The following is a 107,953-nucleotide window of genomic DNA, read 5'->3' as shown; positions in this document are numbered from 1 at the left end:
ATTTGTGGGATTTGCCATAAAAATCCCCTGGAATTTGTAGGATTTGCAATAAAATCCTCCAGGATTTGTGGGATTTGTGGGATTTGCCATCAAAAATCCTCCAGAATTTGTGGGATTTTCCATAAAAATCCTGTGGGATTTGTGGGATTTGCCATTTAAAATGGAAATGGGATTTGTGGGATTTTCCACTAAATCCTCCAGAATTCGTGGGGTTTATGGAATTTCCCAAAAAAAAAAAATCCTGTAGGATTTCTGGGATTCGCCAAAAAAATCCTCTGGAATTTGTAGGATTTGTCATAAAACCCTCCAGGATTTGTGGGATTTTCCATAAAGAATGGAAATGGGATTTGTGGGATTTGTAGGATTTGCCATAAAAATCCTCCAGGATTTTTGGGGTTTATGGAATTTGCCATAAAAAGCCCTTCGGGATTTGTGGGATTTGCCATAAAAATCCCCTGGAATTTGTGGGATTTGCAGTAAAATCCTCCAGGATTTTTGGGATTTGTGGGATTTTCCATAAAGAATGGAAATGGGATTTGTGGGATTTGTGGGATTTGTGGGATTTGCCATAAAAATCCCCCAGGATCGGGAAAAAGCAGCACGAAGAGCTTTTGGAATTTTCGGGAATTCCATGGAAAATCAGCCTCGGGAATTCAGGAATAACAAATCGTGGGAATTGGGAATTTTTGGGTTTCATCCCGCAGGGAAAATTTGGGATTTTGATGCTTTTATCCAACCTCAGGGATGGAAATTCCACGGAAAAGGTGGAATTTGGGGATTTTTGGGATCCCAAAAGGATTTTCCAGGATTTGGCTCTTCCTGGGGTTTGGGGTCAGGAGAGGAAATCAGTGGATTCATCAATTAATTATTTATTGATTAATTTATTCCTTATTAGGAAATCGATTAATGTATTGATGTAGCAATCAATGCATGATAGAATCATTATTATTTTTATTACTTTTTTATTTTTATTTTTATTTTTATAATAATTTATTATTTTTATTATTTTTATTATTTTTATTATTTTTATTATTTTTAATATTTTTAATATTTAATGTTTATGGTCAATATTTTACTATATAATATTTTCATTTTAAATATTTTGTTAATAATAATAAATTATTTGTCTTATTATTTATTTTAAATTAATACAATAATTACTAGAAATCAATAAAGTAATATTTAATAAATATGTTAATATTCTGGTGTTTCTAGGCTAATATTAATATTAATATCAATGTTAATATTATATTTGTATTTATATTTGTATTTATATTTATATTTATATTTATAATATTTATATTTATAATATTTATATTTATATTTATATTTATATTATTTATATTTATATTTATATTTATATTTATATTTATATTTATATTTTTTATATTACATTAATTTAAAGAACAATCCATTCTTTTACAAGTATTAATATATAATTAATTGGAATCTGTAATTAATTTTCATATATAACCAAATAAAAATAAATTAATATATAAACTATTAAGTTAATATTAATATCAATAGGAAATTGAGGTATTAATGCATTAATTTATAAACCAATCGATTAATTTATAATTCATCATCTCAATATTTTATATAACACATTAGTGCAAATATGAATATATTAGCATAATTGTAATTATTAATTATTAATTGTTATAATTTTAATTATTACTTATTATTAATAATTAATATAATTATTAATTGGTAATGAATTACTATTAATTATCATTAATATGTTAATGGACTCGAGATAGAATAAATTTTTTAAATAAATAAAATTATAAATTAATCGATTTTTCGGTGAATAAATAAATAATAAACAACAAATTTAATACCAACAAATAATAATCAATTAATTAGTTAATTAATTTAAGAACCAATCTGTTCTTTTAAATGCCAAACCATTATTCTATCTACCAATAAATTATATAAATATTAATATATTAATATTATAAAATGAATATAATAATATTAGCAGAAAGAGAAATTAAGAAATCAATGCAGAAATACAAATATTCATTATTCGATTGCTATAACGATTAAAAATCCGTTGAAAAACAATTTATACGAATTTTTATTGAATTTTAAATTAATTGTAAAAATCACTTTCAATTCATTAAAATTCCTTTTAAAATGAATTTTAAAAATCAATTTCATTTTGTTAAAATTAATTTTTAAACCCCATTAAAATCCCATTAAAATCCCATTAAAATCCCATTAAAATCCCATTAAAATCCCATTAAAATCCCATTAAAACCCCAATAAAATCCCAATAAAATCCCAATAAAATCCCAATAAAATCCCAATAAAATCCCATTAGCCCCAGGCAGGCTGGGAAGGATTTTTTGGGATAATTCTCCCATTAATTCTGGAATTTTCCCATCCGGAAATCCCAAATCCCCTCCGGATTCCCGAATTTCCCATTTCCTCACCTGCTCGATCCTGGAGTTTTCCTGAAAAAAAATCCTAAAAAATTCCAGCGCTGGGAGTCCCAAAAAAGGATAAAAACCCCTAAAAATGGGATTTCCGAGGAATTTTACAGGAATTTTATAGGAATTTTAAGGGAATTTTAAAGGGATTTTTAAGGGAATTTTAAAGGAATTTAAAGGGAAGTTTAAAGGGATTTTAAGGGAATTTTTAAGGAATTTTTAAGGAATTTTTAAGGAAGTTTAAAGGAATTTTAAAGGGATTTTAAGGGAATTTTAGAGGGATTTTTAAGGAATTTTAAGGAATTTAAAAGGAATTTTAGAGGAATTTAAAGAGAATTTTAAGGGATTTTTAAAGGGATTTTAAAAGGAATTTGAAAGGAATTCTAGAGGAATTTTAAAGGAATTTAAAGGGAGTTTTAAAGGAATTTAAAAGAGATTTCAAGGGAGTTTTGAAGGGAATTTTAAAGGGATTTTAAAGGAGTTTTAAAGGAATTTTAAGGGAATTTTAAAGGGATTTTACAGGAATTTTAAGGGAAATTTAAAGGAAATTTAAAGGAAATTTAAGGGGATTTTAAAGGAAGTTTAAAGGGATTTTTAAAGGGATTTTAAGGGATTTTGAAGGAATTTTAAAGGGATTTTAAGGGATTTTAAGGAGATTTTAGAGGGATTTTAAGGGATTTTTTAGGGCTTGATCCTTTCTGGATAATTCCAAGTCACCCAGGAATCCCTTCCGGGATCAATCATTGACAGGATGAACTTCGGGAATTTCCCCAAGTTGATCATTAACTGGGAAATCAGCAAATCCTGGGATTTGGTCCCAAAAAAACGACGGAAAAACCAGGAGGTTTTGCCAAAAATTGGGATTTTTATTGGGATTTTATTGGGATTTTATTGGGATTTTAATTAGGATTTTTTTTTAATTGGGATTTTATTGGGATTTTATTGGGATTTTAATTAGGATTTTAACTGGGATTTTATTGGGATTTTATTGGGATTTTTTTGGGATTTTATTGGGATTTTAATTAGGATTTTTTGGGGATTTTATTGGGATTTTTTGGGGATTTTGGGGGGATTTTATTGGGATTTTATTGGGATTTTTTTTTATTTTCTGGGGATTTTTATCGGGATTTTTATTGGGATTTTATTGGGATTTTATTGGGATTTTTTTGGGATTTTATTGGGATTTTAATGGGATTTTTTTGGGATTTTATTGGGATTTTATTGGGATTTTAATTAGGATTTTATTGGGATTTTATTTGGGATTTTTATTGAGATTTTAATTAGGATTTCCATTGAAATCAGGATTTTAACTGAGATTTCCATTGGGGATTTTATCAGAATTTTCTCGGAATTTTTATCAAGATTTTAATTGGGATTTTCATTGAGATTTTTATCAGGATGTTCATTGGGATTTTAATTAGGATTTTATGTGGGATTTTTACTGAGATTTTAATTAGGATTTCCATTGAAATCAGGATTTTAACTGAGATTTCCATTGGGGTTTTCATTGGGATTTTTATCAGGATGTTCATTGGGATTTTAATTAGGATTTCCATCAGGATTTTAATTGGGGTTTTAATTAGAGTTCCCATTGGGGTTTTAATTCGGATTTCATTTGGATTTTCATTGGGATTTTAATTAGGATTTCCATTAGGATTTCCATTGGGATTTTAATTAGGATTTTATTTGGGATTTTCATTTGGATTGTATTGAGAATTTCCATTGGGATTTTATTTAGAATTTCCATTGGGATTTTAATTTTAATTAGGATTTCCATTAGGATTTTAATTAGGATTTTAGTTGGGATTTTCATTGGGATTTTATTTAGAATTCCCATCGGGATTTTAATTTTAATTGGGATTTTAATTAGGATTTCCATTAGGATTTCCATTGGGATTTTATTTAGAATTCCCATTGGGATTCCCATCAGGATTTTAATTGGGGTTTTAATTAGAGTTTCCATTGGGATTTTAATTAGGATTTCCATCCGGATTTTATTCAGAATTTCCACTGGGATTTTAATTAGGATTTTATTTGGGATTTTCATTGGAATTTTAATTAGGATTTCCATTGGGATTTTATTTAGAATTCCCATCGGGATTTTAATTTTAATTAGGATTTCCATTAGGATTTTAATTAGGATTTTATTTGGGATTTCCATTGGGATTTTAATTAGGATTTTATTTGGGATTTTCGTTGGGATTTTAATTAGGATTTTATTTGGGATTTTCATTGGGATTTTATTTAGAATTCCCATCGGGATTTTAATTTTAATTGGGATTTTAATTAGGATTTCCATCCGGATTTTATTCAGAATTTCCATTAGGATTTTAATTAGGATTTTATTTGGGATTTTCATTGGAATTTTAATTAGGATTTCCATTGGGATTTTATTTAGAATTTCCATTGGGATTTTAATTAGGATTTCATTTGGGATTTTCGTTGGGATTTTATTTAGAGTTTCCATTAAGGTTTCCATCAGGATTTTAATTGGGATTTCCACTGGGATTTTGATTAGGATTTCCATCGGGATTTTAATTTTAATTGGGATTTTAATTAAGGCTAGAAAATGTGGGATGGAATTTGTGGGAAAGGAGACAGAAATGTGGGAAAAGAACAGGAAAATGTGGGAAAAAGGGCTGGAAAATGGGGGGAAATTGATGGGAAATGTAGAAAATGTGGGAATGAGGCTGGAAATTGGGGGAAAGAAAATGGAAAATTGGGGAAAAGTCTGGAAAATGTGGGAAAAAGGGATGGAAAATGTGGAAATGGGGTTGGAAAAGGACTGGGAAATGCAGGAAAATTGCTGGAAAGGTGGGGAATGAGGCTGGAAAATGTGGAAATGGGGCTGGAGATGTGGGAAATGTAGGAAAAGAGTTGGAAAATATGGGAAAGGAGATGGAAAATGTGGGAAAAGGGCTGGAAAATGTGGAAATGGGGTTGGAAAATCAGGGAAAAGGGATGGAAAAGGTGGAAAAGGAGACGGAAATGTGGGAAAGGAGATGGAAAATGTGGGGAAAAGGGATGGAATTTGTGGAAAAGGTGTGGAAAATGTGGGAAAAAGGCCTGGGAAATTTGGGAAATGACCTGGAAAATGTGGGAAATGAGGGAATTGGGGTGGAAAATGTGGGGGAAAGTCCGGAAAATGTGGGAAAAGGGATGTAAAATGTGGGAATGAGGCTGGAAATTGTGGGAAAGGAAATGGAAAATTGGGGAAAAGTCTGGAAAATGTGGGAAAAATGGCAGGAAAATGGGGGGAAAGGGATGGGAAATGGGAGAAAAAGGGTCGGAAAAGGTGGGAATGAGGCTGGAAATTGTGGGAAAGGAGGTGAAAATGTGGGAAAGAAAATGGAAGAAGTGGGGAAAGAGCAGGAAAATGTGGGAAGGGTTGGAAAATTGTGGATAAAGGGCTGGGAAATGTGGGAAAATGTGGGAAATGTGGAAATGGAACCGGAAATGTGAGAAAAGGGATGGAAAATGGGGGAAAAAGGTGTGGAAAAGGTGGGAAAAAGGCCTGGGAAATTTGGGAAATGACCTGGAAAATGTGGGAAATGAGGGAATTGGGGTGGAAAATGTGGGAAAAAGTCCGGAAAATGTGGGAAAAGGGATGGAAAATGTGGGAAAAGGAATGTAAAATGTGGGAATGAGGCTGGAAAATGGGGGAAAGGAAATGGAAAATTGGGGAAAAGTCTGGAAAATGTGGGAAAAAGGGATGGGAAATGTGGAAATGGGGTTGGAAAAGGACTGGGAAATGCAGGAAAATTGCTGGAAAGGTGGGGAATGAGGCTGGAAAATGTGGAAATGGGGCTGGAGATGTGGGAAATGTAGGAAAAGAGTTGGAAAATATGGGAAAGGAGATGGAAAATGTGGGAAAAGAGTTGGAAAATATGGGAAATTAACTGGAAAATGGGAAAAGGGCTGGAAAATGTGGAAATGGGGTTGGAAAATCAGGGAAAAGGGATGGAAAAGGTGGAAAAGGAGACGGAAATGTGGGAAAGGAGATGGAAAATGTGGGGAAAAGGGATGGAAAAGGTGGGAAAAAGGCCTGGGAAATTTGGGAAATGACCTGGAAAATGTGGGAAATGAGGGAATTGGGGTGGAAAATGTGGGAAAAAGTCCGGAAAATGTGGGAAAAGGAATGTAAAATGTGGGAATGAGGCTGGAAATTGGGGGAAAGGAAATGGAAAATTGGGGAAAAGTCTGGAAAATGTGGGGAAAATGGCAGAAAAATGTGGGGAAAGGGCTGGGAAATGGGGGAAAAAGGGTCGGAAAACGTGGGAATGAGGCTGGAAATTGTGGGAAAGGAGGTGAAAATGTGGGAAAGGAAATGGGAGAAGTGGGGAAAGAGCAGGAAAATGTGGGAAGGGCGTTGGAAAATGTGAAGGAAAGGCTGGGAAAGGAGGGAAAGGAGAGGGAAATTCGGGAAAAAGAATGAAAAATGTGGGAAAAGAGCAGGAAAATGGACGAGAAGGGTTGGAAAATTGTGGATAAAGGGCTGGGAAATGTGGAAATGGAACCGGAAATGTGAGAAAAGGGATGGAAAATGTGGGAAAAATGTGTGGAAAAGGCCTGGGAAATTTGGGAAATGACCTGGAAAATGTGGGAAATGAGGGAATTGGGGTGGAAAATGTGGGGAAAAGTCCGGAAATTGTGGGGAAAAGGAATGTAAAATGTGGGAATGAGGCTGGAAAATGGGGGAAAGAAAATGGAAAATTGGGGAAAAGTGTGGAAAACGTGGGAAAAATGGCAGAAAAATGTGGGGAAAGGGCTGGGAAATGGGGGAAAAAGGGTGGAAATGGGGTTGGAAATTGCGGGAAAGAACTGGAAATGTGGGAAAAGGGATGGAAAATATGGGAAAAATGTGTGGAAAAGGCCTGGGAAATTTGGGAAATTACCTGGAAAATGTGGGAAAAGGGATGGAAAATGTGGAAATGGGGTTGGAAAATCAGGGAAAAGGGATGGAGAAGGTGGGAAAGGAGACGGAAATGTGGGAAAGGAGATGGAAAATGTGGGGAAAAGGGATGGAAAAGGTGGGAAAAAGGCCTGGGAAATTTGGGAAATGACCTGGAAAATGTGGGAAATGAGGGAATTGGGGTGGAAAATGTGGGAAAAAGTCCGGAAAATGTGGGAAAAGGAATGTAAAATGTGGGAATGAGGCTGGAAATTGGGGGAAAGGAAATGGAAAATTGGGGAAAAGTCTGGAAAATGTGGGGAAAATGGCAGAAAAATGTGGGGAAAGGGCTGGGAAATGGGGGAAAAAGGGTCGGAAAACGTGGGAATGAGGCTGGAAATTGTGGGAAAGGAGGTGAAAATGTGGGAAAGGAAATGGGAGAAGTGGGGAAAGAGCAGGAAAATGTGGGAAGGGCGTTGGAAAATGTGAAGGAAAGGCTGGGAAAGGAGGGAAAGGAGAGGGAAATTCGGGAAAAAGAATGAAAAATGTGGGGAAAAGAGCAGGAAAATGGACGAGAAGGGTTGGAAAATTGTGGATAAAGGGCTGGGAAATGTGGAAATGGAACCGGAAATGTGAGAAAAGGGATGGAAAATGTGGGAAAAATGTGTGGAAAAGGCCTGGGAAATTTGGGAAATGACCTGGAAAATGTGGGAAATGAGGGAATTGGGGTGGAAATTGTGGGAAAAAGCCTGGAAAATGTGGAAAAAGGAATGTAAAATGTGGGAATGAGGCTGGAAATTGGGGGAAAGAAAATGGAAAATTGGGGAAAAGTCTGGAATATGTGGGAAAAAGGGATGGGAAATGTGGGAAATGTGGGGAAAAGTCTGGGAAAATGTGGCTAAACGGCTGGGAAATGTGGGAAAAGGATCGGGAAAGTGGGAATGGGGTGAGGAATCCTCGGGAAAGGCCTGGAGCAGCTGGAGCTCAGCCCAGTGCCTCCCAGTATGGACCAGTATGGACCAGTATGGACCAGTATGGACCAGTGCCTCCCAGTGTGAAAGTGTGAGCTCCCAGTACAGCCCAGTGCCTCCCAGTATGAACCAGGAACCTCCCAGTATGGCCCAGGGAGCTCCCAGTGCACCCCAGTAGGAAAATGTGGGTTCCCAGTATGAACCAGTATGAACCAGTGCCCTCCCAGTATGAACCAGTATGAACCAGTGAGCTCCCAGTAGGGCCCAGTATGGCACAGTGCCCTCCCAGTATGAAAATGTGGGTTCCCAGTATAGCCCAGTATGAACCAGTATGGACCAGTGCCCTCCCAGTACGAGCCAGTATGAACCAGTGAGCTCCCAGTATGAACCAGTATGAACCAGTGAGCTCCCAGTATGAACCAGTATGAACCAGTGAGCTCCCAGTATGAACCAGTATGAACCAGTGAGCTCCCAGTGTGGCCCAGGACCCTCCCAGTATGGCCCAGTATGAACCAGTGAGCTCCCAGTATAGCCCAGTATGGCACAGTGCCCTCCCAGTACGAAAACGTGGGTTCCCAGTATAGCCCAGTGCCTCCCAGTCCATCCCAGTCCATCCCAGTACCACCCAGTCACTCCCAGTCCTCTCCCAGTACACACCAGTGCCCTCCCAGTAAACACCAACCCCCTCCCAGTATGGCCCAGTTCCTCCTCCAGAATCCCCAGTGCCTTCCCAGTATAGCCCAGTATATCCCAGTGCGTTCCCAGTTTATTCCAGTACAGCCCAGATATATCCCAGTATATCCCAATAAGGCTCAGTGACTTCCCAGTCTCTCCCAGTCCATCCCAGTTCAATCCCAGTTCAATCCCAGTTCAATCCCAGTCCCTCCCAGTTCCTCCCAGTCCATCCCAGTCTCTCCCAGTCCCTCCCAGTTCCTCCCAGTCCATCCCAGTCTCTCCCAGTCCCTCCCAGTCTCTCCCAGTTCAATCCCAGTCCCTCCCAGTCTCTCCCAGTTCAATCCCAGTCAATCCCAGTCTCTCCCAGTTCAATCCCAGTCCATTCCAGTCCATCCCAATCCATCCCAGTTTATCCCGCTCTCCCCAGTCCCGCTCTGGCCCCGCCCCTTCCGGCAGTGACGTCATCGCGCGCGAGCGCGGCCGGAAGTGGCTCCGGGGGCGGCGGCGAGTGGTGAGAGAGACTGGGAGAGACTGGGATGGACTGGGATTGAACTGGGATGGACTGGGAGAGACTGGGATTGAACTGGGAGAGACTGGGATGGACTGGGAGAGACTGGGAGGGACTGGGAGAGACTGGGATTGAACTGGGAGATACTGGGATGGACTGGGATGGACTGGGGGGTATCCAGGGGATCCCAAATCCCAGTTTGGGGATCCCAAATCCCAATCCCAGTTTAGGGAATTCCCAGTTCCAGCTCTGGGGCTTCCCAAGAGGAAATCCCCCAATTCCATCCCAGGGAATTCCTAACTCCTCCTCAGGATCCCAAATCCCAGCCCAGGGAATCCCAAATCCCATTTTAGAGAATTCCCAATCCCAGCCCAGGGAATCCCAAAGGGATCCCAAATCCCAATCCCAGCCCAGGGAATTCCCAATCCCAGCCCAGGGAATCCCAAAGGGATCCCAAATCCTAATCCCAGCTCAGGGAATTCCCAGTCCCAGCTCAGGGGATCCCAAATCCCAATCCTGTCTCAGGGGATCCCAAACTCCATCCCAGGGAATTCCCAGTTCTAGCCCAGGGGATCCCAAATCCCAATCCCATTTTATGGAATTCCCAGTTGCAGCTCTCAGGACCCCAAATCCCAATCCCAGCTCAGGGAATCCCAAGGGGATCCTAAATCCCAGCAGCCCAGGGGATCCCAAATCCCAATCCCGTTTTAGGGAATTCCCAGTTGCAGCTCTCAAGATCTCAAATCCCAATCCCAGCTCAGGGAATTCCCAACCCCTGGGATATCCCAAGGGGATCCCAAACCCATCCTGGGAGGCCCCAGGAATGGAATTCCCAATCCCAGCCCAGGGGATCCCAAATCCTATTTTAGGGAATTCCCAGTTCCAGTTCTCAGGATCCCAAATCCCAGTCCCAGCTCAGGGAATCCCAAATCCCATTTTAGGGAATTCCCAATCCCAGACCCATCGCAGGAGATCCCTGAGAAGATCCCAAATCCCAATCCCAGCTCAGGGAATTCCCAATTCCAATCCCATTTTTGGGAATTCCCAATCTCAGCTCAGGGAATTCCCAGTTCCAGCTCAGGGGATCCCAAATCCCAATCCCAGTCCAGGGAATCCCCAATCCCAGTTTAGGGATCCCAAATCCCAGTTCCATTTTAGGGAGTTCCCAGTTGCAGCTCTCACAACCTCAAATCCCAATCCCAGCTCAGGGAATCCCAAATCCCATTTTAGGGAATTCCCAATCTCAGCTCAGGGGATTCCCAGTTCCAGCCCAGGGAATCCCAAATCCCAATCCCATTTTAGGGATTTTGCAATCCCAGCCCAGGAGATCCCAAAGGGGATCCCAAATATCCAATCCCAGCTCAGGGAATTCCCGATCCCAATCCCATTTTAGGGAATTCCCAATTCCTTCTCAGAGGATCCCAAATCCCAACCTCATCCCAGTCCCAGCTCAGGGAATTCCCAATCCCAGATCAGGGGATCCCAAATCCCAGTTCCAGCCCAGTCCCAGCTCAGGGAATTCCCAATCCCATCCCAGGAGATCCCAAGGGAATTCCAAATCCCAATCCCATTTTAGGGAATTCCCAATCCCAGCCCAGGGAATCCCAAGGGAATTCCCAATCCCAGTTCCACCTCAGGGAATCCCAAATCCTAATCCCAGTTTAGGGGATCCCAAATCCCAATCCCATTTTAAGGATTCCAAATCCCAATTCCACCTCAGGGAATCCCAAATCCCAATCCCAGTTTAGGGAATTCCCAAATCCCAATCCCATCCCAGGGAATTCCCAAATCCCAGTTTAGGGAATCCCAATCCCGGCTCAGGGAATTCCCAATCCCAGGATTCCCTCAGCCCCATTTTCCCAGGATCCTCATTAGGAATAACGGGAATTCCATCTCTGCGCATCACTAATGAGATGCAAATATCTCATTTGCATATCCCACCAGCACATTAACCTGTCCTGTCCCATCCAGGTGACACAAACTGCGGGTTTTGTCCCCAAATTCCCGAGAAATGCTGTGTGTCCTGGGGGGATTCTTGTCCCTGTGTGCTGTTGTCCAAATCCAGCTGTGGGGATTCCCAAATTCAGCTCCAGGAATTCCCAAATCCAGCTCCAGGAATTCCCAAATCCAGCTGTGGGGATTCCCAAATTCAGCTCTGGGAATTCCCAAAGGGATCCCGAAATCCAGCTCCAGGAATTCCCAAATCCAACTCCAGGAATTCCCAAATCCAGCTGTGGGGGTTCCCAAAGGGATCCCCAATTCCCACATCTGCTTTGTCCCCATATCCTGTTGTCCCCTCAGCCCACTGTCTTCATGTCCTGTTGTCACCGCTGTCCCCACATCTCCCATTGTCCCCTCATCCCATTGTCCCCATGTCCCACTGTCCCCATGTCCCCTTATCCGTTGTCCCCATGTCTCTGTGTCCCCTTGTCCCTCATCCCATTGTCCCCATGTCCCACTGTCCCCATGTCCCCCTGTCCCCATGTCCCATTTTCCCCTTGTCCCCATTGTCCTTGTTGGTGTCACTGCTGTCCTTGTATCCCGTGATCTCTGTGTCCCCATTGTCCCCTCACCCCACTGTCCCCATGTCCCACTGTCCCCATGTCCCATTGTGCTCATGTCCTCTTGTCTTACTTGGTGTCACTGCTGTCCCCACATCTCCCATGTCTTGTTGTCCCCTCATCCCATTGTCCCCTTGTCCCCGTTGTCCTCGTTGGTGTCACCCTGTCCTTGTAACCCCTGATCTCTGTGTCCCCATTGTCCCCTCACCCCACTGTCCCCTTTATCTGTTGTCCCCTCATCTAAGTGTCCCCACATCCCATTGTCCCCATGTCACATTGTCCTCCTTGGTGTCCCCACTGTCCCCACATCTCCCGCATCCCCATTGTCCCCATTGTCCCTTTATCCTGTTGTCCCCTCATCCCATTGTCCCCTCATCCCATTGTCCCCGTGTCCCCATTGTCCCTGTGTCCCCATTGTCCCCGTGTCCCACCGTCCCCATATCCCATTGTCTTCATTGGTGTCCCCACTGTCCCCACAGCTCCCATGTCCCCATTGTCCCCTCATCCCTTAGTCCCCCTTGGTGTCCCCACTGTCCCCACATCTCCAGTGCCCCCGTGTCCCCAAATCCAGCTGCAGGGAATTCCCAAAGGATCCCAAATCCAGCTGTGGGGATTCCCAAAGGGATCCCAAATCCCATTGTCCCCATATCCTGTTGTCCCCGTGTCCCCACTGTCACCACATCTCCAGTGCCCCCATGTCCCCAAATCCAGCTGGGTGATCCCAAAGGGATCCCAAATCCAGCAGGGCGTTCCGAGGTGATCCTCAAATCCCTCCCAGGGGAATTTGGGATTCCCCAAATCATCCCTGGGGAGATTCCCAAATCCATCTTGCAGGGTCCCAGAGGAGATTCCCAAATCCATCTCAGAGAATTCCCAAAGAGATCCCCAAATCCAGCTCAAGGGATTCCCAACAGGATCCCCGTATCCTGTTGTCCCTGTGTCCCATTGTCCCCATTGTCACCACATCTCCAGTGCCTCCATGTCCCCAAATCCAGCTGGGTGATCCCAAAAGGATTCCCAAATCCAGCTGTGGGGAATCCCAAATCCAACTCTGAGAATTCCCAAAGGGATCGGAATTCCCAAATCCAACTCCAGGAATTCTCAAAGGGATCCCAAATCCAGACAGGGAAATTCCACTCAGGGAATTCCCAAGGTGATCCTGAAATCCCTCTCAGGGGAATTTGGGATTCCCCAAATCATCCCTGGGGGGGATTCCCAAATCCAACTCTGAGAATTCCCAAAGGGATCCCCAATTCCAGGAATTCCCAAATTCCACTCAGGGAATTCCCAAGGGGATCCTCAAATCCCTCTCAGGGGAGTTTGGGATTCCCCAAATCCGTCTTGCAGGGTCCCAGAGGAGATCCCCAAATCCACATCAAGGAATTCCCAAAGGAATCCCCAAATCCAAGCCAAGGGATCCCCAAATCCCATTCAGGGAATTCCCAAATCCTATTTAGGGAATTCCCAAAGGGATCCCAAATCCAGAGGGTTCCTCAAGAGGATCCCCAAATCCATCCTGGGATATTCCTGAGGGAATTCCCCAAATCCTGCTTCACCTGTCTTTGTCTCACCTGTCCCTCACCTGTCCCTCACCTGTCCTTGTCTCACCTGTCCCCTCACCTGTCCCTCACCTGTCCCTCACCTGTCCCTCACCTGTCCCTCACCTGTCTCACCTGTTCCCATTCCTGCTTTTCCAGGTGTGGCCATGGAGGAGCTGCAGGGCCTCGACCCCCCCTTTGCCCAGGTGATCCCCAACCTGTCCGAGGGGGAGGAGGAGCCAGGTGAGGAGGAGGAGGAAGGGACAGGTGAGGAAGGGACAGGTGAGGACCCAGGTGAGGAGGAAGATCCAGGTGATGAGGAAGACCCAGGTGAGGAGGAAGATCTAGGTGATGAAGATCCAGGTGATGAAGATCCAGGTGAAGAAGATCCAGGTGAAGAAGATCCAGGTGAAGAAGATCCAGGTGATGAAGATCCAGGTGATGAAGATGCAGGTGAAGAAGATCCAGGTGATGAAGATGCAGGTGAGGAAGATGCAGGTGATGAGGAAGACGCAGGTGATGAAGAGCAGGAGGAGCAGCCAGGTGAAGCCCTCCAGGTGCACCGCCGTCCAGGTGAGCCCTCAGCCTCCCGCCTGCGCCCAGCCCGGCCCCGCCTCTACCTGCGGCCACGCCCCGCGGAGGAGGAGGAGGAGGAGGAGGAGCCAGGCCCTTCCCAGGTGCTCTGGGGCCGCCCAGGTGCGTCAGGCCAGGTGAGCTCCCCGGTGGACGACGCCTCCTCCTCACCTGAGCCAGGTGAATCCGGCGCCGCGCCCTCCTTCGTGCAGCTCATCGACGAGCGCGGCGTCTACTCCACGGCCAAGCTGGTGCTGGGTGGCGCAGGTGCGCCAGGTGCGCCAGGTGAGGCCGAGGAGGAAGAGGAGGAGGAGGAGGACCCGGCTCACCTGGAGATCCGGCAGGTGATCGTGGCCGAGAAGCCGTTCCAGTGCCCGGCCTGCCACAAGGGCTTCAAGCGCGCCTGGGAGCTGCTGAGCCACCAGGTGGTGCACACCGAGGCGCGGCCCTACACCTGCCAGGTGTGCCCCGCCACCTTCAAGCGCCACTCGGACTTCAAGAGCCACGCCCTGGTGCACACGGAGGAGCGGCCGCACCGCTGCGACCTGTGCGGGAAGCGCTTCAAGCGCTCCTCCAACCTGCAGGAGCACCGCCGCATCCACAGCGGCGAGCGCCCCTTCACCTGCGCCAGGTGCGCCAAGGCCTTCAAGACGCCCTACGAGCGGCGCCGCCACGCCCTCACCCACCTGGCGGCAGCGGCCGAGAAGCCCTTCCGCTGCGGCGAGTGCGGCAAGGATTTCCCGGCGGCCAACGCGCTGCTGCTGCACCGGCGGCAGAGGTGCCGCGACAAGCCGCACACCTGCGGCGTCTGCGGGAAGCGCTTCACCTACGGGCACAGCCTGAAGGTGCACGAGCGCGTGCACACGGGCGACCGGCCCTTCAGGTGCGCGCTCTGCGGCAAGGCCTTCAAGCAGTCCAACGCGCTGGCGTCGCACGAGCGCGTGCACACGGGCGAGCGGCCCTTCTCCTGCCGCACCTGCGGCAAGGCCTTCAAGCAGTCGTCCTACCTGGCCATCCACCAGCGGGCGCACACGGGCGAGCGGCCGTACAGGTGCGAGGCGTGCGGCAAGGCGTTCGCGCGGCCCTCGCTGCTGCTGCAGCACCGCCGCGTGCACAGCCAGGAGCGCCCCCACCAGTGCGCCCACTGCCACAAGTTCTTCAAGGACCTGGCCTACCTGGCCGTGCACGAGAAGGTGCACACGGGTGAGACGCCCTACAAGTGCGGCGTGTGCGCCAAGGGCTTCGCGCACCCCTCCAACCTGCTGCAGCACCAGCGCGTGCACCGCGACACCTGAGCCCGCCAGGTGGGGGCGGCCGGGGCGGGGGTGGGGCTGGGGAAGGTGTGGCGGTGTTGCACACCTGAGCTGCGGGCGTGGGAACTGTGGGTGTGTGAGCCAGGACAGGTGTGGATCCCAAAACTCTGCTGCAGCAACACCTGAACTGCAACACCTGAGCTCCAGGTGTGGGAATTCTGACTTTGTAACCCAGGACAGGTGTGCATCCCAAAACTCTGCAGCAGGACCTCCTGAAGGAGCAACACCTGAGCTCCAGGTGAGGGAATTCTGACTTTGTAACCCAGGACAGGTGTGCATCCCAGAACTCTGCTGCAGCAACACCTGAACTGCAACACCTGAGCTCCAGGTGTGGGAACTCTGAATGTGCAGCCAGGACAGGTGTGAACTCCAAAACTCTGCACAGCAACACCTGAGCTCCAAGTGTGGCAATTCTGACTTTGTGACCCAGGGCAGGTGTGGACCCCAAAACTCTGCAGGAGCTACACCTGAGCTCCAGGTGTGAGAACTCTGATTGTGCAGCCAGGACAGGTGTGGGGCTGGGAAAGGTGTGGCAGCAACACCTCAACGGCAAAACCTGAGCTCCAGGTGTGGGAAACCTGGATCTCTGACCCAGGACAGGTGCGAAACCCAAAACTCTGCAGCAGGAACACCTGAACTGCAACACCTGAGCTCCAGGTGTGGGAACTCTGAATGTGCAGCCCAGGACAGGTGTGGGGCTGAGAAAGGTGTAACAGCATCGCCTGTGCTGTGACACCTGAGCTCCAGGTGTGGGAACCCCAGATCTCTGACCCAGGACAGGTGTGGACCTCAAAAAACCTGGTGTGGAACTGGAAAAGCTGCAGCAGCAACACCTGAACTGCAACACCTGAGCTCCAGGTGAGGGAACTCTGCATGTGGGGCTCAGGACAGGTGTGGGGCTGGGAAAGGTGTGGTAGCAACACCTGTGCTGTGACACCTGAGCTCCAGGTGTGGGAACCTTGTACCTGTGAGCCAGGACAGGTGTGGATCCCAAAACTCTGCAGCAGCAGCACCTGAACTGCAACACCTGAGCTCCAGGTGTGGGAACTCCGGATGTGGGGCTCAGGACAGGTGTGGGGCTGGGAGAGGTGTGGTAGCAACACCTGTGCTGTGACACCTGAGCTCCAGGTGAGGAAACTGATTGTGCAGCTCAGAACAGGTGTGAACTCCCAGAAATGGAGTTTGGACTCCAAAAACCTGCAGCAGGAACACCTGAAGTGCAACACCTGAGCTCCAGGTGTGGGAACTCTGAATGCACAGCCCAGGACAGGTGTGAACCCCAAAAATGTGGAATGGATCCCGAAAAGCTGCAGGAGCGTCACTCGACCTGCAACACCTGAGCCCCAGGTGAGGCGATCCTGGATCTCTGACCCAGGACAGGTGTGAACCCCAAAAACCTGGTGTGGATCCCAAAACTGCAGCAGCAACACCTGAACTGCAACACCTGAGCTCCAGGTGACCCTGGACCTGTGACCAGCACAGGTGTGGAGCCCAAAGAGCTGCAGGAACATCACCTGTACAGCGACACCTGAGAGCCAGGTGAGGGGACTCCACCTGCACACCTGGACAGGTGTGGACTCCAGAAACCTGCTGTGGAGCTGAAAGATCTGCAGGAGCAACACCTGAACTGCAACACCTGAGCTCCAGGTGTGGGGCTTGGATCTGTGCACCTGGACAGGTGTGGGGACTCCGAAAAGCTGCGGCACCTGGACAGCCACACCTGAGCTGTGACATCACCAGCTTTCGATGGCCTGCGAGGGGCACCTGTGGCCAGGTGTGGCCCCAGAACTGCCAGGCCTCACCTGAGCCCTCACCTGGAGCTGGGGGTCTCTCCCAGACTGGACTCACCTGGGCTTTGGGGCCTCCAGGTGCATCTGGGACTGGGCAGGTGCACACCTGGAGGGGGTGGGGCCTTGGGGCCTGGATTTGTCAGGGACAGCTCACCTGAGAACACCTGGGCTCACCTGAGGTTCACCTGGAGCACACGTGGGCTCACATGGACACACCTGAGTTCACCTGGAGATCTCGTGGACACACCCGGGGCTCACCTGAGCTCACCTGGACATTGCTGGGGCTTACATGGACTCACCTGAGCTCACCTGAGGCTCACCTGGGCACACCTATGGCCCACAAGGATACACCTGAGGCTCACCTGAGCATACCTGAGCTCACATGGACACACCTGGGCACACCTGGGGCTTACATGGACACAGCTGGTGCTCATCTGGAGCTCACCTGGGCACACCTGGAGCACACCTGAGCTCACTTAGAGCTCACCTGTCCCACCTTTCCGGGCAGTACCTGTAGCGCTGGGGGCGGGGCTGGGGCACACCTGGGGCACACCTGGGTCATTAATAAACGCTGATTAATTGATGACGTCATTGATGGTCTCACCTGAGTCACACCTGGGGGGTTGGGAACCCCAAAATCCACACCTGAGTCACACCTGCAGCGCCAGGGACCCCAAAAACTCCACACCTGTCACACCTGGAGAGTCGAGATGCCATTTTTAATGTGTTCACCTGCCCCAGGTGTGTGAGACACCTGAGCCCTCAGGTGCTGCTGGGGGGGTGGGGAAAGGGCCAGGTGGGAGGAGCCAGGTGAGGATTGGGATGTTCCAGGTGAGGATTGGGAGGATCCAGGTGAGGACTGAGACATTCCAGGTGGGAGGGTCCAGGTGAGCAGCGTCAGGTGAGAAGTGAGAGAATCCAGGTGAGAAGTTTCAGGTGAGAGTTGGGAGGTTCCAGGTGAGAACTGAGATGTTCCAGGTGGGAGGATCCAGGTGAGAGCAGCACCAGGTGAGATGCCCAGGTGAGCTCAGGGGGCGTCGTCCATCAGCTGCAGCGCCTCAGTCTCACCAGGTGAGGTCCTCCTGGGCAGGTAAATGTTGCCGGCGGCCTTCGGGGTGCCCAGGTGAGCTGTGGACACACCTGACTGTCACCTGACTGTCACCTGGCTGTCACCTGGATGTGACCCAGGGGCTCAGGGCGCCCAGGTGAGCTGCAGACACACCTGGCTGTGTCCCGGGGGGCGGGGCGGGGGCGGGGCTTACCTGGGACACACCTGGCCCGCAAGGTGAGCCAGAGCAGAGCCCCGCCCAGTGACGTCAGCAGCACCAGCAGCGCCACCAGGTAGGCGCAGGTGGGGGAAGCACCTGGGGGGGGAGGGGACAGGTGAGGGGGGAGGGAGGAGCTCCAAACCGGCCTTACCTGCGCCAGGTGTGGTGGGAGATCACCTGGGCAGGTGTGGGACAGTTTGGGGTTGGGGGAACCTGTGCAGCTCTAGTCTCACCTGGATCCTTCACCTGGCACACCTGGCCCAGCTTTACCTGGCACACCTGTCCTGCCTTCACCTGCCTTCACCTGTCACACCTGACCCACCTGTCCTTCCTTTACCTGTCACGTCTTCACCTGTCACACCTGTCCTGGTTCAACTCTCACACCTGTCTCAGCCCCTCCCTTCTCACCTGTCCAAGCTCTTCTCACCTGTCCCACCATTACCTCTCACACCTGTTGGGTCTCTTCTCACCTGGCCTGGATCAACCTTTCATCCTCACCTGTCAGACCTTTACCTGTCACACCTGTCCCACCTCCTTCCCTCCCCCAAGCCCCTCCCCCACACCTGTGCTCACCTGAGCCCCTTCCCCCTTACCTGAGGCCACCCACACACACCTGTCCCCTCACCTGGGCCCTTCCCCCTCACCTGTCCCTCACCTGTCTCACCTCCCCCACACCTGAGCCCCTCCCCCCTCACCTGTCCTCACCTGAGCCCCTCCCCCACATTTTTCCCTCACCTGGGCCTCTCCCTCACACCTGTGCTCACCTGAATCCCTTCCCCCTCCCCCTCACCTGTCCTCCCCCCCCTGCTCACCTCTGGGCACGGCACAGCGCACACCTGCAGCCCCACCTGCCGCACAGGTGTCAGGCCCCGCCCCCCCGGGCCAGCACTCGGCGAGCTGCGACTCGGAGCCATCGCAGGTGAGTCCCGCCAGCCACGCCCCCCCGGGCAGGTGAGGCCCCACAGGTGCGCTGAGGGCGGAGCCGCAGCCCAGCTGCCTGCAGACCACCTGCGCCTCGGGCAGCCCCCAGGTGAGGCCGCAGAGCTGGTGCCAGGTGTGGTTGTGCAGCACCTGCACCTGCCCTGCGCAGGGCCCTGGGCCTCCCTGCAGCCGCACCTGGGGCGGGTCTGCACCTGCGGGAGAGGGGCAGGTGAGCCTGGCACACCTGGGGGGCACCTGGGTGTACCTGGGATACACCTGGGTACACCTGGGATACACCTGGGCATACCTAGGATACACCTGGGTGCACCTGGGGGCACCTGGGTACACCTGGGCACACCTGAGCATCCCCAGCCCTCACCTGGATCCCCCCCAGATCTACCTGAGCCCCACCTGAACCCTCCCAGGGAACACCTGAGTGTCCTCCAACTTACCTGTCCCCCCCGCCCTACCTGAGCCCCACCAGATTTACCTGAGCCCCTCAGGACACCTGAGCCCCACCCTGCCCTCACCTGAACCCCCCCAAGGCCACACCTGAGTCCCTTCACCCCTCACCTGTTCCCCCTAAGGACACACCTGAGCCCCCCGAGGACACACCTGAACATTCACCTGTCCCCCCAGTCCCCCCAGCCCTCACCTGTTCCCCCTAAGGACGCACCTGAGCACTCCCAGCCCTCACCTGTGCACCCCCAAAACCATCTGACCTCCCCCTGGCCACACCTGAGCACCCAGAGCCTCACCTGTTCCCCCAAGGACACACCTGTTCCCCCCAGCCCCACCTGAACCCCGCTAAGGCCACACCTGAGCCCCCCAAGGACACACCTGAGCATCCCCCCCCCACCTGTCCCTCACCTGTCGGACTCACCTGCGCACATCACCTGCACGTCCTGCCGGTGGCTGCAGCTGTTCTCCCCCCAGCCCCGATGGCTGCACTGCGCCAAGGTGAGCTCCTCACCTGAGCAGCGCACCTGGGCCAGCCAGACCGGGCTGTGCTCCGCCCCCCGGCCCGAGTGGGCGTGGCCAGGTGCGCTCAGGGCGTGGCCACAGCCCAGGTGAGCGCAAACCACCTGAGCTGCCCGCAGGTCCCAGGTGTCGTCACAGACCGTGCCCCACCTGCCCAGGTGCAGCACCTCCAGCCGCCCGGCGCACCTGCGGGCACAGCGGGCAGGTGAGGCAGGTGAGGCAGGTGAGGGGGTGGAGTCTCACCTGAGGGGGGCGGGGCCTCACCTGTGCGGCCCGTCGGCCAGGCGCACCTGGAATGGCTCCACCCCGGCAGGTGAGGGGGGCGTGGCTGTGGAGTTGAAGTCTGCGGGGAGAGGAGAGAGGTGAGGACAGGTGAGGACAGGTGAGGACAGGTGGGACAGGTGAAAGCCCTGCAGTGACTCCGCCCACCCGCACACACCTGTGCACAGCTTTCCATGCTCACCTGAGCACACCTGCCCACACCTGTCCTGCTCAGCTGCGCACACTTGGTGGCCTCACCTGGGCACACCTGCTCAGACTCACTTGCACTCACCTGAGCACACCTGTCCATGCTCACCTGTGCACACCTGAGCTCACCTGACTCACCTGCACACACCACACCTGCGTCCTCGCCATGGTGACAGTTGTTGTCCCCCCAGGTGCGCCCCGGGCACTGCCCCAGGTGTCTCTCGCTGCCCGCGCAGGTGAGATCGTCCAGCCAGATCCGCCCCAAGCCCCGCCCGAAGTGGGCGTGGCCAGGAGCAGCCAGCGCCGCCCCGCAGCCCAGCTGGCGGCAAACCACCTGCGGGACAGGTGAGCACACCTGGGTGAGCCCAGGGACACACCTGGGGGACAGGTAAACGCACCTGAGCTCACCTGGGCACCCCCACAGCTCACCTGAGAGACCCTAAACACACCTGGGGGACAGGTAAACACACCTGAGTGACCCCAAGTACACCTGAGATCACCTGAGCTAAACACACCTGGGGTGGGGACAGGGACACACCTGAGCTCCCTGAGCCACCTGAGCACCCCCAGCCCCTCACCTGTCCAGGTGCGCTCACCTGCGCCTCCGCCATGCCCCATCCGTCGTCGCACACTGTGCCCCACTGGCCCTCGTGCAGAACCTCCACCCTACCTGCGCACAGGTGAGGTCCTGAGGCCAGCCGGAGCTCACCTGAGCTGCTGTTACCTGCGGGGAATGGGGACAGGTGAGCTCAGCCAGGTGAGTCAGCCAGGTGAGCTCATTCATGTGACCTCATCCAGGTGAGCTCAGCCAGGTGAGCTCATCCAGGTGGGCTCACCTGGGCAGAAGCTCCTCCCACCTGCCCCGCCCCCCTTAAAGGGCCACTCCCACCTCACCTGTGTACCTGCCTGGCCTCACCTGTTCACACCACACCTGCACACAGCACACCTTCCATGCCTCACCTGTGCTCACCTGTCCGTGCTCACCTGAGCACACACCTGTCCATGTCCCATTTGCACACAGCATACCTGAACACACCTGAGCTCACCTGCGCAGATCTCACCTGCACAGCTCACACCTGGGCACACACCTGTCTGCACTCACCTGCACAGATCACACCTGCGCTCACCTGTGCTCACCTGCACAGCTCACACCTGAGTACACACCTGTCCACACTCACCTGCACAGACCACACCTGCACTCACCTGCACACACTCACCTGCACAGATCACACCTGCACTCACCTGCACACACTCACCTGCACAGATCACACCTGCGTCCTCGCCATGGTGGCAGTTGTGGTTCCCCCAGGTGCGCGCCGGGCACTGGAAGAAATCTCTCTCCTCACCTGTGCAGGTGACGTCATCCATCCAGATGGGCCCCGAGCCACGCCCGTACCTGGCCGCACCTGGCGCCTCCAGGGCGGGGCCGCAGCCCAGGTGAGCGCAGACCACCTGAGCGTCAGCCAGGTCCCAGGTGTCGTCGCACACTGTGCCCCACAGGTGATCGTGGAGAACCTCCACCCGCCCGGCACACCTGTCCGGCGCACCTGTCAGCCGCACCTGGGGACCTGGGCTGAGCGAGCCGGAGTCTGCGGGAGGGGAGGAGGGTTAGCTCACCTGGGGACAGGTGTGGGGCAGGTGGGGGGTTAGGGTCAGCTGGGGACAGGTGAGGGACAGGGAAAGGTGAGGGACAGGCTAGCCCAGGTGTTCCCAGGTGAACCTAGGTGAGCCCAGGTGTATCCCAGGTGTGCCCAGGTGAGCCCAGGTGTGTCTGAGGTGTCCCCGGGTATATTCCAGGTGTATCCCGGGTGTGTCCCAGGTGTCCCCAGGTGTCCCCAGGTGCTCCCAAGTGTATCCCAAGTGTTCCCAGGTGTATCCCAGGTGTGCCCAGGTAAGCCCAGGTGTATCCCAGGTGTATCCCAGGTGAACCCTTCCCCCCTCCCCACCTCCCCCCCTCACCTGTCCCCGCCCATCTTAGCCCCACCCCCAGCCAGGTGAGCCTCACCTGTCCCTGCTCACCTGCGCAGACAGCTCCAGCATCCTCCACGTGGTTACAGGTGTGCTCCCCCCAGGGCCGGGCGGGGCAGGCGCCCAGGTGAGCCTCGTTCCCGACACACCTGATCCCGTCCAGCCAGATCGGCCCCGCCCCCTCCCCGAAGCGCGCCCCACCTGGCGCCGACAGGGCGTGGCCACAGCCCAGGTGAGCGCAAACCACCTGAGCGTCCGCCAGGTCCCAGGTGTCGTCGCAGACCGTGCCCCACCTGCCCAGGTGCAGCACCTCCACCCGCCCGGCGCACCTGCGGGCACAGCGGGCAGGTGAGGCAGGTGAGGCAGGTGAGGGGGTGGAGTCTCACCTGAGGGGGGCGGGGCCTCACCTGTGCGGCCCGTCGGCCAGGCGCACCTGCACCTCACCTGGCGGGGCTGGGGGAGCACCTGGGGGAGCACCTGGGGGAACACCTGGAACACGGAGAAGGCGGCAGGTGAGCTCACCTGGAGCAGGTGAGGTCACCTGGTTATGGTCAGCCCCTCAGGTGTGGAGCTGTTCAGAGACCGCAGCTCACCTGGGCGCACCTGGGGCTCACCTGGGCGCACCTGAGGGTGTTAGAGACTCACCTGGGGGTGTCCCAGTCGCACCTGGGGCAGCCGGGGCTGTACCTGGAGCACAGGAAAGGTGGGCAGGTGAGGTCACCTGGTTATGGTCACCTCCTCCCCGCCCAGGTGAGTGAGGACAGGTGGGGTGTGGCTGCAGGTGGGCAGGGCCTGGGTGCACCTGGGCAGGTGTGGCTGGGTTGGCTCAGGTGAGCTCTGAGGTCACTCCTGACCATTCCATGGTCACACCTGAGCCCTAGGTGTGCCCAGGTGTGTCCCAAGTGTTCCCACCCAGGTGTGTCCCAGGTGTGCCCCAGGTGTACACAGGGGTTCCCAGGTGATCCCCAGGTGCCCCCAGGTGTAGTCCAGGTGTGTTCAGTTGTGCCACAGGTGTTCCCCATTTGTCCCCAGGTGTACCCAGGTGTTCTCAGGTGTGTCCCAGGTGCCCCCAGGTCCACCCAGGTGAGCCCCAGGTGCTCCCAGGTGTTCCCAGGTGTTCCAATCCCCAGGTGTGGAGAATCCCTCAGGTAACCCCAGGTGTATTCCTCACCTGCAGCCCCCAGGTGACCCCAAACCCCCCCGGGGCTGGGTGTGCCTCACCTGTTCCCCCCCAGACTCACCTGGCAGCGCACAGGTGAGGTGGGCGTGGCCCTGGCCGCAGGCTCCGCCCTCCCCCAGCCGCACCTGGCACTCCAGCAGGCTCCCCTCGCTGCCGGCACACCTGAGCTGCTCCACCCAGGTGAGCTCCTGGCTCCCCGCGCTCACCTGCGCCACCCCCAGGGCGGGGCCGCAGCCCAGCTGGCGGCAGGTGACCTGCGCGGCCGGCAGGTGCCAGGTGAGAGCGCAGACTCCGCCCCAGCGGCCCTCGTGCCGCACCTGCAGCCGGCCGGAACACCTGTGGGGACCTCCGGCCAGGCGCAGGTGAGCCAGGGAGGCCAGGCCGGAACCTGCCGGACAGGTGAGAGGGACAGGTGAGACACAGGTGGGAGAGGTGTGGGACAGGGAGACAGGTAAGCGACAGGTGGGATGAACAGGTGGGGCAGGTGGGAGAGGTGGGGTGGGTGAGACAGGTGAGAGACAGGTGGGACAGGTGTGGGACAGGTGAGAGCTAGGAACAGGTGAGGAGCTTTGTGCATCTCAGCACACCTGAGCTCACCTGTCCCACCTGTCCCCATCCCCACTCACCTGCGCAGATGGCGCTGGCGTCCTCGCGGTGCTCGCAGGTGTGAACTCCCCACTCCTTGTGGCTGCACTCGTCCAGCGCTCCCTCCTCACCTGTGCAGGTGAGCCCGTCCAGCCACACGGGGCCCTCACCTGGCCCGAAGTGCGCGCGGGGCGGAGCCGCGATCACCTGCCCGCAGCCCAGGTACCGGCAGAGCACCTGAGCCGCCGGGAACGCCCAGGTGTCGTCGCAGACCGTGCCCCACCTGCCCAGGTGCAGCACCTCCACCCGCCCGGCGCACCTGCGGGCACAGCGGGCAGGTGAGGCACCCGGGCAGGTGAGGGGGCGGAGCTTCACCTGAGGGGGGCGGGGCCTCACCTGTTCGGCCCGTCGGCCAGGCGCACCTGGCTGTGGTTGGACAGGTTGGAACCTGCGGGCAGGTGAGGGGTGGGGTCAGGTGAGGGAGGGGAGGAGCTAGGTGAGGGTGGGGCTGGGGAGGCTCCAGGTGTGTCCTGGCCAGGTGAGGATGACGTCAGAGCCACCTGGGCACCCCCTGAGCCATCCCCCCTCACCTGTGTTACCTGCCCAGGTGAGGTTCTGACTCACCTGAGCACACCTGGCCCCTCCCCCTCCCCTCCCCATTACCTGCCCAGGTAACACTCACCTGAGATCTCTCACTCACCTGAGCAGACGACGCTGGCCACGCCCCCCTGCGCACAGGTGTTTTCCCGCCACGGCCCCGCCCGGCACTGCCGCAGGTCTCTCTCGCTGCCCTCACAGCTCACCTGCTCCAGCCGCACCTGCCCAGGTGAGCTCCCGGCGGGGGGCGGGGCCGGCAGGGCGTGGCCGCAGCCCAGCTGCCTGCAGACCACCTGAGCCTCCCGCGCCGTCCAGGTGTGAGCGCAGACCGCCGCCCACCTGCCCAGGTGCAGCAGCTCCACCCTGCCGGCGCACCTGTGCGAGCCGCCGGCCAGCCGCAGGTGAGGAGGATCCTGGGAGAGAGAGTCTGCAGCACCTGGGCTGGTCAGGGCAGGTACGGCCAGGGAGCCCCAGGTGACCCAGGTGTGCGACAGGTGTGGGACAGGTGTGCAACAGGGACCCCCAGGTGTGCAACAGGTGTGACCCAGGGACCCCCAGGTGTGGGCCACGTGTGGGCCAGGTACCCCCAGGTATCTCCAGGTGTTCTCAGGTGTTCCCAGATGTTCCCCAGGTGCTCCCCCAGGTGTTTCCAGGTATTTTCCAGGTGTCCCCAGGTGTTCCCAGGTGCCCACAAGGATGGAGCTCCCCCCCCACCTGCCCTCAGGTGAGAGAACACCTGGGAGATCCCAACCCCCCTGGGATGGCACACCTGGCACAGGTGAGCTCCAGGTGATTCCAATACATCTATCTGAGTTACCTGGGGCTGCTCACCTCACCTGTGCTCACCTGAGCTCAACATAGCTGTGCTCACCTGTGCTCACCTGAGCTCACCTGAACTAACCTGGGCTCTCCTGTGCACAACACTTGAGCTCACCTGTTCCCACATAGGTACACCTGTGCCACTCACCTGTTCCCACGTGAGCACACCTGTCCACCCTCACCTGCACACAGCACACCTGTGCACACCTGTCCATGCTCACCTGAGCACACCTGTGTGTACCTGTTCACACCTGAGCACACCTGTTCCCACCTGTCCATGCTCACCTGTGCACAGCACACCTGCACACACCTGTCCCCGCTCACCTGTTCACACCTGCACACACCTGTCCCCGCTCACCTGCTCACAGCACACCTGTCCCCCCCTGTCCCCGCTCACCTGCACCCCCCTGTCCCCGCTCACCTGCGCACACCGCCCCCGCATCCTCGCCGTGGAAGCAGTCGCTGCGGCCCCAGGTGCGCGCGGGGCACGCGGCCAGGTGAGGCTCCGCCCCCGAGCAGTTGGTCTCGTCCAACCAGATCACACCTGAGCCGCGGCCGAACTGCGCCGCACCTGGAGCCCACAGCGCGGCGCCGCAGCGCACCTGGCGGCAAACCACCTGAGCGTCTGCCGCGTCCCAGGTGTCGTCGCAGACCGTGCCCCACCTGCCCAGGTGCAGCACCTCCACCCGCCCGGCGCACCTGCGGGCACAGCGGGCAGGTGAGGCAGGTGAGGCAGGTGAGGGAGGGGCGGGACAGGGGAGGGACAGGTGTGGGACAGGTGAGAAAGGTGAGGGACAGGTGAGGGAAAGGTGAGGCAGGTGAGGGACAGGTGAGAGGTGAGGGACAGGTGTGGGACAGGTAAGGGACAGGTGAGTGACAGGTGAGGGCAAAGGGAAAGGAGGGATTTGGGGAATGAGGGAAAAGTTGGAAAAATAGGAAAAAGTGAGGAAATTGGGAATTGTGGGGAAATGGGGAAAAATTAGGGGAAAAGGGGAAAAAGTGGTGAATTTGGGAAAAATGTGGGAAAAGTGGGGAAATTGAGAAAATGGGGAAAAAAGGGGGGAAATCGGGGAAAAGGGAGGGAAATTTGGGAAAATTTGGGGGAAATGTGGGAAAAGTGGGAGGAAAAGTGGGGAAATTGAGAAAATGGGGGAAAAGAGGGAATTTTGGGGAAAAACTTGGGAAAAGTGGGGAAAATCGGGAAAAAAAGGAAGGGAAGGTGGGGAGAATTTGGGAAAATTTGGGAAAAGTGGGAGAAGTGGGGAATGGGGAAAATGGGGAAAATTGGGGGAAAAGGGGAAAAAAGGGAATTGTGGGGAAAACCTGGGAAAAATCGGGGAAAATTGGGGAAAATTGGGGAAAATGTGGGGAAAAGGTGAAAAATGTGAGGGGAAAAGTGGGGAAAAGTGAGGAGAATTTGGAGAAAAGTGGGGAAAGTGGGAAAATTGGGGAAAAAGAGAGAGTTGTGGGGAAAACCTGGGAAAAAGTGGGGAAAAAATCGGGAAAAATTGGGGAGAAAAGTGGGAAAATGGGGAAAATGGGGGAAAAAGAGGAAAACAGGGAATTGTGAGGAAAATATGGGGAAAAGTGCAGAAAAATCGGGGGAAAGGGAGGAAAAGTGAGGAAAATTGGGGAAAATGTGGGAAAAGTGGGGAAATTGGGAAAATGGGGGAAAAGGGAGAATTTTGGGGAAAACCAGGGAAGAAGGAGGGAAAATTGGAGAAAAAGGGAGGAAAAATGGGGAAAATTTGGGAAAATGTGGGGAAAGTGGGGAAAAGAGGGAATTGTGGGGAAAATCTGGGAAAAGTTTTGGGGGAAAATGGGGGAAAAGCGGGAAAAAGTGGGAAAAATGTGGGAAAAGTGGAGAAATTGGGAAAATGGGGAAAAAGAGAATTGTGAAGAAAAGCTGGGAAAGTGGGAAAATCGGGAAAAAGGGAGGAAAATTTGGGGGAAATGGGGGAAAGGTGAGGTCACCTGGGGCAGGTGAGCTCACCTGGCCGCTGTCACCCCCAGGCAGGTGTGGGGAAGGCAGAGCCTCACCTGAGGGCGGCAGAGCCTCACCTGTGCCAACCTCCGGCCAGGCGCACCTGGGGACCTTGCTGGGGCTCACCTGGGCGGGGAGAGGGCAGGTGGGGAGTGACACCTGGGCAGGTGTGACTCTGACAGGTGAGGCAGTGAAACCTCACAGGTGTGACTGACAGGTGAGGCATGAAACCTCGTAGGTATCCCTCCCTCACCTGAGCCCCCCAGGTGTGCCCCAGGTGAGCCCAGGTGTGCTCCAGGTGAGCCCAGGTGTGCCCAGCGGTGTTACCTGCACAGACCACGCCCACATCCTCACCATGGGGGCAGCTGTGGCTCCACCCCCCTCACCTGCAGACACCTGGGCATACCTGTCTGGGCACACCTGGGAGACCTAGACTCACCTGAGCACACCTGAACTCACCTGTGCCCACCTGAGCACAGCACACCTGAGCACAGCTGAGCTCACCTGGACTCACCTGAACACAGCTGTGCCCACCTGTACACACCTGAGCACATTGAGCTCACCTGGACTCACCTGTGCACACCACACCTGAGCACACCTGAGCACAGCTGGACTCACCTGAGCTCACCTGGACTCACCTGCGCACACCACACCTGAGCACACCTGAGCACAGCTGGACTCACCTGAGCTCACCTGGACTCACCTGCGCACACCACACCTGCATCCCGGCCGTGGTCACAGCTGCCGTTCCCCCAGGTGAGATTCCCCCAGGTGAGGTTGCCGCACTCTCCCAGCGCCTCCTCCGCACAGGTGAGCTCCGGCAGCCAGGTGGGGGCGGAGTCCGAGCCCCGCCCGAAGTGGGCGTGGCCAGGTGCGCTCAGGGCGTGGCCACAGCCCAGGTGAGCGCAAACCACCTGAGCTGCCCGCAGGTCCCAGGTGTCGTCGCAGACCGTGCCCCACCTGCCCAGGTGCAGCACCTCCAGCCGCCCGGCGCACCTGCGGGCACAGCGGGCAGGTGAGGCAGCTGGACAGGTGAGGGGGTGGAGCCTCACCTGAGGGGGGCGGGGCCTCACCTGTCGGGGCCATCCTGGAGCCGCAGCCATGATGGGGGGGAGGCGGCGGAACCTGGGGACAGGTGAGGGACAGGTGAGATGGGGAGACAGGTGAGACAGGTGAGACAGGTGAGGAGAGATGAGACAGGTGAGGGACAGGTGTGACAGGTGAGGACAGGTGAGACTGGTGGGACAGGTGAGGGACAGGTGACACAGGTGAGGCAGGTGAGACAGTTTGGATGGACAGGTGAGAGGGACAGGTGAGACAGGTGAAAGGAAAATTGGGGAGAAAAGTGGGGAAATGGAAAAAAAGGGAAGGAAAAGTGGGGAAAAATGAAAAAGTGGAGAAAGTGAAGAAAAATGGGGAAAAGAGAGGAAAAGTGGGGAAAAAAGTGGGAAAATGCAGGAAAATGGGGAAAAAGTGAAGAAAAATTGGGAAAAAGTGACAAAAAGTGTGGAAAATTGGGGGAAAATTGGGAAAAAGGGAAGATAAAGTGGAGAAAAAGTGGGAAAAGTGGGGGAAAATGGGAAAAAGGGAAGAAAAAATGGGGAAAAGTGCAGGAAAATTGGGAAAAAGTGAAAAAAAAGTGGGAAAATTGGGGGAAAATCGGAAAAAAGGGAAGAAAAAATGGGGAAATTGTATGGAAATGGGAAAAAAGTGAAAAAAGTGGGGAAAGAGTGGGAAAATGAGGAAAAAGGAAAGTAAGAAGTGGGAAAATTATGGGGAAATAGGGAAAATTGAAGAAACTGGGGAAAAGAGAAAAATGGGAAAAGTAGGGGAAGGTGGGAAAAATGAAGAAAAATTGGGGTAAAAGTGTAGGAAAATGGGGAAAAAATGAAGAAAAAGTGGGAAAAAAGTGCAGGAATATGGGGAAAAAGTGAAAAAAAGTGGGAAAATTTGGGGGAAATTGGAAAAAAGTGAAGAAAAATTTGGGGTAAAATTGTGGGAAAATGGGAAAGAAATGAAGAAAAATTGGGGAAAAGAGAAAAATGGGAAAAGTAGGGAAAGATAGGAAAAAGTGAGGAAAAAGTGGGAAAAAGAGAGAAAATGTGGGAAAAGTGAAGGAAAATGGGGAAAAAGTGAAAAAAAAGTGGGAAAAAAGTGCAGGAAAATGGGGAAAAGTGAGAAAAAGGTGGGAAAATTGGGGGAAAATTGGAAAAAAAGTGAAAAAAATTGGGGTAAAAGTGTGGGAAATTGGGAAAGAAATGAAGAAAAAGTGGGGAAAAGTGAAGAAAATTTGGAGAAAAGAGAAAAATGGGAAAAGTAGGGGAAGGTGGGAAAAAGTGAGGAAAAAGTGAGGAAAAAGTGGGAAAAAGAGAGAAAAAGTAGGGAAAGTGAAGGAAAATGGGAAAAAAGGGAAGAAAAAGTGGGAAAATTGCAGGGAAATGGGAAAAACGCGAAAAAAGTGGGAAAAGGTGAAGAAAAAGGCAGGAAAAGTGGGGAAATTGGGAAAATGGGGAATTGCAGGGAAAAGCTGGGAAAAATGAGGAGAATTTTGGGGAAATTGGGAAAAGGGGGGAAATGGGGAAAAATGTGGGGAAAAAGGGGAAAAAGGGAAGGGAAAAGTGAAGAAAAATTGGGGGAAATTGGGAAAATGTGGAAAAAAGTGGAAAAAGGAAAGGAAAAGTGAAGAAAAAGTGGCGAAAATGGGGAGAAAATTAGGAGGAAAGTGGAGGAAAGGGAAGGGGAAGTGAAGAAAAATTGGAGGAAATTGGGAAAATTGGGAAAAATGTGGGGAAAAAGGGAAAAAGGAAGGAAAAAGTGAGGAAAAATTGGGGGAAGTGAAGAAAAATGGGGAAAATGAGGAAAATGGGGAAAAGGATGGGAAAAAAGGGAAAAGTGGGAAATTGGGGGGAAAGGGAGGGAAAAATGGGGAAAAATGGGGGAAAATGAGGGAAAATGAAGGGAAAAGTGGAGGAAAAGGAAGGGGAAGTGAAGAAAAATTGGGGAAAATTGGGAAAAATGGGAAAAATGTGGGAAAAAGTGGAAAAAGGAAAGGAAAAGTGAAGAAAAAATGGGGAAATTGGGGGGAAAGGAAGGGGAAAATGTGGAAATTTGGGGAAAATTGGGGAAAATCGGGAAAAAATGGGAAAATGGGGAAAAGTGAGGAAAACGTGGGGAAAATGTGGGAAATGGGGAAAAATCAGGAGGAAAGTGGAGGAAAAGGAAGGGAAAAGAGAAGAAAAATTGGGAAGAAATGGGGAAAAATTGGAGAAAATGGAGGGAAAAGCGAAGAAAAATGGGAAAAATAGGGAAAATGGGGAAAAAGGGGGGAAAAGGAAGGAAAAAGTGAGGAAAAATGGGGGGAAATGGGGAAAAATTAAGGGAATTTTGAAGAAAAATTGGGAGAAAATGGAAAAAATGAGGAAAAATGGGGAAGATGAAGGGAAAAGCAAAGAAAAATTGGAAAAATGTGGAAAAATGGGAAAAAATGGGGGAAAAGGAAGAGAAAATTGACAAAAAATTGGGAAAAAAAGGGGAAAATTAAGGGAAATTTGAAGAAAATTTGGGAAAAATTGGGAAAAGTGGGGGAAGGGGGGAGGGGAGGAATTCGGGGAATTTTGGGTTAAAATTGGGAAAAATCGGGAAAAGCTTTGGGGGCAAAGGTCACCCGAGGGTGATGAAATTCCGGAGGCCCCGAGCAGGGATTGACCCGAAATTGGGGATTTTGACCCCAAAAATCGATCAGAGCGCCGGGGAAGGAGGGAGACGTGGAATTCCCGGAAAATGGGGAAAATCTGGATTTTTGGGAGTTCGGGAAGAAAAAAAATGATGATTTTTGGGGGTTTGGGAAGAAAAAATCTGGATTTTTTGGGGGTTGGGAATTTTAAAAAAGCGGATTTTGGGGGAAATTGTTGGATTTGGGGGGAAAAAATGGGGATTTTGGGGGGAAATGTCAATTTTAGGGGGAATTTTTTTTTATTTTGGGATGAAATCCTTCAGTTTTGGGATAAAATCCATCGATTTGGGGGGAAAATTCCTCAGTTCTGAAGCAAAAGCTGTGCGTTTTGGGATAAAAATCCTCAATTTTGGGGTAAAATCCTCGGATTTTGATGGAAATGTGCAGAATTTGGGACAAAATCTCTCGATTTTGGGGGAAAATCCTCCAATTTTGGGGTAAAATCCATGGATTTAAGGGCAAAATCAGGCAATTTAGGGGCCAAAAGCTTCAATTTTGGAGCAAAATTGTTCAAATTTTGGGTAAAATCCTCGAAATTTGGGTGAAAATCCCTCAGGGTTGGGGAAAACTGAATTTTGGTACAAAATCCATCAGTTTTTGGGATAAAATTCCTCAATTTTGGGCACAAACTCCTCGATTTTGGGATAAAATCCACCAATTTGGGGATCAGATTCCCCAATTTTGGGACAAAATGCCTCAATTTTTGGGATCAAATCCCTCAGTTTTGCACCCAAATTCCCCAAATTTCGACAGAAATCAATCAATTTTGGACCCAAACCCCCCGAATTTGGGATAAAATCCACCAATTTTTGGACCCAAATTCCCCAAATTTAGACCCAAATCCCTCAATTTTGGACCCAAATTCCCCATTTTTTGGGATCAAATCCCCAATTTTGGAATCAAACCCCTCGGTTTTGGGATGAAATCACTCAATTTTGGGATCAAATCCCCCAATTTTCGACCCAAATTCCCCAACTTTGGAGTCAAATTCCCCAATTTTTGACACAAATCCCTCAATTTTCCACCCAAATTCCCCATTTTTTGGGATAAAATCCCCAATTTTGGACCCAAACCCCTCGATTTTGGGAAAAATTCCCCCAATTTTGGGACTAAATCCCCCAAATTTAGACACAAACTCCTCACTTTTGCACCGAAATTCCCCATTTTTTGGGATAAAATCCCCAATTTTTGGACCCAAATCTCCCAAATTTTTGGGATCCAACCCCCCCACTCCCCCCATGACGTCACTCACCGCTCAGGTACAGCAGCGCCAGGAGGATCCAGGTGAGCAGCAACCACCCTGGGGCACACCTGGCTGAGCTCTGAGCACACCTGGAGCTCTGAGCACACCTGGCTGATTCCTGAACACACCTGGCTGAGCTCTGAGCACACCTGGCTGAGCCCTGAGCACACCTGGACTCCCCAAGCTCACCTGGAGCCGCCATGGCCCCGACTGGGCCCGGCTCGCCCCTCCCCCCGCAGGTGACCCCGCGGTGACCCCGGGGGGAGGGGAAGGGGGCGTGGCTAAGTGGGGGAGGGGCAGTGGGCGTGGCCAGCGCCATTCCGGGGCAAAGCGGGAATGGCTGAAGCTCTGCAGGGCTCCGACAGGTAAAGCTCACCTGGGCTCACCTGGGGGGGAGTCACGTGGGGAGGAGTCACGTGGGGGACAGCCGGGGGTCACGTGGGGGGTTTTGGCGGGAAAATTCCAGGTGGGAATGAGGGAAATGGGGGGGAGGGGCGGCTGGAGGGACCTGGCAGGTGAGGGAAGAACATCTGGAGGGAACAGCTGGTGATGGACACACCTGGTGACACACCTGGTGACACACCTGGGATGGGGACACACCTGTGCTCACCTGTCCTTGCCCTCACCTGCTCCCCAGCTCAGCCTGAGGCCTCACCTGTCCTGGCCACACCTTCACACCTGTGCTCACCTGTGTTCACCTGTGCTCACCTGAGCTCACCTGAACTCACCTGTGCTCACCTGTGCTCACCTGAGCTCACCTGCCATGAGGCGTTCCGGCTCCCTTTACCTGAGCACACACCTGGGGCTGCTGCTGCACCTGTGGCTCTGCGGTGAGTGTGATGGACAGGTGAGGGGGATGGGCAGGTGAGGTGAGCCGGACAGGTGAGGTCCCACCTGCCCTCACTTCAGGGTGCCCAGGTGAGTCCCGCAGGTGGGGTGGGGGAGGGGCTCAGGTGAGGGCAGCCCCTCCTCCCAGCTAACCCCACCAGGTAACCCCGCCAGGTGTGCCCAGGTGGGTTTAGGGACAGAACTCACCTGTCCCCCCCAACCAGGGGGCGTGGTTAGCCAGGTGAGCTAACCCCTCCCCCTCACCTGCAGCCCCAGGTGAGGCTGGCCACGCCCCCATCCGCCTGGCCGGAGGGCCGCACAGGTGCGCCGGGCGGGTGGAGGTGCTGCACCTGGGCAGGTGGGGCACGGTCTGCGACGACACCTGGCGCCTGGCCGAGGCTCGGGTCACCTGCCGGCAGGTGGGCTGCGGCCACGCCCTGGCGCTGGCGGGCACAGGTGAGTTCGGCGCAGGTGAGGGGCCGATCTGGCTGGATGACGTCACCTGCGCGGGAACGGAGCCGGCGCTGAGCGAGTGCAGCAGCCGCACCTGGGGGGAGCACAACTGCCACCACGGCGAGGACGCAGGTGTGGTGTGCGCAGGTGAGTCGGGTGAGCTCAGGTGAGATCTGTGCAGGTGTGAGCTGTGCAGGTGAGTCAGGGGAGCTCAGGTGTGTGCAGGTGTGTGCTGTGCAGGTGAGCTCAGGTGTGTGCAGGTGAGTCAGGGGAGTCAGGTGTGAGCTGTGCAAGTGAGCTCAGGTGTGTGCTGGTGAGTGTGGACAGGTGTGTGCAGGTGTGAGCTGTGCAGGTGTGTGTGCACAGGTGAGTCACGTGAGCTCAGGTGAGCTCAGGTGTGAGCTGTGCAAGTGAGTCAGGTGTGTGCAGGTGAGCTCAGGTGTGTGCAGGTGAGCTCAGGTGTGTGCAGGTGATTCAGATGTGCACAGGTGAGATCTGTGCAGGTGTGAGCTGTGCAGGTGAGATCTGTGCAGGTGAGGACAGGTGTGAGCTGTGCAGGTGAGATCTGTGCAGGTGAGGACAGGTGTGAGCTGTGCAGGTGAGATCTGTGCAGGTGAGGACAGGTGTGAGCTCAGGTGTGAGCTGTGCAGGTGAGTCAGGTGTGCGCAGGTGAGATCTGTGCAGGTGTGAGCTGTGCAGGTGAGTTCAGGTGTGTTCAGGTGTGTGCAGGTGAGATCTGTGCAGGTGAGATCTGTGCAGGTGAGCTCAGGTGTGATGTGTGCAGGTGTGGACAGGTGTGATGTGCGAAGGTGAGATCTGTGCAGGTGTGGTGTGCACAGGTAAGCTCAGGTGTGATCTGTGGCGGTGTGGTGTGTGCAGGTGAGCTCAGGTGTGATGTGTCAAGGTCTGATCTGTGCAGGTGAGCTCAGGTGAGCTCAGGTGTGCACAGGTGAGCATGGCCAGGTGTGTGCAGGTGAGGGGGGTGGGGCCACAGCTGCCACCATGGCAAGGATGCAGGTGTGGAGTGTGCCAGGTGTGCCAGGCATGCCCAGGTGTGCCAGGTGTGCCCAGGTGTGCACAGATATGCCAGGTGTGCCCAGGTGTGCCAGGTGTGCCAGGTGTGCCCAGGTGTGCCCAGGTGAGCTCAGGTGTGCTCAGGTGTGCTCAGGTGTGCCACTCCCCTCTTTTCCCCCCCCAGGTGCAGATTCCCTGCTGCAGCCCCAGGTGGATCCCCAGGTGGATCCTCAGGTACCTCCCCAGGTACAGCCACAGGTGGATCGCCAGGTGCAGCTCAAGGTAAGGTCCAGTTGGATCTCCAGGTATCCCCAGATATTCCTCAGGTGTTCCCAGGTGTCCCCAGGTATATCTCCAGGTGATCCCCAGATGTCCCCAGGTGTCCCCAGATATTCCCCAGGTGTTCCCAGGTGTCCCCAGGTGTTCCCAGCTGTCCCCAGGTGTCCCCAGGTGTATTTAGGGTTTACCTGAAACAAAGTTAGACAAAGTTAGGAGAATAAAAAGTTAAATTTATTGAAGACCTTCAGGTGTATTTCGGGTTTACCTGAAACAGAGTTAGGAGAAAAAAAATATTTATTTATTATTATTTATTATTTATTATTTGTTATTATTTATTATTTATTATTTATTATTTGTTATTATTTATTATTTATTATTATTATTTATTATTTATTATTTGTTATTGTTTTTTATTTTTTATTATTTGTTATTTGTTATTATTTATTATTCACTATTTATTATTTATTATTTATTATTTTTTATCATTTATTATTATTTATTTATTATTCTTTTTTTTTTTTTTAATTTATTATTATTGATTATTTACGAAATTCATTGAAATCCTTCAGGTGCATTTAGAGCTTACCTGAAACAGAGTTAGGAGAAAAAAAAATTATTTATAATTTATTATCTATTATTTATTATTATTTATTTTTATTATTTATTATTATTATTATTATTATTATTTATTTTTATTATTTATTATTTATTATTTGTTATTATTTACGAAATTTATTGAAATCCTTCAGGTGTGTTTAGAGCTTACCTGAAACAGAGTTAGGAAAAAATATTATTTATTATTTATTATCTATTATTTATTATTATTTATTTTTATTATTTATTATTTGTTATTATTTATTATTTATTATTATTTTTTATTTACAAAATTTATTGAAATGCTTCAATAAATGCTTCAGCTTACCTGAAACAGACAAATTTAGGGGAAAAATTAAATTTCTTGGGAAACCTCCAGGTGTATTTTTGATAAAGTCACGAGATTTTCATGTTTGTAGATTTTTTACGAAGATCATGAGATTTGCATATTTTATCAATTTTTATAAAGTCACGAGTTTTTCATATTTTATAGAATTTTTAATAAGGTGATGAGATTTTCCTATTTTATAAAGTTTTTATAATTTATATTTTTACATAATTTAAATTTTTATATTTTTTATAACATTTATCAAATTTTTATAAGGTCACGAGATTTTAATATTTATAATTTTTAATAAGGTGATGAGATTTTCATATTTTATAATATTTTTATAATTTATATTTTTACATTTTAAATTTTATATTTTTTATAACATTTATAAATTTTTTAATAAGGTCACGAGTTTTTCATATTTATAATTTTTTTATAAGGTGATGAGATTTTTCTATTTTCCAAAATTTTTATAATTTATATTTTACGTAATTTAAAATTTTATATTTTTTATAACATTAATAAATTTTTTTTTATAAGGTCACGAGATTTTCATAGTTTATAAAATTTTTTATATTTATTTTTCGTATTTAGAAATTTTTATAAATTTTAATTTCTCATTTTAATATTTTGTAAATTTTTTAATAAACTTTTCATACTTTATTAATTCTCCTCATTTGCATATCGAGGTTCATCCTCCAATCACAGCTTCAGGCGATGACGTCATCACTCCCAATTCGCTGCTTTTTCCACATTTTTGGTCACTCAGAGAACAAAATTAATTTTCCTTGGATTTTCCAGCTGAGAGGAAATGTTTTGGATAAATTTCGTTTTAATCCGTGAAAAACTTAATTTGTGAAAATTTTATTTTCATTCGTGAAAAATTTCAATTCGTGAAAAATTTCAATTCGTGAAAAATTTCATTTTCACTCATGGAAAACTTGATTTGTGAAAATTTCGGTTTTTATTCATGAAAAAATTCGTTTTCACTCATGGAAAAATTCATTCGTGAAAATTTCATTCATTAAAATTTCATTTTCATTCGTGAAAAACTTCATTAACGAAAAACTTACATTTTCCTTCGTGAAAAATTTCGGTTTTTATCCATGGAAGATTTCATTCCTGAAAATTCCATTTTCGTTCATGGAAAATTCCATTTTCATTCATGGAAAATTCCACTTTCATTCATGGAAAATAATTTTATTTTCATTCATGCAAAATTTGATTCATGAGAATTTATTTTCATTCACAAAAAAGTTTCATTCATGAAAATTTCATTCATGGAAATTTTGTTTTCATTGATGAAAAAATCCAATTTTCATTCCTGGAAAATCTCATTTGTGAAAATTTTATTTTCATTCATGGAAAATTTCATTTTCATTCCCAACACTCTGAGAGCTCTGAGCTTTACCTGTCACACCTCACACAGCAGGTAACGCCCAGGTGTGTCCCCAGGTGTTCATTCCCGAGTGTTCCCAGGTGAATCCCCAGGTGAAACTCCAGGTGTATCTCCAGGTGTATCTCCAGGTGTCCCCCAGGTGTTCCCCAGGAAACCCCCAGGTGTTTCCCCACCTTCCACAGGTGTGGCTGGTGAACACCTCCTGCAGGTGTTCCACCAGGTGTTCATCTCCAGGTGTTCCCCAGGTGTTCATCCCCAGGTGTCCCCAGGTGTTAACGCCCAGGTGTAACCCCAGGTAACCCCGAAGTGTATCCCCAGGTGTTCATTCCCAGGTGTTCCAGGTGTTTTAACCCCCAGGAGTTCATTCCCAGGTAACCCCCAGGTGTCCCCCAGGTGTTCCCAGGTATTCCCCAGGTGTTTCCTGGTGTCCCCAGGTGTTCATTCCCAGGAGTTCATTCCCAGGTGTTAACACCCAGGTAACCCCCAGGTGTTCATCCCCAGGTGTATCCCCAGATGTTCCCAGGTAACCCCCAGGTATTCCCCCAGGTGTATCTCCAGACGTTCCCAGGTGTTCCCCAGGTGTTCATTCCCAGCTAACCCCCAGGTAACCCCAGGTGTTAACCCCCAGGTGTTCATTCCCAGGTGTTCCCTAGGTACTCCCAGGTGTATTCCCAGGTGTTTGTTACCAGGTGTTCACCCCCAGGTAACCCCAGGTGTTTCCCCACAGGTACACCTGGCTAACAGCTCCTCCAGGTGTCCCCAGGTGCTAACCCTCAGGTGTTCATTCCCAGGAGTTCATTCCCAGGTGTTCATTTCCAGCTGTCCCAAGGTGTTCATTCTCAGGTGTTCATTTCCAGCTGTCCCAAGGTGTTCATTCCCAGGTGTTCACCCCCAGGTGCTCCCAGGTGTATTCCCAGGTGTTCCCCAGGTATCCCCAGGTATCCATCCCTAGGTATCCATTCCCAGGTAACCCCCAGGTGTTCACCCCCAGCTAACCCCAGGTGTTTATCCATCCCCAGGTGTTTCCCCGCAGGTGCGCCTGGCTAACAGCTCCACCAGGTGTCCCCAGGTGTTAACCCCCAGGTGTTAACCCTCAGGTGTTCATTCCCAGGTGTGTTCCCAGGTGTTTCCTGGTGTCCCCAGGTGTTCATTCCCAGGTGTTCATTCCCAGGTGTTCATTCCCAGGTAACCTCAGGTGTTCATTCCCAGGTGTTTATCCATTCCCAGGTGTTCACCCCCAGGTGTTCATTCCCAGCTAACCTCCACGTATTCATCCAGGTGTTCACCCCCAGGTGTTCCCCCCCAGGTGTTCACCCCCAGGTAACCCCAGGTGTTCCCGGCAGGTGCGCCTGGCTAACGGCTCCTCCAGGTGCGTGGGGCGGGTGGAGGTTCTCCACGACCACCTGTGGGGCACGGTGTGCGACGACACCTGGGACCTGGCTGACGCTCAGGTGGTCTGCGCTCACCTGGGCTGCGGCACGGCGCTGAGCGCACCTGGCCACGCCCACTTCGGGCAGGGCGCGGACCCCATCTGGCTGGACGGGACTCACTGCACAGGTGAGGAGCTCACCTTGGCGCAGTGCCGCCTGCACACCTGGGGGGAGCACAACTGCGGCCACAGCGAGGACGCCGGAGCCGTCTGCTCAGGTGAGCTGGGGGGTCAGGTGAGCTCAGGGGTGGTCAGGTGAGCTTGGGGGGGGTCAGGTGAGCGCTGGGGTGCTCAGGTGGGCTCAGGTGAGCACTGGGGGGGTCAGGTGAGCTCAGGTGAGCATGGGGAAACTCAGGGGGTCTATGGCATGTTCAGGTGTGCTCAGGTGAGCTCGGGGGGGGTCAGGTGAGCGCTGGGGGGGTCAGGTGAGCGCTGGGGGGTCTCAGGTGGGCTCAGGCAATGCAGGTGGGGCAGTTGGCTCAGGTGAGCTCAGGTGGGGCTCCAGTGAGCACTGGGAGAGCTCAGGTGTGCTCAGGTGTGTTCATGTAACACAGGTGGGCTCAGGGGTGTTCAGGGAAGGCAGGTGAGGCTAGGGGGTCAGGTGTGCTCAGGTGAGCTCAGGTGAGCACTGGAGGGGCTCAGGTGGGCTCAGGGAACATGGGTGGTGTCAGCTCAGGTGTGCTCAGGTGGGCTCAGGTAACACAGGTTGGGTTGGGGGCTCAGGTGAGCTCAGGTAATGCAGGTGAGTTCAGGGACCATGGGTGTGCTCAGGTGTGCACAGGTGTGCTCAGGTAACTCAGGTGGAGTTAAGGCTCAGGTGTGCTCAGGAAAAGGACGTGGGGTTAAGGCTCAGGTGGGCTCAGGTAATTCAGGTGGGCTCTGCAGGGTCCAGGGTGTGTGCCCAGGTGTACCCAGGTGTATCCCAGGTGTATCCCAGGTGTGTGCCAAGGTACACCCAGGTGTCCCCAGGTGTGCCAGGCTCACCTGTCCCTCTCCCGCAGGTGCAGACCCGCCCCAGGTGCGGCTGCAGGGAGGCCCAGGGCCCTGCGCAGGGCAGGTGCAGGTGCTGCACAACCACACCTGGCACCAGCTCTGCGGCCTCACCTGGGGGCTGCCCGAGGCGCAGGTGGTCTGCAGGCAGCTGGGCTGCGGCTCCGCCCTCAGCGCACCTGTGGGGCCTCACCTGCCCGGGGGGGCGTGGCTGGCGGGACTCACCTGCCGCGGCTCCGAGGCTCTGCTGCTCGAGTGCCGCGGGATGGCGCCAGGTAGCTGCGCCTCAGGTGCTGCCGCCGCCGTGGCCTGCGCCGAGCCGCCAGGTGAGTCTGCCGCCGTTACCTGGTCTCACCTGTGCTCACCTGTCCTCACCTGTTCTTACCAGTTCTCACCTGTTCTTACTTGTACTCAGTGCTTCTCACCTGTGATCTCCTGTCCTCACCTGTTCTCACCTGTACTTGGCTTTTCTCACCTGTTCGTACCTGTTCTTATGTGTTCTCACCTGTCCTTGCCTGTCCTCACTCGTTCCCACCTGTTGTTATTTGTTCTTACCTGTTCTCATCTGGGATCACCGGTTCTCACCTGTCCTCACCTGTCCTCACCTGTCCTCAGCTCTTCTTGCCTGTCCTGACCTGTTCTCACCTGTTCACACCTGTCCTCACCTGTTCTCAGTTGTCCTTACCTGCTCTCACCTGTCCTTACTTGTCCTCTCCTGTCCTCACCTGTCCTCGCCTCTCCTCACCTGTTTTTTCCTGTCCTCACCTGTTCTCACCTGCTGTCACCATTGATTTCCTTCCTAACCTGTTCACACCTGCACTCACCTGTCTCACCTGTTGTCAGCTGTTCTCACCTGCCTTCACCTGTGCCCCTGTCCTCACCTGTCCGTCTCATCTCTCCACCTCACCTGTCTCTCCTGTCCCTCACCTGTCCATCTCACCTGTCCCATCTGTCTCACTTATCCCAGCTGTCCATCTCCCCTGTCCCCCCTGCCCTCACCTGTCCATCTCACCTGTCTCACTCTGTCCATCTCACCTCTCCCACCTGTCTCACCTGTCTCCTCTGTCTCTCATGTCTCACCTGTGCCCCCTGCTCTCACCTGTCTCACCTGTCTCCCCCATCTCCCCTGTTCCTCACCTGTCTCACCTGTCCCCCTGCCCTCACCTGCCCTCACCTGTCCACACCTGTCCACCTCACCTGTCCCACCTGTCTCACCTGTCCACCTCACCTGTCCCACCTGTCTCACCTGTCTCCTGTCTCTCATGTCCCACCTCTCCCCCCTGCCCTCACCTGTCCATCTCACCTGTCCGTCTCACCTGTCCGTCTCACCTGTCCCTCTCACCTGTCCATCTCACCTGTCCCCCAGCCCTGCCCGGCTCCTGCTCGCTGCTGGAGGCTCTGCTGGCTTTGGGCTCAGCGCTGTGTGGAGCTTTGCTGCTGCTTTACCTGAGCGCCAGGTGTGCTCTTAGCCGCGCCCGCCCAGGGACAGGTACGGCCGGGACACCGAGAAATCCAAAAAACCCCGAAAACTCCCAAAAAAACCCCAAAAACCCCAAAAAACACCCCAAAAAACACCCCAAAAAACACCCAAAAAACAAAAAAATCACCCCAGGAGCCCAAAAAAAAAAAAAACCAAACCCAAAAAAACCCAAAAAAATCCAAAAAAACCCAAAAAACCCCAAAAAACTAAAAAATCCCAAAAACCACCCCAAAAAACCAAAAAAAAATCACTCCAGGACCCCAAAAAACCCCAAAAAAATCCCCATAAAAACACTCCGGGACACCCAGAAATGTAAGAAAACCCCAAAAAACACCCCGGGACCCCAAAAAACTCCCCAGGACTCCCAAAAACAAAAAAAAAAAACACCCTGGGACCCCAAAAAACCCCAAAAAATCCCACCAACCAAACACCCCGGGAGCCCAAAAAACCCAAAAAAACCCCCAAAAAACCAAAAAATCCCACAAGAAAACACCTCGGGACCCCAAACAACCCCAAAACCCCCCTAAAAAAAAACCCCAAAAAATCCCACCAACTAAAAAAGCACCCCAAGAGCCCAAAAAACCTAAAAAAATCCCCAAAAACCCCCAAAAAACCACTCTGGGACACCCAAAAATGAAAAAAACCCTAAAAAATCACTGTGGGACCCCCAAAAAACCCCCAAAAACCCCAAAAAACTCAAAAAATCCCAACAACCAAACAAACACCCGGGGACCCCCCAACCCCAAAAAAAAATTCCCCAAAAAAACACCCCGGGAGCCCAAAAAACCAAAAAAAACCCAAAAAACAAAAACATCCCACCAACCAAACACTCCGGGAGCCCAAAAAACACCAAAAAACCACTCCGAGAAACCCAAAACCCAAAAAAGAACCCCAAAAAACCACCCCGGGACCCCAAAAATCCCAAAAACCCCCAAAAAACCCACAAAAAATCCCAGCAACCAAAAAAACACCCCGGGAGCCCAAAAAACCTTAAAAAAGCCAAAAAAACCCCAAAAACCACCCCGGGACTCCCAAAAATGCAAAAAAAACCCCAAAAAACCACCCCGGGACCCCAAAAAACTCCCCAGGACCCCAAAAAACCAAAAAAAAAAACCCCAAAATCCACCCCAGGAGCCCCAAAAACCCACCGGTACCCCCTGGGACCCCAAAAAACCCCAAAATCCCCCGGGATCCCCAAAAACCACCTCAGCGACCCCAAAAAATCCCTCGGGACCCTAAAATTCCTCCCCCCGGACCCAAAAAGGCACCTGAGACCCCAAAACCTCCCCGGGATCCCCAAAATCCCCCAAAAAAGCCCCAAAAATACACAAAAATCCACCTCGGGACCCAAAAAAACACCCCAAAACCCACTCCGGGACCCCAAAAATCCCCCAAAAAAACACCCCAGGACCCCCAAAAACTCCCAAAAAAACCCAAAAATCTCTCCCAAGCCCCCCGAGTGATTCCCAAATACCCCAGGACCCCCGAAATTTCCCCAAATCCATCCCAAGCCCCCCGAAATTCCCCAAAATTCCCGAAATTCCCCAAAATTCCCAAAATTCCCCAAAATTCCCCCAAATTCCCAAATTTCCAGGAGGATTTGGGGGATCCTGAGGTGGTTTTTGGGTGTCCCTGGGGGTTTCTGGGGTTTTGGGATCCCCAAATCCCCCCCAGGACTCACCTGAGCCCCAAATCCGGCAGGTGAGCCTCTGCTGCAGGTGCCTGAGGAGCCGCAGAGCTCACCTGAGTCCTAGCGAGGTCGGCAGGTGAGGGAGAGCCCAAATCACCTGGAGAGCCCAAAGATCATCTGTGACTCCCCAAAAATCACCTGGAGAACCCGAAATCACCTGGGAACACCTAAAAATCACCTGGAGAGCTGAAATCACCTGGAGAACCCAAAATTACCTGGAGACCCTGAAATCATCTGTGAATTACCCAAAAATCACCTGGAGACCTCGAAATCACCTGGGGAACCCAAAGTCATGTGGAGACCCCAAAAATTACCTGTGAATTACCCAAAAATCACCTGGAGACCCAAATCACCTGGAGAATCCAAAAACCACCTGTGACTCCAAAAAATCACCTGGAGAACTCTGAAATCACCTGGAGACCCCAAAATCACCTGAGAACACCCAAAAATCACCTGGGAGCACCCTGAAATCACCTGGAGATCCCCAAAAGCACCTGGAGAACTCCAAAATCACCTGAGAATACCCAAAAATCACCTGGAGACCCCAAAAATCATCTGGAGAACCCAAAAATAATCTGTGACTCCCTAAAAATCACCTGGAGAACCCCAAAGTCACCTGGGAATACCCAAAAATCACCTGAGACCCCAAAAATCACCTATGAATTACCCAAAAATCACCTGAGACCCCCAAAATCACCTGGAGAACCCGAAATCACCTGAAGAACCCGAAATCACCTGGAGAACCCTGTGAAAAATCACCTGGAGAACCTGAAAATCATCTGTGAATTCCCCAAAAATCACCTGGAGAGCTCAAAATCACCTGAGAACACCCAAAAATCACCTGGAGATCCCAAAAATCCCGTGAGCCCTCCAAAAAATACTTGCAAACTTCTAAAAATCACCTGGAGAACCCTGAAAATAACCTGGAGACCCCAAAGTCATGTGGAGACCCTGAAATCACCTGTGAATTGCCCAAAAATCATCTGGGAACACCCAAATTACCTGGAGATCCCAAAAATCACCTGGAGATCCCAAAGTCAACCGGATAACCCAAAGTGACCTAGAGACCCCAAACATCACCTGGAGAACCTGAAAAATCACCTGGAGACCCCAAAAATCACCTGGAGAACCCAAAAATCACCTGGAGAATTCCAAAAGCACCTGGAGAACCCCAAAAATCACCTGGAGAACCTGAAAATCATCTGTGACTCCCCAAAAATCACCTGGAGATCCCAAAATCACCTGGAGAACCCCAAAGTTACCTGGGAACATCCAAAAATCACCTGGAGACCCCAAAAATCACCTGGAGATCCCCAAAAGCACCTGTGAACACCAAAGTCACCTGGAGATCAAATCACCTGGAGATCCTCAAAATCATCTGTGATTCCCCAAAAATTACCTGGGTAACCCAAAAATCACCTGTGGACCCCGAAATCACCTGAGAACACCCAAAAATCACCTGGAGATCCCAAAGTCACCTGGAGACACCAAAGTCACCTGGGAACACCTAAAAATCACCTGGAGACCCTGAAATCACCTGGAGATCCCCAAAATCACCTGGAGACTCCAAAAATCACCTGTGAATTACCCGAAAATCACCTGTGATCCCTAAAATCACCTGTAACTCCCCAGAACGGGCGGGAAGCCTCTCCCCCTTGTATTCGCTCATTCCCAATGTGAAAATATCCCCAAAAACCAGTAAAAACCGGTAAAAACCCCAAAAACCAGTAAAACCGGTACAAACCGGTACAAACCGGCACAGGCCGCTGTAACGGCGACAGCGCGGGGACTACATTTCCCAGCGTGCACCGCGCGCACTTCCGGGAGGGCGGGGCCTGGCTGGCGGCGGGAAGGCGGAGGGGGCGTGGCTTCGTGAGGCGGAGGGGGCGTGGCTTCGTGAGGCGGCGCGGCCCGGGCGGTGCGCGGCAGGCCTGGCTCGGGCCTGGGTTAGGCCTGGGTTAGGCCTGGTTCTGGTCCGGTTCTGGCCCGGTTCTGGTCCGGTTCTGGTCTGGTTCCGGTTCCGGTCCCGCGAGCGCGGCAGGTGAGGAGGAACCGCGGGAGGAGGAGGAGGAGGAGGAGGAAGCGGCGAGGCCTGCGCGGGGCGGGCCTGAGGGGAGGAAAGGGCGGGGGCAAGCGGAGGGGCGGGGCTTAGAGGGAGGGGAGGAGCTTCCAACCTGGCCACGCCCCCATCCCGGTGTGCTCTGCTCTGTGTTGGGTTTGGGGTGTCACCTGTCCCTATATGCTGGGGTTGGAGTCTCACCTGTCCCTATATGCTGAGACTGGGGTCTCACCTGTCCCTGTGTGCTGGCATTGGAGTGTCACCTGTCCTTGTGTGCTGGGATTGGGGTCTCACCTGTCTCTGTCCCCCCTGTGTCAGATTTGGGGTCTCACCTGTCCCTATATACTGAGATTGGGGTCTCACCTGTCCCTTTGTGCTGTGATTGGGGTGTCACCTGTCTCTGTCCCCCCTGTGTTGGGTCTGGGTTCTTACCTGTCCCCAGTGCTGGGATTGGGGTCTCACCTGTCCCCGTGTCCCTCTGTGTCAGATTTGGGATCTCACCTGTCCCTATATACTGGGATTGGGGTCTCACCTGTCCCTGTATACTGGGATTCAGATCTCACCTGTCCCCATGTCCCTCTGTGTCAGATTTGGGATCTCACCTGTTCCTATATACTGAGATTGGGGGGTCACCTGTCCCCAGTGCTGGGTCTGGGGTCTCACCTGTCCCTCTGTGTCGGATTTGGGGTCTCACCTGTCCCTATATACTGGCATTGGGGTCTCACCTGTCTCTGTCCCCCCTGTGTTGGGTCTGGGTTCTTACCTGTCCCCAGTGCTGGGATTGGAGTGTCACCTGTCCCCAGTGCTGGGATTCAGATCTCACCTGTCCCCATGTCCCTCTGTGTCAGATTTGGGATCTCACCTGTCCCCCAGTGCTGGGATTGGGGTGTCACCTGTCCCTATATACTGGGATTGGAGTCTCACCTGTCCCCGTGTCCCTCTGTGTCCAAGTTGGGGTCCCACCTGTCCCTGTGTGCTATGATTCAGATCCCACCTGTCCCCAGCACTGGGATTGGGATCTCACCTGTCCCCATGTCCCCCCAGTGTTGGGTCTGGGTTCTCACCTGACCCCATATGCTGGGACTGGAGTCTCACCTGTCCCCCAGTGCTGGGATTTGGATCCCACCTGTCTCTGTGTCCCTCTGTGTCAGATTTGGGGTCTCACCTGTCCCCCAGTGCTGGGATTCAGATCCCACCTGTCCCCAGTGCTGGGACTGGAGTCTCACCTGTCCCCTGTGTTTTGAGTCTGGCATCCCACCTGCCTACCTGTGCTGGGTTTGGAGTGTCACCTGTCCTCGTGTCCCCCAGTGTTGGCTCTGGCATCTCACCTGTCCCTGTGTTTCATGTCTGAGCTCTCACCTGTGTCAGCTCTGTGCTCTCACCTGTGTTAGCTCTGAGCTCTCACCTGTGTCAGCTCTGGGCTCTCACCTGTGTCACCTCTGGGCTCTCACCTGTCCCCACATTTCAGGTGCAGACTCTCACCTGTCCCCTGTCCCCCTCAGGTGCAGCCATGGCGGGCACAGCGCCCCCCGCAGGTGCCCCCGAGCACCCCTTCACCTGCCGGGAGTGCGGCAAGTCCTTCCGCTGGTCGTCGCGCCTGGCGCATCACCTGCGCAGCCACACAGGTGAGCGGCCCTACAAGTGCCCCGAGTGCCCCAAGGCCTTCAAGGGCTCCTCGGCGCTGCTCTACCACCTGCGGGGCCACACAGGTGAGCGGCCCTACACCTGCGCCACCTGCGGCAAGAGCTTCAAGCGCTCCTCGCTGCTGCAGACTCACCTGCGGGTGCACACGGGGCTGCGCGCCTTCGAGTGCGCCCAGTGCGGCCTCACCTTCAAGTGGGCGTCGCACTACCAGTACCACCTGCGGCAGCACTCAGGTGAGCGGCCCTACCGCTGCCCCACCTGCCCCAAGGCCTTCAAGAACTCCTCCAGCCTGCGGCGCCACCGCCACACCCACACAGGTGAGCGGCCGCACACCTGCGCCACCTGCGGGAAGGGCTTCGCCCAGGCGACCAACCTGCGGCAGCACCTGCGGGTGCACACAGGTGAGCGGCCGTACACCTGCGCCACCTGCGGGAAGAGCTTCACGCACTCCTCCAACCTGCACCTGCACCGCCGCACGCACGGCCCCGCCCAGCCCTGCCCCGCCTGCGCCGCGCCCTTCGCCTCGCACACCTGCCCGCAGAGCCACGCCCCCGCCGCCCCCGCCGCCTCACCTGAGCCGCTCTGGAGGCCCCTGGGACTCACCTGCGCCGAGCGGGCAGAGGGGACGCCGGCCCCGCCCCCGGCCCCGCCCCACCGCTGCCACACCTGCGGCAAGAGCTTCAAGAACGGCTCGGGGTTGGCGCGGCACCTGCCCGGCCACGAGCGGCCCAGGTGCGCCCGGCCGGCCCCGCCCCCGCCAGGTGAGCCGCCCGCCGAGCCCCCCGCGGCGCCCGAGCGGCCGTACAGGTGCGGCGAGTGCGGCAAGGCCTTCAAGGGCTCCTCGGGGCTGCGCTACCACCTGCGCGACCACACAGGTGAGCGGCCCTACACCTGCGCCACCTGCGGCAAGAGCTTCAAGCGCTCCTCCCTCCTCCAGACTCACCTGCGGGTGCACACGGGGCTGCGCGCCTTCGAGTGCGCCCAGTGCGGCCTCACCTTCAAGTGGGCGTCGCACTACCAGTACCACCTGCGGCAGCACTCAGGTGAGCGGCCCTACCGCTGCCCCACCTGCCCCAAGGCCTTCAAGAACTCCTCCAGCCTGCGGCGCCACCGCCACACCCACACAGGTGAGCGGCCGCACACCTGCGCCACCTGCGGAAAGGGCTTCGCCCAGGCCACCAACCTGCGGCAGCACCTGCGGGTGCACACGGGTGAGCGGCCGTACACCTGTGCCACCTGCGGGAAGAGCTTCACGCACTCGTCCAACCTGCACCTGCACCGCCGCACGCACTCGGCCGCCCGGCCCTTCCGCTGCCCCACCTGCCCCAAGGCCTTCGTCATGGCCGCCTACCTGCAGCGCCACCTGCGCACTCACGGCCCCACCCCGCGCCGCCCACCTGCCCGCGCGCCCGAGCCGCCGCCCGCCGGGACTTACCTGCTGCTGCAGGGCGCGGCGGGGCTGCAGGTGCTGCCCGGCCTCACCTCCCGCAAGGTGCTGCTGCTGCCGGCCACGCCCCGCCCCCCCGGCCACGCCCCGCACCTGGCGCAGGTGGGCGAGGGGCAGCGCGGCTGGCAGGGCGTCCTGATCGTACCTGGCGCGGGGCAGGAGGGGGCGGCAGGTGTGCAGCTGCAGGTGGCTGAGGTGACAGGTGTGACAGGTGTGGCAGGTGTGACAGGTGTGGCAGGTGTGTCAGGAGTTCAGCTGCAGGTGCTGCCAGCAGCCCCAGAGGTCACCAGTGTCCAGGTGCAGGGCAGAGAGGTGACAGGTGTGGCAGGCATGACAGGTGTGACAAGTGTGACAGGGGTGGCAGGTGTGACAGGTGTGCAGTTGCAGGTGCTTCCAGCAGCTCCAGAGGTCACCAATGTGCAGGTGCAGGGCAGGGAGGTGACAGGTGTGACAGGTGTAGGTGTGACAGGTGTAGCAGATGTGGGAGTGACAGGTGTGGCAGGTGTGACAGGTATGACAGGTGTGACAGGGGTTCAGCTCCAGGTGCTGCCAGCAGCCCCAGAAGTCACCAATGTCCAGGTGCAGGCTGGGGAAGTGACAAGTGTGACAAGTACAACGAGTATGACAGGTGTGTCAGGTGTGACAGGTGTAGGTGTGACAGGTGTGACAGGTGTGCAGCTCCAGGTGCTGCCAGCAGCTCCAGAGGTCACCAATGTCCAGGTGCCACCGCGGCTGGATGTCACCAATGTGCAGGTGCAGGCCAGAGAGGTGACAGGTGTGACAGGAGTCACAGGAGTCACAGGTGTCACAGGTGTCACAGGTGTCACAGGTATGTCAGGTGTCACAGGAGTCACAGGTGTCACAGGAGTCACAGGTGTCACAGGTGTGCAGCTCCAGGTGCTGCCTGTGCCCTCAGAGGTCACCAACGTCCAGCTCCAGGTGTTGCCACCACCACCCGAGGTGACCAACGTCCAGCTGCAGGCGCTGCCGCTGCCCTCAGGTGTGCCAGGTGTGCCAGGTGTGCAGCTCCAAGCGCTGCCACCACCCTCAGGTGTGCCAGGTGTGCAGCTCCAAGCGCTGCCACCACCCGCCCAGGTGACCAACGTCCAGCTCCAGGTGATGCCACCGCCACCTGAGGTCACCAGCGTCCAGCTCCAGGTGCTGCCACCACCTCCTCCAGGTGTCACCAACGTCCAGCTCCAGCCAGGTGAGGTCACCAACGTCCAGCTCCAGGTGTTGCCACCACCCCCACCTGAGGTCACCAATGTCCAGCTCCGAGCAGGTGAAGTGACCAACGTCCAGCTCCAGGTGTTGCCACCACCCTCAGGTGTCCCCAGTGTCCAGCTCCAGGCAGGTGAAGTGACCAATGTCCAGCTCCAGGTGTTGCCACCAACCTCCCAGGTGACCAACGTCCGGCTCCAGGTGCTGCCACCACCACCTGAGGTCACCAGCGTCCAGCTCCAGGCCACCGAGGTCACCAGTGCCCACCTGGAGAGCGCAGAGGTGTCCAGTGCCCACCTGGAGACCTTGGAGGTCACCAGTGTCCACCTGGAGACCACGGAGGAGGTGCCCACTGCTCACCTGGAGAGCTCTGAGGAGGTGACAGATGTCCACCTGGAGGTGCCCAGTGCCCACCTGCAGACCCCAGAGGTGCCCAGTGCTCACCTGGAGGCTCCTGAGGAGCTGCCCAGTGCTCACCTGGACACCTTGGAGATGCCCAGTGTCCACCTGGAGGCATCACAAGTGCCCTCTGTCCACCTGGAGCCACCTGAAGAGGTGCCCAGTGCCCACCTGGAGACCACGGAGGTGCCCAGCGCTCACCTGGAGGTGCCCAGTGCCCACCTGGAACCCCCTGATGAGGTCACAAATGCCCACCTGGAGACCACAGAGGTGCCCAGCGCTCACCTGGAGCCCACGGAGGTGCCCAGTGTCCACCTGGAGACATCCGAGGTGACCAATGTCCACCTGGAGGTGCCCAGTGCCCACCTGGAGATGTCAGAGGTGACCAATGTCCACCTGGAGGTGCCCAGTGCCCACCTGGAGATGTCAGAGGTGCCCAGCGCCCACCTGGAGCCTCCTGAGGAGGTGACCAATGTCCACCTGGAGCCCCTGGAGGTGCCCAGTCCTCACCTGGACACGGCAGAGCTGCCCAGTGCCCACCTGGACCCCACAGAGGTGCACCTGGACCCCCCTTAAGAGGTGCCCAGTGCCCACCTGGAGACCACAGACGTGCCCAGTGCTCACCTGGGCATACCTTGGAGGTGACGAATGTCCACCTGGACACACCTGGAGGTGCCCAGTGCCCACCTGGACACGTCAGAGGTGCCCAGTGCCCACCTGGAGCTCCCTGAGGAGGTGACGAATGTCCACCTGGACATACCTAGAAGGTGCCCAGTGCCCACCTGGAGCTCCTTGAGGAGGTGACCGATGTCCACCTGGACACCTTGGAGATGCCCAGTGCTCACCTGGACACACCTTGGAGGTGACAAATGCCCACCTGGACACATCAGAGGTGCCCAGTGCCCACCTGGACACACCTAGGAAGTGCCCAGTGCCCACCTGGAGACCACAGAGGAAGTGCCCAATGCCCACCTGGAGGAGCCAGAGGTGCCCAGTGCCCACCTGGATACACCTGGAGGTGCCCAATGCCCACCTGGACGTGTCAGAAGTGCCCAGTGCCCACCTGGACACACCTAGGGAAGTGTCCAGTGCCCACCTGGAGTGCCAGAGGTGCCCAGTGCTCACCTGAGCACACCTAGGAGGTGCCCAGTGCCCACCTCTCACCTGTGCCCACAGCTGAGGGTTACCTAGGTTACCTGAATTACCTGGGTGTTACCTAGGTTACCTGGGGTTACCAGGTTTACCTGATTTACCTGGATTACCTGAGTTACCTGGGGTACCTGGGTTACCTGAGTGTTACCTGGCTTACCTGAATTACCTGAGGTTACCTATGTTACCTGGCTTACCTGAGTTACCTGGTTTACCTGGGTTATCTGGCTTACCTGGGGTTACCAGGTTTACCTGAGTTACCTGGGTGTTACCTGGGCTACCTGGGTTAGCTGTGTTATCTGGCTTACTTGGGGTTGCCTGAATTACCTGGGTTACCTGGGTGTTACCTGGGTTACCTGAGTTACCTGAGGTTACCTATGTTACCTGGCTTACCTGGGTTACCTGAGTTACCTGGTTTACCTGGATTACCTGGTTTACCTGGTTTACCTGAGTTATCTATGTTACCTGGCTTACCTGAGTTATCTGAGTGTTACCTGGCTTACCTGAGATACCCATGTTACCTGGGTTACCTGGTGTGCCTGGATTACCTGGCTCACCTGAGTTACCTGAGGTTACCTGAGTTACCTGGTTTACCTGGTGTTACCTATGTCACCTGGGTTACCTGGGTCACCTGGGTGTTACCTGAGTTACCTGGGTGTTACCTGGGTTACCTGGGGTTACCTGGTTTACCTGGCTGTTACCTGGCTGTTACCTGGCTCCCCAGGCTCACCTGCCCAGGTGAGTTCAGTTCTGCTCTCCCCATGTCAATAAAGTCGCCCCTCCCCCACCCTGTGCCGGCTGTCCTTCCGGGAGGGGGCGGGGCGTGTGGGGGCGTGGTCAGGGTTAGGGGCGGGGCTTGTGGGGGCGGGGCTAATGGTGGGAGGGGCTGTGGGGGTTACTGGGAAACCATTGGGGGTTACTGGGAGCACTGGGAATGGGGGTGGGGCAGTGTTATCTCCCAGTATGGCCCCAGTGACTCCCAGTATGGAACCAGTGACTCCCAGTATGGCCCCAGTGACTCCCAGTATGGAACCAGTGACTCCCAGTATGGCCCCAGTGACTCCCAGTATGGCCCAGTGACTCTCCCAGTATGGCCCCAGTCACTCCCAGTATGGCCCCAGTGACTCTCCCAGTATGGCCCCAGTGACTCCCAGTATGGCCCAGTACAGCTCACCTGGCTCCCAGTCTGCCCCAGTATGGCCCCAGTATCCCTCCCCAGTACAGCCCAGCCAGCTCCCAGTATGGCCCCAGTATCCCCCAGTATGGCCCAACTGAGCTCCAGTATGGCTTCCCAGTATCCCCAGTATGGCCCTGGTGTCTCCCCCAGTACGGCCCCAGTCATTCCAGTATGGCCCCAGTGACACCTCCAGTATAGCTCCCCAGTATCCCCCAGTATGGCACCAGTATGGCTCCAGTACAGCCCGACTGACCCCCAGTATCTCCCAGTACAGCCCAACTGGCTCCCAGTCTGCCCCAGTATGGCCCCAGTATCCCCCAGTACAGCCCAACCAACTCCCAGTCTGGCCCAGTCTGGCCCAGTATCCCCACCCAGCACTGCCCGACTGAGCCCCAGTATGGCCCAGCTGAGCCCAAGTATGGCCCCAGTATGGCCCCAGTATGGCCCAGTCTCTCCCAGTGCCTCCCAGTCCCTCCAAACCCCCTCCCAGTCCTTCCCAGTATATCCCAGTTCCCTCCCAGTCCTTCCCAGTTCCCTCCCAGTCCTTTCCCAGTCCCTCCCAGTCCCTCCCAGTCCCTTTCCAATCCTCCCCAGTCCCTCCCAGTCCCCCCAGTTCCCGGTGCCACCTGGCCCCTCCCCCCCCGGCTATTTCGGGTCTCTCGCACCTGTCTCTGCCCCTCCCCCACCCGGCACCCCGCCAGGCCCCTCCCCCACCCGGGGCTGGGACACCACTGGGGGCACTGGGAGGGACTGGGAGGGACTGGGATGGACTGGGAAGGGACTGGGAGGGACGGGAGGGGGCACTGGGATGGACTGGGATGGATTGGGGAGCACTGGGAGGGACTGGGATTGGACTGGGAGAGACTGGGGGGCACTGGGAAGGGGGTCCAGTATACTGGGAGGGACTGGGAGGGAGTTTCAGTGTACTGGGAATCACTGGAAAGCACTGGGAGGGACTGGGAGGGACTGGAGAGGGGTTTCAGTACACTGGGAGGCACTGGGATGAACTGGAATGCACTGGGAGGCACTGGGATGGACTGGGAGGCACTGGAATGAACTGGGGAGAGACTAGAAGGGACTGGGATGGACTGGAATGAACTGGGAAGGAATTTCAATGTGCTGGAAGGGACTGGGATGAACTGGGGAGGCACTGGGGAGGAGCTTCAGTACACTGGGAGGCACTGGGATGGACTGGGATGGACTGGGATGGACTGGGATGGACTGGGAAGGGTCTCAACACACTGGGAGCGACTGGGAAGGATTGGGAACAGACTGGGAGGCACTGGGAGGGGGTTCGGTGCACTGGGAAGGGACTGGGATGAACTGGGAAGGGACTGGGAGGGACGGGGATGGGACTGGGATGGATTGGGAAGCACTGGGAGGGACTGGAGTGAACTGGGAAGGGACTGGGATGGGGTTTCAGTGCACTGGGAGGAACTGGGGGCACTGGGAGGGCACTGGAATGAACTGGGAATGGGTTTTAGTGCACTGGGAAGGACTGGGAGGGACTGGGAATGACAGTGACAGTGACAGCGACAGGTGTCCCGGGAGAACTGGGATAAACTGGGATGAACTGGGATGAACTGGGAATGACAGTGACAGCGACAGCGCCAGGTGTCCCGGGAGAACTGGGATAAACTGGGATAAACTGGGTCAGTGACAGTGACAGTGACAGTGCCAATGCCAGCCGTCCCAGGGTGGCACTGGAATGAACTGGGATATACTGGGATGAACTGGGACAGTGACAATGACACTGACAGGTGTCCCCGGGGAGGGGGGGGCACTGGGATGAACTAGGATGAACTGGGATAAACTGGGAACACACAGTGACGATGACAGTGACAGTGACAGGTGGCTCGGGCGGCACTGGGATGAACTGGGATGAACTGGGAATGCTCAGTGATAGTGACAGTGACAATACCAGGTATCCCCGAGAGGAACTGGGATGAACTGGGAGGGCACTGGGATATACTGGGATGAACTGGGACAGTGCCAGTGCCAGGGACAGTGCCAGTGACAGTGCCAGTGACAGTGACAGTGACAGTGACAGCACCAGCTGTCCCAGGGCGGCACTGGGATGAACTGGGATATACTGGGAATGCTCAGGGACAGTGACAGTGACAGTGACAGCTGTTCCAGGGTGGCACTGGGATGAACTGGGATGAACTGGGAGTGCCAGGGACAGTGCCAATGACAGTGATAGTGATAGTGACAGTGACAGTGACAGCACCAGCTGTCCCAGGGTGGCACTGGGATGAACTGGGATGAACTGGGATAAACTGGGAATGCTCAGTGCCAGGGACAGTGACAATGACGGTGACAGTGACAGCAGTCCCCGAGAGGCACTGGGATGAACTGGGATGAACTGGGAGTGACAGTGACAGTGACAGTGCCAGCTGTCCCGGGCGGCACTGGGATGAACTGGGATAAACTGGGATATACTGGGACAGCGCCAGGGACAGTGACAGTGACAGTGATAGCTGTCCTGGGCGGCACTGGGATGAACTGGGATGAACTGGGAGTGCTCTGGGAATGCTCAGCGACAGGGACAGTGACAGTGACAGTTCCAATGCCAGCTGTCCCAGGGTAGCACTGGGATGAACTGGGATATACTGGGATATACTGGGACAGTGACAGTGACAGTGACAGCGCCAGGTGGCACTGGGATGAACTGGGATGAACTGGGATATACTGGGACAGTGACAGTGACAGTGCCAGCTGTCCCAGGTGGCACTGGGATGAACTGGGATGAACTGGGATATACTGGGACAGTGACAGTGACAACGCAAGCTGTCCCGGGCGGCACTGGGATGAACTGGGATGAACTGGGAATGCTCAGGGACAGTTCCAGGGACAGTGACAGTGACAGTGACAGTGACAGTGCCAGCTGTCCGGGCGGCACTGGGATGAACTGGTACATACTGGGAATGCTCAGTGACAGTGACAGTGACAGTTCCAATGCCAGCTCCAGCTCCAGCTCCAGCTCCAGTGACAGTGACAGTGACAGTGACAGGGACAGTGCCAGCTGTCCGGGCGGCACTGGGATGAACTGGTACATACTGGGAATGCTCAGGGACAGTGACAGTTCCAATGCCAGCTCCAGTGACAGTGACAACTGTCCGGGTGGGGGAGGGGAGCATTCCGGGCCGTGACCTCCCCGCCCCTCCCCCCCGAACACCTGCGGCCCGAGAGTCATTAATTACCGCTAATTAGCGCCGGAGCGCTTCCCGGCAGTGATTAATGACCGCCCGTGATTGATTAGCGACCCGCAATGATTAATTACCGGAATGATTCATCACCGGAATGATTAATTACCGGAATGATTAATTACCCTGGGCAGAATTAATTCCTGGGGAGACACAGTTAATTACCGGGGAGGTTAATTACTGGGGACTAATTAATGCCGGGAGGTTAATTACTGGGAGCTTAATTAATAAATTACTGGGAGGTGGTTAATTGCCGGGGGGAATATGAATTACCGCGGGAATTATTAATTACCATGGAAATTATTAATTACCGTGGAAATTATTAATTACTGTGGAAATTATTAATTAGCGGGGGGATGATTGATTACCTGGGGGGTTGTGATTAATTACGGGAGAATTATTAATTACCGAAGGGGATTATTAATTACCGCGGGGATATGATTAATAATGGGGAATAAAAATGAATAAATTAATATTATGAAGAAATACGGAGAATTGTGAATTATTCTGAATAAAAACGGGGAATGATTAATTACCGCGGGGATGATTAATTACCGCGGGGATGATTAATTACCGAGGGGATTAACTACAGTCGAGGGGGGTAATTAGCATGGGGGAGGAAATTAATTACCGGGGGGATTATCATTAATTACCGGGGGAGATTAATTACCAGGGGTTATGATTAATTCCCCGGGGGATTAATTACCCGAGGGAGTTAATTACCCGAGGGAGTTAATTGCCAGGGGGTGAATGATTAATTACCGGTGGGTTAAACACCTGGGGAGGCATAATTAATTACCAGGGGATAATTAATTACCGGGTGAATGATTAATTACCGGTGGGTTAAACACCTGAGGAGGCATAATTAATTAGCAGGGGATAATTAATTACCGGGGGAATGATTAATTAGCGGGGCTGATGGATGCCCAGGGGATGCGGAATGAGCCGCAGGGGTTAATTAGCGGCAGGGATTAATAACCGCGCGGTTAATGAGCCAAGAGAGCTCGACAGGTGCGGGAGCAGTGCGGGGGGAGGGGAGGGAGGGGAACTGGGAGGGGGAGGGACTGGGATGGACTGGGATTGAACTGGGAACAGACTGGGAGGGACTGGGATGGACTGGGATGGACTGGGAGCAAACTGGGAGGGACTGGGATGGACTGGGATGGACTGGGAGGGACTGGGAGGGACTGGGATGGAGTGGGAGGGACTGGGAGGGACTGGGAGGGACTGGGAACAGACTGGGAGGGACTGGGAGGGACTGGTAGGGACTGGGATTGAACTGGGAACAGACTGGGAGGGACTGGGAGGGGATTTGGGGGCACTGGGCTGTACTGGGAGGCACTGGAAGGGCACTGGGATGGACTGGGAACGGACTGGGATGGACTGGGAAGGAACTGGGAATGAATTTCAATGCACTGGGAGGGACTGGGAGGGGATTTGGAAGCACTGGGAAGCTGCTTTGGCTCACTGGGCTGTACTGGGAGGCACTGGGCTGTACTGGGAGGCACTGGGAGGCACTGGGCTGTACTGGGAGGCACTGGGAGGGCACTGGACTGTACTGGGAAGGGCTGGGCTGGGGTTTGGGCTATACTGGGATGGACTGGGAGGCACTGGGAGGGACTGGGATGGGCACAGTGCTTGGCGTGGGGTTTGGGGAGACACCAGTATGATCCCAGTATGATCCCAGTATCCCCAGTATGGCCCCAGTATGATCCCAGTATCCCCAGTATGGCCCCAGTATGATCCCAGTATCCCCAGTATGGCCCCAGTATGATCCCAGTATCCCCAGTATGGCCCCAGTATGGCCCCAGTATGGCCCCAGTATGACCCCAGTATGGCCCCAGTATGATCCCAGTATGATCCCAGTATGGCTGCAGTGTAGCCCCAGTATGATCCCAGTATCCCCAGTATGATCCCAGTATCTCCAGTATGATCCCAGTATTCCCAGTATGATCCCAGTACAGCTCCTTGCACCCCCGGCACACTCTCCCAGTCCCTCCCAGTATATCCCAGTGCCGCCCAATCTCCTTCCCAGTACAACCCAGTGTCCCCAGACCTCCTCCCAGTATAACCCAGTGTCCCCAAATCGTTTCCCAGTATATCCCAGTGTCCCCAAATCGTTTCCCAGTATATCCCAGTGTCCCCAAATCGTTTCCCAGTATATCCCAGTGTCCCCAGACCTCCTCCCAGTATATCCCAGTGTCCTCAAACCCCTTCCCAGTGCTTCCCAGTGCTCACACTGGGAGCACTGGGGGGACACTGAGGGGACACTGGGAGCACTGGGGGCGCTGTCCCCCATCCCTGTCCCCTCTGCCCTCCCTGGCTGTCCCCAGTCATGTCCCCCATTGTCCCCCTGTCCCCCCATGTCCCCTCCTGTCCCCTATGTCCCCCCTTGCCATCGCCCCCTGTGTCCCCTCTGTCCCCCGCCTTGTCCCCCTGTCTCCCCGCCGTGTCCCCACTCTGTCCCCTCCCCTGTCCCTCTGTCCCTCCTTCCTCCTGTCCCTGTCCCCCTGTCCCTGTCCCCCTCTCCCTCTGTCCCTCCTTCCTCTCTGTCCCCCTGTCCCTGTCCCCTGTCCCTGTCCCCTGTCCCTGTCCCCAGCCTCTGTCCCCCATCGTGTCCCCTCCCTGTCCCCCTGTCCCTCTGCCCGTCCCCCCTGTCCCTGTCCCCCTGTCCCTCTGTCCGTCCCCCCTGTCCCTGTCCCCCTGTCCCCCCCCGCCGTGCCCATCTTTGGCCCTGTCCCCGTCGCTGTCGCTGTCGCTGTCCCCGTCGCTGTCCCCACGTGTCGCCACACGCAGGTGACACGGATTAGCGCGGGGCGGTGGCACTGCGGCCCGGGAAACTCTGAGTCACAGCCGCGGCGCCGCCGGGGGGACAGGGGGGACAGGGGGGACACCTGGGGACACCTGGGGACACCTGGGGACACCTGGGGACACCTGGGCACCGCCGGCGACAGGTGAGACACCTGGCACAGCGCGGGGACACTCGGGGACAGGTGGGCAAGTCTGGGGACACTTGGGGACATCTGGGCCCCCCCGCGGGCTCGGGGACAGGTGGGGACCTCTGGGCACCCCCTGGGGACACTCGGGGCCACCTGGGGCCCCCGCTGGGGACTCGGGGACACTGGGAACTGGTGGCACTGCGGGTGGCACTGCGGGTGACGCTGCTGGTGGCCCCGGGGGCACTGCTGGGGACAGGTGGCACTGCTGGTGGCACTGCGGGTGGCACTGCTGGGGGCACTGGGACAGGTGGGGACCCCTGGCCACCCCCTGGGGACACTCGGGGACAGGTGGGGCCCCCCTTGGGGACATGTGGGCCCCCCTGGGGACATCTGGAACATGTGGCACTGCTGGTGGCACTGCTGGTGGCCCCGGGGGCAGTGGGGGGGAGGGGAATGGAACAGGTGGCACTGCTGGTGGCCCTGGTGGCCCCGGGGGCACTGCTGGGGACAGGTGGCACTGCTGGTGGCCCCGGGGGCACTGCTGGGGACAGGTGGCACTGCTGGTGGCACTGCGGGTGGCATTGCTGGTGGCCTCAGGGGCACTGGGACAGGTGGGGACCCCTGGCCACCCCCTGGGGACACTCGGGGACAGGTGGGGCACCCCTTGGGGACATCTGGAACAGGTGGCATTGCTGGTGGCCCCGGGGGCACTGCTGGGGACAGGTGGCACTGCTGGTGGCACTGGGACAGGTGGCATTGGTGGCACTGGTGGCACTGGGGGGGAGGGGAAGGGAACAGGTGGTGAAGGGGGGAGGGGTGAACACCTGGACTGGGCTGGACTGGGATATACTGGGAATACTGGGGATACTGGGGGATACTGGGGGATACTGGGTTGGACTGGTTTATACTGGGTTGAACTGAGCTGGACTGGGTTGTAGTGGGTTAGTCTGGGATGGACTGGCTGGACTGCGTTAGATTGGGCTGGACTGGGCGATACTGGGAGATACTGGGCTATACTGGGCTGGACTGGGGGATACTGGGCTATACTGGGTGATACTGGGCTATACTGGGCTGGACTGGGCTGGACTGGGGGATACTGGGCTATACTGGGTGATACTGGGCTATACTGGGCTGGACTGGGCTGGACTGGGGGATACTGGGCGATACTGGGTGATACTGGGCTATACTGGGCTGGACTGGGTTGGACTGGTTTAGACTGAGTTGGACTGGGCTGGACTGGGCTGGGTTGTACTGGACTGGACTGGGTTGTACTGGACTGGACTGGGTTGTACTGGGCTATACTGGGGTGGACTGGTTCAGAGTGAGTTGGATTGGGTTGGACTGGGGTGGACTGGGGTCAGACTGGGAGATACTGGGTTGGACTGGGCTGGACTGCATTAGATTGGGTTATACTGGGTTGGACTGGGCTAGACTGGGGATACTGGGGTATACTGGGCTGGACTGATTTATACTGGGTTATACTGGGTTATACTGGGCTATACGGGGTTAGACTGGGTTATACTGGGGTGGACTGGGCTAGACTGGGGGATATTGGGTATACTGGGTTGGACTGGGCTGAACTGGGAGGAGACTGGGCCAGTTTGATATGGGATCCACTGGACTGGGCTGTTCTGGTCCATACTGGGCTGTACTGGTCCATACTGGTCCATACTGGTCCATACTGGTCCGCAGGCCCGCAGAGGCTCCATCAGAGGCCAATGCCAATGATGACAGGGGTTGGACTGGACTGGTCCGTACTGGTTTATACTGGTTATACTGGTCTATACTGAACAATACTGCTCTACAGTGTTTTATACTGGTCCATACTGGTTTATACTGGTCTATACTGTACTATACTGCTCTACAGTGTTTTATACTGGTCTGTACTGGTCCGTACTGGTTTATACTGGTCCATACTGGTTTATACTGGTCCATACTGGTTTATACTGGTCCACAGGCCCATGGAGGCTCCGTCAGAAGCCGACGCCGATGATGAAGATGATGATGCTGATGAGGCCGAGGGTTGGACTGGACTGGGCTGTACTGGGTTATACTGGTTTGTATTGCTCTACACTGCTCCCTACTGGTTTGTACTGGTCCGTACTGGTTTGTACCAGTTTGTACTGGTTTGTACTGGTCTGCAGGGCCATGGAGGCTCCATCAGAGGCTGATGCTGATGATGATGAGGAGGCCAAGTTATACTGGTTTATATTGGTCCATACTGGTCCATACTGGTTTATACTGGTCCGTACTGGTCCGTACTGGTCCATACTGGTCCGTACTGGTCCATACTGGTCCGCAGGCCCACAGAGGCTCCCCCTGAGGGTGATGATGATGACGATGATGAAGATGAGGATGACGATGGGGGTTGAGCTGGACTGGGTTATATTGGTCTATACTGGACTCTACTGGTCCGTACTGGTTTATACTGGTCCATACTGGTCTGTACTGGTCCATACTGGTCCATATTGGTCCGCAGGCCCGCGGAGGCTCCCCCCGAGGCCGAGGCCGATGAGGATGAGGGTTGGCTGTACTGGTTTATATTGGTCTATACTGCTCTATACTGGTCCATACTGGTTTATACTGGTCCATACTGGTCCATACTGGTCCATACTGGTCCGTACTGGTCCGCAGGCCCACGGCGGCTCCCCCCGAGGCCGAGGCCGATGAGGATGAGGGTTGGCTGTACTGGTTTATATTGGTCTATACTGCTCTATACTGGTCTATACTGCTCTATACTGGTCTATACTGGTCTATACTGGTCCATACTGGTCTATACTGGTCCATACTGGTCTATACTGGTCCATACTGGTCCGTACTGGTTTATACTGGTCCGTACCGGTCCGCAGGCCCGCGGAGGCTCCCCCCGAGGCCGAGGCCGATGAGGAGGATGACGATGAGGAGTCGGTGGCTCAGGCTCAGGAGCGCCTCCTGCAGGCGCTGATGCTGCGCGCAGCCCGGCAGCTCCCCCGGCAGGAACTGGAGCTGCACTGGGATGTACTGGGAGAACTGGGCAGCGGATCCTACGGGAGAGTGGTGCTGGCGCGGCCCCGGCGGGGAGGTGAGCGCACCTGGGCACACCTGGGATACACCTGGGGACAGCTGAGATACACCTGGGATACACCTGGGGGCACCTGGGATACACCTGGGGGCACCTGGGATACACCTGGGGACACCTGGGCACACCTGAGATACACCTGGGCACACCTGGGATACACCTGGGGGGCATGGGGACACCTGAGATACACCTGAGATACACCTGGGGGCAACTGGGGACACCTGAGATACACCTGGGCACACCTGGGCACACCTGGGGACACCTGAGATACACCTGGGGGCACCCGGGGACACGTGGGGACACCTGGGGACAGCTGAGACACACCTGGGCACACCTGGGGGCAACTGGGATACACCTGGGATACACCTGGGAACACCTGAGATACACGTGGGGACACCTGGGGACACCTGGGGACACCTGAGACACACCTGGGATATACCTGGGGCAGCTGGGATATACCTGGGGAACACCTGGGGTACAGATGGGGACACTTGAGATACACGTGGGATACACCTGGGTACACATGGAGGCACCTGGGATACACCTGGGGGCAGCTGGGGTACAGCTGGGGAACACCTGGGCACAAATAGGCACAGCTGGGGACACCTGGCGGGGCTTGGGGAACACCTGAGCACACCTGTGGGCACCTGGAATACACCTGGGGTACAGCTGGGGAACACCTGGGGCACAACTAGGCACACCTGGGGGCAGCTGGGGGACACCTGAGGACACCTGAGGACACCTGCATACACACCTGGGGACACATAGAGACACACCTGGAACACACCTGGGACACACCTGGGGCACACCTGAGGTTCCCCCCGATCACGTGAGTCCCCCTTTGTCCTTCCCGCCATTCCCCGGGGCTCAGGTGTGTCTGGGAGAGGGAGAACCTGTCCACAGGTGTGTGTGCGACCTGTCCTCAGGTGTGTGTGTTACCTGTGCCCAGGTGTGCTCAGGTGTGTATCACCTGTCTCAGGTGTGTGTTACCTGTCCCCAGGTGTGTGCTACCTGTCCTCAGGTGTGCTCAGGTGTGTATCACCTGTATTACCCATCTCAGGTGTGTGTTACCTGCCCCCAGGTGTGTTACCTGTCCTTGGCTGTTCTCAGATGTGTGTTACCTGTGTTACCTGTCTCAGGTGTGTGTCACGTGTCCCCAGGTGTGCTCAGGTGAGTGTCACCTGTCCCCAGGTGTGTGTCACGTGTCCCCAGGTGTCTGTTACCTGTCCCCAGGTGTGTTACCTGTCTCAGGTGTGTGTTACCTGTATTAGCTGTCTCAGGTGTGTGTCACCTGTCCCCAGGTGTGTCACCTGTCTCAGGTGAGTGTCACCTGTCCCCAGGTGCGCAGGTGGTGCTGAAGCTGCTGCACAAGGAGCGCACGGACAGGTGGGGCTTCCTGCGGGAGTTCTGCACTCACCTGTGCCTGCGGGGGGAGCTCACCTGTCTGCAGGTGTTGCCCTTCGCCTTCGAGACGCCGCGGGAATTCGCCTTCGCCCAGGAGTTCGCACCTGCGGGGGACCTGTGCGGCCTGCTGACACCTGGGGTGAGCCGGGGACAGGTGGGACAGGTGGGACAGGACAGGTGTGTGTGGGACAGGTGAGGGACAGGTGGGACAGGTGTGAGACAGGTGGGCAGGAAGAGGGGACAGGTGTAGCAGGAGGGGGACAGGTGTGTGTGGGACAGGTGTGCGTGGGACAGGTGAGGATAGGTGTGTGCAAGGACAGGTGTGGTATAGGTGTGACACAGGTGTGAGACAAGTATGTGCAGGACAGGTGGGACAGGTGTGTGTAAGGACAGGTGAGAGACAGGTGGGACAGGTGTGTGACAGGTGTGTACAAGGACAGGTGTGTGCAAGGACAGGTGTGTGTGGGACAGGTGTGTGACAGGTGTGTGCAAGGATAGGTGTGTGTGGGACAGGTGTGTGACAGGTGAGGGACAGGTAGGACAGGTGTGTGTGGGACAGGTGTGTGCAAGAACAGGTGTGGTATAGGTGTGACACAGGTGTGGGACAGGTGTGGGACAAGCGTGTGCAGGACAGGTGGGACAGGTGTGTGTAAGGACAGGTGAGCAGGAAGGGAGGACAGGTGTAGCAGGAGGGGGGCAGGTGTGGGACAGGTTGGAGAGGAGGGAGGGACAGGTGAGAGGGGACAGGTGAGGGACAGGTGGGACAGGTGTATGAGGACGGGAGACAGGTGTGAGACAGGTGAGTGGGATGGGTGGGGGACAGGTGAGTGGGATGGGTGGGGGACAGGTGAGTGTAAGGACAGGTGAGTGTAAGGACAGGTGAGTGGGACAGGTGGGACAGGGTTGGGTCAGGTGGGGGGGGGCCGATAGGTGTGGGGGGAGGGCAGGTGTGCCCAGGTGAGCTCCCAGGTGACCCTGGTGCTGGGTGGGTGACAGTGAGTGACCCCAGGTGACCCAGGTGTGTCCCAGGTGACACTGACTGACCCCAGGTGACCCCATAGGTGTCCCCAGGTGATTATATAGGTGTCCAGAGGTGACCCAGGTGTGTCTCAGGTGACACTGACTGCCCCCAGGTAACCCCATAGGTGTCTCCAGGTGTTTCTAGGTGTGTCCCCAATGTCCCCAATGACCCCAGGTGTGTCCCAGGTGACAATGACTGACTTCAGGTGTGTCCCAGGTGACCCCCTAGGTGTCCCCAGGTGATTATATAGGTGTCCAGAGGTGACCCAGGTGTCCTCAGGTGCCACTGACTGACCCCAGGTGTGTCCCCAGGTGACCCAGGGTGTGACCCAGGTGTGTCCCCAATGACCCCAGGTGTGTCCCACGTGACACTGACTGCCCCCAGGTAACCCCATAGGTGTCCCCAGGTGTGTCCCCAGTGTCCCCAGGTAATCCTATAGGTGCCCCCAGGTGACCCAGGTGTGACCCAGGTGTGTCCCCAATGACCCCAGGTGACTCAGGCGTGTCCCAGGTGACACTGACTGACCCCATAGGTGTCCCCAGGTGACCCAGGTGTGTCCCCAATGCCCCCAGGTGACCCAGGTGTGTCCCCATTGTCCCCAGGTAGGTCTCCCCGAGGCGCAGGTGAAGCGCTGCGCCGCCCAGGTGAGCTCTGCCCTGGCTTACCTGCACGGCCACGCCCTGGTGCACCGCGACCTGAAGCTGGACAACGTGCTGGCGTTCGACCGCGAGTGCCACCTGGTCAAGGTGGGCGACTTCGGCCTGACGCGGGTGTGGGGCTGGCAGGTGCGCCCCGCCCCCTCCGGCCCCGCCCCCTACGCGCCGCCCGAGCTGTGGCACCTGCGGCCAGGTGAGGCCGCGCTGCACCTGCGGCCCTCGCTGGACACCTGGGCGTTCGGCGTGCTGCTCTTCGCGCTGCTGACAGGTGTGTTCCCCTGGGGCTCACCTGAGCCCGCCGACCCGCACTTCCGGCGCTTCCGGGCGTGGCACGGCCGCACCTGCCGCACAGGTGAGCTGCGGGCGGGGCTGCCGCGCACCTGGCGGGGGCTGGGCGGGGCGGCGCTGGAGATGCTCAGGGGCTTGATGCACCTGGAGGCCGAGAGGAGGTGCCCACCTGGGGAGGTGCTCAGGTACCTGGGCAGGCCCTGGGCGGGGCAGGGCGGCCAGGTGAGAGCGGCAGGTGAGGGGGGGAGCGGCCAGGTGAGCCCTGCAGGTGAGAGTGAGAGTGGCCAGGTGAGCCCCACAGGTGAGGGAGAACAAGTGAGCTCTTCAGGTGAGAGTGGGAGTGGCCAGGTGAGTCCTGCAGGTGGGAGTGGCCAGGTGAGCCCCACAGGTGAGGGAGAACAGGTGAGCTCTGCAGGTGAGAGCGGCCAGGTGAGCCATGCAGGTGAGGGGAGGAGCAGCCAGGTGAGCTCAACAGGTGAGAGTGAGAGTGGCCAGGTGAGCTCCTCAGGTGAGGGGGGACAGGTGAGCCCTACAGGTGAGAATGGGAGTGGCCAGGTGAGCCCTGCAGGTGAGAGTGAGAGTGGCCAGGTGAGCCCTGCAGGTGAGGGAGAGACAAGCCAGGTGAGCTCGACAGGTGAGAATGGGAGTGGCCAGGTGAGCCCGGCAGGTGACTCTGGGTCCCCCAGTAGTGAGGTGGAGACACCTGGACAGGTGAGGGAAACACCTGAGGAGGACACAGACTCACCTGGAGGTGAGATAGAAACACCTGAGGATGAGACAGACACACCTGAAAGTTGGCTAGAAACACCTGGAGATGAGATAGAAACACCTGGACAGGTGATGGACACACCTGAAAGTTGGATAGAGACACCTGGACAGGTGATGGACTCACCTGGGAGTGAGACAGACTCACCTGGAGAGGAGATTGAAGCACTTGGACAGGTGATGGACACACCTGGAGATGAGACAGACACACCTGAAAGTTGGCTAGAAACACCTGGAGATGAGATAGAAACACCTGGACAGGTGAGGGAAACACCTGGGTGCGGAACAGACTCACCTGGAGATGAGAGTTGGGTAGAAACACCTGGACAGGTGATGGACACACCTGGAGATGAGATAGAAACACCTGGACAGGTGATGGACTCACCTGGAGAGGAGCTGGAAGTACCTGGCGGTGGATTTGAGGCACCTGGAGATGAGCTAGAAGCACCTGGGCAGGTGAGGGGAACAGCCGGAAGTGGGATGGAGACACCTGGAGTGCGACGGCAACACCTGGAAATGGGATAGAGACACCTGGGCAGGTGAGGGGAACACCTGGAAATGAGCTGGGAACACCTGGGAAGGAGTTTGAAGCACCTGGAAATGGGATGGGAACACCTGGAAAGGTGATAGCAACACCTGGAGACAGGATAGAAACACCTGGAAATGGGTTGGGAACACCTGGAAATTGGATAGAGACACCTGGAAAACACCTGGAAAACACCTGGAAATTGGACAGGAACACCTGGAAATGAACTGGGAACACCTGGAGATGAGACAGACACACCTGGAAAGGTGATGGAAACACCTGGAAATGGGTTGGAAACACCTGGAAATTGAACAGGAACACCTGGAAATGGGATAGAGACACCTGGAGACAGGATAGAAACACCTGGAAATTGGCTGGGAACACCTGGAAAGGTGATGGGAACACCTGGAAATGGAACAGGAACACCTGGAGATGAGGCAAAACCACCTGGAAAACACCTGGAAATGGGACAGACACACCTGGAATGAACTGGGAACACCTGGAAAGGTGACAGGAACACCTGGAGATGAGCTGGGAACACCTGGAAAGGTGATGGGAACACCTGGAAAGGTGATGGGAACACCTGGAAAGGGCTGGGAACAGCTGGAAAGGTGACAGGAACACCTGCCCGGGGCTACCTGTGCCCACCTGAGCACCCCGAGCAGAGAGAATTCAATAAAATTCCTGGGATTTGCCTTTTTTTAATTAATTCTTTTTACCTGTTTGGGTCTCCCGAGGTGGGAAAATGGGGAAAATTGGGAAAATTGGAAGAAAAATTGGAAAAATGGGGAAAAGGAGGAAATGAGAAGAAAAATGGGGAAAAGGTGGGAAAAAATGGGGAAAATGAGAGGGAAAATGGGGAAAAGTTGGGAAAAAATGTGGAAAAAGAGGAAAAAAGAGGTCAAGAAAAAGGTGGGGAAAGGATGGAAAGGAAAATGTGGGAAAAAATCTGAAAAAATATGGGAAAAGGAGGGAAAATAATGGGAAAATGGGGTAGAAAAAGTGAAAAAGGGTGGAAAATGAGAGAAATGGTGGGAAAAGATGGGAAAAGTGTGGGGAAAATGGGAAAAGGTGGAAATTATGGTGAAAATGGGAAAAAATGAATCCCGAGGAGGGTGGGATTGATTGGGGTTCCTCATTAAAAAGGGGTTTTAGGGATGGAGAGACCCCAAAATGAGATATTTCCACCCAAAATGGGACATTTTCACCCCAAAATGAGACATTTCCACCCCAAAATGGATATTCTCACCCAAAATGGGATATTTTCACCCCAAAAGAGACATTTCACCCCAAAATGAGATATTTCGACCCCAAAATGAGACATTTCCGCCCCAAAATTGTACATTTCCGCCCCAAAATGAGATTTTTTCCACCCCAAAATGGGACATTTCCACCCCAAAATGAGATATTTCCACCCCAAAAATCAATCCCGACGAGGGTGGGATTGGAGGATTGGGATTCCTGATAAAATAGGAGTTTCAAGGACAGAAGAACCCCAAAATGAGATTTTTCACCCCAAAAAGGGACATTTCACCCCAAAATGAGATATTTCGACCCCAAAATGAGACATTTCCGCCCCAAAATTGCACATTTCCGCCCCAAAATGAGATTTTTTCCACCCCAAAATGAGACATTTCCACCCCAAAAATCAATCCCGACGAGGGTGGGATTCGAGGATTGGGATTCCTGATAAAAAAGGGTTTTCAAGGGCAGAAGAACCCCAAAATGAGACATTTCCACCCCAAAAAAGGACATTTCACCCCAAAATAAGACATTTCTACCCCAAAATGAGGTTTTTCCACCGAAAAATGAGACATTTCTACTCCAGAATGAGACATTTTCACTCCAAAAAAAGGCATTTTCACTCCAAAATGGAGATATTTCCACCAAAAAATGAGACATTTTACCCCAAAATGGATATTTCCACCCCAAATGGGACATTTCCACCCGAAATGGGACATTTTCCCTCCAAAAAGGGACATTTTCACTGCAAAACGAGATATTTTCACCCCAAAAGGAGACATTTCCACCCCAAAATTTGCTCCTGACGATGGTGGGATTTGAAGATTGGGATTCCCCTATAAAAAAGGTGTTTCACGGACAGGAAGACCCCAGAATGAGACATTCTCACCCCAAAAAAGGACATTTCCACCCCAAAAAGGAACATTTCCACCCCAAAATGAGTCATTTCCACCCCAAAAGGCTCCCGACGAGGGTGGGATTCGAACCCACGCGTGCAGAGCACAATGGATTAGCAGTCCATCGCCTTAACCACTCGGCCACCTCGTCCGCGGCTGCGCGCTGCGCCCGCGCCGCCAAGGGGAGCGCGCAGGGGGCGTGGCCAGCCGGGGGCGGGGAAAGGGGCGTGGCTAGAGGCGTGGCTTAGGGTGGAGCCGCGAGTTCGAATCCCGGCTGGGAAAATGGGCGAAAAACGGGAATTTTGGGGTGGAAATGTCTCGTTTTGGGTGGAAATGTCTCATTTTGGGGTGGAAATGTTTCATTTTTGGGTGGCAATGTACCTTTTTGGGGTGGAAATATCTCATTTTTGGGTGGAAGTATCTCATTACGGGGTGGAAATGTCTCATTTTGGGGTAGAAATGTCCCTTTTTTGGGGTGGAAATGTCTCGTTTTGGGTGGAAATATCTCATTTTGGGGTCGAAATGTCTCAATTTCGGGTGGAAATATCTCATTTTGGGGTGGAAACATCTCATTTTGGGGTGGAAATGTCTCATTTTGCTTGGAAATGTCCCGTTTTGAGGTGAAATGTCTCAATTTTGGATGGAAATATCTCGTTTTGGGGTAGAAATGTCTCAATTTCGGGTGGAAATGTCTCATTTTGGGTGGAAATGTCTCATTTTGGGGTCTTTGTTCTGTTCTCTGTCCTGTTCCTCTCCTGAGCCCAAAATTGCCATTTTCCACCTCATTTCCCGTTTCGGATTTTTTCCCTATTTCCTCCTTTTTTACCCAAATTTTCTCCTTTTTTAACCCAAATTTTCTCCTTTTTAACCCAAATTTTCTCCTTTTTAACCCAAATTTTCTCCTTTTTTTCCTAATTTCCTCCTTTTTTTTAACCCAAAATTTCTCCTTTTTTAACCCAAATTTTCTCCTCTTTTTTCCACCTATTTTCTCATTTTTAACCCAAATTTCCTCCATTTTTCCACCTATTTTCTCTTTTTTTCCACCTATTTCCTCTTTTTTTTACCCAAATTTTCTCCTTTTCTCCCCAGTTTTCTCCTTTTTCTCCTGATTTCTCCTTTTTCCCCCAATTTTTTCCCTTTTTCCCCATTTTCTCCTCTTTTCTCCAGTTCTGCCCCTCGAGATTTCCTAAACTTCCCCCAAAAAACCCAATTTCAGGTTTAGATTCTTCTCCTGGAGATCCAGAAGTTTTTAATAAAAGGAGGGAAAAGAGAGAAAAAAAGGAAAAAGGGGGGAAAAAGGGAAAAAATAAGGGAAAAAATGGGAGGAAAAAAGGAAAAAAAATTGGGGAAAAAAAGGGAAAAAATAGGGGAAAAATAGAAGGAAAGGGGAGGAAAAAAGGAGGAAAAAAAGGATGGGAAAAGGGGGAAAAATGGGAATAAAAAGGAGAAAATTATATTAAAAAAGCCGGAAATTTTAAAGAAAAAAAAAAGGTAATTTTTTTTTAAAAAGGGGAAAAAACCGAGGAAAAAAAAATCAAATAAAAGGAAGATAAAAAAATGGGGAAAAAAACCATTTCCACCCAGGGAGGGAAAATAAGACCTTTCCAGTCCTGCCGGAGTTAATTTGGGTTAATTAGGATGGAATTAATGACATTTGCCGAGCAGCAGAGTGGCGCAGCGGGAGCGTGCTGGGCCCATAACCCAGAGGTCGATGGATCGAAACCATCCTCTGCTAAATGCTTTTTAATCCCTTTTTTTCTTCATGTTTTTCCCCAATTTTCTTTTCTTTTTTTTCCCCATTTTCCCCCAATTTTTCCCATTTCCCTCCATTTTTTTCCAATTTTTTCCCCTCATTTTCTGCCCATTTTCCCCTTTTTTTCCATTTTCCACATTTTTTCTCCTTTTTTCCCCACTTTTCCCATTTTCCCCCACTTTTTTCCCATTTTTCGTATTTCTCCCATTTCCCCCCATTTTTCCCCATTTTTTCTGATTTTTTCTGATTTTTTCTGATTTTTTCTGATTTTTTCTGATTTTTTCTGATTTTTTCTGATTTTTTTCTGATTTTTTTCTGATTTTTTTCCATTTTTCCATATTTTTGCATTTTTCCCATTTTTCCCTTTTTTCCCCATTTTTTCCCCATTTTTTCCCTTTTTTCTCCTTTTCCCCCAGTTTTTTCCCATTTTTTCCCTTTTTTCCATTTTTTCCCATTTCCTCCCCATTTTTCTCATTTTTTCCCGTTATTCCCTTTTTTTCCTTTTTCCCGTTTTTTCCCCCATTTTTTTCCTCCATTTTTCCCTTTTTTCCTTTTTCCCATTTTTCCCCATTTTTTCCCTTTTTTCCCATTTTCTCTGATTTTTTTCTTTTTTCCATTTTTTCAATTTTTTGCATTTTCCCCCATTTTTTCCCATTTTTCCATTTTTCCCATCTTTTCCCATTTTTTCCTTTTTTCCCCCTTTTTTCCAATTTTTTTTCATTTTTCCCATTTTTCCCATTTTCCCATTTTTCCCTTTTCCCCCATTTTTTCTGATTTTTTTCCTTTTTTTCCATTTTTCCCTTTTTTCCCTTTTTTCCCCTTTTTATTCCCATTTTTCCCCATTTTCTCCATTTTTTTAGTTTTCCCCATTTTTTCCCATTTTCCCCATTTTTTCCATTTTTTCTGATTTTCCCCCTTTTTTTCCATTTTTTCAATGTTTTGCATTTTCCCCATCTTTTCCCATTTTTTCCTTTTTTCCCCATTTTCCCTTTTTTTCTGATTTTTCCCCTTTTTTTCCCATTTTTTCAATTTTTTTGCATTTTCCCCCAATTTTTCACATTTTTCCATTTTTCCCATTTTCCCCATCTTTTCCCATTTTTTCCTTTTTTCCCCATTTTCCCTTATTTTCCCTTTTTCCCCCCTTTTTTCCCCATTTTGCCCCATTTTCCTCCCATTTTTCCCTTTTTTCCCAATTTTATCCCCTTTTCCCCCATTTTTTCCCCACTTTTTCCCTTTTTCCCCCATTTTTCCCCAGTTTTCCCATTTTATCCCATTTTTTCTGATTTTTTCCCTATTTTCCATTTTTCAATTTTTTTGCATTTTTCCCATTTTTCCCATCTTTCCCCCATTTTTTCCCATTTTCCCATTTTTTCTGATTTTTCCCCTTTTTTTTTCCATTTTTTCAATTTTTTTGCATTTTCCCCATTTTCCCCATTTTTCCCCATTTTTCCCCATTTTTCTCCATTATTTTCCCTTTTTCCCATTTTTCCCATTTTTTCCATTTTCCCCATTTTTTCCCCCATTTTTTTCTTTCTTTTTTTCTCTCTTTTTCCCCTGAATTTTCTCGGTTTCTCCCTGGATTTTCCGGTTTTTTGGGTTATTTTTTCCCCGTTTGGCCATTCCCGAAAATTTCGGGTTTTTTGGGACTGGGGGAAGAAGGAAAGAGGTTAAAAAAGGGGAAAAAAAGGGAAAAAAATGGGGAAAAAAGGGAAAAAATGGTGGAAAATAAAATAAAATAAAATATGATAAAACAAAATAAAAATAAAATGAAAATAAATGAAATTAAATTAGGTAGAATGAAATAAAATTACATGAAAAATTAAAATTAAATAAAATTAAATGAAACTAAATTAAATAAAATAAAACACAATAAAGTAAAACTAAATGGCATAAAATAAAATACGATAAAGTAAAACTAAATTCAATTAAATTAAATTAAAAATAAAATTTAAAAAATAAAATAAAACGAAACAAAATACAATTAAAAGAAATTAAATTAAGTAGAACGAAATGAAATGAAATTAAAAAATAAAATTAAAATAAAATAAAATAAACTGAAACAAAACAAAACAAAAAATCCATTAAACTAAAAGAACTAAAAATAACTTGAAATCAAGTTAAATTAAACTTAAAAAAAATAAAAATAAACTTGAAAATAATAATTTTTTTAAATTTAAGAATTTAAAATAAAAATGAAAATAATGTTTTTTTAATTAAAAATATAAAATGAAAATATTTTTTTTTTTTAAATTATAAGTAAATGGCTGGGAGATTTTTGGGGTGATGGGAATTTTGGGAATTTTTGGAATTTTGGGAATTTTGGGAATTTTGGGGTTTCCCATTCGGGGTCCAGGCTGATAAAGCTCATTGCCGGCGCGCTCAGCGCGCGGCGCCGTGGCTTAGTTGGTTAAAGCGCCTGTCTAGTAAACAGGAGATCCTGGGTTCGAATCCCAGCGGTGCCTTTCCGGATCGCGACACTATCGCGACATCGACAGCGCATTTTTACCATCAAACTCTCTTTTTTTTTTTAATTAAATCATTTTTAAGCGAAAAGCCAAAGCTGGAGGTGAGAGGGAATGGAAAAACAAAGTGGAAAAATCGGAAGCGGAAATAAGTAGGAAAAAAATAAATAAAAGCGATGTTCCCTGACCGGGAATCGAACCCGGGCCGCGGCGGTGAGAGCGCCGAATCCTAACCACTAGACCACCAGGGAGGGATGAGAGTAGCACTGCGCCGGCGCCAGCAGAACATCCGCGCCGAGCGCTGATTGGCTGGGAAAGTCTGGAGGGGTTGTCAATCAAACAGCTCAGCCAATCAGACCGCGGCTCAGGGTTAGGAACGCCTCCGTCTTTCCTCCCTCACGGCGCAGCACTGTGAGAGAGAATGTGGAGCATTTAGGGGACGAATTTGGGCGTTTTGGGGTGAAATTCGGGGATCTTTGTGTAGAATTTGGGGTTTTTTGTGTGGAATTTGGGGATTTTGGGGTGAAATTCGGGGATTTTTGTGTGGAATTTGGAGGTTTTGGGGTGAAATTCCGGGATTTCTGTGTGGAATTCAGGGATTTTTGTGTGGAATTCGGGGATTTTTGTGTGGAATTTGGGGGTTTCGGTGTGGAATTCGCGGTTTTGGGGATGGAATTTGGTGATTTCGGGGCGAAACTCGGGGATTTCAGGGGGAAATTCTGGGATTTTAACCTGCGCAGAGCCGGCTCCACCACAGTTCCCGCGCCGAGCGCTGATTGGCTGCGCGGGTTCCAAGCGGGTGTCAATCCATCAGCTCAGCCAATCAGAGTGCTGCTCAGGGTTAGGAACGCCTCCGCCTTTCCCCCTCACGCTTCAGCACTGTGGGGTGAATGTGGAGCATTTGGGGGACGAATTTGGGGGTTTTGTGGTGAAATTTGGGGGTTTTGGGGTGAAATTCGGGGATTTTGGTGTGGAATTTGGGGGTTTTGGGGTGAAATTCGGGGATTTTTGTGTGGAATTTGGGTTTTTTTGTGTGGAATTTGGGGGTTTTGGGGTGAAATTCAGGGATTTTGTGTGGAATTCGGGGATTTTGGTGTGGAATTTGGGGGTTTCGGGGTGAAATTCAGGGATTTTGTGTGGAATTTGGGGATTTTTGTGTGGAATTTGGGGGTTTTGGGGTGAAATTCGGGGATTTTGGTGTGGAATTTGGGGGTTTTGGGGTGAAATTCGGGGATTTTTGTGTGGAATTTGGGTTTTTTTGTGTGGAATTTGGGGATTTTGGGGTGAAATTCGGGGATTTTTGTGTGGAATTTGGGTTTTTTTGTGTGGAATTTGGGGATTTTGGGGTGAAATTCAGGGATCTTGGTGTGGAATTTGGGGGTTTCGGTGTGGAATTCGCGGTTTTGGGGGTGGAATTTGGTGATTTCGGGGCGAAACTCGGGGATTTCAGGGGGAAATTCTGGGATTTTAACCTGCGCAGAGCCGGCTCCGCCACAGTTCCCGCGCCGAGCGCTGATTGGCTGCGCTGTTCCCAAACGGGTGTCAATCACACAGCGCAGCCAATCAGAGCGCTGCTCAGGGTTAGGAACGCCTCCGCCTTTCCCCCTCACGCTTCAGCACTGTGGGGTGAATGTGGAGCATTTGGGGGACGAATTTGGGGCTTTTGGGGTGAAATTCGGGGATTTCGGTGCGGAATTCGGGGATTTTTTTGTGGAATTTGGGGGTTTTGGGGTGAAATTCAGGGATTTTGTGTGGAATTCGGGGATTTTTGTGTGGAATTTGGGGGTTTTGGGGTGAAATTCAGGGATTTTGTGTGGAATTTGGGGATTTTTGTGTGGAATTTGGGGGTTTTGGGGTGAAAATCGGGGATTTTTGTGTGGAATTCGTGAGTTTGGGGATGGAATTTGGTGATTTCGAAGCGAAACTCGGGGATTTCGGGGAGAAATTCTGAGATTTTAACCTGCGCAGCGCCCGCTCCACCTGAGCCCCCGCGCCGAGCGCTGATTGGTGGATCAGGCCCGGAGAAGGTGTCAATCAAACAGCGCAGCCAATCAGGGCGCGGCTCAGGGTTAGCAACGCCTCCAGCTCGCCTTTCCCGCCAACGGCGCTGTGGGGAAGAAATCGGGGGATTTTGGGGTGGAATTTGGGGATTTTGGGGGGAAATTCCGGGATTTTGGGGTGGAGTTCGCGGTTTTCGGGTGGGAATTTTGGGAATTGTGAGAGAAATGTGGAGATTTTGGGGCGAAATTCGAAGATTTTGAACCCCGAATCCCATTTCCGCGTGGTGATTGGTTGACGGGGTTGTCAATCAAGCCGGAGAGCCAATCAGAGGGCGGATCGGGAAAGGCAACGCCCCCGCCGCGGTTTTCCCGCCTTTGGCGCTGTGAGGGAAGAAATTCGGGAATTTGGGGATTTTGGGGTTAAATTGGGGATTTTGGGGTTAAATTGGGGGATTTGGGGTGGATTTCGGGAACTTGGGTTTAAATTCGGGATTTTGGGATTAAATTTGGGGATTTTGAGGTTAAATTTTGGGGTTAAATTTTGGGGTTTTGGGGTAAATTTGGGGAATTTGGGGTTAAATTCGGGATTTTGGGATGAATTTGGGGATTTTGAGGTAAAATTTTGGGGTTAAATTCGGGAATTTTGGGGTTAAATTTGGGGATTTTGGGGTTAAATTTGGGGATTTTGGAGTTAAATTCGGGAATTTGGGGTTAAATTTGGGGATTTTGGAGTGAATTTTGGGATTCTGGGGTTAAATTTCGGGAATTTGGGGTGAAATTTAAGGATTTTGGGGTGAATTTGGGGTTAAATTTGGGGGATTTGGGGATTTTGGGATTAAATTTGGGGGTTTTGAGGTTAAATTTTGGGGTTAAATTTGGGGGTTTTAGGGTTAAATGTGGGGAATTTGGCTCTAAATTTGGGGATTTTGGGGTGAATTTGGGGATTTTGGGGTTAAATTTGGGGTTGAATTTGGGGATTTTTGGGGTGAATTTCAAGATTTTGGGGTTAAATTTGGGGATTTTGGGTCTAAATTTGGGGTTAAATTTGGGGATTTTGGGTCTAAATTTGGGGTTAAATTTGGGGATTTTGGGGATGAAAACAGATTTTCTGATGAAATTCGGGGATTTTGGGGTCGAATTTTGGGGTGTTCGGCTGGAATTTGAGGGTTTGGGGTTAAAATTGGGGACTTTGGGGTGGAATTTGGGGCGGAATTTGGATATTGGGGCGAAATTCGGGGATTTCGGGGCAAAATTTGGGGATTTTGTGGTGAAATTCAGGGATTTTGGGGTGAAATTTAGGGATTTTGGGGCAGAATTTGGGGATTTTACACTGAAATTTGGGGATTTTGGGGTGGGATTTGGGATTTTTTGGTGAAATTCAGGGATTTTGGGGCAGAATTCGGAAAATTCGTAGCGAATTTCAGGGATTTTGGGGTGGAATTTGGGAATTTTCTGGCGAAATTCAGTGAAACTCTGATATGAAGCCAAAATTATGGGATTTTTTCGGCAGAATTTGGGAATTTTGTGGCGAAATTTAGGGATTTTTGGGGTGAAACTCGGATTTGGGGGCAAAATTCGGGGATTTGGGGTGGAATTTGGGGGTTTTGCACTGAAATTTGGAGATTTTTGGGGTGGAATTTGGGAATTTTTGGGCAAAATTCAGGGATTTTGGGGCGGAATTTGGATTTGGGCGCAAAATTCAGGGATTTGGGGGCAAAATTTGGGGGTTTTGTGCTGAAATTTGGAGGTTTTGGGGCAGAATTTGGGGATTTAATGGCAAAATTTAGGGATTTAGATGTTGGAACTCAGATTTGAGGAGAAAATTCAGGGGTTTTGGGGCAGAATTTGGGAATTTTGTGGGGAAATTTGGAGATTTTGGGGTGAAACTCGGATTTGGGGGCAAAATTCAGGGATTTTGGGGCAGAATTTGGGAATTTTGTGGCAAAATTCAGTGAAACACCGATATGAGGCCAAAATTATGGGATTTCAGAGCAGAATTTGGGGATTTTGTGGTGAAATTTAGGGATTTTGGAGCAGAATTTGGAAATTTTGTAGCAAAATTCAGGGATTTGTAGGGCAAAATTTGGAAATTCTGTACTGAAATTTGGAGATTTTGGGGTGGAATTTGGGAATTTCATGGCGAAATTCAGGGATTTTGGGGCAGAATTTGGGAATTTTGTGGGGAAATTTGGAGATTTTGGGGTGAAACTCGGATTTGGGGGCAAAATTCAGGGAATTTTGTGGCGAAATTCAGGGATTTTGGGCAGATTTTGGGAATTTTGCACTGAAATTTGAAGATTTTTGGGTGGAATTTGGGGATTTTGGGGTGAAATTCAGTGATTTTGGGTCAGAATTTGGGGATTTGGCACAAACTCCAGGAATTTGTGTTGAAATTTGGGGTGAAAATCGCAGATTTTGGGATTTCCCATCCGGAAGTGACAAACAGAGACACTCAGAGCTGCAAACCTTCGCTTGTCATCCTTTTTTTGGGAGATTTAAGGCCCTTGGGGACACCCCGGGGGACACCAGGTGACACCAGGTGACATCCAGGTGACACCGAGGTGACGTCACCACCGGGGGCGTGGCTAAACCTCGGGAATCCTCCAAATCCCGGCGGGAAAATCCCAAAAAATTCGGACATTTCCCGGCAAACCGCGGCGCTGCCAGCCTTGGGATGTCCCCAGGTGTCCCCAGGTGTCTCTGGGATGTCCCCAGGTGTCTCTGGGATGTCCTCTGATGTCCCCAGGTGTCACTCGGGATGTCCCTGGGATGTTCCCAGGGGTCCTTGGGATGTCTCCAGGTGTCTCTGGGATGTCCCCAGGTGTCTCTCAGGTGTCCCCAGGTGTCCCTAGGTGTCACCAGGATGTCTCCAGGTGTCTTCACAATGTCCCCAGGTGTCCCCGGGATGTCCCCAGGTGTCTTCACAATGTCCCCAGGTGTCACTCAGGATGTCCCCAGATGTCCCCAGGTGTCCTTAGGATGTCCCCGCAATGTCCCCAGGTGTCTCTGGGATGTCCCCAGGTGTCACTCAGGTGTCTCCAGGTGTTTCCACAATGTCCCCAGGTGTCACTCAGGATGTCCCCAGGTGTTCCCACAATGTCTCCAGGTGTCCCCAGGTGTCACTCAGGATGTCCCCAGATGTCTCCAGGTGTCCCCAGGTGTCCCAGGGGTGTCCCCAGGTGTCACTCGGGGCTCAGCCAGCTCCCCTGCTCCTCCACGTCCTTTGTCACCACCAGGAAGAGCTCAGAGCTCCCTGCGGCCAGCGCCTGCTGCAGGAACTGCCTGGGGACACCAGATGGGGGACACTGAGCTGGGGACATCGAGCTGGGGACATTGGGGACACCACACTGGGGACACCGAATTGGGGACACCACACTGGGGACACCGTGGTGACAATGCCACCTCTGCCACCACCAGGTGACCCCTGGTGACACCCAGTGACCCCAGGTGACACCCAGTGACACCCCTGGTGACACACCTGAGGTGGCTCTCAGCCCCGATGGCCACCAGCGCTGGCAGTTTGGAGTCTAGGTTGTAGAAGGTGTCCCCCAGTGACCCCTGGTGACACCCTGTGACCCCCAGTGACCCCTGCTGACCCCAGGTGACACACAGGTGACTCACCTGAGCTGTGTCCCGTTGCCGATGGCCACTGGCCCCAGCAGTTTGGAGTCCAGGTTGTAGAAGGTGTCCCCCAGTGACCCCAGTGACCCCAGGTGACACAGGTGACTCACCTGAGGTGGCTCTCATTGCCGATGGCCACTGGCTCGCTCAGTTTGGAGTCCAGGTTGTAGAAGGTGTCCCCCAGCTGCCGCACCCCCAGTGACCCCAGTGACACCCCTGATGACCCCAGGTGACACACAGGTGACACAGGTGGCACACAGGTGACTCACCTGAGCTGTGTCCCGTCCCCGATGACCGCTGGTGTGGTCAGTTTGGAGTCCAGGTTGTAGAAGGTGTCCCCCAGCTGCCGCACCCCCAGTGACCCCAGTGACACCCCTGATGACCCCAGGTGACACACAGGTGACACAGGTGACACAGGTGACTCACCTGAGGTGGCTCTCATCCCCGATGACCGCTGGTGTGGTCAGTTTGGAGTCCAGGTTGTAGAAGGTGTCCCCCAGCTGTCACACCCCCAGTGACCCCCCAGGTGACACACAGGTGACACACAGGTGGCACACAGGTGACTCACCTGAGCTGTGTCCCGTCCCCGATGACCGCCGGGGTGGTCAGTTTGGAGTCCAGGTTGTAGAAGGTGTCCCCCAGTGACCCCAGGTGACACACAGGTGACTCACCTGAGGTGGCTCTCATTGCCGATGACTGCTGGTGTGGTCAGTTTGGAGTCCAGGTTGTAGAAGGTGTCCCCCAGCTGCCGCACCCCCAGCCAGTGCGGGCGGCTCAGCGGCAGGGACAGTGTCCCCAGTGTCACCCGCGAGGGGACGTTCAGCAGGAATCCCACGATGTGCGGCAGAGACAGCCGGGACAGCGCGCTGGGGGGAATTAATGGGGAGGGGTAATTAATTAATGGGAGGGCAGGGATTAATTAATGGGGAGGGGCAGTAATGGGGAGAGGGCTTAATGGTGAGGGGTGTAATGGGGAGGCGGTAATTAATGGGGAGGGGCAGTAATTAATTAATGGGGAGAGTAATTAATTAATGGGGAGGGGCAATAATTAATTAATGGGGAGGCGATTAATTAAGGGGGGGGGTGGTAAATTAATGGGGAGGGGCACATTAATTAATGGGGAGGCGGTAATTAATTAAGGGGGAGGGGTGGTAATTAATTAATGGGGAGGGGCGGGAATTAATGGAGAGAGGGCTGAATGGTGAGGGGCGTTAATTAATGGGGAGGCGGTAATTAATTAATAGAGGGGGGTTTAATTAATGGGGAGGGGGTTTAATTAATGGGGAGGGGCATTGATTAATGGGGAGGGGCTTATTGGCGAGAGGGCTTAATTAATTAATGGATATTAATTAATTAATGGCAACTAATTAATAAATAAATAAATTAATTAATGGGGATTAACAGGGAGGGGTTGGTGGCACTTGGGGACAGCACAGGGACACCGAGATGGGTGTGACATCGAGGGTTTGGGGTCTGAACTGGGTTGGGGTCCTGGGGAGGCTCAGGGGGTCCAGGATTTGGGGAGGGGTCGTTCCTAATTTGGGGAGGGGTCTCTGAGGGTCTCTCCAATTAGGGGAGGGGTCTCAGGGTCATTCCCCAATTGGGGTTGGGGTCTCACTGTCTCCTGTCCCACCACACTGCCACAACCCCAGTGTGACAAGGAGAATTCAAGAGGTCCCCAATTGGGTTGGGGGTCACTAAAGGGTCCCTAATTTGGGTTGGGGGTCCTTGGGGGTCCCTAGAATTAGGGGAGGGGTCTCTGGGGCTCTCAGGGATTAGGGTAGGGGTCTCCCCAGTTGGGGTTGGGGTCTCACCGTCTCTTGTCCCACCACACAGCCGCCAGCCCCAGTGTGACAAGGTTGGGATTTAGGCGTCTCTAATTTGGGTTGGGGGTCCCTGGGGGGTCTCCAATTTGGGGAGGGGTCTCTGGGGGGTCTCAGGAATTAGGGGAGGGGTCTCTGGGGGTCTCAGGAATTAGGGTAGGGGTCTCACCGTCTCTTGTCCCACCACACAGCCGCCAGCCCCAGTGTCCCCAGCGCTGCCATCACCACGTTGATGTCATAGTTGCCTGTGCCCAGCGGGCTGCGGTGGGGGTTGGGCCGGGAGTGAGGGGACAGCCTGGGAGAGACCCCAGACCCAATTACCAGAGTGACCCCAGAGACCCCAGACCCAATTAATAACCAGAGACCCCAGACCCAATTAATAACCAGAGACCCCAGACCCAATTACCAGAGTGACCCCAGAGACCCCAGACCCAATTGGTTACCTGAGACCCCAGACCCAATTAGTTACCCACAGACCCAATTAATTATCCTGACCCAAAATACCCCAGAGACCCCAGACCCAATTAATAACCAGAGACACCAGAGACCCCAGAGACCCCAGACCCAATTAATAACCAGAGACACCAGAGACCCCAGAGACCCCAGACCCAATTAATAACCAGAGACACCAGAGACCCCAGACCCAATTACCAGAGTGACCCCAGAGACCCCAGACCCAATTAATAACCACAGACCCCACAGACCCCAGACCCAATTAGTTACCTGAGACACCAGAGACCCCAGACCCAATTAATTACCTGAGAGACCCCAGACCCAATTAATAACCAGAGACCCCAGACCCAATTAATTACTGGAGACCCCAGACCCAATTAATTACCTAGAGACCCCAGACCCAATTAATAACCAGAGACCCCAGAGACCCCAGACCCAATTAATTACCTGAGACCCCAGACCCAATTAGTTACCCTGAGACCCCAGAGACCCCAGACCCAATTAATTACCTGAGAGACCCCAGACCCAATTACCCAGAGACCCCAGACCCAAATACCCCTGAGACCCCAGAGACCCCAGACCCAATTAATTACCTCAGAGACCCCAGACCCAATTAGTTACCTGAGACCCCAGACCCAAATACCCCAGACCTCTCCCCAAAATCCCCCCAGACCCCTCCTCAAATTAGGGAAACAGCCTCGGACCCCAAAGCCCCTCCCAGACCCCTCCCCAAATTCGGGAAAGCCCCCCAGGACCCCCAAACCCCCTCCCAGACCCCTCCCCAAATTCTGTAATCTCCCCATTGGGACCCCCACCCCAATTCTGTCCCACTGAAAGCTCCAAATCCCCTCAAGACCCCTCCCCAAATTCAATAAATCCCCCAGGACCCCCAAATCCCCTCCCAGAACCCCTCAAAGCCCCCAAGACCCCTCCTCAAATTCAGGAACCCCCCAGAAACCCCCTGGGACCCCCAAACCCCTTCCTCGAGCCCCCCAGACCCCTCCCCAAATTCGGGAAAAGCCCCCAGGATCCCTCTGGGAGTGATCCCGAGCCCCTCAGACCCCCCAGACCCCTCCCCAAATTCAGAAAACCCTCCCAGAACCCACAAATCCTCCCAGACCCCTCCCCAAATTCGGGAAAGCCTCCCAGGACCCCCAAATCCTCGCTCTGAGCCCCCAAGTCTCCCCCAGACCCCTCCCCAAATTCAGGAAACCCCAAGAGGACCCCCAAACCCTTCCTTGAGCTCCTAAACTACCCCAGACCCCTCCCCAAATTCAGAAAACCCCCAAGACACCCCTGAGGACCCCCAAATCCCCCAGACCCCTCCCCAAATTTGGGAAACCCTCCCAGGACCCACAAATCCTCCCCGAGCCCCTCAAACCCCCAGACCCTCCCCAAATTCGGGAAACACCCCCAAGACACCCCTTAGACCCCCAAATCCCCTCCCAGACCCCTCCCCAAATTCGGGAAAAGCCCCCAGGACTCCAAATCCCCTCCCAGACCCCTCCCCAAATTCAGAAAACCCTCCAGGCACCCCCAAACCCCCTCCCAGACCCCTCAAACCCCCCAAGACCCCTCCCCAAATTCAGGAAAGCCCCAGAAGACCTCCAAACCCCCCTCCAGACCCCTCCTCAAATTCAGAAAATCCTCCAGGGACTCCCAAATCCCCCCAGACCCCTCCCCAAATTGGGGAAAGCCCCCCAGCACCCCCATTTCCCCTGTGGAATTGGGTCTGGGGTCTGACCTGCGGCAGATCTGGTCGGCAGAGGCTTTGCTGAGCCAAGGTCTCTGCAGCAGGTTGTTGAGAGCGTGGAGAGCGCAGAGCTCCAGCCGCTGCCGCTCGTGGTACAGCCCGGGGAGACCCCTCCCCAAATCAGAGAGACCCCTCCCCACATCGGGGAGACCCCTCCCCAAATCGGGGGGACCCTCGGGACCGGGGAGACCCCTCCCCAAATCCGGGAGACCCCTCCCCAAATCGGGGGGACCCTCGGGATCAGAGAGACCCCTCCCCAAATCAGAGAGACCCCTCCCCACATCGGGGAGACCCCTCCCCAAATCGGGGGGATCCTCGGGATCAGGGAGACCCCTCCCCAAATCCGGGAGACCCCTCCCCAAATTGGGGGGACCCTCGGGATCAGGGAGACCCCTCCCCAAATCGGGGGGACCCTCGGGGCTGGAGAGACCCCTCCCCAAATCAGAGAGACCCCTCCCCACATCGGGGGGACTCCTGGGATCAGGGAGACCCCTCCCCAAATCCGGGGGACCCTCGGGGCTGGAGAGACCCCTCCCCAAATCGGGGAGACCCTCGGGATCAGGGAGACCCCTCCCCAAATCGGGGGGACCCTTGGGACTGGAGAGACCCCTCCCCAAATTGGAGGGATCCTCGGGGCCGGGGAGACCCCTCCCCAAACTGGAGGGATCCTCGGGGCTGGAGAGACCCCTCCCCAAATCCGGGAGACCCCTCCCCAGATCGGGGCAGGGGGCAGAGGCCTGGGGAGCTGCAGGGAGAGAGAGAGGAGAGTGAAAATGAGCTTTAATTTCATTCTGAAACTGAAGGAATTGCTCAAATTTCAACTCAGAATTGTAGGAATTTCTCAAGTTTCAACCCAAATGTACAGAAATTTCTCAAGTTTCAACCCGAAATTGAAGGAATTTCTCAAATTTCAACCCAAATGTACAGAAATTCCAACCCGAAATTGAAGGAATTCCCCAAGTTTCAACCCAAAATTGCAGAAATTTCTCAAGTTTCAACCCGAAATTGAAGAAATTTCTCAAATTTCACCCCAAATTTACAGAAATTCCAACCCTAAATTGTAGGAATTTCCCAAGTTTCAACCCAATATTGTAGGAATTCCCCGAAAATTCACCCTAAATTACTAAAATTCCCAAAATTTCACCACAAGATTAAGGAAATTCCTGAAATTTCACCCCTAAATTACTGAAACTCCTGAAATTTCAACACAAAATTGTAGGAATTCCCAAAATTTCACCACAAGATTAAGGAAATTCCTGAAATTTCACCCCTAAATTACTGAAACTCCTGAAATTTCAACACAAAATTGTAGGAATTCCCCAAATTTCACCCCAAAATTGCAGAAATTTCTCAAGTTTCAACCCGAAATTGTAGGAATTCCCCAAGTTTCAAATCGAAATTGTAGGAAATCCCCGAAAATTCACCCTAAATTACAGAAATTCCTGAAATTTCAACCCTAAATTACTAAAATTCCCCCAAGTTTCACCCTGAAATTGCAGGAATTTCTCAAATTTCAAACCTAAATTGTAGGAATTTCTCAAGTTTCAACCCAAATGTACAGAAATTCCAACCCTGAAATTGTAGGAATTCCCCAAGTTTCTACCCTAAATTGAAGGAATTCCCGAAGTTTCAACCGGAAATTACAGAAATTTCTCAAGTTTCAACCCGAAATTGAAGGAGTTTCTCAAATTTCAACCCCAAATTGTAGGAATTCCCCAAGTTTCACCCCAAAATTAGAGAAATTTGCTGAGTTTCACCCCAAAATTACAGAAATTCCCCAAGTTCCAACCCTAAATTGCAGGAATTCCCCCAAGTTTCAACCCAAAATTGCAGAAATTCCCCGAAATTTCACCCCAAAATTACAGAAATTCCCAGAATTTCACCCCAATATTACTAAAATTCCTGAAATTTCAACCCAAAATTACAGAAATTCCCCCAAGTTTCAACCCTAAATTGCAGGAATTCCCCAAGTTTCACCCCAAAATTACAGAAATTCCCCGAATTTCACTCCTAAATTACAGAAATTCCCAAAATTTCACCCAAAATTTCACCCAAAATTACAGAAATTCCCGAAATTTCACCCCAAAATTGCAGAAATACCCCAAGTTTCAACCCAAAATTGTAAGAATTCCTGAAATTTCACCCCAAAATTGCAGAAATTCCCAAAATTTCACCCCAAAATTACAGAAATTCCACAAGTTTCAACCCATAATTACAGAAATTCCCCAAATTTCACCCCAAAATTGCAGGAATTTCTCAAGTTTCAACCCAAAATTGTAGGAATTCCCCAAAAATTTCACCCTAAATTACAGAAATTCCCAAAATTTCAACCCTAAATTACTAAAATTCCCCAAGTTTCACCCCAAAATTGCAGGAATTTGCTGAGTTTCACCCCAAAATTACAGAAATTCCCCAACTTTCAACCTGAAATTACACAAATTCCCGAAATTTTAACCCTAAATTGCGGAAATTCCCCAAATTTCACCCCAAAATTACTAAAATTCCTGAAATTTCAACCCAAAATTACAGAAATTCCCCCAAGTTTCAACCCTAAATTGCAGGAATTCCCCAAGTTTCACCCCAAAATTACAGAAATTCCCCGAATTTCACTCCTAAATTACAGAAATTCCCAAAATTTCACCCAAAATTACAGAAATTCCCGAAATTTCACCCCAAAATTGCAGAAATACCCCAAGTTTCAACCCGAAATTGTAAGAATTCCTGAAATTTCACCCCAAAATTACAGAAATTTCTCAAGTTTCAACCCTAAATTGCAGAAATTCCCCAAATTTCAACCCTAAATTGCAAGAATGTCCCAAATTTCCCACAAGAACCCCTCCCCAAAATTTCGGGGGTGTCTGAAGACCCCCTTAGGATCCCCAAAATGACCCCAAAACCTCCTCAGGACCCCCAAAATGCCGAGATCCCCCAAAAAAATCCCCCAAAATCCCCTCCAGACCCCTCAGGATCCCTCAAATGACTCCCAAAAATCTCCTCAGGACCCCCAAAAACCTCTCCCAGCCTCCCCCAAACGCCTAGAACCCCAAATCCCCCAAAAATCCCCCAAAACCCCCTCAGGACTCCCCAAACCTCTCTCAGATCTCCCTAAACGCCGAGACCCCCCGAAATCCCTCCTAGAGACCCCCAGGACCTCCCAAATATCCCCAAAATCTCCTCAGGAACCCCAAAATCTCTGCCAGAAGCCCCCAAACCCTAAGCCCCCTAGACCCCCCAAAACCCCTCCAAACCTCTTCAGGACCCCAAAACTTCCCCCAAACTCTGAGCCTCCCGAGATCCCCCAAAATCCGCCCCAGACCCCTCAGGATCCCCAAAATCTCCTCAGGACCCCAATCCCCAAAATCTCCTCAGGACCCCAAATCCCTCCTCGGACCCCCAAACCCCCCAGGCCTACTCAAGCCCCTCTCGGCCCTCAGCGCGGCCTCTGCCTCCCCTCACCCCCCAAACCCCTCCGAACCCCCCAAAACCACCGCCAGGCTCTCCCTGCCCGCCCCGAGCCCCCTCAGGACCCCTCGGGACCCCCAGAAGTGTCCCCCGAGCTCCCCGCGCTCACCCCGCGCCTCCTCCGGGGCCATGGCGGCCGCTGCCCCCTCAGGCCGCGACTACAACTCCCGGCATGCCCCGCGCCGCGGCGGCCAATCGCGGCCAGCCGACCTTCTTCCCGTCGTGCTGCGCGCGTGACGGACCAGTCAGCGCTCTGACCTTCCTCCCGCCGTGCATTGCGCCGGTGGATTCGCCAATCAGAGGGGCGCGACCTTCCTCCCGTCGTGCCCCGCGCGGCGCCTCCGCCAATCAGAGCGCGCGGAGTTCCCGCCCGGCCGCCATGACAAGAAGGGCGCAAACACTGCGGGTCTCGGTTGGGTTTATTGTCCCCAAAGTGTCCCCAAAGTGTCCCCGAGGTGTCCCCCGAGGTGTCCCCCGGCGTGTCGCGCTCCCCGCGGGCTCAGCAGAGCTTGACGCAGCCGCCGTGACCTGTGCAGGCTGAGGGGAGGACAGAGTGAGCGTGGGGACAGTGGGGACATCGGGGATATTGGGGACAGTGGGGACATTGGGGACAGTGGGGATATTGGGGACAGTGGGGACATTGGGACGTTGGGGACGTTAGGGGACACACTGGGGAGGGGACAGGGGCCATGGGGACATTGGGGACACTGGGAGGACATGGGGACTCTGGGTGTCTCCGGGGACGTTGGGGACATTAGGGGGACATTGGCACACTGAGGTGACACAGGTGACACTGGGGACATTGGGGACACTGAGGGGACACTGAGCTGACATTTGGGGACACTGGGGTGACACAGGTGACACACCGATGACACTGCTCCAGAAGCTGTGCCGGGTGGCACTGGGGTGACATTGGGGTGACACTGAGCTGACACTGGGGACACTGAGGTGACCCTGAGGTGACACTGAGGTGACCCAGGTGACGCACCGATGACGCTGCTCCAGAAGCTGTGGCGGGTGGCACTGCCGGTGACATCTCCCTCCCCCGCCGGGTTGCGGCGACAGCTGGTGACACTGAGCGCTCTGCCAGCCGCGGCCACCGAGGTCACCTCCACATCAACGATGTGCCAGCCGGGGACACTGCGGGGACAGCCAGGGGACAGTGAGGGGACAATGAGGGGACAGCGGGGACAGGGAGGGGACATCCAGGGGACAGGGAGGGGACAATAGAGGGACCATGAGGGGACAATGGGGGACACTGCGGGGACAGCGGGGGACAGCCAGGGGACGGTGAGGGGACAATGAGGGGACAGTGAGGGACAATGGGGACAATCAGGGGACAGGGAGGGGACACCGACAGGGACAATGAGGGACAATAGAGAGACAACAGAGGGACAATGCGGGACACAGGGACAGTGAGGGACAGTGCGGGGACAGCAGGGGACAATGGGGGGACAATAGAGGGACCATGGGGGGACAGCAGGGGACAATGGGGGGACAAAGGAACAGTGCGGGGACACCGGAGGGGTGACAATGAGGGGACACTGGAGGACATGGGGACAGTGAGGGGACAATAGGGGGACAATGGGGACAGTGAGGGACAATGAGGGACCCAGGAACAGCAAAGGGACATGGGAGGGTGACAATGAGGGGACAATGGGGTGGCACTGGGGGGAATGGGGACAATGGGGGACACAGGGGACAATGGGGTGACAATGAGGAACACAGGGTGACACCAGGGTGACAGGAGGTGACACACAGGTGACATAGGTGACACAGGAGGTGACAGAGATGACACAGATGATGACACAGGTGACACAGATAACACACAGATAACACACAGGTGACACAGGTGACATACAGCTGCCACAGGTGTCCCACCTGGGATCAGCCACCAGGCACACGGTGACACAGGTAACACAGGTGACACAGGTGACAGAGAAGGTGACACACAGGTGACACACAGGTGACACAGAGGTGACACAGGTGACACACAGGTGACACACAGGTGACACAGATGACACAGAAGATGACACACAGGTGACACACAAGTGACACAGGTGACAGACAGGTGACACACAGGAGGTGACACACAGGTGTCCCACCTGGGGTCAGCCACCAGGCACGCGGTGACACCGTCAAAGGTGACACAGGTGACACACAGGTGACACACAGGTGACACACAGGTGACATGGGAAGGTAACACAGGTGACACAGGTGACACACAGGTGACACACAGATAACACACAGGTGACACACAGGTGACACAGATGACACACAGGTGACACACAGGTGACACACAGGTGACACAGGTGACACACCTGGGGTCGGCCACCAGGCACGCGGTGACACCGTCAAAGGTAACACAGGTGACACACAGGTGACACACAGGTGACACAGGAAGGTAACACAGGTGACACACAGGTGACACACAGGTGACACACCTGGGATCGGCCACCAGGCACGCGGTGACACCGTCAAAGCCCAGTCCCGGCGCTGCCACCGCCGCTGCCGCCATGGTGTTGACGTTGTTGGGGACAAGGGGACAGAGTGGCCGCACGGGTCCCTCGTACAGCACTGTCCTTGTCCCCGAGGCCACCGCGGCCACCAGCCGCTCCCGGAGCCAGCCCTGCGGGCGGAAACTGCCCGGGGACTTGGTCATTGTCACCTTCAGAGCCTGGGGACACCACAGGGGACATCATAGGGGACACTGGGGACACTGGGGACATTGGGGACACGGGGTCAGGGAGTGTCACCAAGGTCAGGGAGTGTCCCCAAACCCTGTCCCCAGGGTCCAGAAATGTCCCCAAGGTCAAACGGTCGTCAATCCAGCATTGTCCCCAAGCCCTGTCCCCGAGGTCAGGAAATGTCCCCAGACTTGGTCCCAGAGGTCAGCAAATGTCCCCAAGGTCAGACACTGTCCCCAGACTGTCCCCAGGGTCAGGAAGTGTCCCCAAGCCCACAGTGTCCCCAATGTCCCCACGTCCTCCACGTCCCCAGTGTCCCTCTCTGCAAGTGTCCCCAATGTCCCCATTGTACCCGATGTCCCCACTGTCACCTGCAGTGTCCCCAGTGTCCCCAATATCCCAAATGTACCCACTGTCCCCATTTCCCCAATGTCTCCATTGTCACCTGCAGTGTCCCCAATGTCCCCATTGCCCCCCATTCCCCCAATGTCCTCAGTGTCACCTGCATTGTCCCCAGTGTCCCCGCTGTCACCTGCAGTGTCCCCATTCCCCCCATTGTCACCTGCAGTGTCCCCAATGTCCCCAGTGCCCCCATTCCCCTAATGTCCCCAGTGTCACCTGCAGTGTCCCCAATGTCCCCAATGTCCCCAATGTCCCCATTCCCCCAATGTCACCTGCAGTGTCCCTGCACTGTCCATCCTGGCGATGTCCCCATTCCCCCCAATGACCCCATTGTCACCTGCAATGTCCCCAATGTCCCCATTCCCCCCACTGTCACCTGCAATGTCCCCATTCCCCCAATGTCCCCATTCCCCCCGCAGTGTCACCTGCAGTGTCCCCAATGTCCCCTGTGATGTCCCCGCTGTCCCCGCTGTCACCTGCAGTGTCCCCGCGCTGTCCATCCTGGCGATGTCCCCATTATCCCCATGACCCCACTGTCCCCAATGTCCCCAATGTCCCTGCTGTCACCTGCAGTGTCCCCATTGTCCCCAGTGTCCCCATTGCCCCCATTCCCCCACTGTCCCCAGTGTCCCCAATGTCCCTGTGATGTCCCCAGTGTCCCCGCTGTCACCTGCAGTGTCCCCACTGTCCCCAATGTCCCCAGTGTCACCTGCAGTGTCCCCATTCCCCCACTGTCCCCAGTGTCCCCGCTGTCACCTGCAGTGTCCCCGCGCTGTCCATCCTGGCGATGTCCTCGGCGCCCCACAGCGCCCCCCTGGGGACATAGAGGGTGTGACAGCAGCGAGCGGCGGCGGCGCGCAGGGACAGCTCCAGGGCGGGGTCAGCCAGGGCACAGGGGGACCCGAGCTGGGGACATTGGGGACATCATCGGGGTCAGCCAGGGCACAGGGGGACCCGAGCTGGGGACATGGGGACATTGGGGACATCATCAGGGACATCATCGGGGTCAGCCAGGGCACAGGGGGACCCGAGCTGGGGACACGGGGACATTGGGGACATCATCGGGGTCAGCCAGGGCACAGGGCGACCCGAGCTGGGGACATGGGGACAGCATTGGGGACAGCATCAGGGACACTGGGGACATCATCGGGGTCAGCCAGGGCACAGGGGGACCCGAGCTGGGGACACGGGGACAGCATCAGGGACATTGGGGACATTGGGGACATCATCGGGGTCAGCCAGGGCACAGGGGGACCCGAGCTGGGGACATGGGGACAGTGGGGACATCATCGGGGTCAGCCAGGGCACAGGGGGACCCGAGCTGGGGACATGGGGACAGCATTGGGGACATTGGGGACATCATCGGGGTCAGCCAGGGCACAGGGGGACCCGAGCTGGGGACATGGGGACAGCATTGGGGACATTGGGGACATCATCGGGGTCAGCCAGGGCACAGGGGGACCCGAGCTGGGGACATGGGGACAGCATCAGGGACAGTGGGGACATCATCAGGGACATGGGGACATCATCGGGGTCAGCCAGGGCACAGGGGGACCCGAGCTGGGGACATTGGGGACATTGGGGACATCATCAGGGACATTGGGGACATCATCGGGGTCAGCCAGGGCACAGGGGGACCCGAGCTGGGGACATGGGGACATTGGGGACATCATCAGGGACATCATCGGGGTCAGCCAGGGCACAGGGGGACCCGAGCTGGGGACATGGGGACAGCATCAGGGACATTGGGGACATCACTGGGGTCAGCCAGGGCACAGGGGGACCCGAGCTGGGGACACGGGGACAGCATCAGGGACAGTGGGGACATCATCAGGGACATGGGGACATCATCGGGGTCAGCCAGGGCACAGGGGGACCCGAGCTGGGGACATGGGGACATTGGGGACATGATCAGGGACAGTGGGGACATCATCGGGGTCAGCCAGGGCACAGGGGGACCCGAGCTGGGGACATTGGGGACAGCATTGGGGACAGCATCAGGGACACTGGGGACATCATCGGGGTCAGCCAGGGCACAGGGGGACCCGAGCTGGGGACATGGGGACATCAGTGGGGACACTGGGGACATTGGGGACATCATTGGGGACAATGGGGACATTGGGAGTGTCACTGAGGGGGACACAGGGCCACGGCAATGTCACCCATGGGGACACAGACATGTCACCCCCAGCCCTGCCAGCCTCTCCATGTCCCCACTGCCACCTCCTCACTGTCCCCTTGTCCCCAACCTGGCTGTCCCCACCCTCCCCTTGTCCCCAATGTCCCCATTGTCCCCAAATCCCCAATACTCCCAGTGTTCCCAATGTCCCCAATGTCCCCATGAAGTCCACGTGACTCAGGATGTCCCCACTGTCCCCAACGCCCCCAGTGTCCCCAATATTCCCCAATGTCCCCATATACCCTCAATATCCCCAATGTCCCCAGTGTCCCCCATTGTCACCAATGTCCCCAGTGTCACCATGAAGTCGGCATGTCTCAGGATGTCCCCAAGGTCCCCAATGTCCCCAACACCCCCAATGTCCCTCAATGTCCCCCCTGTCTCCAATGTCCCCCATATCCCCCAACATCTCCCAATGTCCCCAAATGTCCCCACTGTCCCCACTGTCCCCAATCTCCCCCCCGTCCCCAGTGTCCCCAATCCCCCCAATGTCCCCAATCCCCCCACTGTCCCCAATGTCCCCACTGTCCCGCTGTCCCCAGTGTCACCATGAAGTCGGCGTGTCGCAGGATGTCCTCGCCGTGCTCCTGAGCCACACACGGATGTGCCACCTCCACCACCAGGTCCACAGCCCTGGGGACATCACAGGGGACACTGGGGACATCGGGGACATTGGGGACATTGGGGACATTGGGGACATTGTGGAGACATGGGGACATTGGGGACATTAGGAGATTTGGGGACAAAGGTGTATTGGGGACATTGGGGAACAATGGGGGACATTGGGGGACTTCAGGAGTCCCAGGGGTATTTTGGGGTGTTTTGGGCTATTTCAGGGTATTTTGAAGTATTTGGGGTTATTTTTGGGGTATTTTTAGGGTATTTTGGGCTATTTTTGGGTTATATTTGGGCTATTTTTTGGATACTTTGGGATATTTTTCTCTCTCACCTGCTCGGCAGCTCGCTGAGCTCCCCCAGCTGCAGGTTGGAGTATTTTGGGATATTTTTTGGGTATTTTTAGGTTAGTTTGGGTTATTTTTAGGGTATTTTTCTCTCTCACCTGCTCAGCAGGTCACTCAGCTCTGCCAGCTGCAGGTTTGGGGTATTTGGGGGTATTTTAGGTTATTTTAGGGTATTTTTTGATATTTGGGGGTATTTTTAGGTTATTTTGGGGTATTTTTTTGATATTTTGGGATATTTTTCTCTCTCACCTGCTCGGCAGCTCGCTCAGGTCACTCAGATGCAGGTTTTGGGGTATTTTGGGGTATTTTGGGGGGTATTTTGGGGTATTTTTTGGATATTTTGGGGTATTTTGGGTGTATTTTGGGATATTTTGGGGTATTTTTGGGATATTTTGGGGTATTTTTTCTCTCTCACCTGCTCAGCAGATCACTCAGCTCTCCCAGACACAGGTTTGGGGATATTTTGGGGTATTTTAGGGGTATTTTGGGTATTTTTTTTTATTTTTTGGGGTATTTTGGGGGTATTTTGGGCTATTTTTGGGTTATATTTGGGCTATTTTTTGGATACTTTGGGATATTTTTCTCTCTCACCTGCTGGGCATGTCGCTGAGCTCTCCCAGCTGCAGGTTGGGTGTCTTTTGGGATATTTTTTGGGGTATTTTGGGTTATTTTTTTGATATTTTGGGGTGTTTCAGTCTCTCACCTGCTCGGCAGGTCACTCAGGTCACTCAGCTGCAGGTTGGGTGTATTTTGGGGTATTTTTGGGCTATTTCGGGACATTTTGGGATATTTTCTCTCTCTCACCTGCTGGGCAGCTCGCTCAGGTCACTCAGCCGCAGCTCAGGTGTATTTTGGGGTATTTTTGGGATATTTTTTAGGATATTTTTGGGACATTTCTCTCTCACCTGCTGGGCAGCTCGCTCAGCTCACTCAGCCACAGGTTGGGATGTTTTTGGGATATTTTAGGATATTTTGGGGTATTTTCTCTCTCACCTGCTGGGCAGCTCGCTCAGGTCGCTCAGCCGCAGGTTGGGATGTTTTTGGGATATTTTTGGGATATTTTTTAGGATATTTTGGGTTATTTTCTCTCTCACCTGTTCGGCAGCTCACTCAGGTTGCTCAGCCACAGGTTTGGGATGTTTTTGGGATATTTTTTGGGGTAATTTTAGGATATTTTGGGACATTTCTCTCTCACCTGCTGGGCAGGTCTCTCAGGTCGCTCAGCCGCAGCTCAGGTGGCAAAGTCGCCAAAGCGTCACCTCGGCGAGCCCAGACAAAGGACAGTGACAGCCCCAGGGAGGGGCCGTGGGACAGCAGCTGCGACACCAGGAATTGTCCTGGGGACATTGGGGACATCAGTGTCACCTCTGTGTGACACCTGTGACAATAGCTGCGACACCAAGAACTGCCCTGAGGGGACACTGGGGACATTGGGGACATCACTGTCACCTGTGTGTGACACCTGTGACAGCGACAGCCCCAGGGAGGGGCCGTGGGACAATAGCTGCGACACCAGGAACTGCCCTGGGGACATTGGGGACAGCAGTGTCACCTCCCTGTCACCTCTGTGTGACAGTGACAGCCCCAGGGAGGGGCCGTGGGACAATAGCTGCGACACCAGGAACTGCCCTGGGGACATGGGGACAATAGCTGCAACACCAGGAATTGTCCTGAGGGGACATTGGGAACATTGGGGACACTGGGGACAATACCACCCCCCTGTCACCTCCCTGCGACGCCAGCGATTGTCCCGAGGGGACAGCAGTGTCACCTCCCTGTCCCCATGGCCTCCCCAGTGCTCCCAGTTACCAATCCAGTGCGAACCAGTGTGCCCCAGTATGGCCCAGTATGGCCCAGTGCCACCCAGTGTCCCCTACTGGTTCCATCCCAGTCCCTCCCAGTGCCTCCCAGTGCTCCCAGTATAACCCAGTTCCCTCCCAGTTCAATCCCAGTCCATCCCAGTTTCCCCCAATCCTCTCCCAGTCCCTCCCAGTCTCTTCCATTCCTCCTCCAGTCCATCCCAGTCCCTCCCAGTATAACCCAGTTCCATCCCAGTTCAATCCCAGTTCCATCCCAGACCATCCCAGTTCGCCCCAGTTCCATCCCAGTCTCCCCGATCCCCTCCCAGTTATCGCCCCAGTCCATCCCAGTATGTCCCAGTTTGCTCCCAGTCCCCTCAGTATCTCTCCGACTCTCCCCAGTCCCTCCCAGTCCATCCCAGTCCATCCCAGTTCCCTCCCAATCCATCCCAGTTCAATCCCAGTCCATCCCAGTTCGCCCCAGTTCCATCCCAGTCTCCCCCAATCCCCTCCCAGTCACCTCCCCAGTCCATCCCAGTATATCCCAGTTTGCTCCCAGTCACCCCCAGTATCTCTCCGACTTTCCCTAGTCCCTCTGAGTTCCATCCCAGTATATCCCAGTCCATCCCAGTCCCTCCCAGTTCACCCCAGTTCCATCCCAGTCTCCCCCAATCCCCTCCCAGTTGCTCCCCAGTCCATCCCAGTATATCCCAGTTTGCTCCCAGTCCTCCCCAGTATCTGACTCTCCCCAGTCCCTCCCAGTCCCTCCCAGTCCATCCCAATCCTCTCCCAGTCCCTCCCAGTATAACCCAGTTCCCTCCCAGTCCAATCCCAGTCCATCCCAGTATAAACCAGTCCCTCCCAGTACCAAGCTGTCCAAATCCCAGAATTCCCACGCGGCGACTCCGCGGCTGCTCCGCCATGGCCTGGGGGGCAATTAACGCTAATTAGCGCTAATTAACTCCTCATTAACCCCTCGGTTAACCCTTCGTTCTCCGTTAACCCCCAATTAACACGAATTAACTCCTAATTAACCGGAATTAACCCCAATTAACACTAAATAAATCCTAGTTAACACCTAGTTAACCCTGAATTCCCAATGAACCCGCAATTAACGCTAATTAACTCCTAATTAACCCCCTGGGAAGCAGTTAATACCCAATTAACCCCCAATTAACGCGAGTTAACGCCTAATTACACTGAATTAACCCCCAATTAACACTAATTAACTACAAATTAACCCCAGGTAAACACTTAATGCCGAATTAACTCTTAATTAACACGAATTGCATTCTAATTACTGTTAATTAACTCTAACTCATAATTACCCTTCATTATCTCCAATTAACCCTTAATGCCGAATTAACCCCTAATTAACTCTTAATTAACCTGTAATACCGAACTAATTAGCCGAATTAACTCCTAATTACTCCTAATGAAACCTAATTAAGGCTTAATTACCCCAATCAACCCTTAATAACAAATTAACTCTGCCAAACCCCTAATTACCCCAATTAGCCCCCAATTAAAACCCAACCACCCCAATTAAGCCTAATTACCATCTAATCAACCTGCTAATTAGCCCTATTAACCCCAAAGTAACTCCTAATTAATCCTCTAATTACAACTGATTAACCCCCGAGCTGCCCCCCCACCCCCAATTAACCCCCAACCTTAATTACTCCCAAACCCCAACTAACTCCCAAACCTCCCTAATTAACCCAAAACTCGAATTATTCCCAAATTACTCCACTAATTAACACCCAAATCCCTCTTAATTACTCCCAATTACACTCCAATCCCCCCTAATTGCCTCCTAATTAGCCCTCCAACCCCTCTAATTAACCCCAAACCCGCTAATTAACCCCGAACTCCCCTAATTAACCCCCAAAATCCCCCCTAATTAACTGCAAACCCCCTCTAATTAACCCCAACGGCCCTAATTACCCCCCAAAATCCCCGCTAATTACCTTCACTCCCCCATTTATGGCCCCAAATCCCCTAATTACCTCCGAGCCATTAATTACCCCCCAAACCCCAAATTAGCCCCATGCCGTTAATTACCGCAACTCCCTAATTACTCCCCCAGCTGGTAATTACCCCAAAGCCCCTTATACCCCCAGCCGTTAATTAACGCCAGCCGTTAATTACACCAAAACCTCTTAATTAGCCCCGACCCCCCTAATTACCCTCAAACCTCCTAATTATCACAACCCCCCTAATTACCCCAGCCGTTACCAATGCCAGCCGTTAATAAACTGAAACCCCTAATTACCCTAACCCCTAATTACCTCCCAGCCCTTAATTAGCCCCCAAACCCCTAATTACTCCCCAGCCCTTAATTACTCCCAGCCCCACTAATTACCCCCAGCCGAACCAGGACCCGCGGCCAGCATTATCTCCAACCCCATTACCCCCGAGCCTTAACTACCCCCAAAACCCCTAATTACCCCCAGCTGTTAATTACTTCCGGACCCGCTTAATTCCCAAAGCTTAATTAGGAACCCCAGCCGTTAATTACCCCAAACCCCTAATTACCCCCAAAGCCCCTAATTACACTCCCAGCCGTTAATTATCCCCAAACCCACCACTCCTAACCCCCTCATACCCTTAGCCATCATACTCCTTCCGCTTAATACTACCCCTAAAACCCCTTACTATTTCCAGCCGCAATTACCAGCCGTTAATTGAAATCCCTAATTATCCCGAAACCCCTAATTACCCCTCAAACCTCCTAATTATCACAACCCCTAATTACCCTCCAGCCGTTAATTAAACCCCAAACCCCCAATTACCCCCAGCCCTTAATTAAACTCAACCCCCTATTACCCCAACCTCCCTAATTACCTCCCAGCCGTTAATTACCCCCAAACCCCTAATTACCTCGAGCGTTAATTACCCCAAAGCCCCTTATTACCCCGAGCCATTAATTAACGCCAGCCGCTAATTACCCCCAAACCCCATTACTCCCAGCTGAATTAATGCCAGCCGTTAATTACACCGAAACCCCTAATATCCCAACCCCTAATTACCTCCCAGCCCTTAATTAGCCCCCAAACTCCCTAATTACCCTCCAGCCGTTAATTACCCTCTACCTCCTAATTAACCCCTAATTCCTGACCCCCTAATCACCCATTAAGCCCCAAACCCCTAATTACCCCTCGCAGCGCTAATTAGCTCAGCCCCGCTCGCCCCTCCCCCTCGCCGCCCCTCCCCCGCCCTTTGCCCTCCCGCCCCTCCCCCCTCGTTAATTAGCAACTAATTAGCCACTTCCGGGGGGGAGGGGCGGCGCGGGAGGGGTTTGGGGGAAAAACCCAAATTTTGGGGTTCAAATCCTAATTTTTGGGGAGAAAAACCCAAATTTTGGGGTTCAAATCTTAAATTTTTGGGGTTCTCATCCGGTTTTTTGGGGGGCAAACATCGATTTTTGGGGGTCAAACCCCAAATTTTGGAGGTCAAACCCTAATTTTCGGGGAATCCCCGATTTTTGGGGTTCAAACCCCAATTTTTTGGAGGACAAACCCCAGATTTGGGGGTCAAACGTTAATTTTGGGGCTCACACCCCAATTTTGGGGGTCAGACCCTAATTTTGGGGCTCACACCTCAATTTTTTGGGGTCACACCCCGATTTTTGGGGGTAAAACCCCAAATTTTGGGGGTCAAACCCCATTTTTGGGGATCACACCCTAATTTTGGGAGTTCAAACCCTAATTTTGGGGGAGAATCCCCGATTTTTGGGGGTCAATCCCCAGTTTTGGGGGTCACACCCTCATTTTGGGGGTCCCTCCTCGATTTTTGGGGTCACACTCTCAATTTTGGGGGTCACACCCCGATTTTTTGGGGGTAAAACCCCAAATTTAGGAGGGAATCCCCAGTTTTTGGGGTCACACCCCTAATTTTGGGAGTTCAAACCCTAATTTTGGGGGAAAATCCCCGATTTTTGGGGTCCCACCCTAATTTTTGGGGTCACACCACAATTTTGGGGGTCAAACCCTAATTTTTGGGGGCAAACACCAGTTTTTTGGGGGTAAAACCCCAAATTTTGCGGGGAATCCTCATTTTTTGGGGGTCAACCCCCGATTTTGGGGTCACGCCACAATTTTGGGGGTCAAACCTCAATTTTTTGGGGGTCAAAGCCTAGTTTTTGGGGCTCACACCCCGATTTTGGGGGAGAAATCCCGATTTTTGGGGGTCAAACCTTAATTTTGGGGTTCAAAGCCTAACTTTGGGGGTCACAACCCAAATTTGGGAGTCAAACCCTAATTTTTGGGGGTTACACCCCAATTTTTGGGGATCTCACCTCGATTTTGGTGGAAAATTCCCGATTTTTGGAGGTCAAACCCTAATTTTGGGTGGAAACCCCGATTTTTTGGGGTTAAACCCCAAATTTTGGGGGAAATCCCTATTTTTTGGAGGTCCCACCCTAATATTCGGGATCATATCCTAATTTTTGGGGTCACACACTGATTTTTTGGGGGTCAAACCCTAATTTTTTGGGAGTAAAACCCCAAATTTTGGGGGCAATCCCTATTTTTTGGGGATCACATCCCTAATTTTGGGAGTTCAAACCTGAATTTTGGGGGAAAATCCCCGATTTTTGGGGCTCACACCCCAATTTTTGGGGGAGAATCCCCGATTTTTTGGGGTCAAACCATTATTTTGGGGTTCAAACCCCAATTTTTTGTGGGTCAAACCCTAAGTTTTGGGACTCACACCCAAATTTTGGGGGTCAGACCCCAATTTTGGAGCTCGCACCCCGTTTTTGTGGGCAAAAACCAGTTTTTTGGGGGTCAAACCCCAAATTTTGGGGGGAATCCCCGATTTTTGGGGGTCACACCCCGAATTTTTGAGTGTCACACCCTAATATTTGGGATCATATCCTAATTTTTGGGGTCACACACTGATTTTTTGGGGATCAAACCCTAATTTTGGGGAAGAATCCCCGATTTTTGGGGGTCAAACTGTTATTTTGGGGGTCAAACCCTAATTTTTGGGACTCACACCCCAATTTTGGGGTTCAAACCTCCATTTTTTGGGGTCAAACCCCTAAAACTCTCTTGTTGGGGTTCCCTTCATCCCAAATTTTTTGGGGGGACAAACCTGGGACCCTTTTTTGGGGCTGCCCAGCTTTTGGGGTTCCCCGATTTTTTGGGTCACATTTTTTGGGGTGATTCCAATCCGGGGTCCCAAATTTTTGGGACTCCAATTTTTTTGGGGGTCACACCTCAGAGTCCCCAAATTTTTAGGGGTCACACCCCAAAGTCCCCAATTTTTTGGGGGAATCAAACTCCAAATTCCCGAAATTTTTGGGGTCAAACCCTTGGGGACCCCAAATTTTTTAGGGGTCACACCCATAAATCCCAAATTTTTTTGGGGATCACACTTCAGAGTCCCCGAAATTTTTGGGGTTTCACACTTCAGGGTCCCCAAATTTTTTGGGGTCACACCCTAGGATTCCCCAAATTTTTGGGGGGTCGAACTCCAGAGTTGCCCAAATTTTTGGGGTTTCACACCCTTTGTGTCCCAAATTTTTGGGACCACAAATTTTTGGGGTTTCACACCCCAAAGTCCCCAAATTTTTTGGGGAATCAAACTCCAGAATCCCCAATTATTTTTGGGGTCACACCCCAGGGTTCCCCAATTTTTTTGGGGGATCGAACTCCAGAGTCCCTAATATTTTGGGGTTTCCCACCTTTGGCTCCCCAAATTTTTTGGGGTCACACCCATAAATCCCAAATTTTTTCGGGGGTCACACTCCAGAGTCCCTGATTTTTTGGGGTTTCACACCCTTTGTGTCCCAAATTTTTGGGACCCCAATTTTTTGGGGTCACACCTCAGAGTCCCCAAATTTTTTGGGGTCACACCCTTGGTGTCCCCAATTTTTTGGGGGGGATCAAACTCCAAAGTCCCGAAATTTTTGGGGTCAAACCCTTGGGGTCCCAAATTTTTTAGGGGTCACACCCATAAATCCCAAATTTTTTGGGGGGTCACACTTCAGAGTCCCTAATTTTTTGGGGGTCAAACCCTTTGTGTCCCAAATTTTTGGGACCCAAATTTTTTGGGGTGTCACACCCTTGGGATCCCAAATTTTTTGGGGGTCAAACTCCAGAGTCCCTGATTTTTTGGGGTGTCACAACCTTGGGATCCCAAATTTTGGGACCCAAATTTTTGGGGTTTCACATTTCAGAGTCCCAAATTTTTTGGGGTCACACCCTAGGTGTCCCCAATTTTTTTGGGGTGGTCGCACCCCAGAGTCCCCAGTTTTTTGGGGTTTCACACCCTTGGTGTCCCCAAATTTTTTTTGGGGGGATCGAACTCCAGAGTCCCTAATTTTTTGGGGTTTCCCACCCTTGGCTCCCCAAATTTTTTGGGGGTCACACCCTTTGTGTCCCAAATTTTTGGGACCCAAATTTTTTGGGAGGTCACACCCCAAAGTCCCAAATTTTTTCGGGGGTCACACTCCAGAGTCCCTGATTTTTTGGGGGGCTCACAACCTTGGGATCCCAAATTTTGGGGTCCCAAATGTTTTGGGGGATTGAACTCCAGAGTCCCCAAATTTTTTGGGGTCACACCTTGGTGTCCCCAAATTTCTCAGGGTGGCCACACCCATTTTTTGGGGTTCCCCTCCCCCTCCCCTCCCCCATTTTTGGGGCGGCGCTTCTTCCTCCTTCCCATCCCCCCCTCCGCCGTTCCCATGGCAACCGCCCCGCCCCCGTTACCATGGCAACAGCGCTCTGCCGTTCCCATAGCGACCGCCCCTCCCCCCGTTACCATAGCAACGCCTCCCTCCCCGTTACCATGGCAACAGCGCTCTGCCGTTCCCACGGCGACGCCTCCCCTCCCCCCGCGCCGTTCGTCGCCATGGCAACGCCGCAGTGCCCCTCCCCCCGTTGCCATGGCAACAGCGCAGCCGCAGCGTTACCATGGCAACGGCGGGGGGAGGTTTGGGGATTTGGGGAGATTTTTTTGGGGCTTTTTTGGGGGATTTTGGGGCGTTTTGAGGGGATTTTGGGAGGAATTTTTGGGGTGGTTCGGTGGGGAATTTTTTGGGGTCGTTTCAGGATTTTTTGGGGGCTTTGGGGTGGTTTTGGGACATTTTTGGAACGTTTTTGGGGTAATTTTGGGGCATTTTTGGGGTAATTTGGAGGTATTTTTGGGACACTCTTGGGACATTTTTAGGGTAATTTTGGGAGTATTTTTTGGGGTGGTTGGGTGGGGAATTTTTTTGGGTGGTTTTGGGATTTTTTGGGTGTTTTTTGGGTGGTTTTGGGATTTTTTGGGGGGCTTTGGGGTGGTTTTGGGGCGTTTTTTGAGTAATTTTTTGGCATTTTTGGAGTAATTTTGGGGCATTTTTGGGGTATTTTGGAGCATTTTGGGGCATTTTGGAGGTATTTTTTGAGGTATTTTTGGGACACTTTTGGGACATTTTTAGGATAATTTTGGGAGTATTTTTGGGGTGGTTTTGTGGAGAATTTTTTTGGGTGGTTTTGGGATTTTTTGGGGGCTTTGGGGTGGTTTTGGGACGTTTTTGGGGCGTTTTTTGAGTAATTTTGGAGCATTTTTTGGGTAATTTTGAGGGTTTTTTTGGGTATTTTTGGAGTATTTGGGGGGCATTTTGAGGTATTTTTTAGGGTAATTTTGAGGTATTTTTGGGACACTTTTGGGACATTTTTGGGTAATTTTGGGAGTATTTTTGGGGTGGTTTTGGGGCCATTTTGGGGCTTTTTTGGAGTAATTTTGGAGGTATTTTTTGGGTATTTTTTGAGTATTTTTGGGGCATTTTGGAGGTATTTTTTGGGGTGATTTTGAGGTATTTTTGGGGTGGTTTTGGGGCCATTTTTGGGGTACTTTTGGGATATTTTTTGGGGCATTTCTGAGGTATTATTGGGATGATTTGAGAGTTTTTTTGGGGGATTTTTTTTTATATTTTTGGGGCATTTTTGAGGTAACTTTGGGGACATCTTTTGGGGTATTTTGGGTGCAGCTTTGGGGTGGTTTTGGGTATTTTGGGGATTTTCCTGGGGTGGTTTTGGGCTATTTTTAGGGTATTTTTGGGGTCATTTGGCAGCTGGTTTGGGCTAATTTGGGGACATTTTTGGGCTGTTTTTGGTGTCGTTTTTGGGATATTTTTGGGGCAACTTTGGGGTATTTTAGTGACATTTTTGGGGTATTTTTAATGTGCATTTTGGGAGGTTTATGGGGATATTTTTGATGTGGTTTTGGGGTATTTTTGGGATGGTTTTGGTGCATTTTTGGGGTGTTTTTTTGGGTGTTTTTGGTGCGATTTCCAGGTGGTTTTTGGAGCATTTTTGGTGTGGCTTTGAGGTATTTTTGAGTTGGATTTTTGGGTGGTTTTGGGGCATTTTTTGGGTGCTTTTGGTGAGTTTTTTGGGGCTTTTTTTGGCGCATTTTCGGCCTCGGGATGTGGCATCACCGAGGACATCAAAAACCACCTTAAATCAACCCAAAAACATCCTAAAATAAACCCAAAACGATCCCAAAATCACCCCAAACATCCTAAAATCACCCCAAAAAATCCTAAAATCACCCAAAATCACCCTAGAAACACTCAAAACCACTCTAAAACCACCCCAAACCCACCTTGAAACTGGCAAAAACCACCCAAAAACCACTCAAAACCACCCCAAAAATACTCAAAACCGCCCCAAAAACTCCCTAAAACCACCGAAAACCACTCAAAACCACCCGAAAACACTCAAACCCCACCCCAAAACCCGTCAAAACAACCCCAAAACCACCTTGAAACTGGCAAAAACCACCCCAAAATCACTCAAAACCTCCCAAAACCACCTAAAACTTCCCCAAAACCACCCTGAAACCGCTGAAATTCACCCCAAAACACCCAAAACCACTCAAAACACCCCAAAACCACTCTAAACCACCCTAGAAACACTCAAAACCACTCTAAAAACACCCCAAAACCACCTTGAAACCACTCAAAACCACCCAAAATCGCCCAAATCCACTCACAACCACCCCAAAAACTCCCTAAAACCACTGAAATTCACCCCAAAACACCCAAAACCTCCCCAAAAACCATTCAAACCACCCCAAAACCACCCAAAATCACCCTAGAAACACTCAAAAACACCCCAAAACCACCTTGAAACTGGCAAAAAAACACCCAAAAACCACTCAAGATCGCCCAAACCCACTCACAACCACCCCAAAAACTCCCTAAAACCACCGAAAACCACCCAAAAGTCACCCAAAACCACCCCAAACTGCCCCAAAAACCACCCAAATCACCCAAACCGCCCCAAAACCACCCAAAAAACACTCAAAACCACCCAAAACCAGATTAGAAACGCTCAAAATCACCCAAACCCACTCAAAACCACCCCAAAAACTCCCTAAAACCACTCAAAACCCCCCTAAAACCACCCCAAAAACCACCCAAAACCACCCCAAAATCACTCAAAACCTCCCAAAACCACCTAAAACTTCCCCAAAACCACCCTAAAACCACTGAAATTCACCCCAAAACACCCAAAACCTCCCCAAAAACGACCCAAAATCACCCAAAACCCACCGAAAACCACCCAAATCCACCCAAAACCCACACTGAAACTGGCAAAACCACCCCAAAACCACTCAAAATCACCCCAAAAATACTCAAAACCGCCCCAAAACCACTCAAAATCACCCAAACCCACCCTAGAAACGCTCAAAACCACCCAAACCCCCTCAAAACAACCCCAAAGTTACCCCAAAACCACTCCAAACTGCCCTAAAAACATCCAAAAACCACCCAAAATCATCCAAAACCACTCAAAACCACACTGAAACTGGCAAAAAACCACCAAAACCTCCCCCAAACCACCCTAAAACCACTCAAAACCACCAAAAAACCACTCAAAACGCCCCCAAAACACCCCAAACCTCCCCAAAACCCACTCCAAACACCCAAACCCACCCCAAAACCACTGAAAACTCACCCTAAAACCACCCCAAAGCCACTCCAAGCCGCCCCAAAACCACCTTGAAACCGGCAAAAAAACACCAAAACCACCCAAAACCTCCCCAAAACCACCCAAAACCACTCAAAACTGCCCCAAAATCACCCTAAAACCACTCAAAATCACCCAAAACCACCCCAAAAAACACCTTAAGACTGGCAAAAATCACCCAAACCCACTCAAAACCACCCCAAAAACTCCCTAAAACCACCCTAAAACCGCTCAAAATCACTCAAAACCGCCCCAAAAACACCCAAAACCACTCCAAATCACCGAAAATCACCCAAAACCACCCCAAAAATACCCCAAAACTACCCTAAACCACCCTAGAAACGCTCAAAACCACTCTAAAAACACCCCAAAAACACCCAAAACCGCCCCTAAACCACCCTAAATCCCCTCAAAATCACTCAAAACCACCCCAAAAAATACTCAAAACCACCCAAAAATACACCAAAACCACCCAAAAAAACCCCACCAAAAAATCCCCCAAAACACCCAAAAATCCACCCAAAAAAATCCCCAAAAACACCCAAAAATCCACCCAAAAAATCCCAAAAAAATCCCCAAAAACACCCAAAAATCCACCCAACTCCCATTTCCCCCACAATTCCCACTTTCTCCCCCCAAATCCCAAATTCTAAGGTTTTTTTCCCCCAAAATCTCAAATTCCTTTTTTCCCCTCCCGGATTCCCTTTTTTCCCCCAAATCCCCAATTTTTACCTCAAATCCCCAATTTTCCCCCCAAATCCCCATTTTTTTCTTCCCAACTCCCATTTTTTCTCCAATTCCCCATTTCTTTCCCTTCAAATCCCCATTTTTCCCCCCAAAATCCCCATTTTTCCCCCCAAATTCCAGGTGTTTCCCCCAAATCCCCATTTCCCCAAATTATAATTTTTCCCTAAATTCCCATTTTCCCCTCAATCCCCAATTTTCTCCCCTTCTCTTTCTTTCCCTCCAAATCCTCATTTTTTCCCCAAAATCCTCATTTTTCCTGCAAACCCATTTTCCCCCTAAAATCCCCCAAATTCAATTTATTTTTCTCAAATCCCTATTTCTTTTCCCAAATCCCCATTTTTCATTTTCCCCCAAATCCCCATTTTTCCCTAAATCCCCATTTCTTTCTCCCCAAAATCCCCAAAATCCTTTATTTTCCCCCCAAATTCCCATTTTCCCCAAATCCCCATTTTTCCCCAAAAATCCTCATTTTTTTTCCTGCAAACCCCATTTCTTCTCCCAAAACCCCAAAATTCCTTTTTTTTCTCCCCAAAAATTCCTTTTTTTCTCCAAATTTGAAATGCCCAATCTTCCCACAAACTTGGCTCTAATACTCTTAATGATTTCTGCAATCTGCACCCTAAATTTATATTCTGTGTAAAATTTTGTTCTCAGTAAATTTCTTCTAATACTGAGATGCTCTCACAAATTGAAAAGCCATGCCACATTTCTATTTTCTTCAGTAAATCACCTAAATATTTCCCCAAAATTCCCATTTCTTTTCCCAAACCCCTAAATTCCATTTCCCCCTAAATTCGACATTTTTTTTCCCTAAATCCCCAATTTTTTCTACCATTTCTTATCCCCAAATTCTAAATCTAGCTTTCCTTAAATTCCATTTTTTCCCAAATCCCCATTTTTCCCCAAATAATCCCCTTTTTTGCCCCAAATCCCCATTTGCTCCTCAAAGACCCACATTTTTCCCCTGAAAATCCCATTTTTCTCCCCAAAATCTCATTTTTACCCCCAAAAAATCCCATTTTTCCTCCTAAAAAATCCCATTTTCTCCAAAATCCCATTTTTCCCCCAAAAAACCCATTTTTCCCCCAAAATCCAGTTTTTTTTTCTCAAAATCATCCTGTCCCCCCAAAATCCTCATTATTTTTCCCCAAAATCCTCACTTTTCTACCCAAAAACCTGATTTTCCCCCACAAAATCCCATTTTTCCTCCCAAAATCCCCCCATTTTTCCTCCCAACCAAATTCCATTTTTCCCCCCAATATCCACATTTTTCTTCCCAAATCCCATTTTTCCTCCCAAAAAGTCCCATTTTTCCCCCAAAAATCCCATTTTTTCACAAAAACCCCTCTTTCCCCAAAATCTCATTTTTTCCCCCAAATCCCATTTTTTCCCCTTAATCCATATTTTCCCCCAAAAAATCCCATTTTCCCCCCAAAATCCTATTTTTCCCCAAAATCCCATTTTTTCCCCCAAAATCCCATTTTTCCCCCCAAATCCCCATTTTCCCCAAAATCATTTTTCCTAAATTCATTTTTCTCCCAAAATCCACATTTTTCCCCCAAATCCATTCTCCTCTGCTGAAACACCCTCTGGTTTTTATTAAAGTAGGAAATTTCGGCCAGCGAATTAAAAATCCCCCGGCCCCTCCCCCGGGACCCCGGAGACCCCAAAACACCCAAAATCACCCCAAAAATCACATCCGGGACCCCAAAAATCACCTTAGGGACCCCCAGAGACCCCAAAACACCCCAAATCACCCCAAAAGTCATCCTCGGGACCCTAAAAATCAACGCGGGACCCCAAAATCACCCCCAGGGACCCCAAAAATCACCTCAGGGACCCCAAAAATCATCCAAAATCCCCCCAAAATCACCTCCCAGGGAACTCAAAAATCAACGCGGGACCCCAAAAAACCCCAAAATCACCCCAGGGACCCCAAAAATCTGCCCAAAGTACCACAAAAAACCCCAAAAATCACCCCCAGGGACCCCAAAAATCACCCAAAATCCCCCAAAAATAACCCCAGAGACCCTAAAAAACCCCAAAAATCACCCCCGGGGAGCCCAAAATCCCCCCAAATCACCTGCCAGGGACCCCAAAAAAACCAAAGATCACCCCAAAACCACCCCAAAAATCATCCCCAGGGACCCCAAAATCCCCCCAAACCCCCTCAGGGCCCCCCGAGCCACTTCCGCCCCTCCCCCACCCCCAAAATCCCCCCAAAAAATCCCCAAAAATGGGGAGGGGGGAGGGGCGAAGGGCCCAGGCAGCCCCTCCCCCAGCCTTGCACACGAGCGTGCAAAGGGAGCTCAAATCCCCCCCGGGGTCAGCCTTGCACACTCAACCCTTCCCTTGCACACTCGTTCTCATCCCCTTGCACACTCACTCATTTGCACACTCAGCCCTTCCCTTGCACACTCAGCCCTTGCACACTCACAGCCTTGCACACCTAACCCATTTGCACACGCAACCCCAGCTCCTTGCACACTCAGCCCTGTTCACACTCACCCCCTTGCACACTCACCCGGCTCATTGCACACTCGTTCTCCTCCCCTTGCAATCACCCCTTGCACACTCACCCCCAAAATCTCTTACACACCAATCCCTGTTGCACACTCACCCCCTGCACACTCACCTCTTGCACACTCACAGCCTTGCACACCTAACCCATTTGCACACTCAATCCCAGCTCCTTGCGCACTCACCCTCTTGCACACTCACCCCCAAACCCTTTTACACACCAATCCCTCCGTTGCACACTCACCCGGCCCCTTGCACACTCGTCCCTCGCACGCCGACCCCCTTGCACACTCACAGCCTCCTGCACGCGCCTGCTCGCACACTCCTTGCACACTCAACCCCTTTGCACACTCCCTTTACACACCCAGCCCCTTGCACAACCCCCTGCTCACCCAACCCTCCTTGCACACTCACCGACCCCCTTACACTGACACCTTGCACCTTGACCTCCTTGCACACTCACCCTTCCCCTTACACACCCAGCCCCTGATCACCCAACCCTCCTTGCACACTCATCCATCCTTACACACTCACACCTCCTTGCACACTCACCCCTTTGCTCACACAGCCCTCACACACTCACCTCCTTGCACACTCACCTGCAAACACTCACCCCCTCCACACGGAACCCCTTGCACACTCACCCTGTTCGCACAACCAACCCTCCTTGCACACTCACCTCTCCCCGAGTGTGACATTCCCCTTTGCACACTCACCCCTTGCACACTCCCCCTTTGCACACTCACTCCTCCTCTTATTTCCCATTTGCACAC

General features: G+C 52.5%; 7 protein-coding genes, 3 long non-coding RNA genes and 4 other non-coding genes across 110 annotated transcripts; 6 read left to right on the top strand and 8 right to left on the bottom strand.

Annotated features, from left to right (window-relative positions):
* Positions 1-9,432: 9,432 nt before the first annotated feature.
* LOC146422968 (uncharacterized) lies at positions 9,433-17,846 on the top strand. Of its 10 annotated transcripts, none has more exons than XM_085045550.1 (4): positions 9,433-9,483; positions 13,739-15,703; positions 15,944-16,122; positions 16,213-17,846. In XM_085045550.1, the coding sequence occupies exon 2, from the start codon at positions 13,747-13,749 to the stop codon at positions 15,445-15,447; it is 1,701 nt and encodes a 566-aa protein (XP_084901676.1). In that variant the 5' UTR covers positions 9,433-9,483; positions 13,739-13,746; the 3' UTR covers positions 15,448-15,703; positions 15,944-16,122; positions 16,213-17,846. The 10 variants fall into 10 exon arrangements, with proteins under 10 accessions (XP_084901676.1, XP_084901679.1, XP_084901680.1 ...); XM_085045553.1 differs by having other exon boundaries at positions 15,944-16,593; positions 16,703-17,846; XM_085045554.1 differs by having other exon boundaries at positions 15,944-16,624; positions 16,846-17,846.
* A 109-nt stretch (positions 17,847-17,955) lies between these two features.
* LOC146422967 (scavenger receptor cysteine-rich domain-containing protein DMBT1-like) lies at positions 17,956-33,336 on the bottom strand. 10 transcript variants are annotated; one of them, XM_085045512.1, is made up of 22 exons: positions 33,131-33,336; positions 33,012-33,091; positions 29,100-29,151; positions 28,730-29,022; positions 28,104-28,152; positions 26,464-26,741; positions 25,327-25,650; positions 25,023-25,074; positions 24,668-24,945; positions 24,103-24,429; positions 23,507-23,548; positions 23,269-23,350; positions 22,913-23,190; positions 22,165-22,482; positions 22,072-22,086; positions 21,490-21,617; positions 21,032-21,227; positions 20,690-20,768; positions 20,328-20,611; positions 19,336-19,656; positions 18,518-18,619; positions 17,956-18,383 (listed from the first exon to the last, which is right to left on the bottom strand). In XM_085045512.1, the coding sequence occupies exons 1-22, from the start codon at positions 33,319-33,321 to the stop codon at positions 18,283-18,285; spliced, it is 3,870 nt and encodes a 1,289-aa protein (XP_084901638.1). In that variant the 5' UTR covers positions 33,322-33,336; the 3' UTR covers positions 17,956-18,282. The 10 variants fall into 10 exon arrangements, with proteins under 10 accessions (XP_084901638.1, XP_084901639.1, XP_084901634.1 ...); XM_085045513.1 differs by having other exon boundaries at positions 33,012-33,109; positions 33,152-33,336; XM_085045508.1 differs by having other exon boundaries at positions 33,012-33,336.
* On the top strand, positions 26,094-43,586 carry LOC146422966 (scavenger receptor cysteine-rich domain-containing group B protein-like). 3 transcript variants are annotated; one of them, XM_085045559.1, is made up of 8 exons: positions 26,094-26,124; positions 33,681-33,832; positions 34,101-34,430; positions 35,482-35,579; positions 39,244-39,547; positions 40,331-40,645; positions 41,686-41,808; positions 43,501-43,586. In XM_085045559.1, exons 2-8 carry the CDS (start codon positions 33,766-33,768, stop codon positions 43,551-43,553), a joined length of 1,290 nt encoding a protein of 429 aa, XP_084901685.1. In that variant the 5' UTR covers positions 26,094-26,124; positions 33,681-33,765; the 3' UTR covers positions 43,554-43,586. The 3 variants fall into 3 exon arrangements, with proteins under 3 accessions (XP_084901685.1, XP_084901684.1, XP_084901683.1); XM_085045558.1 differs by lacking the exon at positions 26,094-26,124 and adding an exon at positions 33,120-33,241 and having other exon boundaries at positions 33,640-33,832; XM_085045557.1 differs by lacking the exon at positions 26,094-26,124 and adding an exon at positions 33,298-33,367 and having other exon boundaries at positions 33,640-33,832.
* LOC146422965 (uncharacterized) lies at positions 43,580-45,126 on the bottom strand. Its single transcript, XR_014847773.1, has 8 exons — positions 44,968-45,126; positions 44,672-44,792; positions 44,492-44,511; positions 44,291-44,330; positions 44,175-44,224; positions 43,922-43,991; positions 43,774-43,825; positions 43,580-43,656 (listed from the first exon to the last, which is right to left on the bottom strand). It is a non-coding gene; the product is annotated as an uncharacterized LOC146422965 (long non-coding RNA).
* Positions 45,127-45,351: 225 nt separating this feature from the next.
* Positions 45,352-50,835, top strand: LOC146422964 (uncharacterized). Of its 26 annotated transcripts, XM_085045519.1 has the most exons (7): positions 45,352-45,530; positions 47,051-49,093; positions 49,133-49,258; positions 49,292-49,468; positions 49,514-49,657; positions 49,700-50,481; positions 50,515-50,835. In XM_085045519.1, the coding sequence occupies exons 2-7, from the start codon at positions 47,059-47,061 to the stop codon at positions 50,833-50,835; spliced, it is 3,585 nt and encodes a 1,194-aa protein (XP_084901645.1). In that variant the 5' UTR covers positions 45,352-45,530; positions 47,051-47,058. The 26 variants fall into 26 exon arrangements, with proteins under 26 accessions (XP_084901645.1, XP_084901658.1, XP_084901664.1 ...); XM_085045532.1 differs by having other exon boundaries at positions 47,051-48,976; positions 49,133-49,150; positions 49,268-49,468; positions 49,514-50,481; XM_085045538.1 differs by lacking the exon at positions 49,133-49,258 and adding an exon at positions 49,094-49,108 and having other exon boundaries at positions 47,051-48,976; positions 49,514-50,481.
* On the bottom strand, positions 50,172-51,112 carry LOC146422963 (uncharacterized). The gene is made up of 3 exons (XR_014847774.1): positions 51,010-51,112; positions 50,740-50,976; positions 50,172-50,304 (listed from the first exon to the last, which is right to left on the bottom strand). It is a non-coding gene; the product is annotated as an uncharacterized LOC146422963 (long non-coding RNA).
* A 9,521-nt stretch (positions 51,113-60,633) lies between these two features.
* LOC146422962 (uncharacterized) lies at positions 60,634-67,157 on the top strand. 50 transcript variants are annotated; one of them, XM_085045446.1, is made up of 10 exons: positions 60,636-60,786; positions 61,580-61,791; positions 63,129-63,331; positions 64,816-65,458; positions 65,519-65,586; positions 65,713-66,196; positions 66,475-66,632; positions 66,749-66,769; positions 66,907-66,933; positions 66,965-67,157. In XM_085045446.1, the coding sequence occupies exons 1-10, from the start codon at positions 60,692-60,694 to the stop codon at positions 67,061-67,063; spliced, it is 2,010 nt and encodes a 669-aa protein (XP_084901572.1). In that variant the 5' UTR covers positions 60,636-60,691; the 3' UTR covers positions 67,064-67,157. The 50 variants fall into 50 exon arrangements, with proteins under 50 accessions (XP_084901580.1, XP_084901549.1, XP_084901546.1 ...); XM_085045425.1 differs by adding an exon at positions 65,653-65,679 and having other exon boundaries at positions 64,816-65,586; XM_085045424.1 differs by having other exon boundaries at positions 64,816-65,679; positions 65,713-65,758; positions 65,825-66,196.
* A 1,498-nt stretch (positions 67,158-68,655) lies between these two features.
* TRNAS-GCU (transfer RNA serine (anticodon GCU)) lies at positions 68,656-68,737 on the bottom strand. The gene has a single exon. It is a non-coding gene; the product is annotated as a tRNA-Ser (tRNA).
* Positions 68,738-70,249: 1,512 nt separating this feature from the next.
* On the top strand, positions 70,250-70,321 carry TRNAM-CAU (transfer RNA methionine (anticodon CAU)). The gene has a single exon. It is a non-coding gene; the product is annotated as a tRNA-Met (tRNA).
* A 2,406-nt stretch (positions 70,322-72,727) lies between these two features.
* On the top strand, positions 72,728-72,801 carry TRNAT-AGU (transfer RNA threonine (anticodon AGU)). The gene has a single exon. It is a non-coding gene; the product is annotated as a tRNA-Thr (tRNA).
* A 179-nt stretch (positions 72,802-72,980) lies between these two features.
* Positions 72,981-73,052, bottom strand: TRNAE-CUC (transfer RNA glutamic acid (anticodon CUC)). Its single transcript has one exon. It is a non-coding gene; the product is annotated as a tRNA-Glu (tRNA).
* Positions 73,053-77,932: 4,880 nt separating this feature from the next.
* On the bottom strand, positions 77,933-86,044 carry JOSD2 (Josephin domain containing 2). Its single transcript, XM_085045405.1, has 6 exons — positions 85,989-86,044; positions 82,443-82,562; positions 80,415-80,540; positions 79,157-79,288; positions 78,423-78,485; positions 77,933-78,083 (listed from the first exon to the last, which is right to left on the bottom strand). Exons 1-6 carry the CDS (start codon positions 86,042-86,044, stop codon positions 77,984-77,986), a joined length of 597 nt encoding a protein of 198 aa, XP_084901531.1. The 3' UTR covers positions 77,933-77,983.
* On the bottom strand, positions 80,899-81,227 carry LOC146422957 (uncharacterized). Its single transcript, XR_014847803.1, has 2 exons — positions 81,111-81,227; positions 80,899-81,003 (listed from the first exon to the last, which is right to left on the bottom strand). It is a non-coding gene; the product is annotated as an uncharacterized LOC146422957 (long non-coding RNA).
* A 270-nt stretch (positions 86,045-86,314) lies between the features above and the next one.
* On the bottom strand, positions 86,315-97,121 carry ASPDH (aspartate dehydrogenase domain containing). Of its 3 annotated transcripts, none has more exons than XM_085045636.1 (8): positions 97,101-97,121; positions 94,811-94,868; positions 93,339-93,480; positions 91,730-91,814; positions 89,759-89,908; positions 88,358-88,590; positions 86,902-87,053; positions 86,315-86,450 (listed from the first exon to the last, which is right to left on the bottom strand). In XM_085045636.1, exons 2-8 carry the CDS (start codon positions 94,863-94,865, stop codon positions 86,413-86,415), a joined length of 855 nt encoding a protein of 284 aa, XP_084901762.1. In that variant the 5' UTR covers positions 94,866-94,868; positions 97,101-97,121; the 3' UTR covers positions 86,315-86,412. The 3 variants fall into 3 exon arrangements, with proteins under 3 accessions (XP_084901762.1, XP_084901763.1, XP_084901764.1); XM_085045637.1 differs by lacking the exon at positions 97,101-97,121 and adding an exon at positions 96,132-96,143; XM_085045638.1 differs by lacking the exons at positions 89,759-89,908; positions 97,101-97,121.
* Between the last annotated feature and the right edge of the window lie 10,832 nt (positions 97,122-107,953).

The sequence above is a fragment of the Lichenostomus cassidix genome, unplaced genomic scaffold, assembly GCF_008360975.1.
Source record: "Lichenostomus cassidix isolate B80296 unplaced genomic scaffold, HeHo_3.0 HiC_scaffold_38, whole genome shotgun sequence".
In the NCBI taxonomy this organism is placed as follows: Eukaryota; Metazoa; Chordata; class Aves; order Passeriformes; family Meliphagidae; genus Lichenostomus; species Lichenostomus cassidix.
Note: the sequence above shows the minus strand (reverse complement) of the source record. Positions and strands in the feature narration are given on the sequence as shown.

Excerpts from the sequence above, each read along its gene's own strand:
- LOC146422966 (XM_085045559.1), top strand. The coding sequence starts at position 33,766 with ATGAGGCGTTCCGGCTCCCTTTACCTGAGCACACACCTGGGGCTGCTG. Across the intron at positions 35,580-39,243 it reads ATCGCCAGGTGCAGCTCAAG|GTGCGCCTGGCTAACGGCTC; the intron begins GTAAGGTCCAGT and ends TGTTCCCGGCAG. Across the intron at positions 40,646-41,685 it reads GGCCTGCGCCGAGCCGCCAG|CCCTGCCCGGCTCCTGCTCG; the intron begins GTGAGTCTGCCG and ends CCTGTCCCCCAG.
- ASPDH (XM_085045636.1), bottom strand. The coding sequence starts at position 94,865 with ATGGCGGAGCAGCCGCGGAGTCGCCGCGTGGGAATTCTGGGATTTGGA. Across the intron at positions 91,815-93,338 it reads CTGAGAGACCTGCCCAGCAG|GGCTGTGGACCTGGTGGTGG; the intron begins GTGAGAGAGAAA and ends TGATGTCCCCAG. Across the intron at positions 88,591-89,758 it reads ACAGCGCGGGGACACTGCAG|GCTCTGAAGGTGACAATGAC; the intron begins GTGACAGCGGGG and ends TGGTGTCCCCAG.
- LOC146422962 (XM_085045409.1), top strand. The coding sequence starts at position 60,692 with ATGGAGGCTCCGTCAGAAGCCGACGCCGATGATGAAGATGATGATGCT. Across the intron at positions 61,792-63,128 it reads GGCGCGGCCCCGGCGGGGAG|GTGCGCAGGTGGTGCTGAAG; the intron begins GTGAGCGCACCT and ends ACCTGTCCCCAG. Across the intron at positions 66,934-66,964 it reads TGGGACAGACACACCTGGAA|ACACCTGGAGATGAGCTGGG; the intron begins TGAACTGGGAAC and ends AAGGTGACAGGA.
- LOC146422964 (XM_085045519.1), top strand. The coding sequence starts at position 47,059 with ATGGCGGGCACAGCGCCCCCCGCAGGTGCCCCCGAGCACCCCTTCACC. Across the intron at positions 49,259-49,291 it reads AAGTGTGACAAGTACAACGA|GTGTGACAGGTGTGACAGGT; the intron begins GTATGACAGGTG and ends TGACAGGTGTAG. Across the intron at positions 49,469-49,513 it reads AGGTGTCACAGGTGTCACAG|GTGTCACAGGTGTGCAGCTC; the intron begins GTATGTCAGGTG and ends CAGGAGTCACAG.
- JOSD2 (XM_085045405.1), bottom strand. The coding sequence starts at position 86,044 with ATGGCCCCGGAGGAGGCGCGGGGTGAGCGCGGGGAGCTCGGGGGACAC. Across the intron at positions 80,541-82,442 it reads GCCGACCAGATCTGCCGCAG|GCTGTCCCCTCACTCCCGGC; the intron begins GTCAGACCCCAG and ends GGTCTCTCCCAG. Across the intron at positions 79,289-80,414 it reads GTGTGGTGGGACAAGAGACG|CGCGCTGTCCCGGCTGTCTC; the intron begins GTGAGACCCCTA and ends AATTCCCCCCAG.
- LOC146422968 (XM_085045552.1), top strand. The coding sequence starts at position 13,747 with ATGGAGGAGCTGCAGGGCCTCGACCCCCCCTTTGCCCAGGTGATCCCC.
- LOC146422967 (XM_085045509.1), bottom strand. The coding sequence starts at position 33,321 with ATGGCGCTGGCCACGCCCACTGCCCCTCCCCCACTTAGCCACGCCCCC. Across the intron at positions 26,742-28,103 it reads CTGGCCGGAGGTTGGCACAG|GTGCGCCGGGCGGGTGGAGG; the intron begins GTGAGGCTCTGC and ends CTGTGCCCGCAG. Across the intron at positions 20,769-21,031 it reads CGCAGGTGTGGTGTGTGCAG|ACTTCAACTCCACAGCCACG; the intron begins GTGAGTCAGGTG and ends CTCTCCCCGCAG.